This window comes from Rhea pennata, chromosome 12 (genome assembly GCF_028389875.1).
Source record: "Rhea pennata isolate bPtePen1 chromosome 12, bPtePen1.pri, whole genome shotgun sequence".
In the NCBI taxonomy this organism is placed as follows: Eukaryota; Metazoa; Chordata; class Aves; order Rheiformes; family Rheidae; genus Rhea; species Rhea pennata.
Genome location: NC_084674.1, coordinates 8376874 through 8493392, shown reverse-complemented (window position 1 = coordinate 8493392; position 116519 = coordinate 8376874). Strand labels below are relative to the sequence as shown.

The window sequence follows — 116519 nt, the reverse complement described above, 5'->3', positions numbered from 1 at the left end:
GTGGAAGAATCAAAAGTTAGAAGCGGTACGCTGCTTCGTGATACCTGTTACCCGTAGCTTAGTAGGTTCCTACTTGGTGAGAAAGTCCAGGTGTTTTAACAGATGTCTCCTGAAACGCAGTGCCGTGAGACTGCTGCAAGATGGATTAGACAGATTTTTCGTTTTGTCTGAACGTTGTTACCACCATAGACTCCAGCTGCCTCTCCGATACGTAGGAGATCCCACACTGCGCCTGCGGTCCGCGATGTAAAATGACTGGCAGTTGATTTTAGGATAGCACTTCACTTTTCACGTATTCTGTAAAGAGATTTAGTATTTTGGAGTTTTGGGGGCAGGATTAGTCAGTTATCTTGTAGCCTGTTAGTTTGCTGGCAGGATATCTTCAGTAAAAGTAAACTTTTACTTTATAAGAACGTATTTTTCCTTTCCTACTTTGCTAGCTCATGGATTTGATAGCATTTACACTGTGTCCTGAAGATCATTAGCAGCTTTCCAGGGTTATGCGAGGAGGAGGTGGGCACTGAACGAGCTTTTATCGCTGACTAAGAAGAAGAATTTGTCTTTGTTGGCATTGAGCCAAGCGGCAAATGTTTGTGCTTAACTGGGGCTTTGCGCATTGGACGAACAACAAGAGAGTTGTGCGTATCAGAGTGAATAATCTGATATATAAATAAATAACTGCTCGTGCTACTGAAGAGATTTTGCAGCAGGATTACGAGGAAAAGCAGGCATTTCCTCCTCTGGAAAGCAGCTCGTGCCTGTCTTCGGGGTGGCGTTTGGTGGGTCACGTGACCAGGTTCTTGGACTGCGTTTAAGAAAGCTGAATCAGACCCATTGCGCAGCTTCTGAGTCAGCTTTTCACAGTTTCATAGAAGTTGATCTTTTTTTTTTGGTGTGGTTTGTTTCTTTTTTAAAGCAGTTCAAATCTGAGAGAGCATGCCTAGAAGTTTTACAAGCTTTTAAGTGCGGCAAAGTAAGCCCCCATGCCATGAAAGGAGGTTGGAAGAAACTGTCTCAGAAGGTGGAGAAAGACAGTAGCAAGTGTGTATTGATAAACAAATGTTTCTGGTTTTAAATTGGTTTTGTATTTTGCTTTGGAAATTTTTATAATTTAAAGTATATCCTCTTACCGGAATGACCATCTCAGTGGGTAATATGTAAGAACATCTTCAATTTACGGTTTCCATAAAACACGATAGAGTGAAGCGTGTGCTCATGCTTTAATTTCTGAGTCAAGTACAAGCCTGAGCAGTGAAACAGAAATAATCTGAGGCCTGGCCACGTGCTCTGGTGATGCATGCTTGTTTTATGTTTTACTGTGTCATATGTTGAATGAAAACACTGCATTGCTGATAAGGTAATGATAGTCAGAAGCAGCAGTGATTGGCAGCAGCATAGGTCCTACCTAGAAGTTATGGCCTTTTTAGGAAGAAAGCATGCTCTCTTAATTTTTTTTTTCTTTCTTTCTTTCTTTTTTGTGTGGGCCAAACATGGCTTCTGAACTATTGCTTCAGTTGCTGTGAAAGCAAATGGTTTGAGCAACTATTTCTAAAGGTGTGTGTTGAGAAGGTAATTGGTCTTCTTCCGCAGGGACTCTCCTATGCAGACGGGGGAGATGCAGGTCATGCCGTTTCCTTACCCTCCGCTAGCTGGTGTGTCAAAGGGAAGGTTCGGTCGGGCTGTGGCCAGATGGGTAGTGTTTCCGGGAAGGTGTGTGTGTGTTGGGGGGGGGGCAATGCTTTAATATTTGCTGGGATTTCCTAAGAATTATACTAGCTGGAACAGCTTGAAGGAGATGATGAATCTGCACGTTTTCTACACAGTAGCTAAAGGAGGAATGTGCCTTAAATCCTGCCTATATCCAGGGCAAAGCACCTTCCTCTGGGGAGCATTTTGGATTCACGCTCTCTTGAAATTAGGATCATAAGCTCTTTCTTTCAGAAAGGGAGCAAAGGTCAGTCTTTGCTTTCGAAACCCAGGAGGTGGTAATGGTTCCGGTTCGCTTTTCTTCATTAGCGGAGTTGTTATCCGCTAGAGCGCTCACCACATGTGTGGGAGACGTGAACCCAAGTATCCTTCTTCCTAAGGGGATTAAAGCCCGTAATTCTTTCCATCAGAGCAAATTCTGTAATCGCCAGGCTCTTGACTAGTAGAAGCTGGTGTTGCCATCAGAAAGAGCGAATGAACGCGACCATGGCTCAGTGCTTAGGTACTAGATGACTGAAGGCTAATGCAGCAGGGCATTTAAGAAAATAATCCATGAAAGTAAGTCAGTCATTTCAGAAGTACAAGAGAAAAACATGCAAGCGTGGCAAAGATCACTTTCTAATTGAAGACCAGCTTCCACTCAAAGAAGTGTGTTTTCCTGCTTGGTAATTTCCACATTTTGTGTCTGCAAGCGGGAGTAAAATTTGGGTTTGAAAAGTATAAACAAACAGAAAAAACAAGTTGTGGAATAAAATAGTTTGCTTTGTAAATGACTTTTGAAGGGGTGCAAAAGGTAAATAAAATAATTGCTTTCAAACTTATTAGCAAAGGAGGAATTGAACATAAAATATCTGATATATAAAATACATTATATATATATGTATATATATATATAACGCACATATACACACACACACTAGTTCTCAATTGATAGGTGAAAGTGCTTGCATGCGTGGATGTCTGTCAAAGTATGACTGTACAAGCTAGAGCCAATTCATATGATGATAGTCTCAGAATATTAAGTCCAAAATGTAGTTCCTCTTAGTAGCGTTTATAAAAAGTTCAAGGAAACGTATATTGTGATAATGTTTTAGTTGAGTGTTGATATAAGCAAGCATTTTGGTTTTTGTTTTTTCTTTTTGTTTTTCAAAATTTTAGTGCAGCATGATTGACAGCCAGCTGTAAAAGCAGATCTTTTTGTCCCTTTGAACTAAGAAAAAAGTCAGATAATTTTGATTTTATTAATTAAGTGAAAAAAGATTGGCTTGTAAGAGATGAGAGTAAAACGAACTGCTAATAATAACTGTAAGTATGCACCTGTGATTTTGTGGTTCATTGTAAATATTTTCACTGCAGTTTTATTGCATTGTAGCTTTGGCATTTATGTTTATTTTTTCATTTTTGAGATCTGTTTGTGGTTTTTAGTGTGTGTAAAGCATATGTAAAGTTAGAATGGTGTTGAACAATAAAATAACATGAATTAAAATAGTGCACATATATATTTAAAATTAAACCGTAGGACTTATCTTAAATGATGGCATGAATTGGAAATTTAACTAAAAATACCTAGGTTCTACTTGAGCTGCAGGCACTTTGCCAGGGTTGGAGTAGGAGGGTATTTACTATCAGTTTTCCTAATGAAACTTCTTTCCTTCTTTCCTAATGCATAAACAGGAGCAACTAACTGTAACTGTAGCTAAAATGTCATCAAACAAATGGAATTAAATAGCCCAAGAGCTGCTGTTTTCAAATGTTTATGTTAAAGAAATCGTCTGTCCTGATCTTATAAGCACTTGAATGTATTTTGAACTTTGCTAGTGAAAGAGATTGAAGTGATTTCAATGGGGCTTCACACAGTACTAAGAAAGAAAGATTGGTTTTATGAAGAACACTTCAAAACGTAATTCTGCAGTGAGCTTAATTTTTAAAAAAATCACACAGAATTTTAACTGCTAAGGTTGTGTTCTTCTGTTGGACAAATTATTAAGGCTGTGAGCTTTATCCTATGTTTCAGGATTTTAAATGGAGTCAGGTTACTGTTATACCTGTGCACTCCTCTGGGAATCGAACTGCCTTTCAGAGTAGAGCTGTATTTTTACAAGTCTCAGCAATGAAATGTATGCACTGTGTATAATCTTTGGGGTTCCAAGTATGTCAGAAGCTCGCTTGATTCTTTTTTTCTCTAAACTGATACAAGTAAGCATAATAGTTACATATTTTGGACAAGTACACATATAAGACTAGTTATGTTGGCATAGACTTGTAATATCATGATAATACAGGTAATGAATTTCTTAATGACTGGCTTATTCTTATTGACACCCTTTAATTTGTAATTGCTTCTTCAAAGAGTCTGTCCCCCATCATGTCTTTCTAGGACTGGTCTACTAAATTTGGCACAGAGAGTTACAACTCTAAGACAGCCATTTTGCAACCTACATTTTCTTCCCTTTCTGCTTGTGAGTATAACTGATATTCTGTATCTTTTTTCTGGCCGTGGTTGTTGTTGTTGCTGCTGCTCTTCTGTGGAGATAGATGCTGCGAGAGCATGTCACTTCCTACGGAGATTTCTTGAAGTTATTCAGCAAGCGTACTCCTCTAAATAAGCAGTTGCTCTCTGTTGACTTCTGTGCGGGTGGTATCTTTTAAGCAGCTGCAGTACTGTCCTAGAATAAATGTCTTTGCTTGGGAAAAAATAGTATCGAGCAGCCCTATCACAGGATAGCTTGCATCAGGTATGGATAAGATACAGAACTGTTTTTTTGTGGTTGAGAAAAGTGTTACCATAATTCGTATCAAAGTATGTGGGTTTTTTTGACAAAGCTACAGAGGCAGGAAAAGAATGTTACCTTAACCATGTGTTCTCTTAACCCAGCTGCTAGCAGGGCCCAGACTTCGCTAGGCTCCGTTATCCTTTTAGTTAGTAATGAAGGAAAGCGTTGTTTGAAATTCTGTCCTCAGTTTTTCCAGAAATCATCCAATGTCAAGTCAAAGATCATTCCAGACAATTTTTTTTATCAAGAGGAATTTTGAGATTTCGATATAGTTGTCTATTGTTACCAGGGAATTTAAAGCATAAAATTTATTTTAAAAAATAGAAAATGCAATTATTGAGAGTTTGGGCACATAAATATAATGTTGGTGGATTTATAAAAGAAAAAAATTGAATAGTTTTTTGGGATCACATTTTGTAAGGATCTGTTTTGAAGCTTTCAGATTAATTTTTAACTTTTTATTTTTCTTCCCATTTGGCAAGCAGTTTTCTATGTTTCCAGTGCTTCACTAGCTCTTTTTTGTGCACTATCTGTGATGTCAACAGGAAGGTGCACAGTCCTGCTGCAGAGCAAGGGGACAAGCCTCCTTTCTATGTTTGTGCTCACACCGTAATAATGACAATTTTGTTATTTCAGGAACATGCATTGAATTTTTAAAGCAATAGGAATACCACAAATACTTTTAGTTGGTTTATGTGTAAGTATAAAATGCTACATTGGGAAGGCATGCCTGTTATGTTCAAGTTGAGCTTCCTAAGCTTTGTTAGATGTTAAAATTACGTCATTAAGGATCTTGATTTTGTGTGATGACTTCCAGGAAATCTGAGAAATTACATACTTCTTTTTTTTTTAATGGCTGTTAGCTGAAAAATTATTATGCAGCATGAAAGAAAACATCAGTGGAAGAACACCTTACAATGTCTCCTTTGTACTTTCATGTTCAGACTGTTCTCTTTCCTTTAGTTTTGGAATAAAGTGTTGGTTAACTGCAGGCATGCAAGACAACAGGGTCTGTATTGAATGAAATCAGAAAAGAGGAAGCATGGAGACCACAGTGAAGTTGCTTAAAGATCTGAAAAACATGATGCATAAGGAAATGCTGAAAGGAAGGAATTCCTTAGGTGAAGTAAGAGGGGACTGAGAGTGAAATGACAAATCTACTGAAGAGCTTTGCAAAGAGGGGCTTTATGGCAGATAGGTAGGCCATAGACCATGGTAGTAGGTTAAATTGCAGCAAAGAAGATTCAGCATGGGCAAACACAATTTTCTAGTGGATTTATTAAAACATGGAAAAAAATCGCCTGAGGGGTCAGTGGTGTTTCCATTGCTTGAGGCCTTTAAGAACAGGTTGGACTACTTGTATCATTCCTGACAGATACTGTAGTTATGGTGCCTTTGGGGTGCAGGACAGACTGTCCAACTTCTGGAGGCTCCTTCCATCTCTGTTTTGGTTAACAGATCTCTAAATGTACACTGCATAGATTTTTACAAGATCAGAATGTGAGACTGATATACATTGAAATTAATTTTCCACTTTCTGTGACCTGCTTAGCAGTTCTGTTTCAGCTGGAGTTTATAAGGAAGGCTATGGTAGCTGTCAAGCGTACATAAAGTAATCTCGTGTTGTTGGGTTTTTTCTTTTCTTTTTTTTTTTGGTATGTCATCTACTAAGACCATGCCCTATTGGGAGTACCTGTCCTCCTTCTGTTTAGATATTATTCTTTGCTGTAATATTATAGCCAGGGCAGTTGTGGAATTGTTATTCTACTTGAAAAAAAAAAGTCAGGAGGATTCATGCAGTGCTTTGTGGGGTAGAATGGTGGCTTAGGTATGGATCTAAGTGAACAATTGCTGTGGTGGCCGCATGCATGCAAAAAGTAGAAATTGTTGTTTTCAAAAGGCTATTGCTTGACATTTGGTACGTAAGCAGGTAGCCGTGTTTGATAGTGAGTTTAGTAATCACATTTAATTTCATCTTATCAATGAATTTATACTCCCTTAGAACAAATTCATTTCTCAATGGGACTAGCACTAAGTGGGAGGTACACTGAGTGACCTTGAGTTCGTATATCTGTTGCAACAGTGATAAAGATGAGAAGAAATCCTGTGTTTTTATAATGCTTCATTAGCAGTGTTCCTGGTCATGAACAGAAGAGGAATGAGGAAACTGGAGAATTGATTTCTTCACAAGACATTAAAAGCTGTGATTAGTAAATTATTTTAATAACTACGGAATATGCTAGCAAATACTTACACAGTTGTGGCTTGATACCTGTATGGTTTGTAGGGAAGGTAAATGCTACAGAGAATATGTTCAAATGCAAATTATTATACTTTTCCAGGTAAATAATAACCAAAAATTCACAGAACCACAGAATGGTTGAGGTTGGAAGGGACCTCTAGAGATCATCCAGTCCAACCATCCTGCTCAAACAATGTCACCTAGAGCACGTCGCACAGAATCATGTCTAGGTGGGTTTTTGAACATCTCCAGAGAAGGAGACTCTGCAACCTCTCTGGGCAGCCTGTTCCAGTGCTCTGTTACCCTCACAGTAAAGAAGTTCTTCCTCATATTCAGGTGAAACTTCCTGTGTTTCAGTTCGTGCCCATTGCTTCTTGTCCTATCACTAGGCACCACTAAAAAAAGTCTGGTCCCATTCTCTTGACACTCTCCCTTAAGGTATTTATAGGCATTGATAAGATCTCCTCTCAATCTTCTCTTCTCCAGGGTAAACAGGCCCAGCTCTCACAGCCTTTCCTCATAGCTCCAGTTCTCTGATCATCTTTGTAGCCCTACACTGGACTTGCTGCAGTAGTGCCATGTCTCTCTTGTACTGGGGAGCCCAGAATTGGACACAGCACTCCAGATGTGGCCTCACCAGGGCTGAGGACAGGGGGCAGGATCACTTCCCTTAACCCACTGACAACACTCTTCCCAAGACACCGCAGGATACCATTAGCCTTCCTGGCCACAAGGGCACATTGCTGGCTCATTCCTTCCTTTTATTCAGTTAATGAGTATCCAGCGATTACTTGATTCATGCTTGAATATATGGTACCCTACTATTAGCTACATAGGTTTTACAGTAGTAGTAAGAAAAGAAGATATGATTTTTATATAGTATAATAAACAGCCCTGAGTTAAGACAGTATATAAACATGTGTCAAATTTACATTATGTAAGAAGTCTTGGCTTAAGTGGATTTATGTATACATTTAAGTCATTAGTATATTGGAGTCAGTATGAATATGTTTATTAAAATGAAAATATTAAGGGTTTTAAATTAAGATTCATGTCACCAGGAAGACATTTTTAAATCTTATAAGTATTACTGATATTAATGTTAAAGCTTCCATCAGCATACATAGGTAATCTTTTAAAGGTATATATATTGGCTGTTGCATCTTCAGCTGATGATGGAACTTGGCATTCAGTTCTGAGCAGGATGTGGGTATGTCCAGAATGTGTCAGGAAAGTGAGTTTGGTTGGCTTATTTATTTATTTATTTATTGTAATTTTTGTGGTCTCTTAAAGCAGGCAAAATGAGAGTGTTCCAGAGCAGACTTCAAACTCATTTGAAAATCAGTCTGAAACAGAGAATTTACTTGAAAAGCACTGTAGTGTTACTTTAATTATTTTTCCTGTATATACAACTGAAGTGTTTAAAACAAAATGCAACTAGCTTTTCAGCTTTCAGGGAAAAGCTGGGAGACATGGGCTAAATGCTCATTAGCCAGAAGGCCTGTTAAGAAGAGAACTCCAAATAGTTTAAATTTTTCAAGGTAGTTGTAACTTTTTAGAATGTGAGTTCTCGGTGTTTGAACAGTTGGGATTAACATTTCTCTCATTGCTCTGATGTTTTTCTCCATAACAATACTGTATTTCATGTGAGCCAGTGTTCTCTAACTCTAGATGGCAGTCACTGTTAGAGGGGAAGGATCTTGCCGGGGTTATTTGGCTTGGACCCTGCAAGTCTCTGTGCTGGTTGGCTTCTCAAGCTGGAATTTTTATGGTGTTGGACAGCAATAAAAATGTCACCTTAGCTTCTCTCCCTTCTGATCTGAAAGAGAGATACTGTGCAGCAAGAAAGAAAAAAAGCAGAAAGTATGAGAAACTCAGAAAATATTGCTGTGAAAAATTCACAAAAGAGAGTTTTAATAATAGTAAAAATAGTTAGGAGTCTCTCTTGATCTGTTCTTCTAAATTAACATAAATGAACTATTTGTGTCTAACGGGAAATACCAGAGTCTCCCACTGAATTCATTCGCAAAGAGTAAGGTAGATTGAACAAGGTGCAACCAGGCATAATGGGAGTGGAGGAATGTGTGATTTTAATCTCATTTTAGAGAATAGGAGATCCTCACAGTCTCATGGGCACATGTGTTTAATTAGCATGAGAAATATTTCTCTGTTTTCTTCAGACATTGTCTCCTCCCCAATATCCAAGGATCTCCTTCTGTAGTGTCCATGCTCTCTTAATTTCTGTATTCCCTCTGATGATTTTACAGGTAATTCCTTCCATTCATTCCTGTTATCACACTCTATTGACTCTCCGCTCTGTCTCTTCAGTTTAAAGCAGGATGCACTTCAATGTTTTCCTCCCCGTTCCTTCCAGTTGGTGCTGTTTGCCTTCCAACGCTAGTCACCACTGGGCAGTTGTAACAGTGTTTGCACTCCGGCAAAGGAAGGACAGTTCCTCAGTACTTGCTTTGCAGGGATGATTGCATTTCAGGAGATGACTACTGCTTGATAAGAAAGCTATTGTTATAATAAATACAGTTCAAAACCAGGAATTAATCTATACATTATATTGATCTCTGGTTTCAAACTCGATGCCAAATTACAGTCTTGTTTACGTACGTGCAAATCCCAAGAAACTCTTTAGAAAGCACTGGAGTCTTTCTGGATTTACAAAGGTGTACTTAAGATCAAATTTTGGCCTTCAGCTTCAATAAGAAGGAAGTGATTTGTTGTTATATTGTGTATTATATTAACTACTAGCAGTAGGGAAGGGGTTTTGATGCTGTAAGTACTTTGCAAATATTCTGCAAGAAGACAGCCCTTGCACTAAAATATCAATAACTGAAAATAGAAAGATCTTCATTTTTGTTCAACATAATCATAGGAGCAAGCCTTTAATTTTAATTTTTATGTTTACATACTAGTTTAGCTGCAAAAAAGTACTATTTTCTGAATGGAAAGGTGCTTTAGCTGCAAAAGAATGAGAAAGCAATTAAAGCTTAAGTGAAAACTTTTATTTTTACATGTTTATAGTGAAAAATACCAGTGGTATTTTTATCAAGTTTTACAATTCACAGTAAAGTGCATTTTGGAGCCAGCTTGAGAAATACAATCCATCATTTAAGAGGGAAAGCTTTCTGAGAGTTAGCAATAATCTAGTACAGTTTTCTGTGTGAAGTTCATATACAAGAGAGACAAGATAGAGATAACTTTGGAATTATGTCAAGATTAGGTATTAGTATGTCAGGCATCCCGGTCCCTAACAGATTGCTCAATGCAGTGGTAATGAAGAGTGATGCTTTCTGCTTTATGTTCCACTGTGTCTTGGGCCCATTAGGTAACTGTGGGGAAATCACTGATTCTTCCTCAATTTCCCCATTTGTGAAAGTGGTGATAATGATGTGGATTCTTTTGTGTTTCTTTTTGAAGAAGATGTAAAGGGAATATTTTAAAATGAGGTGCCACGAACATTAAGGGAAATACAAGGTGATAAAATAAGCATCTGTATTTCAGAGAGCTTAGTACTGGCAACTGATTATAGTATTATTGATTCTAGTGTTCTTTCCTGTTGAGGGTATTGCTGTGTACTTGTTCACAGGCTTATAGAAAAATCTTACTATTTCTTATGCTAGGCTATCTTTCAGCTTTTCATTCAGAGTTTACTGTAACGATAGTCTGCTTTTATTCTTGCCCAGTGCCATCCTCCTGAGGAATACTTAAAGCTTTAGTTAATGGAGGATAAGGACAAAAAAGGTCTGTCTGTCTTTCTTTTCTCTATCTCCTCCCTTTCTATGTCTCTGTTTCTCTTTGGCCATTGAAAATGTAGGTCATATTGCATCAGCATGAATTGGAACAGTCAGAAAGGTGTTTGAAAAATGCTGACATCCTTAGCCCGGGGTGCATGCCAGTGTCCTTTGTTTACATTGAGAATAGTGTTGTACCTGTTTAAGAACCAACGTCTCTGTTAAGGTTAGTGTTATAAGGTTGTAAGGTTAGTGTACCTAAATTGAGTCAGATTTTAAGATGATTTTCATCTGCCTGCAGTAGTTTAAAATTAGATAAAATGCGACCACTCACAGTAATGATATACACGAGGAGCTACTTTGAAATCTTTAATCTGCAGTAACCATAACTGTGTAGTTTGAATAATATGTTAACTTTAACAGAGAAGCTCAATAATAATTTTTGCAAATCATGTTAATCATATGCTCTGCATTGTCTTGATTAGCTGTGGCTTTCTGTCTTGAAAAGTATATGAGTGTCTATACTATACATTTGTATATTATTTTAAAAATTATTGTTTCACTTCATGCATTCTTCTAAACAGACTGGTCAGCATTTTTTTTTTATTTAAAAGGTGGAAAATCCTGATGTCCAGTATTTTTATTGCTTGCTTACCGGTCTTCTGTTTTTTGTGTTTCTGATATCATACGAATTGTAATCGGTATGAACTGTAACATATATCAGTATTCCTATGACATCAAATACAGAACATGTCTTTTTCTTCCCTACAACTGTACACAATTACAGTTTTTAAAGGTATAAATGTAATTTCAGCTGTCCTCATGTGTCTTAGTTTGCTGCAGCAAGCTAATGTGTTTTATGGATTGAACTTTGAAGTGGTCATGTAAATCATTCTGTAAGACACAGGTATTTTGAAGTATCAGACAAGATACAAACATATAGAATATCATTCATTATTTCTGAAAACAAATGTTTTTCTAACCTGTCCGTTTTATGCCTTGTGTGGCTGAAGGTATTTAAACAGCAGTATGCAAAGGCTTCTTACAACTTTTGTTAATCTTACAGCTAAGGAAGTTTTCAAAGTTACATGAAAAATTGTTGCAAGATAAAACTGAAATCAGTGGTAACATGATTTGTTCGGCAAAATAATGAATGCAAATGTATTTATGTTGCAATTAGGCAAAGGAGAGTGGCAGTAATCAGCGTTAGAACCCCTCAAGTGCATACTGTTTTGGAATTCTGTATCTGTATGACTTACATCATACTTTTATTGTGCACTGGGAATTTTGCTACATTTTCGCTTGCACGAATGCATTGTAAATAAGTACTTGCAAGAAGTATTTTACATTTGTGCACGTTAGAATTATGTGAAATCTTGAGAGGCTGCAACTTTGGAATTGGAATTTACAGAAGTTTGGTATATTATCTCTATCTGAAATATATAACTAGTATTTATTTTTGAATTTGTAAAGATTCAAAGCATTATGTTTCCTAAAGGGAATAGAAGGACCATTCTGTAATTGGTACAATTTTTATTTCTTATATCATCTTTGGCCTGCTGATATTCTGGAGGTGGCAGGTCCTGAATCTGTCTCCAGCACAGGTTAGGAAGCCTGGGAATTGCTTTGTTTTACTCTGGAGCTGCTAGCTAGCCACAACAACAGCCCATAGCCTCATGCTGGCCATCTCTTGTTCATTCAACAGGCACCTCCATTTTTTATAGAATAAGACCTCATTAGGTTTACCTGTAATCATAAAGGGACTAAAATGAAGCCCAGTATCAGGATGATTATCCTTACTCACATCCAAATCTTTGTTCGCATAAAAGTAGGCATTACATCATATCTTAATTTTGGTTATTTACTGGCTGACAGAGGAGAAAGGATGTTCCAGGTTTTAGATGTGTTCTTTGCAAATTTCTGGTGTTCCAGCTGGAAAGTAAAAGTATCTGATGGGTCAGTGTTAAAGGAGATTGGTTATCTGAGGCATTAGTTTTGATACTTTCAAAAGTAATGACTGCTTTATCACATAACATTAAATTTCTTTTATTTTAATGAGTTACTTTGCTTATTTTAACAGTTACAATTTTCATGTAAATATTTTTCCCCTTAAATGGATAATATATATTATTCATCATAACGGTGCCTTTATTATGTATGTGCATATAGAAGTGATTCTATCTGGGGTATAGCTTTTGTTTTGCCAGGTTGTTTCCTGTATCAGTAGCTCCTCAAAGTTTTAAACAACTGTTGCAACCAGCTTTTTTTGATTTCTCAGGCACAGAGAGTGACATAATATGAACTCTGCTTCACTGGTTTGAAAATACATACCTTTTTCCATTTTTTTTGTAGTGCTGCTTTGACTGTTGTTGTCATCTTTCCATCTTTCCACTAGTTTTCCCTTCTCCAGTGTACCAAAGTGCTTACCTTCTGGAGAGAGAGGCCCCATGGCTTGTTCTCACTCATCCTGGTGAGATGCTCCTCCTGGCATTGCTCTTCACTCACGGTTGCAGTTGTAATCAAGCTGCTATAAATTCTCAATGAGGATCGTTCCTGTTCTTTGCCCCCCGTTATCCAGAGAAAGAGTTGTCTTCAAATAGTCGTAAGCTGTTACTTTATGCTTTGAAACTTGCTCTCTTCCTTCAAACTCAACTCCAGAAGTAATCCCTAGGTCAAAACTCCAGGGAGGCAACATAGTATGCAATGATCTCTTCTATATAAGAATAAAATCTTCACCTTCATCTGATTGTTTTTTTGCTTGCCACTTATTGCCATATACATACATTTTTAACTCTTTGGAAAAGACTTTTGCTTTACAGATGTAGGTATAGGTGGGTTTTTTGTTTTGTTTTGTACTTTTTTTTCATTTTTGTGTACAGCAGTGGAGCTGTACCTTGTATGTACCTAGCAACATTTAAGTAAGGGTAAAATAAGGGGTATTTTGCACTTAGAGCTCCCATGTCCACTGAAGAAATTGAGGAAGAGAGAAGGTGAGTTACTTTCACAGCAGCAAGGTTATCTGCATGAGGTGGTTGAGGCTGGGGCAGAGTGTTGAGTGATCTGTAAAGGGGATGGTCCATATGAATTTAGAGTCTTTATGCCCTGAAGAGACAAAGGTGAAAAAGGATTTTTGACAAAACTACATTTCCTTTCCCAGTAACTACCAGTAAGAGCTACAGAGAAAGGTTTATTTTGTAGTACTAGGTGAGATTTTTGTGCATGACAATGTGTTCTGATGCTCTTACTCATGCAGAAATTTGTTAATGATCAGTTGCCTCAAGTCTTACTAACTATAAAGCAGAACAGTAACTGCAGAGGAGAGGGAGAAAATAATTCAGTCCTTGCTTCCAAGTGCTGTCCACTGAAGTTGACAAAATTTGGGATTTTGAAGAGTAATCAGAATATAATTAAGCTCTGATGCACTTCTTAGGATCAAGTGCATGACTGAGCAGAGTAAAGCTTAGTAAAGCTTAGAAATAGTAAATATGTCTGTGGGTGATCCCAGTCAAGATAGTATCAGCTGGTAAGCTGCACTTTAAAGTGGAAAAAGTGGGTTTTATCTTCACTGGATAAGAAGTATTTAAAAACCTGAGCTCAGTTTGCAGACAGCTTCCCAGAGAAGTGACAGAAGTGAGGAAAGGCTTCGTTCTGCACCTTCTGCTAGGGCAGAAGAGCCTAAAAGGATGGCTTGGATGCCCTCCTGGACTGCATTCCTTGTGTCTGGACTTTAATCCTTTGAGAGGAAGAAAATAGTTTTCTCTGAAGTGTCATCCACTCCCAGCACAAGATTGGCTTGTGTAAATCTATCTTTATGTCTTCTTATTAGATGAAAAAAAATCACTAGTTTAATTGCAAAATACTTATAAAAGTCAATTATTTGATCTTTAGTGTAATCTGTGCACAAAGATGGTTGAAAATACTCTTTGAAGTTTTAACAGGGCTTTGGGTTAGCTTTATCCAATTAAGCATTAATTTAGGCTAAACCAAAATAAACTGTACTTCAATTTATTTTATATATGCAACAAGTTTATAAATCTTAATTGAAAGAATTTAAAAAATTTTACTTGAGATGATACAAGTTCCTTATTTGGGAAAGACCTCAATGTGTGTAACTTTAGAATTTTTGTTAAATTCTTCATCAGCAATACAATAATAGTCATTACTGACTATTACATGAGTGATCATTTTTAGCCATCTGAGTTATGTGACATGGTGGTGAAAATGTCAATGGCTGTGTACCAAGAGCTCATGTTGTTGGAGTCATGCTATATTCTGGAAAAATCTTGTGCAGAAAATCCAGTGCAGTGTCATTACCAGCTTGTGATACATACACAACTGTCTACTTGGAAATCTGGTCAGTAATAGTCTATATAAATGCAGTACTGGGCTGAAGATTGAGATTTCAACCAATGCATGCCTTTCTGGTAATGTCAGCCTGCCATTTAAAGACCTGCTCTGTATGTGAGAGTACATAACAACTCTCTGCTTACCTTTCAATTTTAAAAGCGTTGCAAAAACTGTATGTATAAAACTGGTAACATACTTCATATGAGTTTTTAAGATAGAAAATTATTGCTATGAAATTGAGATAAAGTTTCAACTGTCTTATTGTTGCACTCTTCTTGTTTTATTTCAGAATTAATCAGATATAAGTTAGAGAAAGCTTCCGAAATCTAAACAGATGAAGATCAATTGATAAATCAACCCAGTGATTCACCATACTTTCAAGGTAATGTGATATGCATACCAAAATATTTTCCTTAAGCCTAATATGCACATACTTTGGATGGGGAAAGCATGGAGAACAGGATATGAACAGAATAGCAAAGGAAGTGTTACCAGATGCAATGTGGGGAACTTTTTTAAAAATGCAGATGTTTAGTGTATGTTTTAGTAGGAAGTAAAATGACCTTACAGTCAGCCTGAGGGGGGCTCAATGTACGTAGCAGTCAAATCTTAAAAAGATAAAAATAGGTTGGATTATCTATCTCAATCATATAGATGAAATAGTTTGGATGAGTAAGGATAGGTGTACAGAGAATATTTTTCATTTATTTATTATATCTTAGAAGATGTAAATTTGTCTTTCTGAATAATTATTTTTGCCTATTTCCACATTTCCATGTTACTTGAAAGCATTTGAGGACAGTTACACTGCTAATATATCATAGCATACCTGCTATAACTGCATTGATATTGTCCTACATGTTCAGAAAGTAGAAAAGTAAACTGAGGCATGAACTGTACAGTTGCCTAACACAGTGGATTTCCTCTACATGACTAGTGTCCCTGGCAGAACACTAAGTAAAAAAGAGGGAAGATGATAATAAATTGAAATTTTGGATAAAAAGCTCATACTGAAGGTTATTTTATCAAGTACTGCCAATTCTTTGAGGCAGTATCTATTTCTTTCTCCATTTTGCTTACATTTATCCATACTCTAAACCATCACATGCATTTTAGTATTTTACCTATTTTTGCTTGATACTATGAAAGAAAATAATCCATTCTTTAAATTTGCATTTTTCCTATGCACAGACTTGAAGAGTCCAGTCTATTACAGCCTGACTAGGATTTGCCATGCAAATCATCTTCCAGTATCTTTTAAAATAGATTGTAGCAGAAGGTACCTTTATAGTTAGCATGGAGCTGGTCTGCAGAACTTATTTCAGTGACAGAGTTAATCTGGGCTTGAGAAGAGCAAGGAATGTTTGTCATGGTGTGACTCTTGAAGTGCTGTTTTCTCTTGAACAGCTCAGCTAAAACTTTTTCTTTCTCCCCTCTACTTTCCATTTGAAACTTTTTCTTTGGAGAATTTATATGAAGGCAGGTGCTCTTTCGGGAGAAGAAACTTTGTAAAACTCTTATCTGTGGATTATTTTTGCAAAGTTGTACAATTCCTGGCATACAGAGTTGGGGGGCAGGTGTGTAGCTCAGCAGCTAAGGCTTCTGATTCAGAGTGCAGAAGCTAAGACTTGGTGTGCTAGTTGACAAAACTTAAATACAGCAGTTACACATACTGAAACTTGTCCAAAGTATTGCACAGTGAAGACCATATAGGCTTCTGGCAATACTAGTTTTCTAGTGTTTACTGGAAAGTATTGAATCGTGATAGTCATAATAGGGTATTGGAATATTCCAGTATTACAGTTTTTACACAGAAAATTAGCAGTAGAATCAACAGAAAATGAACTCATCTCTTTCCCATTTGATTTGTCTGTCACTGAATATTAGCAGAATTTAAAAATACAGATAACTATAGAATTCAGTTAAGTTTAGTATGGAAACATTAGACATATACTCCAGATACTTATTACTTTAGGGTAGAATTAGTGTAAGCATTGTTAACTCAGGTTGTGGTTTCTCATGCTTCCTTTACATTCCCATGAATGTCTACGTGATGATACAGAATCAGTCATTCACTCTTTTATTTCTTTTCCTTTTTTTGTGAACAAACATATAAGTTCATTCTAAGCGCATCATCTAAGAAAACTGCTTTTGTTGTTTTCACTCCAGTTTAGTAGCACTGGATGTGTTCCTAATATGAGGAGTTAAAGAAAAAAAGAGTCTGTCTACATGTGTCTTGTGAAGAGAGTACCTCCATCTTCTCTATAACTACCTTTTGCATGTGGGAAGGCTGTGATTAGATTCCATGTAAACCTTCTCTTCTCTAGGCTGAACAAACCAAATTTCTACATACCTTGTTGTGTATTAAGTTATCAACCCTGTGATCACCTTGGTAGCCCTTTGCTGGACCCTATCTAGTTTTTCAGTGTCTCTTGAACTTGCAGGGGGACACCAAAACTGGGCATAGTATTCCAGGTGTGGCCTAATATGTGCTAAGTACAGTGGAATAATCTCATCCCTTGATCCTTTGCAGATGCAGCCCTTCATTGCTGCCAGGGTGCTCTGCTATCTCACTTTGAGCTTTATGTCCCCCAGGACCCAAGGTACTTTCCAGCAGAGCTACACCCCAACCAGTTAGGCCCCAGCCTGTGCTGCTGCTTCAGATTATTCCATGTGACATTCAGGACTTTATATTTCTTAATGTAATTCTTGTTGGCCCAGGCGTCCAGCCTGTCGAGGTCTCTCTGTATGGTGACTTCCATTTACCTCTCCTCCAAGTTTCATGTCATCTGAAAATGTGTTGAGGGTGTATTCAATCCTATTATCCAGATCATTTATAAAGATACTGAATAGGATTGGACCCAATATTGAACCTGAGGAACTCACTTGTGACTGGTTGCCAGTTTGACTTTGAGCCATTAACCACTGCTTTTTGAGCACAACAGTTTTCCTGGTTTGCCACCCATCTTATAGTCCATCTATCCAGGCCACATGTGTGACTTTTCAGAGATGATAGGGCATGGCTTTGTATCAGTCAACACTCTTAGCCCGCTGGGATGCATCCTGTCAAGTACCGTAGACTTTTTTGTTTCTGATTTGTACGGTATTTTCTCGCAAACTTGGCAAGAGTGTAGTCAGTGTAGATAGTACCGATGAGCAGAAAAAAAAAATAAAGGAAATGAAAGAAAAGAATGGTATGAATTCAAATTTTGGAGTGTCAGGATTTTCAGGATCCTTGATTTGATGATAATCAGCATGTCAATCTGCCAAGGATATGAAGACTCAAGCAGTTTCACATCACAAATAGGTATCATTTTGGTCTCAAGAAAATCTTGAGTTGTGTGGGCTATACTTAGTCCCAGAGACTCCTGCCTCAATGGATTGCCATGGAGCCATGTAGAAAGCTGACAAAAAAACAGGCATGTTATGAAACCTCACGTGCTAGTTAGATCCCATCAGAAGATCATGGATATCAAAGTGTTCGTGTTAAGTGCTTGGATTTCAACAAATGGAAATTAATCACAAATGTTTTGTTAGAATTGTGCTGAACAGCTGTATATATGAATCGCTCTAAATTGCAGTGTTATATTCTCTGTGTATAAATGAGAATTCAAAAGATCGTATCTATTCTAATTCCTTAGATTAAAATGATTCATGTACATAGTTAGGTTACTGAAATTGTTTTAACATTGACAAATTCATGTGATTTTAGTACCTTACTTAAAATAAATGAAGATTAGTTTGATTTCCAAATCATTAACTGAATATACTTAGTGTAATCATACTTAATTACCTTTAAAAATAGAAATTTTGTATCACTATTCAGGGGTTTATTTGTAAAAACGCAAAAATTTCTCTAAGAATTCACATTTTTAATTACATCTAAGCAGGGCAAGGATCTGTGTTTCTATACTGCTTATGCTCCTTTTTCTGCTGTCATTAGTTCTTGAAGAAGTATGACTGGCATTTAAGACATATTTAATAGTTAAGTGAAAAAGGAAGTGGTTGCAATGTTTTGTTAGATACTATATATTTTATAACATGTAGCAATGACATATATTTATAATTTGGGTATAAAAACGTTATATTATCTTCAGCTTAGCCATTGTGAAGTTTGGATAAACATACTGGGGTATCTATTATATTCTTATCCTGATGCAGGCTTCTTCTTAGATTTACTTACAGTTATTAGCCTCCATTCCTTCCCTCCAAAAAAAAAGGGGGGGAAGTTAGGCTTCTAATCCTACTAGTATTGTTCTTTTCTCTGGTCCAGGTGGTTTATAGTAAGTATCCATGATAATTTCATATTCCTGTGTTTGTGGAGTGGTTGAATTTCAAAACTTCTGAGCATCTTCAGCTCCCCCATTGAAGTGTTCCTCAGATATAAAATTAAACATATCTACCTGTTTCCATGGTCTGTGGAAAAAGATAATAGAATGGCCTGATTTATTGTTTAAGTAGCTGTTGTGTGTTGCTCATGATGATTAATAATAAATTGTAAATAATAAATGTGTAATAATAAAGGGAGAAGTCACTTGATTTCACTGGAAGTGAGAGTGAACTGCAGATTACCATAACGTGTTTTCTTGATTTATTATGTTTTTCTATAGTAGGGGCTTAAATGAAGTGGTCTGCTTTATTATGTTTGGATAGTTCTCTCATTATCTGGACATTCTGATTTATATGATCTTTTTATGTCTTGCTTCCCAACTTGTCAAATTATATTTTTGTACCTATCATACTTGAGACGTATTTTAAAATGCAGAAGGAGTACTCCCAGTTCCACTGCTGTCAACAGGAGCTGACACGAGGGCCAGGATTTCACCTCAGTGTATCAGCTACTTGAGTTGTTATTTTATCCTGGATCTCATATACCAACAAGTCTTCACTGTTGATATTTGTTCCTAGTTTTTAAGCCTTTCTTGATCACTTCACAGCTTTTGGCTAGAATTAACTTACTTGGTTTTCTGTTGTGCAGTAATGCTCTTTGGGTCTTTTCCTTGACGGATATTTTTGTGAATTCATGGTTTTTCTTTCTTCTGAGTACTGATAGTAGTGACACCGTTGTAGATTGTCTCATCCTTCCCAGTTTAATTTGTGCATCCTCTAGCTTTTGCTGTGGAAACTCTTCAGTGAATCCTAGCGTTCTGCTTCTGTTCTTAAGAGTTCAGCTGCAGATTCATCCTTCCTTTTTCATTCCACTTAAGAGTTATGCTGTCTCAGGTCTTATATGGAGTTTGTCTTACAGATTCTAAATGAACATCTGAGTTAGGTGTTTCAACAACTTTCTAGGACCATGTAGCAGAAGAAGGAAGCCTGCCAGTAGAAGTGAAAAAATGCCCCCAGGGTCATGCACACAAACATCTCCTGCAGTTTTAACAAGCTGGATACTGTTTGTATGCACAGATCTAATCGTATCATTGCAGAGCACATTCTATGTGTTGTTAAACTCATTTAATGAGCTTTAAAACTGCAGTTCCTTGTCTTTTTTTGTTTTGTTTCCTCTTCTTGACTCCATTTCTTTCCTGTCACAGGTTGTAGGGTTTTTTGTGCTGGTGGGGGGTAATGATTTCTTTTTCTTCAACCTGTTATTTGGTTGTTTTCTCTACATCATATGCTGTTTTCTACTATGTTTTCCTTTTCACCTTTTTTTCTTCTCTAGTTTCTCTTTCTCTCTTTCTTTGAGCCAAATTTATTCCTCCATGCTTTCTCTGTCCGTTCTCTGAGCACCTGTTCTCATTCTGTCTCCCTCAGACACACAAGCAGAGCCGTTCACGCAGTCTCAATCCTAATGATACTCCTTGTGCTATTTTGCTTTCTCAGTTAAACCTTTCAAATTGCTAGTGCTTCTGGTCCCTGTTCCGTTCTCGTAGGAGCACTAGCTTTGAGGCAGGATTCTCCATCCTTCGCAGTTCTGCCTATTCTTGATCAGATTCATACCTACAATTCTGGGTGCCTAACGGAGGTGCCCAGTTTACATGCATAGCCATCCTTGGCTGCTTCTGTGGTCACTGGGAAGAGAAGGATGTCTTCAAAAAGTGCTTTGGACCAGACTGGACTGAAGTAAACTCCAGGATATCCCTGGGTCTCCAGCGATGGCTAAGGGAGCTTTGGATGACCAGACTGCAACCTGCTGTCTCAGATTCTTAGCAGTAAATGGGGCGAATCCTTGTTAGCTCTGTTCAAAGGCTACTGCTTGTACACGTTTTCAATTCTTATCCCCTTCTAACATGATGGATTTTCTGGCTTTTGTAGGGTGTTCACAATTTTTTTCCCCTAAATCATCAACACATCCCTGCATAGCACTTTGGAAACAGTTTAAGAGAATTGAACTTGTATGCTTAAGTAAAAAAAAAGGAAAAAAAATGGCATGCATATATTCAGCATAGTGAGTTCATAAAACAGAAAATTGTCTCTCCACCTCCAGTTCTTGTAATATTAGTGTTTCATCTGCCCTGATTCATACTCTCTGCCTAGTCAGTCAGTCAGTTTTGTGCACTAAACTGATGAACTGATCTTTTTGCTGCCACTTTCCTCCCTCTACTGGAATACTGATGTATTCATGACATAACGAGAAAGTATTTTGCTAGAGGAAGGATAGTTTACTAAAAGACAGCCTGAGGCCCAGTCTGAAGAATTAAGGTTTTGAGTGGGAATGCATAGGAAAAAAAGAAAAGATGGTGAAAGAGGGAGGGAAAAAAAAACAGGTTTGAAAGAGCAAAAAACAGCAAGGAAGGTGATAATCAAAGATGTATGGAAATAAAGGTGGTGTATGCTTTACCTATTTGGCTGGTACTTCTAAAGCAATAACCACTTCTGAGTAGCTTGATGAGCATCAACCTGAGAAACTGAAAATTGATTATATATTGACTTGTTAGAATAATTAGCTAATCAATGTACTTTTGCCAAATTTACTTTTGTGTAATTTAACATGTATTTCATACATCAATAATGAATAAAAAAAATCACATGGTGTATGAATGTTAAATAGATATGCCACGGTAAGGTCTGCTGCTGTTTAAAGGTGAGTGTTGATGTTTTAGGGTGCTGTAGGGACACCAGCCACTAGACTTGCTTTCCACTCTATATTAAATAGTAATAGTGAAATCTTTTGGAAGTTTCATAGACTCCCTGAGAAAGGAGAATTCTTTTCCAAATTGCTGTTGGGATAGCTTTCCCCGGGACAAAGGAGCGCTGTACAAATGAAAAAAAGTTTGTATTATAAATCAGAATATTTGACATAGAGGATATAACTATATCTGTAACTTGTCTTATGCTCCAACTGGAGTCTGAGTTGAGCTGTGAATGTTACGTTAGACTCCATTTGTGGAACTAGTTGAATTGCTTGTTGAAAGAAAAGAGTAATAAAATTTTTGCTTTTCTGTACCACAAAACAGTTTAGATTCTATTCAGACACTTAAGATTGGTTATCCCCTGACTGACATCTTTTCCGGTGATGTTTTTAACTTTAATGATAAGTAGTTTTTTATGTTATAAAATGCTACTATTAGGCAATGAATCATAAAATAATGTCCATAAAATGTTCATGATTTATCTTTAGACTCTGGTCCTGTAAACATTTTCTACTCATGCTCAGATTTAAGATGAAGAGTCATTCCACTGCTTTGGGAAGCGATAGTGCAGTTAAGAACATGTATAGCTGAAAGATTAGGGCCAAGCTCAGAAGGTGATAGCCTTCATTAATACTGCTACAAATATGTACATTAGCACTTGTTATCTAAAGCTCATGTTGTTTGCCTTTTTATTTTTTTAAGGAGTTAAATTAGACTTACGGTAATCAAGAGAGGAAAAAATATCTCTCAGTATTCAGTGTTAGGTTCATAGTTTTACGAGGTACATTCTGATTATGACATAAATACACTAGTTGGATGGAAGACTGAAACTAGTTTCATAATTATAGCCTATCCTATCCCGTCTGACTACTGTCCAACAGGCTGGTATTTTTAAATCTTTTTTTATGCATAATTTTGGAAAGGAATATTGATGCTATGATGGAGTTCCACATTCCGAGTTCCCTTTCAATAGAAATACAGTGATGCGTAACTAAGCCTCCATGTACACCTCTGCAGGACTGGGATGGGGCAGTCTAACCAAACTTGTTTACTATTTTGATTTTTGCTGTCTAGTTTTGCAAATTTGCGTGTGAGAGAGCTGGAAGCTGCTGTGAGTAGTTCTAGTGCAGGCCTGAGTCCACACGCTTAAGCTTATGCAGAGGTCATGCTCATATGACGACTGTCCACAGAGGAGACGGGGGACCAGGTTTACACACATCTTTAGTTGTTCATTGAGGGTAATGTAACTGGCGGTGGCATTAAGTAAGGACAGAAATCTTTGCAGATCAGGGCCTGTGAAGTTAATTTGACATTTCTACTTGAACTTTGGAGAGAAAATCCCCTCTGGTTTTGGAGTTAGTTTATGTACAAAAGTTGATTTAACAAAATTACTAACTTGATTTAACAAAATTACTAGCTGTGAACAATTTTCAGACACAGAAGTATTTTTACCAGTATTTATCCCTTTTAATACTGCTCAATGTCATCCCTAAGTGTAGGCAACAAATGATGCTGCCTGAAAGGAAATGTGGAATTACAATCACAAGATACATGAAAATCAGGTTATGAATAGAAGGAAGCCTCTGTGTGGGTGGGTGGTGCTGGTGGGGTTCTCCAAAAATAAAACCGATGGAAACGAAGTGAAATGGACTTAGTCAAGTTCTTTGGCCTGTGCAGCGTGAGTCATGGAGAAAGCAAAAACTACCCCATTAACAGAGCCCGCGAGCGAGCAGCACTCGCTGTTCCGCAGGGTTATTTTCAGCGGTTTTTACTGAAATTGCCCCGTACTGGCAGCGCGTTGCTGCGCAGCGGCCGGCGAGTGCCGCAGGTAGCCGCGCTGGGACGAGGCGGGGGGCTGCACACCGCGTCGGGCCGTCGTAGCCTGCAGCCCCCACCGCGAGCGGGGCCGCCGCAGGGCGCCGGGGCTCCCGCCCCGCGGCGGCGGTGAGGCCGAGGCGGAGCGGGGCGGGGCGGGAGCCGCAGGCTGCGCGGGCGCGGAGCGGGGCGCAGCGCAGCGCCCGCCGCCGGGCCGGCCCCCTCGGCGCGGGCAGGCGCCGCGCTGCGCGCCCTCGCAGCCGTCGCCCACTTCCTTCCGCCGCGCCCGCCCCTCCGAGGCAGCGGGGCGCGCTGCGGCCGCGGCGGCGCCAGCGTCCCGCTCCCGGCCGCGGCGCTGCGCGGAGCGGAGCGGAGCGGCGCGGCGGCCTATGGAGCCCGGCGGCGCGGGGCCGGCGGCGTAGCCCTGCGCGAGGGGCGCGGACGCGCGCGCCGCGGCGGGGCGGGGGTGAGGGGGGTGCGCGCGCTCCCGCGCAAAATGGGCGCCCGGCCCGCGCCCCCGGCGCCCCCGCGGAGGTGAGTCGGGGGCGGCGCGGCGCCACCTTAAGCGCGGCGCCACCTTAAGCGGCCGCTGACTGTTCTCGTTACATTGTAGCAGCGGAAAGAATGTCGGCGCGGGCCGCGGGTGACGTCAGAGGGGAGCAGCGCAGAGCGGCGGCGGCGGCCAGGCAGCGGCAGCGGCGGCCGCGGCCGCGGCCCGGCGAGGGCGGAGGCGGCGGCGGCGGAGGCGGCGGAGGAGGCGGAGGCGGGGGCGGAGGCAGCGGCGCCGGCCCCTCCGCCACCGCAGCGGCAATGGCGGCCGTCGGGGAGCGCCGGTCCCTGCCCAGCCCGGAGGCGATGCTGGGGCAGCCCTGGAGCCACTGGGTCGATGCTGCTAAACTTCACGGGAACGACGGTGAGCGGCCCCGGGCGGCCCCGGGCGGCCCGGCCCCGCGGCGGCGCGGGGCGCCCCGGGCGCGGCCCCGCCGCTCCGGAAGCGCCCGCGGGGCGCCGCCGCCGGGGGCCGGGCCGGGCCGGGCCGGGCGGCAGCGCGGGGAGGCGGCGGCGGCGGGTCGCGGGGGGCGGGCGGCGCTCGCGGCGGGGCGGGCGGCGCGGGGGGCTCGGCCCCAGGGGCGGCCTCGGCCGGCCGTGACAGCTGCGCCCGCGGCCGCCGCGCCGCTCGCGCCTGAGCGCGGGGCGGCCGCCGCGGGCCGTGCCGTGCAGGTTGAGAGCCCGCCGCTTTTCTCTTTCTCGCTGTTATCATCCAGGAACAGCATTAGAAGAAAGTTTCAAGGACTACGGGAAAAATCGAGAAGCGATGCGACTTTGCCGAGAAGGTGAGTGCGGTCTCGTTCTCGAAGAAAAGTGTGCAGAGAAGTTTTCTTACTTGTAAATAGTTACTGGAGGATGCTTACAAGAAAGAGAGAAGAAACACGTCTTCAACTCCGCCGTTTTGGATTTGGGATGTACGAGCTGTCAGTGAGTGGTGTTACTAGCATTATTATTATTAAATTAATACCTAATCAAAACTACAACGTTAAACTTGGGTTACTTGCTGAACTGCCTTTACAGTGTTTCTAGTTGGATAGTTCATTGACCCTAAATAGCAAGAAGGAAGCTGTCAGTGTGACAATAATATCTTCTCTTGAACTCAAATAGTTTGGTTCCTAATATGACTGCCTCAGTGTTTGACCGCTGATCTCCGTTTCTCAGTCACGTCCATGCGCTGTGTTTATTTCTTAGCGTAGGGCTAAATGAGAGCAACCTTTCACCTGTGACTAGCAAAAGCACCTTTCTGTTCTTTTCCAAAAGCAAAGGTGCCGCTTGAAGTTGTAGCCAAACGATGGATGGAGCCTGTAAAGTATCGGTAACTTTGTAATATGGAGTGGAGAAAACAGCAATGAGTCTCGTTTAGATGTTGATTTTTTTGTTTGTTTGTTTTTTCATTCCGATTTAATGACTAGTTTATAGCAGAGAAATGTTCTAAAACTTTCTTAAAGCTGAGCTGATATCAATGCTATTATCAGACATACTGAGAGGTATACCATAGAGTAGTCCTCGTAGTTTTAAATACTAGATCAGTTAGATCAGAATCATTTATATGATACTGTTAGGAATGGAAGATAGAGTTCATAAACTTTGTTTACAATCGCAGAAAAACAGGGCTTGTCAGGGACCTTAGGATATGATCTGATTCAGCACTTCTCTACTTGTGAGCTAGAAACAGCAAATGCAAATTAAAGCAAGTTGACATGGACTGGTAAGACTGGAAAGCATTGATTATTTTAAGGCTGGATCAAAATGTATATTTATTTTAGGATTCCAAATATTGCTAGAATATTAAGAAAAAATCAGCTTTTAGGACCACAATCAGTAGTCACTGATCTGTAAGAGAGATGCAGTGGAATGCTGTGCTGTAATATGGTGTTCAGAAAGGCTTGCGCTGTTTTGTCATGTTCTAAGTGTATATAAAAGTTCCTAGGCATTAAGAAAAAAACACTTCGTTACGTTATTGTCTAGTCTAAAACTAATATTTGTGTTAGATATTTTACTTACTTTTTTTCTAAATAGGTGATTGTTCAAATGTTTAAACAGCATTTAGAACAGTGACAAAACTATTGTGCTATGGCGACTCGGAACGTATATGAGTTATTTTGGTAAAGATTTTGCTAATACGGATTTTCAAACATATTCTTTTTTGTTCCTGACTCTTAAAATGCAACTGTCTAAGGCTTCTAGATTTTAAAGATTAGTTGGCAGGGTGACGAATAATCTTTTTTTCACTGGAGACAAATCAGGAAACTCTTTCTGCATAGACTGATCACTGAGACTCTGCTTTTCTCTACTGACTTCAGCCGTGTGAATGATTTGTAGGATTACGACCTATCCGAAGGAGATTCATTAAACACTTTGAGAATTAAAACTGAAACCTAGTAGCTCTGTCAGGGTTCCAAAATTCTATTTATTTTGGTTGCAATGTGACGTTTGTATTGGACTCTTAACATACATCTATAGTCATGTCTTTAAGAAACTACAGAACAGAAAATAGAGGCAAAAGTAAAAGTAATCCTGATAGTCTGCACTTAAACTAGATGAGCAGAAAAACATACTAGCATGTACATACACATATGTATGTCTGTGTGTGTGTAGGTATGTATATAATGTTACCAAATAAGACTTAGAGAGCAGTGTAACTAATGCTTTTCTCCAGGAAGAATTTTGCGTTCAAAATTGAGGAACAAATATTTAAGGAATAATTAGACTCTGTAGACAGTGGATATTAATACAGAAAATAGGAACCAGAATATAAACTCTGCCAAATCAATTCTACTGTCAAGATTTTTGTCCTAATACCATAAAGTATTTTAAATATGGCGAACTACCCAGCTCATTGAGTATGAGAGTTCTTTCTCCTCAGCTGCACCTCTCTAACTGAACTCCTAAACTTCACAGAAGGATTTCAAGGTAATTTGGGCTAAGTTAACCTTGTATTTCAACTCTTCCAGTTTGATAAAATAATTTAATATTTATGGCTTGGAGAGGGGGAGAAGTAATGAATATAACGTTACAGTCCACTTGTGAAAATTGGGTTAAATCCATAAATCCATAAATTGTTCTGTTAAGTAGACTTAACAGTTGACACCTTTTAGATCAGACTCCCACCAGTGTGTGTACCCATTAGGTCATAGGTGATTCCTTTTCCACACACTCTTTCTGTGCTCCAAGTCTTCTCATGGGAATAGCTTCAGCATCAGTCTTCCTGATAATGAAAGATGAATTTCAGTCTTTAAGGTATTAAGGTCTGCATCTACTGAATCTACGGTGACTGTTCTCACTCTGATAGCACTGTACTAGAATGAGGGCTAGCATTACCAGCTTCTCCTTTTGTTACCTTTTAAAGGAAATGAAGGATGCCTGGTGGTGGTCTTAAAGGAAAAAAAAGAATGTAATAAGTAATTCCAGGAGAATGTTTGCAAGCTTTGAGGAGAGGCAGGATTTCAGACATGCCTTCGTAAGTGGCATTTTCTATTTGCTAGTTGGGCAGCTCCTCTCTCGGCACCCTGGTTGTTGCGGGCCCTGATGAGGCCTAGATTAGAGATGTTAGTTCCATGCGAGGATCAAGAAACTAAAATCAGTTTGTAGTCATAAACGTTTTTTCTGTATCTAACCCTACCTGACATACCCAAGCTCACACTGAGGTAAGAAATAGAGACTGAATTTGGGCTTCTTAAACTCCCAGCATTCGTCTCTCGTCATACTTCCCTGTTTATTTTTCACTGCCCAACTCTGTTTTCTAATCCATGATACCCATTCCTGCTGAGATCCTTGAAGGCCTTCACCAAAGAGAGAAACTTGGGGGATGCTTTCCTATGTGTTGCTTTTTAAGTCATTAGCAGTCCGTGCTGAGCATTGGTGTAGAAATTTGAACTGCAGGAAAATGGTATGGGCCTGAAGTACATGGCTTGCTTCCAATGTGGAAAATGCCTGGCATATGGGAATAGAAATGGGCATCCTTCAACAGGGGAAATTTTTATTTTAAAGTTTTCTTTTAAATGTACTTTGTCTTTAAGCACTGAAGTTCTTTTGTGTCAAACTACTATCAATGGAAGACCATTTTGGAAGCAATTGTACTTGAATTATTTTCATATGTAGCTCATATGATAGAATCTGTTCTAGTTCATCCAGTCATTTGATTACCTGCTATTTATGAATCAACCAAGGATTTGATTCTGCTGCAATGTAGGTTTCTTTAAATGATGAAGAAACTGAAGCTTGTTGTGTTGTGTTGTGCAAATGCATTCCAGAATAGTAAGGCAGAAAATCTAGTCCCCTTCATTCATTTTTCTAATATTTTAAAATGAAACTTTGCTGTAGTGCATCTTTCAAACTTGTCTGTGTGTCAGGAACATGCCGCATTAAATGCGGTCCACATATTCACATATGCTTGGTTCGTTTTACAGATGCAGTAGATCTCAAGAGGATGTTGATGTGCCTATAGTACGTGATACTTTTTTTTGTTCAAACTGAATGATTCTTAAGGTCCAACTTTCTTGTAATCAGTTCTTGAAAACTTTGTTACCTTTTGCAAACAAGCTGGTTTTCAGGAGATTCTCATCAGCTTCTCTAGAATTCCAGTTTGTTTAAAAAATTTACATTTCTAGCCTATTATAGTTGTGAACATGATCTTTAAACAGAACTGTGTTTATAAGCATAGAGTTCAGTCCTGCTGACTTTGACAGGCTTCAGCAAAATGAACTTGTCTTGCAAAGTCTGATGACAGGCTAGCTTATTTCAATCTATAGATGTTTAGAGAAGCTTTGAATAGAAATAATAAGAGGCCTAAGGCTAGTCACCAGGCTGGGGACTTAGCCCTCCCACATCCCCAAGAAGCTCAAAGCCAATGTTCCCCATGCTAAATTTCTTGTTGCCACCAGCTGTTCCATATATTGTTTTAAGTCCCCAAATCCCCACAAAACTGTATTGAAGAGACAGAAAGAAATAATGTATTTGCTCTTAGCAGAGATTTTATCAATATCTTTGCAGTAGTACTTGTTAATATATGAAACCCTATTAAAGTGGCTAGGGAAAAAAGTGTGTTTGAGAATTATTTTATGAGTCAATATAATAATCTAGTATGTGCAATGATTTGAAAAGAAAAGCTAAGGAAACTATAGCATCTTGGAATAGAAAATAAAACTGTAAGAGAGGAGTGATTTAGTTAGACAAGTTAAAATTGTTCATGAGTTTGTTTTTGATAACATTCAGGGCACACTGAAAGCTTAGGATATCTTTACTAATACTTGAGCATCCTCTTCCTTCCATTACACATATATAACCCCATTCTTTTTATGCGCTTTGAGCAGGGGATTTCTTGGTGCTGCTGCTTCGAGTGCTTCACCAGTATTGGTCATCTCAGTTTGTAGATGACTGGCAACTAAGCGTAAAAGAAGGATGGAATATTTGTAACATGAGTCTTGAGCTGAATTGTGTTGTTAAAACATTGTTGAACTCTTAAGTGGTGGCTTAGAGGAGGTCTTTGCCACCTTTGTAGCATCTGTGAAGTCTTGCCAGTGGGTTTAACTGTTTGTACTTGGCACTCAGTGGAATCCCAAGGAAATTTCTGATTTCTCTGCATATGCAACTGAGCTCTTTCTGTTGAGAAAGTCCACTCAGCAGTTGTTTAGGGAGATGCAGAGGTTTCTCTTAAGTTGATGTTGTTTCGGCAGTGTTTCTTGATGCACTTGATATGCTTAGGGGGCATTATAGATCAGAACTGATGCTGGCTGTGTGGTCTTGCAGCATGGTGACAGTGTTACAGTGTTTAAAATGTGCTGCTCTTAATAAAGCAAGAGTTTTTTTTTTTTTTTTTTCAGATGCGAATAATGCAAATAGCCATTTTTTGCTAGGTCTTATCTTCAACTGCATATTAAGCAGCTTCAGAAATCACTCTTGAAGACTTTCTTATCTGAGGAATCTATCATATGAGCAGATAGGAACAAATTCTATTCAGTATCTTGTTGCCCAGTAGCAGCTGAACTTCTGATCTTAGACAGTTAATATGTCCTAAAAAACAAAGTGACCCCCCCAACACACACACTTGAACCTCTAAGGTGCTCAGCAAAAGCTATAAGATTTTATTATATGAAAGTATATTGTTATTAATGGAAGCTACCAGGGCTGTGCTATACAATGAACTCTGTTAAAAAAAAAAAAAGCCCATGCTAGAAAAGGTTGAGCACTGGTTTCCGGAACTGGGAAGCCTCACAGCACCCATCTTCTCATAGACACAGAGGTCTAGAATTTTCCTAGTAGCAGGTTTAATAAATAATTAAAGCATTGGTGAAACTTTTCTTGCAATATTAAGTTGTATTTACAAGTAAGAGACAGCATCTTATTTCAAATTTAAATTTGTTTTTATTCAGCCTGAGGAGGTGCTCAACTGAGCTGATTTTTGTTGTGTTAAATTATGTCAAAGAGGCTTAGAGGACTCTATAGTCCTTGACTGCCTGCAAATACACTGTAAGAATTTTTAATAGATTGAAATAAATATTTTAAAGTAGCAACATGAAGTGCCACACTTCCTTTTTGACACTCTGCGTAGCTGTTCTCAGCATATAATTAGATAAAACTCCTCATCATTTCATTGCATATTAATTGGCTATTTATACAAAATGTTTTAAGGATTTGTGGACTGGTTCTAGAATACTAGAACAGTTGCAAGGAGATCTTGAAAGTACGTTGAATTGCTTAAGAAAATTGTGGAGTTTTTATAAAATAATTTGAAAAATATGGAATTTGAAAGGGTGATACTTCTGATATTATTTGCCATGACTGGCACTTGTTTTTTTTTCTTCGTGTTATTTTTCACTTAAATCCAAGTTCTGTTTACAATATTTAATTATTTCTGGCAAGATGAGTCACATGTTATAAATAGAGTATTGTGATGTTAGACTGCGAGTTAGAACTGTGTCGTCTTTTACGCTTTAAAGGTACTTTGCAGGTTTTGGACATTACCATAGTATTAATCTGATATTGCAAGGCATTGAGGACTTTCATTGCAATTGCGGCTGCAGAGCTACCTCAATCTAGCTGATATGTGAGGAAACAAGAATAAATAAATAATAATTAAAAAGCCCTCTTTAAAGTACTTGTCTGTACACATATATAACAGCCAAGAATTCACTGTTATCTAACAGTTCTTAGAGTGGTATGCATGATTAGCTAGATTATCCCTGTGCAGAGCAGGTGATGTCTAGATAAAGCTTGATAAATGTTGATTCTTCTTTTTCTGCAGTTTTCTGTTGTATACAACTAGAGAAGAACAATAAAATGAGTATTATATTGAAATACAGTTTTCACACAATGGTTAATAATACCTAAGTAGAGCAGGAAAAGACACAAAGGCTTAGTGAAGGGTACTTTTAAATTGGGTTAAGAGGATGTAGATTACATTCTATAAGGTAACTATTTTAAAAGCAGTTTCTTTCTTTGCAGTTGGTCTAGAAAGGCAGACATCCAGGGTCCTTTTCTTGTACCTTTTCTGACCGTGCCTGCCCTATGGCTATAATGGCTGAACACTGGCTGGGGTTACTCGTGAGCTCTTATGACTTAATAGACAGGAAAGATGACATCTTTACAAATCAGATATTGTCATCAGCTGTAAATTTCATGTTCTAAATAGTCTGTGAGATGCTAGAGATTACTTTTTTTTTTTCCCCCCCTTTTTAATGAGGAATCTGGAGAAGGGATTTAAAGTATAGTGGAGAACAGCAGCATGAATGTGAAAGACATTGGCATGGGAGGCAATGGAAGATACTGCAATGGAGTACCTGTTTACAGGCTTGGTACAGGCAAAAGTTACCTGTGCTGGTTACATTGTATTGTGAGCCAGGATTGGCAGTGGTGTTTAATGCAATGGTTTGTATTTGTAAGCCAGAAGACCCCAGATGCTTACAGAAATGACCTCGTTGGCTTTTGGACAAGCAAATCACACGCCTGCCCCACCATCGCTTAGAGCTGCGATCGCTGGCTGCATAATGGTGGCTTTGATGGAAGTGTTTTAGGTTATTGGCTCAAGTGGATTAGAAATGCTCTATTATTTGTGTGTAAATTCTGCTTTGAGCCTCTGTGGAGTAAGCTGTTCTGTGATAACCTGTTTCTCATGAGAAAGATCATTTATTTACAAGTGCTTTTAAAAGCCTCCGTCCCCCCTGTCCCTCCCCCCAGTTTCATTTCTTGATAGCTTCAGCATGGCCCTGACAAACTCCATTGATAATAAAAGGTGAAAAGGATAATTTATGATACCTCCCTTCTCTTCTGGTGGAGAGGAAGTCAGAAACTTACGGAGTGCTGTTGATCTGCTTTTCCTTGGATAAGAAGGACTTTACTTGCACCTTTCACCAACTATGTCCGTATTGTAACTGTATTACTGTATTGCAACAGGAAATGCCAATTTTTTTAAAGGGCCCTCTAAAAAAATGTATGCAGAACAGCATAGTCCAAAAATCCAGTATGTAGCAGCTTTGATATTGTAAGTTTATATTTTGTGCTTTTTTTCGCCTTTAAATCTAGAGTTTGCACAGTTTTATATATAACAAAATTTGTTGGACTCCTTCACTCTGGTATGGTTGACTAGGAACCCTGTATCAGCCTTCATTAAAATGAAGATCAGAAGCTTTAATGAGCTACATTTGAAAAGTAATACACAAGAAATCCTCTATCTTTCTTTAACATTTTACTTTACCCTCTGTAGATTCAGTTTGAGGCATGTGTGTTTTTTTTTTTTTTTTTTTTTTTTTGACTGCATAAACTACATCATAGACATTGTCAGTGGGAAAATTGGAGTTCTGCCAGTTTATGAAGTGGTATCTGGGGATGTGAGGTCTTGTCATGAGCCACTGAAGTCAACAGGAGTTTAGCATGTAACTTGAGCAAGTAGCCGGGACCAGATCCCTGGGCTCTGCGGGCAGGACAGTTGGAGTTCGTACAACAGCCTCATTCAGCAGAACTCTGGGATCAAACAACCAGCAGAGAAATACTTGGCTCTGCAAAGGTTGTGAATCCCTAAACATTCTAGCCATTGCTTTGTCAAGGTGCATGTAGCCTAAATGACACCCTTGAGCTATTGTTTCGGGCTAAGCTAAAGTAACAAAATCTGTATCAATATACGCTTAGGGTGTGGTTCCATGATCTCTTTATCTATCTCTATCTCTTTTTTTCTCCTCTCCTCCCTAGCAATGGCAGGTTAAGCAGCCCCTCTATCTCTGCTGCATAAGCATTTGTGAAATAGTGGTTGCATTGCAACTTTAAAGTTGTTTTCTGAAGCAGATTGATGACGATTTAAAGAAAAAATTAAATTTTCCAGCATGAATTTTGTTTGGGACTCCTAGAATTCACTGAGCCATACCTGATTATGTGTCTTTTCAGAGTGAGTCTAATCTGATTTTTCCATGACCACCTACATGATTTTACAGTACAGTAGATCTTGTAATTTGTTATCTTTAAGAGTGTGAGAGATGATATATCAGTAAGTAATGCTAATCAAGATCAGTTGTAATTTATAAATGTATTGTGCAAATTAAACAGCATGAAAGAATTGGTTTACATTATTTAAAATATTGACCTGTATTGTTTTTTTTATTTGCAATAATTATGATGCTATATCAGAAAACTAGCTAATAGAAGTAAAGTTTCTTTGACTGAATTTCCCTAGGCAATTCACAGTAACTTTCTGAATTGGATAGACTATCATTTCAATGTAGATTCCTCGGAAAGGTCACAGTATCATTAGCATTTATCTTTTATAGCAGGGCTCTTGCAAATGATACCAAAAGGAAAACATTAAATTAGTCTGTTTCATTCTTGCTCGATTAAGGTGACTCTCAAAGTAGATTAAAGCAGTTTGTTTGCTTCTTGCAACTAAAAGGCTTTACTGGGCTTTCATGTGTTGTATCATGATCCAGAAATAAAATACTGCGGTCAGTTCTGTATAAGAAATATAATTTAGGCATTTTTTTCAGATATTTCTTTTAGCTAACTTTTTTTCTTTTTTTAAAATGTAGAATCTGTATTTGAAGGCTTATGTTCTTCTCTGTTGAGAGAGATTGAAGTCATCCTGTTCTCACTGGTACTAAATGGAATTATTTGAGAGGAAAGGCTAAAATGAATTTTCCTGATAGGTTGTGTTTACTTCATAAAAAATAATTCCAAGGTGAATTTCAGAAAGCAATTTCATTTTTCATTTCTATGTAAGTTGTGCCTACCCAGAGCAGCCCGTCTAGAAATCATCCTTGTTAAGGAGCTTCTATTCCATAGGAGAGTTCATAATTTATAGGGGAGTAGTTTTGAGCCAAATTCAGTATGTCTGTCTTGCCTTACACTGCCAAATTTAGTGTAATCCATGCTTATATAATACACTGCAAATTTTTGTCCTGAATACTTTTTTTTTTTTTTTTTTTTTTTTTTTGTGGCTAAATTGTTAAGGAGGAACTAATTACCAATTGTATTATAGGACTGCATGGGAAATGTTGATATCTAAACTATACCTGATACCATTTTGATAATGTCTGGTACGTAGGCTAGGTAGAGCCCTCTCCTTATCTGGTGTTCCTTCTGCAGAAAGTGCCTCGGTAGTCAACTGACTTTAGCCTGCTTTATCTGGCTAGTTCAACACTGCTGCTTGAAAGGGGTATTTGGAGAAGTCCAAAACACACAGGGCTCTGGCTGGGAAATTTCTTTCTGATTATACACAAGTATCACTTTATGTCCCAAAAATGTAAGGGCACAGACCACTGTGTCCTTTGCAAGTCTCTTCGGTTGTTCTTACGGTCTGAATCTAATGATCTGAAGTGTTGGCTTGATAGCCTTGGAGATAAGAATGCTATTTTTATCCACGGAGTAGGTAGAGCGCAGGAGAAGAGAGTAAAATCTTCGCAGTACATTGTCACTGTGTCTCATCTGAGGCTTGTTTACAGCTTCTTGGGATGCAGCGGCGCTCTCCCCCCAGCAGTTCGGTCCTCTGCCACCCCGCTGACGCCGCCGAGAGGGTGGCAGATGATTGCCGTTGCGCTGAGCCCCGCGGACTGGAAAGTGGACCAAAACCATTGTCAGGGTAAATGGTGCTCCGCTTAGTAAAACGTGGAGACGCGATGGTCGGATGCACGATTGCAAGTTTTACTGATCATGTAAAGGTTTTTTAAGTCGCCCTGAGGTTTTTCTTGCCCCGCTGCTGGGAGTCGGGCCCCGGGGAAGCGCTGTGCCGCGTAGCGCCGCAGCGGCGCGGGTGGGCAGCCCTGCCCTTGACCAGAGCGCTCTGGGGTGGCCGCGCTGTTAGGGCGGCCAGCCGGTACGCTTTCTCGGTCTCCTTTGGCATCTTCCCCCGAGTGCTCTCCGCTGTTGCTGGAAGCAAAAGCTTTTGAGAAATTTCCAAACAGGGAGCGAGCGAGCGGTGCGTTGTGGGGCAGCGTGGGGAGGACTGGCCGAACGGGTTCGGCAGCACTGGCTTTGGCTCCCTGCCTGCCCCCGAGAGGAGGCACCGCTGCAGCCTGCCAGAGACCTCCTGAAACTTGGGCGTGTGCAATTGCTGCGCCTGGCGAAAGATCCACTTCAGTTGTAAACCAAGGGTTTGTTATCCTAGATATGTTTGCAGTAGTTATCTTTTGCCTTTTGTAGAAAGGTGCCTGCGTTGTTTGTTTTTGGTGTAGTGAAGGGTGGTAAACTCTACTCACTTGTTATAATGTCAAATAATGCTGTTTGCCTTTGAGTTTTACACTATATTTTAGACCTTATTTACCATTGTCATTCTGTATAATCTAGAAGCGGTTAACTAGTGATCTTTTTTTTTATTATTATTATTTTTAAATAACTACTCCACATGTCCTCTGTAATGTCCTCATTAGAGACGGGGCCACGATGCGCCTGGGCCACTGCTTGAATTCTGCGGGCTTCTCCGTGGAGTGCAGGGCTCTGCTCTCTTGCACATCGCTGCAGAGTGCTATACTGAGTGTGTCTAATCTTCTTATATTGGCGTAAAGATGTCTTTCTCAGTCTTACTGCTTGTATAATCAGGTTTATTCTTATGCCCTTTTTTTTCATGTGAGATGTCTGAAAATGTAAATTTTGTGCCCAATTCAGTGCATTTTTACAATAGTAGAGCATTTCGCTTGCTCTTAAAGCCAACCTACAAAAGGGAGAAAAGTTTCTTCTTTTTTCTTGTGTATTTGGATACATTCCTATGTATCCATATACCTTTCCAAGTGTAACTAGAGGACTAGAGTACTAGTGAGGAAGCTTACTCATTGGTTAGCTGCAGCGGGATCGAAGGAGAGAAGAGGTGTTCTTGGAAGTATCTGTCAAAGCATGAGTTAGACCAAACCAACAAAATCAATATTTCATGTAGTCTGAATAAATTCTTCTTCCCGCTTGTTTTGTTGTAGGTATTGCTATCTATGCACATCACAAGTGGGGTAATGTTCTGGTTATGTATAAAGGCTCAGACCAAGAAAGAGCAGAAAAATTACTTTGAAACATGTCAGTCCCTTCAGATCTTCTATAATTAAAATACAATCTAAGTTATTCTTATATTGGAATGCATCTAAATCTAAAAATATTAAATGTTGCAGTCCTTGCAACCCTTTCCCATTTAAGAGTGAAATGGGGTGATTTCAGTAGCAGAGAATTAGTGCCAAAAATAGAAAGATAGTACTTGGTGCAGATTTGCTCATCCAGTCTTTTCAAAATATTTTTTTAATTTCTGTAACAGGTACCATGTATTCTATGTATAACCTTTGGAGATGCAATTCTGAAAATTTTGTGAATTTGGTCTCCTAAAATAAGTAGGAACAGTGAAGAAATACATACTGAAATGAGGATACTGAGGGGCTCATTGTAAGAGGTAGTAGGCATGCAGAGCCAAAAACTGAATTTCCTTCTTAGCAAATTTGAAATTTCATAAAAATTTTCATTTGGATGAAGAGCTTTTAGGCTGAACTATTAGTATTAGATCACAAACACTCTGCACTATAATTATTGACCTTGTACTGTGAACAGGTAGCTCGATTTGCTTCAATATTTACCTATTTAGTTGAGGTTTAGAAAATATAACTATATGTCAAAGGACAATAAGTGCTAATTTAAAGCTTAACACTTCTAAATGGAGAGATTCCCTCTTGGAAAGGAAATTCTGGCAACTGTAGCTCTGTATGTTCTGAAATGTATTAGTTCTATGAAGAAAGTTTTTTGGCTTACCAGTTCCTTAACTAGATTATTGAAATATTCAGTCATCTTGATTTGTCTAGAGGTATGCGATTTCTAAGTTTAAAATCATTTTTAAATGCTGAAATTAAAATTAAGTGTCAATACATTTGTGATGAAATATAAAATGAGAGGATAAGTGCTTTTAATTCATTATGACAGCAAAAATATTATTTCATTTTTCCACTATCTTTTAATCTTACTAAGTATCACAGTACTGTTGCAATTTTTTTTTGGCTAGAGGACATTTACATGCCTTTTGCTGTCAACTTGCATTTTTTTAATATCCTATTGTATCAAATTAACTGTCAGTAAAAGTGTAAAGCATAAGGAATTTTAATGGAAAAACTAGTAGCTCATGCCAGATTCAGAGGGATGCAGACATGAAAGTTGGTTTTTGAAAATGAGCAAGTGTCAGTTTCCTTACAGCCCTCTTAGACATAATTGAAACAGTCTTTTTTATTTTGGAGGTGGATGTTCAAGTATATGGAGAGGGGAGTGGCAGGGGTGGGGTAGCTTTAGGCAATTAGGTTGCCTAATAGAAGAAAACATTGAATTAGAATTCAGTTGACAGGTCACCTGTAGCATTTTACCTATTGCTTTTTTTTTCTTTTTTTTTCTTTTTCATATTTGCTACCTGAGGTATCGAGTGCATGATGTAAAATGTGTGTACAGCATTCTTTGTACAAAGATACACTGTCTTTGCACAATTAAAGAATAATGGTGCTATCACACCAGAGTTGGGGCCGTGCTCAGCAGAGATGCAGCCTTGAACAGTTAGGTACAAAGTCTAGCTCTGTGTGTGTACTCTGCACCAGGGGAAAGAATGTCTTGATTTTTTTTTTTTTTTCATATGAAGGTTGCAATAATGCTGTCATGCAAAAGATGCGTGACTATTTCTAGTCCTTATTTTTAATGTTTTGAAAAAGTTTATATTGTTAAAGATTAATTTAAACTGTGCTATTTTACCTTTGTGTTTACATTTTTATATTTCTATATGTTTTTGTTGTTATTTTCCCATCACAAAAGGTATAGTCATGGTTACATTGTATTACTTCGGTTCTCAGTTGGTAAGAAAATGTATGTAAGTGAATAATTATTACTGGTCTACTTTCTCTGTTACTAAGTGCCAAGATGCAGCCAGTACCTAATTACATTGCTTTGATGCATTGTGGACAGTTACACAGGGAAAGATTGTAAATACTTTTACTGAAACACATAGGCTAAAACGCTTCCCTAAAAAGCATGTCTGAGTAAGAGGAAGGAGAGGGTGATGAGCTTGAAACACGTTCACAATTTGTAGTCATAAAGTATCAAAATGCTTCTGTGGCAATGAGCAGTTTTAGGTAAACTTTAAGTTTAGATTTAAATAAAACAAATTTCCTTTTTTCTACCGAAGTGCAGCTGTTACAAAGTATGCATGTACTGTATATAAAAAAAGGAGAGAAGTACAATAACTGTTTATGTTACAACAATTAATAAAAGTAGCATTCTTTAAGGTATATGATTTAAGATGCAGTTTAAAATATACTCTTAATTGGGACTAGATTTGTGACTAACTGCTTAACCAGAACTGTTTTCCCACTTGCTAGACCATGTTTTGCTGCATAACAACAGAACTGTTTCTTTGTGCCCTTTCATATAAAATTAGCCCTGATTTTAATATTACCATGTAAACCTGAAGTTTTCTATTTCATGAATTCTGTTTAGTTTTTGTTACAGTTAGGCTTCTTAATCCTAAGTATGTACCTTTTTTATGACAAAATTGTAAAAAAAAAAAAAAAAAAAAAAAAATCAACTTCCTGAAATAGAGTGATGACATGATGCCTGAAAGTTATGTGTATTACCTAAATTCACATTACGCATGTTACTCAGGTATAAGTCGGAATGAAGATTTGTTACATGAAGAGTGATGACAAATCATATATTCAGCATTTATGTAATATTAATTAGCATTTGTGTAATGTTAATCATACAAATTGGCTGGAGAAATTTAAAATATCTTCAATTCTGAAAACTAATTAGTGAGTAAGTGGGAATAGTTTTTGCAGCTGACTGGCTTCATTCAAACTGCTGATGAAAAACAGATTACAATGTGTGTGGGGGGGACTTTTTCATCTGCTGAAAAGCTTTAAATATGCTAGTTGTGCTTCACTAAGACATCTATTAATCAGTCTTTCTAAAGACAATCTTCTGTAAACTTATTCCCTGAAGTTTTGTATTATTCCGTATAATAACCTTAGAAAAACTGTTTATTAGTTTTGAAGTTTTGAGTGAACAATTTGCCACATGTTTGCTGTTAGAATTGTTACAAGATTAATTGTGTGTAGCTGAAGTCACATACAAAGAATTTAGCTAAATACTTAGTAGATGTCTGCTGTATGTTTTTTATATATAATTACAGGAACATTCAAATATTAGATGCCTAAAATTAGAACTCACAGCTGCGCTCTAGGCTGCAGGTGCACGTGTGTATGACACACTTCTCTTTGGTATCTGCTGCTCTGTTTTTGTCAGAGGGAGGCTGTAGAAATTTCCCAAGACTGTTAAATTTTGGACAACAAGAGATGTATCAATTGTCAGTGTTGCATCCTGCATCCTCAGAGGGGAGAGGAGGGGAAAAAAAAAACCCCAAAACCCACAGAATGGATTGCAGTGATCGTGTGCCCCTAACCTTGGAAAGGGGCTGGTGTTTGGATTTGCTATTCAGTTATCCACAGAGGAGTTCTACTTCCCGCAGTATGTGGCAAACCTTCTTTTTGCTGGAGGTGACGTTGAAGGGGATGGTCTGGGTGATGGAATTTGGGCAATGCAATATGACTGAATACGTGGAGAACGTGAGTGTTACAAGGTAGGTAGTCTTCTACCCTTCCAATTTCGCTCTGCAAAATTCTTAAATTTGGGAAAGCAAAATAAAAACTTTTCCATTAATTAGTCCTCCCAGAACTATAGCTTGTATTCCAGTAAAAGAATAGACTGTCATGACTTCCAAAAGCAGGCTGAAGGGAGAGGACTGTGCTTTTAATGATAAAGCATTTTAATATTAATAAAGATCCGTGACAGTGATCAAATCTGATAATCCAGCTACTGTGCATAGTTAAACTGGATTGTGGTTTTTGATCTCTAATTGAAAGTCATTTCTCTGAGCTGAAGCTTTGAGTTCTGGGTGTTGTTAGGATTTTATTAAAATGATGTGTAATTGCTATATTTGTCATAGTAGAAAAATACTGTAGATCATTTAATCAAGATTTCAGCTGTTTCTTCGTTCATCTTGCAAGGGCTAAGCATCAGTCGGCAACTTCACTGTGAAACATGGTTCGTAGGCTTGCGTTCCGAACCCAGGCAGAGCCGTGCCTTTCAAATGGCTCCTCGACTAGTGAGGCTTTTAAAAGCTGTATGGGCAAAAAATATAAGCTATGTAAGAATGTACAGAGAAGTTAGCAAGAACTCTTAAAGATGGGTAATCTTGAAGAAAATACTCTGTTAATGTGCAAGTGTTCTTTACTTGGAAATTTGCAAGCAAAACTCAACTGTGTAGATTTTACTTGAATCTCTGATTTAAAACTTGTATAAACTAGTCATTAAGCCTTGTGAAGGTTATACAATTTTAGCTACTTACTGTGTTCAAGATACCTGTTTAGAAATATTCTTTTTTTATTATCATCTAGCATAGTACATGGTAAAAAAAAATTACCAGTAGTTTGAGTTCATTTTGATAACTACACAAAAACATGTGTGTGTTCGTGAATGATAAGCAGCTGGGTCTACTTCAGGAAAATGGTTTGGAAAAACATTGTTTAGAAAATAACGTTTTAGCTGCGGAAAATTAAGTATGTGTTTTTGAAAAGTAAGTTTTGGAATGATTTTTTTTTGTTGTTTTTCTTTTTTTGAAGGGCTTGATTAACAGTCCTATCAATTAGAAGAAGGGAATATCTGACTTAGAATTGAAAGGACCTTTAATAAGGATAATTTACTGTAATGTTACAGATTATTTGTGTGCACGCAGCATAATCCAGAGCTAGTTTTTTTTTTTTTTTTTTTTTTTTTTTTTTTTGTACTACTACTTGTGTAGAAATCTTGCTGCCCTAGAAAGTTTACATCTCGGATCATCTCTACATCTGAAAAATACTGGTTATTGAGAACTGATGTCAGCAATAGATCTGGCTGGACTCCTGTTGTACAGATTTCTTGGCAGAATTTTGCCTTGTGGGACTGGCTATAAGCTCTGTTAGTGTAGTTGTAACTGAGCTCAACTTTATTTCAAATCTGCTCTTTTTTGGTGTAGGCACCCTTATATTCCTAAAAGATACCCTTTCTTTGCTTTTCTCATGCCTCTCTCCTCTGAATCGTAAGCCTTTAAAAATAGTAATTTGGGAGGTTTTATTTGCTTTCAGATATTAGAAAATTGAGGCTCATGTTCTCTACAACCATGAAGTGTACAACAACAGAAACGCTTGCAGTGCTTTAACAGGGTCTGACAGCAGCTAGGGCAAGTGTCATAAGCCTTGTGGCAAACTGCAGGAGTTGGCACCGTAACTTTTTTTCCTTCAAGATGTCAAATATTTTTAAGGTACTGCACCTGTGTCTGAGTTGTGCTGCCACAAGTTGTTATTTTACTCTCAGATTTTTCTCCCCTTTTTGACGTTCTTTCAGATGTTAGTAGAGTTATGTTATCGTAAAGAAAAATTCTAATAAAAGCTTGCCTTAAGAGGAAGAGGTCTACCATTTAAGTCAAGTTAAAACAGGATGTACTGACTTAATTTTTATCTTAGCATGATGAAGGCCAACTCCATTCTTGTAAGAGGAGAAAGCGAAACAAGTATGGAGAGAACATATTCAAGATAGCTTTTGTGCATACTACTAAAACTTAAAAATTCTGGTCTGTGAAGAAAATAGTTCAGGCCATACATATTTGGCAACACTTCAAAGTAATTATGCATATTTTTTGTATGTAATACCTCCAAAACAATTCCCTGATGGCTTACTGAGAAGTCTAGTAAATCAGTGAAATTTGGTCTGTTTACTTCACAGTGGATTTAGATCTGATCAGAGTAAAAAGATAAATTTTGGTTTTGGGGGGTTCTAAATATGATAGAGTGTTATGTCTGTTGTGAGTGTAAAGCTGATAATCTAGTGCATCTCATTTTAATGATGACACATCCAATATTGACTGTAGTTGATTAAAAGTGTTAGAGAAGTATAATCAGGTTGGTGTTGTGCTTGAGGCATTTTATGCTATGCTGTAGGGGGTCTGAGTAGTCAAAACATCTACTCTTCCCATCATGTATCAGCGTGTGAAATGTCCAATGTCAAGTTATACTGAACTGCAACTAGTACGTGTATATTTATAATGAATTAGACTTTTAAAAATACTCCTAATAAGTAAATGTTTACCCAGGGAATGGATAGGGAAGAAATGAGTGTCAGGTATGTACTCTCTGAGAAATATTTACGCAGTACTTGTATTCTTTTCACCTTTTTTTTCAACAAGTTTTCTGTTCTTTTGCCGTGCCTCTGGTAGAGTTTGTGCTTTACCCTTTCATTTCTTTCCTTTTTAGCTTTTACTTTCTCTTCCTCTGCTTCGCTTTTCATTCTCGTCTTGTTCTTTCAATTGTGGTGAGCAGACTTCTGCAAAATAGGAAACTTGCATTCTGGTTTCTGAAAACAGCCAAATTAGGGCTCGTTTTCCTGTCTTCCTGTAGTTTGAAAGTTTGGACGTGATTTTAACCTTACTTTTCTTCTGCTACTTCATCCATGGCAATTTTAGAAGGGATGTTTGCCTTATTAGGCTAGGGTAGATGCGCTGTACCATGGTTCCTGTCTAAAAAGGAACATCTAGATTAATAGGAAATTGGATTAAATTTGTGGCGCAAAGATGTAGCCAGCAAAAAACGTGCAAAGCGGCTGAGGTAATCACAGAATCTAGTGACTCAATAAAGTGCAAACAGCTAACCTTTTATCTAACTGCGTATTTTCAGCCTGTTTTATCTGTTCTTTTGTGTGTAACGTTAAGTCAGAGTCAAGAGTACACAGACAATTGCTTTTAATGTCCACAGGCATGCATTTCTGTCGTGCAACTGCTGAAAGAGAATACAGAAATGCCAAGAAATGACTGGGTGATTTATATGCCTCTCCATTCCTCAGAAAAGGCAATGGCAGCTCAGTTTGTGAAAGTTTTTTTCCACGTAGATATGCTCAGTTCCATGTTACTTGATGTAAGCTATGTCAGATTGTCCCTTTTTTCTCTCTTTTTTTTTTTTTAATTAGAAAATGTGTGAGCCTTTCCCAAGTATAAAGCATTTGCCTTACATTTTACTTACTACCTGCTCAACAGACAATACAGCTAAAATATGTCTGAATTATCTGTGACACATACTCATTCTCTTCTTGAGGAAGAGTGCAGGAATATATCGCTTAAGGTTGACTTTTTTGTACAATGTAGCCAAGTTGCTTTTGAAAGGAGAAGTGAATTCTGGAAGTCACAGTGTTCAAAGGTTTAATATTACGGAGGTAAATGAAGTCTATGTTTCTTTATAGTATTAATAGAACTAATGTAGTTAGCAGCTCCTATTGAAGCATTTGTATATTGATACTACATAATACTATGTGTATGAAAAAAATAAATAGAAATTTTGAGGTCTTGGTTTAAATTTTTAGCTTGACCTTGAAAAACATTCCCAGATGGAGAGAGTTAAATTAGCCTGGCTTTGAAAAAAGGAACATATGAATCATGGTTGCTAGGCTCTTCCATGAGAGGCATGGGCTTTACATTTACAGTTAAGTATTTCAAAAGGAAATCTTTAAACTCAGAGGAAGAGTGCATTTGAAATGACACTGCTGAAATACTAGAAACTTCATTAGACTTTTAAATAGAGAATTTGCATGTCATTAAATGAAATAGGTATAAAGTATTAGACTTTAGAATATCAACTGCAAGACTTCCAAACTTCCATAAGGGTATGTGGGGAGGGAACAGGAAAATTAAGCATCTCTATCCTACTCTTCTGGAACATATTTCATATGTAAATTTTTTAAAACTATTTAGTATATTCTCTAATATTTATACAGTATAATTTGCATCATTTTCATAACTGTTCCATATAGGAATTTGCCTCTATAGAACACAGAAATAAAAATAAGATTTCCCTGAAACCTGCTTTTCAGTGAGTGAAGGTGAAGCCTATTAAAGATGTGGGCGTTTACTTGCCTAAGACTGTGACTCCTGATTTGGGAAATGTGTGTTCGGGTCTGAGCTCTTTTCCAGTCATCTTTGCTGATCTTGATTGGATCACAATCTTTAAAGATTCAAAGCCATTTTAAAAGTTAAGATTCAGATTTCTGTAGTAGTATTAACACTGCTTTTTGCCTGCTCGTGTCTCATGGGTTGCCCTCCGAGGCCGTCCTTGCTCACGCGATGCTCAGCACAGCGAGGCTCCAGGCTTGTTTGGGACTGGCCAGCTCTGTGTAACAAAAAGATTTGATTGCATCTACTTCAAATATGTGTTTTGATAATAGAAAAATAGCATTTCCTTTAACACCTCTTAGAAAACAAAGGATACGCATTTAGGACTCTGACCTTTCACTGCTCACTGCCTAGTTAGATTCAGACGTACCAGGAGTAGAGGATCATTTTAGCTGATCTGCGTAGTCTGGCTGGATTCTTGTGTATGACTTGCTTTGAGATCACAGTTGTGAATCTGTGTGTGCAGCAAATCCTTTTTTTTTCCATTTCAACTAGTTTTACTTTTAGTCAGAGTGGTTCTTTACGAGTTTGTTTAATAGAGTATTTTGGCATTGCTTTCTGTTACTTGCAGTTTGGATTTAAAAATTGTAAAGATTTGCTTCACAGTGTAAAGGAGGACTTTGTTAAATTCAAATTTCTTAGGAGTGTAGCTAGAAAAATATTTTTGTTCACATGAATTTTTGTGAATTTGTTTTTAAACTACAAGTGAAACACAACTCTGTATTTCCAGCAAATATTCGTAAGAGAGTACTTAAATAGTGTGAACGTGGTGTCTCAATCTAATGTCGAGGAGTGCTTTTATCTTGCAAGATAAATAGAAGCAGGCAATGCTTTTCCTGTGCTAGGTTTCCTTTTTCCAGTGTCCTGTACAAAGTGGTTGGAGTCTAGATTCTGTGCAGTCCTAAAAGGTATGGGTATGCGAAAGGGTTCCCGGGGGCGGTTACAGCCGGGCGGTTGTGCTGTAGCAGCCTGTGCGTGTGCTAGTCCCCCGGTGCATTAGGAGTCGGGTGGAAGCAACCGTGGGGTATTTGCTTGCCGTATTTTGTTATGCAGAGATACCCAAAGAGCTCCATCGCGCAGTCTTAGCCAGTGACATATCAGTTTGCCCCCCCCAATCAGCATAATCACTGAAAGAAGATATTGAAAAATAAATATTTATTATTCCTAGCTGTTGTTTTTCCTAAGGTATGTCTGCTTGTTTTTGCCTGGTTTACAGTAAGTTACGTATGCTTGATGTCTTAAAATACCTCTTTTGAAAACCTAATACAAAAGCAAGACATGCTATTTAATAAAGTGCAAATCATTTTGAAATTTATTCACTTACTTTAAAATCAGTTGCCTAAAAAGGTGTTTCTGTTTTAGATAAGTATTTATCACATCAAATTAAGTAATAGCTCTAATTGATCACAGCCAGATCTGATGTCCTTGGCCATTATATTTGGGTCTAATACAAGAAAGTCTAGTTGCAGCCATTATTATGGATAAATAAGGGTTTTTTTGAAAACCTAGGACAGATCTTATTTATAAAAGAAAAGTAATTTTTTTTGAGGAAATATTTATTACAAAAGGGAGCTCTTAGTCCTGGAAGCTGTACTATTTGTGTACATTCTTTCTTCTGGTAGAAGCCTACTGACTTGACTTAGTTTCTCAGCTATGTCAGAGATGCAGTGCCATCACTTATCTTGGCTTATGTCACATTCATTCCTAACATACAGTCTACTCAATTTATTTAAAAATTATTTTATACATAATTGATATTCTGTTAGTGAACAAAAATTGTTTCAAGTAAAATGTAATATGTTGTTTATTTAAAGTATACACCAGAACTGTAAACCAAAACTCAGGTCAATTTAATACAGAGGTAAATATATTTAACTTAGATACTAAGTTATTTTTAACATAGAAATCTATTACTTGAGTATTCTTTTAAGAAAATAAGTTTTCTTATATCAGTTTTAAGCTTTTAAATAGTGTTGTAGATATCTTAGCCTCACAGTTTGGCAATTATGAATTTATGTACTAATTTATATGTTTTCAGTTTCCTGGTTTTTTATTTTTTAATGACTGAACAGCATTTTCAGTTATATTATGCAATATAACTAAGATGTGTAGTAAATGTTGTATTTACTGCATCTATTGATTCCTCAAACATTTTTAACTGTTGTATTGTACTCTTTAAAACTGGTTTTATTAAAAACAACATTGTACCAACTAATTTTTTTAGTCAAAGTCTGCAAGTATGTGTGTTATCTCTGAAATCCACACATGCTCTGACATACTGTTATCTATTTCTCTCTCTCTCTCTCTCTCTCTCTCTCTCTCTCTCTCTCTCTCTCTCTCTCTGATATAACTGTTATGCAGATCTTTGGCAGCAGATGGCTGGAATATAACGCACTGTTAAACAAATAAAACCATTAGGCATGTAATACCGCTTGGTAAATGACTGTGCTCTGTGCTTTTAAAATGGTTAAAAAATTTAGATAGAAAATAAACTTAATTTTAGAATTCATTTAATGAGAGTAGAATAAAATACAAACCCCTTTCAGACTACATAAAGCACCTCTTATGTTGTATTTGTAATTTGAAGTTAACCACTTTTTTTATTATATTCTTGAATCTACCATAGGGTAATGTCCTAAATCAGATTTCTAATAGATGTCTTCTACAAATAATCACTTATTTTACATTTATCTTTAAAGGAAGATTTTTGCTTTTGTAGTATTCCAGCAGAAAATTATCTGTTGCGTTATATGCTCATTTTTTTTCTCATTTTTAAATTTTATACATATGTATTAAAATTATCATTCAACATGAGTATCATGGCTCGTTAATTAAACTGTTTTTAATAATTGTAAGCAGCTGAGAGATATGCCATTTTGTCTTTTTGTTTTTAGATATGCCAATATTTGGTCTTTGCCCGGCTCATGATGATTTCTATTTGGTGATGTGTAACCACTGTAATCAGGTCGTAAAACCACAGGCATTTCAATCACATTATGGTAAGTGCTTAACTATTTTTAATAATTAAGGGTGAGGTTAAATCAGGATTAAGCCTGGCACTTTTTTTTAATTGGTGGTATGTAGATTATTATATTGGAAATAATGTCAAAGAACATAACCTGTGTTTAATTATTTTATATATATTGTAATGCATTTTATGCAACAATCTTGTTTCTTTGGATTTTTTTTTTAATATCTTACAGAAATACTGCATCAGTACAGTTCCATTTGGAACTGGCATATACATAGTGTATTTCACAGACAGTTTGTGTAGTGTGTTTGTGTGTGCCATTTATCCTGATTGTTTTACATAGGGTTCTGTTGCAGTGTGAGCTGTGGACTTGAGCTAGAAGCTGAACTTACAGATTTCATTGTAAAGGAGCAAACAGTTTTCAAACATAGTACACTTTGAAAGGAGCAATAAGCTTATTTATTTTGAGAAGTATCAATTTGCATTTGTTTTAATGGTCAGATGATTTTGTATATAAACTACGGTAGGAAGCTCTTGTGTTGGTTAGTGTTAGCCAGTGTTTATAGAGGACTGAGAAAATGCGAAGCGCTGTACAAGTTCAAGTGCTCTGTTACTTCCCAAAGAATGTATCTGATGGAGGTAGGCAGTTCTCCTTTTCCTGACTTCTCTTAAGACTAGAAATTAATCTTGGACAATTTCATATCAGTGGTGGAATAGGAGGTTTTTGGTGTTCAGCTTTGTTTCTTGGGAAATTCAGGAGGTGGTTTCTAACCAAGCACTAATACAGAAGATGGACAAAGCATCTTTTGAATTACTTTGTTCTCCTTCCACGCGTACATATTTGTATGTTTTCCCTTTCTCATAGCCCAGTACACCTACTGCTTGGCTCAGTGCTGAATAGGGTAGAACGTGCTGGATATGGGTGGGGAGCCCCTTTTTGTATTGGAGTATTTTTGCCTGTATCTTATCCTCTTGGCAAGAAAAGACATGCTCGCTTCTGCTGCTTGTTGGAGACTGCGAAAGGGTCTTCCCATGCTGTGCAGAGGATGCGCTTTTTATCCTTTTCTGCCTTTCCCTTCTTGCTTTTTTGGTGTGGTTATGCCTTATGGATTATGTTCCTACCCTTGCTGCTGGATTTCTTGGACTGTGTTGCACAGAGTGACTCACAGAAGAGTCTGATATAACTGACTGATATGTCTGATACAATGACATAATTGGAGCTAGTTTCCGTGTTACTTTGTGGATGGCAGTAATAATCATAATAATAATAAAAATTCTTAAGTCTCTAGAGCTCTTGGGAGGCTAGAAGGGCATACGTTTCTCTTCCTCTAGTTGCTGTGAGCCTTTGTATCAATCAAGAGCAAGTCCACCCCTTGCCAGTCTGATTCCTCACCTGTCACTGAGTATCAGTTTGGGATGTGTGATAAGTCCTTCTAAAATATCATATTAAATTGATTCTGACAGTTAAAAATAAATTTATGGGGGAGGACTGGACAGTACCCAGTTTGGCATTGTTGGCATATTGAATCTTCTGTCTCAAGGTCACTGTTAGGGAACTGGCTCAGGTTGGTGGTGATGGAGAGCTCTCAGTATCTGCAGATTGTTTGAGGTGTCTTTCTGAAATCGGTTGGTGGTCTCCAACTGATTTCTCATAAACAGGTATCCATGTTACAGGAACCTGTATCGTAGTTGTTGGCCTGACAGCTGTGTGAACAGACCAAAGAAACAGTTCAAGTATTGAATAGGCACAATATTGCTTCTTGACCACAGAAATTGAAAGCATTGGGTGTCATAGTGCTACTTTTATCAGTATTAAGCTTGTTATGATAAATTTATTTTATGCGAAGGCTGTTAATTCAGACTCTTTGGTAAGCATTACTTGCCACTTAAAAGGAACAGAGCAAAGACAGAATTACATAATAAAGGTATGGAAAATATTTTGAAAAGATTAAAGAAGTACTAGTTTAATGTTCTCATTCTGTATCCCCCACACATTGTAGGAGCATGATCTCTGAAGTACCCTTTCAAAATACTGAAAATCCTTCTCTGTAACGTAGAGCTATCAGCGATAGATTGGCGCTTTGAGAGAAACGTAGAAGGAAGGGATGGAAATGACAAGGTTATTCTTAGTGTTTCTTAAGCCTCTTACAAACAATAAAGACGCTAAACAAGTGCCTATAACTGCGAGAGGAAACAGCAGAGTCGTTTTGATGAGAAAAACAGGGCTGGGTGGAGTGTAAATTATTAAAAGGTTTTACTTTGCTAAACTAATAGCCTCAAAAAGGTAAGAGGAGCTGACTTCGTGATTCTGCATAAAGCTAGCTATCTTTTTTTTTTAATCAGTATTCACATTCTTGAAAGCCTTGCACAGTTTTTTCTTCATTTTAGCAAATTATTTGTGAAAGCTGATAAATATTACAAACAGATCATTGATTACTAATATACATTTGTACCCAGTGTACTCTAAGAGAAGGAAATTGCTGAAGACCTGAAAACATAAGGTTCTTTTAAAACAGAAAATACATTCTCATGATAAAAAGACAACAAAAAATTCCTTGGACTTGTCAGTCAGTTTTCTCTGAATTAGGTCCTTTATTTGTGGCTTTATTTCAGGGATTTAGAAAGGAGCAATTATCTGAACAAGTGCTGAAAAATTACAGTGAATCAATAAAGCTGTGCTTTTTTGTAGTGTTCTCGAAGCCTCTTAAAGTTATTTTTAAATACTACCAGGGAAATGGTAATCTCTTAAAATATTATACAACTTTTGTTGTATGTGTTGCTTGTACTTGGTGTTCTTTGAAACTGGCCATGTGGGATTTTGCTTTCTGAAGTGGAACATGTGCTTTTAAAATGTCACTTTGTTTAGCCTTACTTTGACAAAACTATTAGCTGTACCTAATGAGCTAATTAATTTCTTCCAAATCATATTTGTGATAAACTACTTAACTGGGTAGGTTGCAAGTGCACTGTAGGACACATGCTAGCTTTTTTCCTCAGACTACATGCTGTCAGGAATAATGTGAATGTAACTTTATTCATCAGAATATTTAGCCTTTTTACTAGAATGTTTCATTTATTCAGAATTCGGTTCGATACAAATCAAATAACAGAAATGTCTGTATTTCACATTTTTATGTGACTAAAAGATATTAATCAATTCAAAATTAAATTCTAATTTTGAGCCAAACTAAGCATGTATTAAGGGATATTGATTGCTATTTTATTCATTTATTCTATACTATATTGGTCCAAATTTGGCCATCGAATCTGGCAAAATTCAGTAACACATTTGGTATGTATAACGCCATGTGAGCGGTTATAAAATCTATCAGCAATTTTTAAAAGAACTCTAATATGAAGAGATGTATGGAGACCACTTGTGATACTTCTTTTATCGAGAGCACTAGAAAATTTCGTAGTCTACAGAGTAACTTCTTAGAGTCTTTTTCTTTTCTATTATATCCAGCTTTGTTTCTTCTAGTCTAATAGCTAATTTTATACTTCTGGCAGGGGGTGGTGCTAGTACTTGGTCTCACCAGTGAAGCACATGAGATCATGGTGATCTATTCTGAAAAACAGTGTTTTTCTCCAGTTGACTGTCCTGATGATCCTGTGTCTGCCTCTCCAATTTCCATGCAATATATACACTACATTTCAACTGGATGCATTTCTTAAGGCCCTACAGATTCCTCTCTTACTCCATTAATTCTTGCTGTAAAAATTACTTTGCTTTCTGTCATATTTCTAACCATCACACTGCTTAGGACTACATCCTTGACAGCTAGCAGAATGTGCCTGTGTTAGAACTGATGTTTGTTCCTTTTATCTCCCTTCTCTTTTTCCCATGAAAAACATGCTGTATGTGGTTCCTGTACTGCAGCAAAGGGTTGGTCTTCGTGGAAACCACAGCTACAGTTCTTTCAGCTTGCTCGTGGAAGCCCTGGAGTAATGTGGTCGTTGGGCTGCATGACCTGTTGGCAGTATTTAAGTCCTTTCACCACTTTTTCCCATCTCTTCTGTTCATCAGCCTACTCTCTGAAGAGAGCTGCTTCTCTTCACCAGCTGGACTGGTTTGCAGCGAAGGAGGGAGGATGTAGCTCAATAGCGTGGAAGTGAAGTACTGTTGGTCTAGAGAGGTGGGGTTTCTTCTCTCCTGTTTCTTTTTTCCTTTGGTATTTTTTTTCCCCCATCCGAAGGGGCTTGTTTTCTCTGTGCCCTAGTTTCCATAAATACAAAGTGGGGTTATAATTCTCAACAACAGAAATAAAAGCGTTATCAAGTTTACCTGTAAAACTTGCACGAATAGCGTTTGTAAGTCATGTAGTGATTATGGAAACCATTAATAGAATAAGTGTTGGAAAGAGAGAATGATACAGTATCAGGCTGTTGAGTCATTAAAAAGATATGTCCAGTGTTTTGATTGCCTTTCGTAGGTTTGGCATGCAGTGACAAAGGCAAATAATTGCTCTGTTGAGCTTTGTGTCTGCTGTTCTGTGAGCTGGTTGGAAATCTAAGCATTTCAGTTTCTGCTCACTGTTCTTTTTAAGCCTAAAGTATATGATTCAGAAAAGGAAGGATAACGTAAGTGGGTTTATGCGCCCTTATTGTTTCTAGGAGGTTCTGAGTTTGGAGGTGGAACAGAAGAGATTGGCATGCAGTGTTAGGCGCAGCCTTGATGGACAGAGGGCAGACCTGCTGGCAGAGAAAGCTGCATGCTCACCTTGGTCACACGGGCTGACTTCCTGCACGGATTCGAGACAAGTCTCTCAAGTGTCACCTCCATGTAGTCTAACCTTACTCCTTGCTCCCTCGACCTGTTTTGCACCCACCTCTCCTCAGTGGGTTTTTTCTTCTTTGGCTAGTCATAGGTTTTTGTTGGTGTTAAGTGCTTGAATTTTGAGAGTACCCAGTGTTTGCAGAGCTAATATTGGTTGTGATTTTTAATTAGGATAAATGATCCATTAGCTATCCCTGATAATAAGCAGTTGTATTTTGAGTATTATATTGCATATAATTTAAGTATTACAGTCCCTGCAGTATAACATAGTATACTGGATTTCTTTTGATGCACTGTGAATTGAACATAAATGTGTCATGCCTTCTTTCTAACACGTAGAATTTGACAGCAGTAAATGTGTCTGAGAATCTGGAATTAGTATTTAATATTTTTAAGATTTTTATTGTTTGAAATTCTGCAAATGTTGCTTGTTTACAGTAGAATAGAGAGGGTGTTCAGCAAGTATTACGAAGTCAAAGATAAAGTGTCTGTACAAGGCAGCATTTGAAGTAGATAGGAAAAGAAAGGAATGTACTGAGTCTTGTTCCAAAGCCGTTGGACCTGAGGTTTGGGGAGTTTGTTGCTTGGTAGGTTTTGCTGGGTGTTTTTTATGTTGCTGTTGTTGTGTTTTTTTTTTTTTTTTTTTTTTTTTTCTTGTAGGAGATTGCATGAGCTCATCTGTGTTTTGGAGGGATAAGCCTTCGTTATGGCCTGCATCCTTTTGGCAGCGAGCAATTTGTTTCAGTAATTAAGCGTCCACTGTTCACTAATGACTTTCTTAAGCAGTATAAAAATGTTTTGTATAAATCATAGCGATTTCATTTGGTATCAGTAATCTTCTCTGGTAGTCTAATAACCAAAATGAAACTTCTGTACTGTCTGATGTGTCACAATGTGCCAAGGTAATCTGCCAAGCATAGTGTCAAACGTGCACAGGTGGCATTTGGCATATTATGGCCCACAGTAGTATATATGATTTAATAAACTATCACTTGCAGCTTCGGCAGGTTCTATTTAAACACACAGTCCCCCTGCAGTAGTTCACACAGTCTAGATTCCAGTGGTTGGATTTTAGTCTCTGGATCCAGCAACAAATAGTTTAATTTCTTCTTGGCAGAGAGATGTGAAATTCTGTAGCTTTTGCAAGAATCATCTTGGCATATTCCCAGAAGGAAATGGGCTCAGAGGTCAACACAAGATTCATTTCAGAAAACTGCTTCAACTAACTTTTTAGTTATTAGCTGAATTAGCTGAATACCAAATGTGCTAGTTGGGGTTAAAAATAACAAACAGTTCTGCTGTGCAGTTTTTAAGGAATAATGAAGTTATATGTTGTGTTTGATTGTAACATCACCAACAGTTCATATGTGAAAGGTTACTTCTGTAAGCCTAATAGCTGTGGTCTTTGCTTATTACATGAAAACTTAGGGAGGTTAAGCAGTTGTCACGCTTTTGTTGAAGATGTAAAGCATTTTAAAGTATCAGGTAACAAAACAAGATGGTGTTCAACTTCAAAAAAGTAAGGAAATTCATTGCTCAGTTTCTTGCTTACCCTGTAACTGATGTTACGAGTAATTTTTTTTATTCCATTCTCGCTGAAAGCCTGAAGTATTCTCAAACAAGGCTAATGTGTAAAATTATACAAGTGTTGTATGAAAATCCTGTTCCTACAGAACGATCTCCTTGCCAGGTTTCTGAAGATTGGAGGCCGTGTGCAGACGGGTTCCTTTTCAAGATAAACGTCAACAGGGTGGGGGGAGAATAAGTGGGAAGAAAGAAAACCAAGATGCTTATCTTTGTGGGAAAAGAGGAAACAGTGCCATATTTGCTCTCGTTTACAAAAATACTTGCTCAGCAAGAGGGAGAAGGTTAGTATGGTGATCAATAGAGTTGAGTAAGATCTGAAAAGAAAAAACAATTCTAATAAAACTAGCTTGTTGAGTATATTTGACAACGGTTTCACTTTGGAAGAAGCTAGCTGGAATAACTGCATAAAGTTTAAAAATGACCCACAATGAAAGAGTTAATAGATCTAAAAGTCAGTCTTAAATTTAACATCCGAAATTAATTTAGTACATGGTACAGAACACAGTTCTCAGAATTCTCATTTCAGATTTTCTGTAGATTCAGAAAAGGCAGCTCTGCTACTCATCCTAGGAAGGTTTGCTTCCCAGCTAAAAGGGCTTTTTCTGACTCCTAACCACTCCTTCAAGCTGGCCCTCTGCCAGCAGAGGTAGCGTGTGTTGAGAGGGCAGGCCATGGGCATGCAGCCTTTGGCAAAGAGCCCAAAACTGAGTACAGAAGAATGAGGCTGCAACCTGTTGTGGTGGAAGAAGCCTGATTCAGAGTCCAAAAAAAAAAAAAAAAAAAAAAAAAAGGCAAGATTCTTGCTGTCATAAAGGAGAGGTGGGAAGGTGTAGATTAGAGCCTCCAATGTGTGCTGTTAAGTAATTTCAAACTTTTAATTTCAAAAATTAAAACAAATGCAAATCAATTAGATATTTTAAAGGACTTCCTTGTTTGTTTTTTTGGGGGGGAGAGAATGTGTTCTCATGAACTGTGTGGATTATTCCAAGAGCTGCAGACCTCAGGTGATGGCCACAGCACTTGGCAATTCCAAGGAAAAATATTCTAGGAAGATTTGAAAACAATGTTGAGTATTGAACTATCAAGAAGAAAATAAATTTATTTTTGTGGAGGTGTGTAGTTTCAGCTTGCACAGATTGTATCTGCTCATCCCACCAACCATCTTCCAAACAGCAGCCACATTTAGAAGAGAGCAGCTTTGCAGATACTATCTTTTCCTCTGTGAGTGCACTACAATTAGGGATAGGAAATCTCAGCAATATCCATCAATTACTTAATTTTTTGCCAAGATCCCATTCCTGCCATTGTACAACACTTACTGGGAAGAGGGGTAGGAGCTGTACTGGGGTTCTGAAAGGGAAAGGACAACGCAGTGCACAGCTCTGCACTAGCAGGATGATCAGGTCTTTGCCAGAACTATTCAGTAGAGCTAGAATTAAGTGGTTTGCAATGTGTGTGCCTGTATGCCTCCATCTGTCCAAGGAGGAGAGGAGAGGAAAGAGAGAACACATGGGAATAGCTGAAAAGGGAAATGTAAAACAAAGAACTTAAGTAAAATATATATAAAAGAAAGAGGTGACTACAATAAGAAAGCTAAATAAGGAAGTTGGGGAGAATAGCCTCATAGAAGGGAGTATGAAATAAGTTGCTGGTCATAGTACTATGTACTGGGGGGAAAACATAAGAAATGAGAAGAAAGGAGGAGGGATTTAATGAGATGAAGCAAACAAAAGCCTAATTCTTCTTTTCTTAATGTTTTGGCAGCAGTGTGTATTTGTGATTTGTGCACTGTCATGGCATTTTTTGATTTTTGCACATATTGGTGGGGGGAAACAGTGATGTCCTACTTCGGACACCTCTCCAAGTTTTATCAGGCAGTGACCATCGCAGACCTGGATGGGTATATGTACTCGTGTGCACTCTTACGAATATGTCTCCTTTTACTTGTTTTCCTTGCGTCCCTTTTATTGCTTTTTCACAATTTCTTAAGTGTATTCAAGAAATTCTCATTTGCTATAGTGTAAGTTTTCTAGAGTTACAGATACCTAGGAAGTGCATGTAGCTTTTGCACAGCTTTTGTGGTAAAGCAGGAAGAGGAATATCTGCCAGTTTCCTACAAGTGGAGAGGAAACCAGGCAGCGTACTGGATGGAAGAAAGTTTTCTCTGCTGGGCCTACATAAAAACAATGTTTTGTAGGAACTTCCTTCACCTGCTGTCTGAGGAAAAGTAGACAGTTTGAGAGCTCTATTCTCTCCTATGGCAATAGCACACAAAACGGTAACCACAGAAGTATGTGAAAGTCAAACTTTTGGAAAAACTTGGGATAAAGTAATTCGTGCCAAACTGGAAGAAATCAATAGGACTTTTTTTTTTTCTTTTAATATGATATACTTAGAAAATCTAACATTTGATGGATGTCTGGAAACTGTTTTAAAGGTATTACCAGAAGAGGGAGCGTATAACACTTTGAATATAATGAAGCCCATAAGCTTATTGATAAATGGCAATCAATAACCATATGATTTACATAAAAAACTTTTTTAAAAAAGTGTAAATAGCAGGCTGAAATTCACTTTCAAAACAAGCAAAATTTATGCCAATATTTTTAGCTTCTCATTAGGTTCAATTCAGTTTAGCACTGAAATATTTTATCTGAGTAGATGGCCTTGAAGTCCATTCAGATTCCCTAATGCTGTGTTGTGTCTGCCTGTAACAAAGATTTAGACAGTTTTTTTAATAGCAGTCTTAGATTAGCTAGTTAAGTATCCAGCTCTGTAAAAGCTGAGTGTCCAGACAGTATGCCACTTGGTAAAAGATTACAAAGCGATGCATTTTGTGAAACTTAAGAATAATTACAAACTTATTTTCAAGATGTGGAAAATAGCAAACAGATAAATACGGAATTTGATACAAGTCTGTAGTACTATTCCTGTTGAATAGTAGACCATCATTAACTGAGACAGTAACGTTATATATGTTTCTAAATCCTATTTGTTCTTGATGAAACAAAATCATCTTGATTTTCTATGTGAGAACTGCATTATTTTTACCCTATAATATATGTAGGTTTTGTGGGTGTGGGTGTTCCTCCAGTTGTGCAGTAGGGCAACAGGTGCATCTTTTGAACAAAATGAGCAAAATGAGGTGAGGGAAGAAAAAATCAATGTGTCTAATATATAAACTGATCAGTTTTGCCTACTGTTGCTGCATCATATAAGTTCTGCAATTTCTGAGAGCACTGCTGTTCACAAGGATTGCACCTATATTTTAACTTGTTTTCCCAAATTGCATCAGAGCAGAGAAAGAAAGAAGTGACATTAAGAGATTCTTGCCCTCTTTTCCACTTTCTTTTCCCCAGATAATGAGTTGATATGAAGGTTGATATTAAACTCACCATTTTCAGTGGTTTTTAAAGTTGCAAAGAAGTCTTTTCTTTTAGACAGATCATCTTCATATGTTTTTACCGTACAGGATTTTCTTCCTCCTCCAGGCAGAAGTTGTGTTGCCGTGTGACCCCACAGGTTGCACAGGACCTGCTTTATCATGCTTGGATGTCGGAAGCAGCCCTGGTTTTTGTGGTATGCAGCAGCGAATTCCCTGGATTAGGTAGAAGATGTACTCCCTTTCAGAGCAGCCTTGGTGCCTTTAAGTCTGAAACTTTCCAAATGATGCAGATTATTTGTAGCTGTCATTTTGCACGGATGGGAAGTTTTGTATAATACACTTCTATAGCTTTAAAAGCTGTTCATTAATGGCTGTAGATATTCGCTTGGAATTTATGATTTTTCTCCTTGCTAGGAGTAGGATTGGCTCTATCTGTGTTGTTATTATGTGGCTGAAATTTTGATTTGAGTTTGTAGGCTGAACATTTTGATCATCTTTAACTCTTAGCTTTGTTGGGGTGAAGTTAATGATGTAACCGTTCTCATTTCTCTTACATTTCTAGATCACTATGAGAAGCCTCGCAGTACTGCTCAGGTCCTTTCCATCATTAGTGTGGGACTGGCTGCTGCTCACTTTCCTTGGTTTCTTTTTGGTTGCCAGGCTATGGCAAACCTCACCTCACCGTATTTATGCCTGGAAGCACACCATATTGGCCGCCTCCTAGCCTCTAAGATCAGAGGAAAGGTTTTAAACCACCACTACTCAGTCTCCTACTCATCTTAGTGCCGTATACTCTTTGGCCAAAGGTCATCGTGTGGGTCACGAAGCCATCAAGCAGCCAGTTTCTAAAAATACTCATGTCTACTTTGATAGCCATAGAAATAGTGTGAGTTTATATGCACGTATAATACTGTAAGACTTGGTACTCACATCTCGATTGTCACAGATTGAGCATATCGGCAAGTATCACTTAATTTTAGTAGTGGGCAGATACTTTCCGTGTCCACCATGCTTTCTGTAAGATCAATCAGTGTTCGTAGCTGCTGACCTTTAGGACCGTGTCTGTTGCTCGTTTTCTGTAGCTGCAGGAACGTAAGTGGGGAAGCTGTGGTTCGGCTGCTGCTTTGAAAACGCTGTGAAAGCACTGACTAGCTCCCGAGCTGCTTGTGATTTTCTCTGCCCTGCACCAGTTGTTCAAGTGGCAGCGTTCCACGATAGCTATGGCTGCAAACTTGAAATCTGATGTACTCTGTATATATTTTTAATCTGTGGAAATAGTGCAAGTGTCTGTATAAGGCATTTTCAGTCATTGCTCTACCTGGTGTGTGTGTGTGTATGTACATGTTCTGTATGGGTAACACTTATGTTTTGTATTTTGGTATATCCAAGCACGTTACGGAAGCAGAGCTGATGTGTAACAGCAGAGCATGCTGTTACTTGAGTGTGCACCAACAAGGCTGTTGTGATGTTCCTCTGTACTCAGTAATTCACTTTTTGCTGGATTCTCTCCGCTTTTCCAAAACCTGAGGAGCTTCTAAGCGCTCTCATCTGGAAAAGAAAAGACACCAAAAATCTTGCCAGATATATTTGTGTTTTCTGTAGTGTGCAAAATGTTTGCAAAGTGTCAACTTTTCAAGCTAAAAATACACTGATTTCAAAATACGTTGTCTTGTGGCTCAGAGGAGCTAGGAGTTAATTCATGATGGTACTGGAGTACTTTTTCTGGCTTTGGAAAAAGTCATAGTAGACCTTAAAGACAAGTCAGTAGCAGTAGTTTTGGTGTGATCTTGCTGCCCTGTTTACTAAGGGTGGTTTTGTGGCATCATGCACCGATGTGACGCCAGGAGAAGTCTAGCTCTGACTGCTGGCAAGGTCCTTTTGGTGCATCCCCCATGGGGGCAAAGGCTATTTTCCAAGAGACCACACTGGAGTTCCCAATTGATCAACTTGAAGTTGTTTGGCTCAAGGCCTGTCATTCTCTTCCTTCCAGGAAGAATGAGAATAGTAACCAGTAATCAAGCAATCTGTTTAAAGCAAAATATTTACAACTAAATCATTTCAGAAAGCACTGAGCATAAACCTAAGCAGGCTGCAGTACAAGTCTAGCGTATGCAGCGTTGATACTAATCGGATGAAATTCCTCGGGCATCTCAATTTCTTATATGCTCCTCAAGGCTTATCTGATTTAGTCAAAATAGTCATTACTGTAGCTCACAAACCAGTTTTTGGTCATCCCCAGTTGTCTGGAAGTTGCTTTCTTTGTGATCAGATCCCTTTTTAGTACTTGCTAGTCCTTGGTGTGTTAATCGCTAGCTTTGGCACTGCAGTTTGCGAGAGCGTCCCGTCTTTGAAGCTGCCCAGTTTGCCCTTTGCCCTGGGGAGAGCAGAGGGGCGAAGGCTGGAGCCGCGTGGCTGGGATTGGGGGAGAGGGCAGGAGTGCTTCTCGCCGCGGCAGCACTAGCTTGCGCCAGCCAGCTTCAAGCGATTGCGAAATTGCTGCCTAAGATTGCTGGATTTGTTTTAGAAAGAATAAACTGGTTTCTTCATGTGCAGCGGAGCTAACGAAGCCTAATCGTCTGTGGTTTTGTCCTGTGTTTTGCCATCGCTCTCCCTCCCTTTGCAACACCTACTGCCCTGAGCGTGTCATGCTTTTGCCTTCCCCACTCCCTTTCTTTCAGCCTGCCCGTTCAACAAGAGCCATGCGTGCCACGGCCAGCCTGGAGCGTGCACGTGGGGACTGGCCGCTGCAGATCTGCCTTCAGTAAGAGCACTGAGAGGTCCTGCCTTCGCAGTCCAGCTGCTGATTTTGATGCTAGCAATCAAAACCAGCATCTTTAGGACCTCGTGTCAGTGAGGGAGAAAAGGTGTGACGCCGCCAGTCCGGCTCTCAGATTTTATTAAAGTAACATATCATTTCAAAACAAAGAAAGGAACATAAAATACAGATATGTGCCAAGAGAGACAGCAGGGTGTCATTTGCATCATTTCCTTACAAAACCAGAAGAGCAATTACAATGTAAATAAGAAATTTAAAATTCTTTAGCCAATCTTAAAGAGAATTTTCTTTGCAATACAAAATATGTAGAATGCTTCAGGTTGTAGACTTTGGAGAGGGCATTTATTAATATTCTGCTCACTCATAGTAGGGAACTATAGCATATGTGTACATAATGATAGTATCATACACAGTGTAAATATTTTTTCATGTCCTTACGTGTGTTCAGCAAGTAAGCAAGGAGGAAGGGAGGAGGTTGGTACTGTTCTTTGTGTTATCCCTATTTGTAGGAAGCAACCTTTCTTCCATTGCAGTAGTTTCAACACAGCTCAAATTGTCCTTCTGCCAGCTGATCTTGCAAGAGCAAGGATCTGGAGTTCAGGTGTGCTGCAGTGACACATACCAAACCATTTCTCTCCCCTTCTCCCCTGCCTGCTTACCTGCTTTACACTTCTGGGCGCGCTGACGCTTAGAGCAGGAGCCCTAGTGTTTCCCCAGGGCTAGGGCAGCAGAGTGGGTAGGGATAGGTGTCTTTGTATATTGGGCCGAGTGACGGGGGTGTTTATGTTGAATATAATGTTGTTGTTGTTCCTGGGTTTCTAGAAAATAAGACATAAAACTTTTTAGGAGATTTAGCATCAAAATTAATTTCATTGACTTTTTTTAAAGTACGTTAAGTAAAATTACTTGTGTTTGTCAGAATATACTTTCAGAATGTTGTTGAGCTGCGTCACATATGTTTGTCTGTTTTAAGGTGAAATCTCATGAACATTTACTATATAAAGTTGCTTAAAAGCCTTTAGCCATTGGGTGTATAGGAACAGCAGAAAATAATTAAATAAACCAACAGCAGAGATTGAGATAGTTGGCATCTGTATGTTGCTATAATACAAGAAAGCATAAAATCTCATTACGTTCTCTCACAGCAGTTGCGTGGCCTTCCCATGGTCAGGTCCAGTTTTGTCCCTGTGTGAATGTACTGTCACACTTCTCGATCCCTTTCCAGACTCCTGCTTTGACGTTCGGCTGCGGGGGCATCTCAGCAGTTGGACTCTCTGTCCCCACTCTTAAATCTGAAGAAAAACAACTTTCTACATTGTTCCATGCTAGAATTAAAGTGCCTGATCTTGGTCAGTTTATTTATGGAACAAGCAACAAAATAGCAGTTACTCACTCTCTTGGTCCTAAAATGAGAATAGACTAAATCAAAGACTAAGGAAAAACAAATTGTAGTTGGTAAGAAGACAGGGCCATCGGTGCTGGTTTCCCACATAGCAGTTTAAAGTCAGGAATTTTGTGGACCACTAAAATTGTTGGAGACTTACCCAGTTTTAATCATAGGTGTCAGATAGAATAGTATGCAGAAGAAACAAGTCCTTCAGAAACATGCATACTTCTGGTACTAATTTTAAAAAATGGAAGGAGATACGTTTTAAAAACAGCATAATCCAAGGAAATGTCTGTGTATTCCTGACTTGTCCTTCACAATTAATGGATAGGTGAAATGAGCTGCCAGCTTTTCTTGAAATTCAGAGTAAAAGAGGAACTGATTGCTGTTGAGTACTCTAAATGTGTAAGACATGATAAATAGGTTTAATAATTGTTTCTGAGTTTGTTAATTGGAATAGTAGTCTCCAGGTTACTATGTATTCCTTTTTTTTTTTTTTTTTTTTTTTAAAAAAAAAAAGCTGAAATAGTGCTTGGGCTCCATGTTTTTGTTTAACCTTTCTTTATGGAAAGGAAATAAAAACACACCAACATTATTTGTCCAAGCCTGATGCCCTTCCTCTTGGCAAATGTTTTGTTTTAGTGAAGAAGTGATTGCTGGATTTTGAATACGAATTTGAATGTCATTTGGTAAATGAGGAAAGGCCAGAAATCTCAGCTTCAATAATGGTAATTTAAAAAAAGAGCAAAATCCACGCTCTGTTTTCTCCTGTGCTTGTTTGTCAGCAAATGCACTGTAATTTTTCCAGGCGATTAGTCAGGCTATTGCCCAGAAATTAGTAACTTGGTAAGAGTCAAATTTTTAATATCTCTAGAGGATCAGTCTCTGTGGAATCGGATCCCAGCACGGAGACAGCGGTGTCCTAAACTTTCCAATGCAGGAGCCCTGCTGGAAGGCTGAAATCGAAATACCCGGATGGGTTTCTACTTGGAGAGAATCGATTTTTAATAGACGCTGTTGCACGTTTAGGTAATCTGTGTAGATAACAGGCAAGTTTGCTATTTCCTTCCGCAGGCCAGGCGTTAACCTCGCTTCTTGCTGGGTAGCTGGCAAGATCCGCAGGCAGAGCAGCCTCTTGTGTCGGCTCTTTAAGCGCCGGTTTGCTGGAGCGGCACGGGGCAGCCCCGGCGGCGGGTACGGCGGGGCCGGGGGCGACCGCGGCCGAGCTGGCCGGCCCGAGCGGGTAATCTCAACGTGAGCGATTAAGAGCTGCAAGCGACCCGCTTGCGCCGTCCCGAAATGTCACCGGAGCCGTTTGGCCAAAGTTCAGGAGCTGCCCGGAGCGGAGTTTGCTCTCGACTGGCGGAGGAGGCTGAGGTTCGTACCGCCGGCGCCCGAAGCGGAGCGGCTCCGCAGCGCGGGCTGGGGAGACGCGCGAGCGTTACCTCGCCGGCATCCAGAGCCGGAGCTAACGCTTTTTCTTAGCCGTCGTGGGGGGCGTATCTCATTTGTGGTAGCTGCGGTTTGATGGCACAGGAAGTGCCGAGGAGGCCGTATAATGTGTTCTGAAGCTGTTTCCCTACAGACGCTGGAAATCAAAAAACGAAACAAAAAGTGATCTGAAGAGACAGTTTTAATGGGGAAAGCTGAAGGGAAAAACAGCAATAGAAATGTAGGTGGTAGATTGCAATCTTGTCTGTCCTCTAGATAAATCAGTAGCTTTTAATCAAAGTATTAATTAAAAGACACAAATTTAGGAGCTTGCTTATTTGGACTTGTCTTCTGAGTGCACTCCATGCAATTAATAAATGAGAGGGCAAATTCTGTTACAGATCTACGTGGATAATTTACTGTGGGCAGGATGGTTTTTGTTAGATCTCAGTTTGGGAGGAAATCGCAGATAAAGTGACAGCCCAAACGTATCAAGTGCAGTTGTATTTTTGGTTAATGCATCTGAATCACAGCATTGCTAGGTTCGTTTAAAGCAAAGTTCAGATTAAATAACCTTTTTTAAGAAAAACATTATTGTGCAAGCACAGTAAGTTCGTGCCCTCGTTTGACTATGTTAGCCATTTCTGTGAGACTTTACTGTGCTAATGCTGTTGTAAAGCTTTAAATAATACATAGAAAATATGTTGCCTGTTCTTTAAATACTAAAACAGTTATTTCAGGCCAATTATATTTCAGTAGTGTTAATGAAATAAGCTGTCATGATTCTTTTTTATGATTGAAAAATGATTAGTGCCTAAAAACATTAGATCACTGAAATAATTTAAGGACCTGACTTAAACAAGGAAACGAAGTGCTTATTTTCTGTATGGAACTCATTCTGCATGGATGTTGCAGCTTGAGCATTTATATTTCAAGAGATTTCAAATTTTGAAAAGGTGGTTAACGCTGGAAACATTTTTAATGAAAGACGATGATTCACCTTGCCACAGGCTGATTTTCCTTTCTTCCTGCAAAGCCATATTTTTAAATTAAAAATCTCTCTTTTGCCGAAAACCTCGGAGAAGCGCAGAACTAGCCGACCGGCGGGAGCAGCCCTCCCACCAAACACTTTGGTTTCTCCGAGTGGTGGGCGCTGCGTGCGGAGGCTGCAGGCCGTAGCGCCGGCTCCCTCTCGCTGCCGCCCCGCCGGCCGGGCCGGGCCGGGCCGGGCCGCCGGGGCTGCGGCACGCAGGTGGCGTGCCCGGCACCGGCCGTACCCGCGTGCAGGGGACTGGGGACGGAGCGCGGGTAGCAAGGCAAGGCTCTTGCTCAGCTCTGTCGGGCGGTATTTCTTCATCTCCAACATAAAGGGTGAAAAGGGGCAAAAGGGACTATTGTATCTGGCACGGTGGCTCGTGCTACGTGTCCACGTGCGTGATTATCTTTTAATCTCACGAAGCTTTAACATTGTGTAGATCTCACTGGTCATTCATGTAGAGCATAAGAAAAATATTTGCATTCAATGTCTTTTTATCTTGTTTCTTAATGACTGTATCAAAGAATCTGATTTACTTACTTGACACTACTATTTTTATATATCCTGTGATATTTACTTCTCTGTCCAGGAAATTCATTCCTTCTGTTCTCTCTCTCTCACTCTTTTTTTTTTTTTTTTTTTGTGGAGATCCTCTACAGCATCACCAGCAAGGCCACAAGCCCCTTGGTATTTTGGTTCACTAACAGCTTTTAAAAAGTTCTCGGCTTCAGCAGATTTCTTGTGGGAGGGCTGAGTCTGACAACCAGCATACAAGGACTAAAGTTGGCTACATGTAAGGAAATAGCTACAGGGGAAAATATTAAAATTCCTGGTTGTAGTGAGAATCGCAGCGTGAGCGAGATGAAAGCTAGACAGGCATTGGAATATGTGAAGTCATATGAATATATTACATCAGTATTATAATAATATTATGTGATAAGGTCTTGTAAGTAGTATTGTTGATGCTGAAAGGGGAAAACAGGGTAGCATAGTTACAAATCCAATTTCTGAGTAGAAAAAGGGCAGAGGTGGAAAACTAGAAATCAGGTGGTCTTTACCTTAATTCTTCATTTTCATGCTTTCAACGTGCTCTTTATTAAACTTTGTTCACTAATCATTTTATTTAACTTTGGTATAATGGTTGTATTCTTAATTTGCTTTTGCTCATTTTGAAGAATGGAAATGTTTTTTTAATATCATTCAGATTAAACATAAATGAGATTTTTTACAACAGCTTTGCAACTGTATTTTTTGAGGAATTTGACCCTTACTGCATCTTTGTACATTGCTGATCTGTACAGACTACTTTTGTTTGATGCTTTTGTTGGTTATCATGGTGAATACTCCCTTATTTATGTCAAATAATTTTTAATAGCAAAAATATGGTTTATTCAATGCCTGTTTTTTCATCAGATAGTGCAGGTATTGTCATGTCGTCAACAGGCTATACAGGATTAGTGCTCGCGTACTCTGATGTGGATATTATAATCTCTCCATGGCCCGGTTACCATCTGAGACACTCAACTGTCTGTCCATAATAACTTTGCAATATTTATATTCTAGTGCTTGACAGATTTATGAGACAGCTACCAACCAAAAGGTCTAGGGCCAACTCCCTGGCGAGAAATCTATTTTTTTCTTCCCTACCTCTTGTCAAGTTGCTCAGGAAGGGATACAGAAGGTTGTTTGTGGATATTATGCCCAAATCTTGTTGAGACGTTATGTCCTTTGCATTTGGGTTTACCTGAGCAAAGGATGCAATATAATGTTCTGCCTCTCTGAATTTTCCCACGTTGTTTGCGAGAGTTTTACTGCTCTCCACCAGGTTCCGAATCACTGCACTGAACTCAACAGGAGTGTCACTAATTTCAGTTTGCCACTATCTCCAAGAGCCGTAAGAAACAGCCAAACTGTAGAATCTTTCTGCAGGCTTGGGATTACAGTACTGTATTGGTTGATGCCTTAGAGGTTATTTTACATCTCTCAGGGGCAAAAAAATTTAAAGAAAAATCTTAAGTCCTATGAAATTTGATTACAGAACAACTCACGCTCTGTGAATGCATCGGTTTTGTATGAATTAGTAACTAATACGTGGAAAAATTGGAAAAATAGCATTTGTAGTGTATTGGGAGTTGCAGAAACAGTGGAAGAGAGGAATCTACTTGAAAATTATGGTCTTAAATGGATTTTAGTGTTGCTAACTTGCTGCATCCTTAATAACATGGTTTACAATCTACTGGGAGCTCTCCATTCTCTGGCAGCAATCTCTGTTGGGGCAGGGAAGGTTGCTGCTGGTTTCATAGTGGAGGTGGCCATTCGTGCTGAGTTAGTGCTATAATATTAGCGAATAATAGCACTATTCTAGCTGTGCTGTAGTTATGTCATTTAAAATATATCATTTAAGTACCCTAAATTATGGTTACAGAATTGTTTTCTTTTAGAAATACAACTTAGAAGTATAGAAATTGGCATTCTGAATCTGAATAATGATAACGGTCTCTTTTTCCACCAGTCCCTCTCTTTTCTTTAACCAAAGCAACCAGAATGTAATCATAATTTTGTACTCCTTTATCTAAAATATTTTGAGTAGTTGGCATTTGTGGGTGGATTTCAGTTGTAGAAAGTAAGTCCCTAGGAAAATTATAAATACATATTTAGAAATTGAATGTAGGGCAATTGATTTTTATAGTTGTAAAAGCAGCCAGTACTTCTCAGTACTTGCTTTAATGGAATGAACAAACTAATAACATAGCTACCGCTTATGTTCTGCTTATGTTCAAAGGGATGTGGTTAACTAACCATCGTAGCACCTCTTGGAGTTGAGTAAATAATTTGCAAAAATTCAAACTTAAATCTTGGGAAGCTTTGGAGAGATGAAGTAGCACACTTAATGCCACACAGCAAGGCTGGGGAAGAGGAAAGCCAGAGTACTTCTCAGAGGATGTATTCTGATTACCAGCTTTACTCTCGTTTCCTCTATTAAGTGCTCTGGTAAAGCAGCTTTTGAAAACAAACCAAAGTGAAACCTGAATTGAAACCTATGTCAATCTAGGAGTTCTGTACTGATAGCAAATGGGATACGTGAAACTTAATTACAAATAGGTATTCTTACAAATAGATCATTCAGAATAATCAGTAGCTTTTGATTGCATTGAAGTTTGGATTTCATGAAGAAGCATAATTAAGTCTGCTTGGGCCATTATGAATATGCATATATGTTTTATTTATATGTTTTAAATCAGTGTGAATTAATATGGAGGGATTTCACTATTGGAATAATGCACTGAAAACCAAATATCTGTATATATGAGAATTTGTGCATTCTGAATTGTGCATATTGTAACTAAAGGATATCGTAAGAAAACCCTCATTCTCTATAGTCATGAATTTTCATAATAAATGCAGTGTACCCTGATTAAAGCTTAGTCAGCTTTTATATACTCTTTAGGGAAATTTCTGGTATGTGTTTTGGAAATGATTGACAAGGGAATGTTTTAGGAATTCACGTCTGGAACAAGGAGCCCTCAGTCCTGATTGGGACTGCGGACAGTAGAGCAGGAAGTAACACCCAAACACTTCTTCTAAACAAAGATGCAGAAAACAGACAAAATTTAAAACTTCATGTTGCTATAGGCCTCATTTGAGAAGTGAAAATATACTAGAAGCTAACAAATATTTTGTAGCATGGTCAGCATTTAGAAAGGTCTTGATGTATCTGCTTTATTTGGCTTCGACAAAAGACTTTTTTTTGAGTGGAAAATAATTTTCTGAGTTCTCACTGTGGGAGATTCTAAATGTTTCACTGACATTCACTAAGTTGAAGCCTCACAGAAATGCTTTAATTTGAAAGAATATTTTTAAGGGAATTTTTAAAATTGTTTCTCTGTAGTTATTTTTTGCTCTATAATGTGTGACCTGAACCTAAATGAAACTCTGTCTTTTGCCCTGAAGAAAGTGGCTGTATCTTTTTGGTTATTACCATCTCAGCTTAAATAAATACAAGACGGTCTTTGTCTGAGCAGCGCTGCAGCACATATGTAGTGGAGGTGTATTGTAAAAACACAACCAGTACGCTTTAAATCTCTGCTAGGCAAAGTAGACGTGTTACCATACCAAGTGGTGGAGGTGAACCCTAGGGTTTTAACATACACGCTTCAAAACCATTTAGGTATTGCTTTTTAATGAATTTTAGAAAATACCCCAAAGAAGCGTATTTTCAGTAAAGTTTTATCACGATGGCTTAATTTCCTCTTTAAGTGGTGATGCAAATCACAGGCAATACAAACTCCTCTGTGCTACAGATGTGCTGGATATTTTTGAAGTGAGGAAGTGCAGGCCAGTAGGTTGCATCAGTACTGCAAGCTTGGTATGTGTAAAGCATGTTTTACAAACCTGCTTCCTAGGTAAATAGTTTATGCCTATTACTATTTATTTATAATATCAAGGAACTCTGGTCAAGATAAGAAGACTTCTGTGGTGAGCGATGTCAATACGTAAAATAACATAACGCATGCTACATAACGCATGCTGTTTGGGCCACCCTAAGCTGCATTGGGTGTGCTGTAATATAAATAGCCTACTTCCTTGGCTTTTTTTTTTTTTTCTTTTCCCACTGAAGTGTTGTTTTCCTCTGAGTGCAATACCAGAAGCACACATGACTAGCAGGCAGATTCTCTTTGTGGTTTGACTAACGCTGGGTGATAAACAATAGTTACAACTACTGGTTGCAGGCAGTGTCCTTTCTGCCTTTTTTTCCCTCCCTTCTATGTGAATTTCCTGTAGTGACATGACAGATTGTGCTTGTGCCAAACAAACCTTGATAATCTATCATATTAATAGCTTTTGCTCTAGGAATATTCTTTACTATAACTTTCTTGCTGAAGTGAAAAATACTGCTTTGTGTAGATGCTGTCTATTCTGCTAAAAGTGCAAGTTTACATGCAACACAATTGAAGATGGAGTGACCTCACCCTGACTTACGTTGCAAACAAAACCGATCAGATGATTAAAGGGACCTCGGTGGAAGATTAAGGCAGAATCCTTGGTATCTAGGCCCCCTGATTAGAGCGGGATAATGAAGCAGCAAGAAGTGAGCGAGGGGTTAGAGCTGTAACAGGGATTTCTGTTGGCTGCTGCAGTAAAATCTAGAGCTGTGATGAAGTGCTCTCCCAGAGCAATTCGCAAACGACTGCGCTGCCTGAGGACCTAAGCTAGAAACAACAACAACAACAACAAAATAAAATGCAGAGGAGGGATTTGTCTTAAAAACTACCTTCTTTTTAACACAGAGGACTTCTGGCACCTGTGGCCAAATCCAGATTTATTGCCTAAAATGCACTTCCAGAACTGTGTACTTAGTTCATGTCATGAGTCTGATCCTTTTGGAGAAATTAGAACATAAAGAAAATTAGTCTTCCAGAGGAATTGTGGAGAAATAATATTCATCATGACATCAAACAAATTTTATCCCCAGATAAATGATACGTGTTTCAGTGTGACTATATTTAACTCATTTCTCAAGTGCTGTGAATTCACTTGAGGTAGATATAAGAATCTCAAAATAAAAGATTCTGTTTTTCACAGCTCCTTTCAGTTTTTGTTTCTTAGATGGAAACAGTTCCCCTGAGCATGTAGAGCCTGGTTATGTCAGCCAGATACTACAGTGTTGTGTGAGCAGGGTGCCAAACTTGCTAATAACAAACTCACCTTTTAAAATATTCAGTATGTATCTACTGTCCTTTACTGGTGAGCCGGAGATAGTCTAGAAGTGGAGAGTTTAGCCACTAATTTCTGTAGAATTTAAATGCTTTTTTTTAATGCAGCTATCAATATTGGATGTGAAAAGTAGAAAATATTTACCAAATTCTGCAGACTAAGATTGTTTAAAAGAAGACAAAATAATTACTTGTATTCATTTAGATCGGATGCTAGCTGATGCTTTTCTATGTTTCTCTTAAATTTTCCCTAGACTTCTTTCATAATCCAGATCAGACATCCCTAAACTTCTGTTGTTTAATTATCACTATGTATTTTTTTAAAGAGAATATAAATACCCCTCTGCTTGGAGGAGACGTGCCTGTTGAACTGGCATATAGTCGGGCACACTCTGGCATCTTACATTTGAATTGCTGCTAGGTTTGAGCACAGAAGACAAGAGGGAGATGCTGAGCAGTTATTCAAGAGAGTTTAGCAATCTCATTAAAACAGGAATAAAAAAAGGGGGAGAGGGCTCCTAACTTAGAAAATACCTTAGTTTATAGGATTTCTCAAATGGAATTAACAGATAAGGCTGTTCAGCAGCTACTGAATTTTAGTCTTGGAGTTTTTAATTTCTTTTGACTCGCTCCGACCCTTCTGCCCATTCTTCAGACATCGTACAGCTGGGCTGGCTTCTCTGCACCGCTGTGACACTGGAAGTGTTCTCTCTCTTAACTCGTTAATAAATATCAAATGAGGTGTTCGTATTCAGCATAGCTGTTGATACGTTTCTGTAAATGGCCACCTGGCTAATGTGTGCAATTTAAAATTTTGCGGGTAGGGGTATTAGTTCTTTACTGGGAATGCCCTTCCTTGAACGGGTGTGCCCGGGAGGTGATTTGTCTGAGCAGAATAGTAACACAGTTGGCAGGCCAAGCCACTGACAGCGAAACAAGCCTAGCAGCAGCTCAGCTACGACGAAAGAAAGAAAAGTTTGTCCTAAGTAGCACTTTTATCATACTGATACTGTAGATGAAACAGATATATTAATAGTAACATAAGCATAAAGCTTACCTTTATGCTTTATATCAGCACACATGTTTAATTCCACAGTCTGAATTAAATTCTTATACCTAAGTTGATCTACGTTAAAACTGGTTTTCTGAATGTTAGCTGGAGTCGCAACATACTTTGAGCTAAGCTTGAGTGTGTGTGTTTGAATGGGCGTGCTGCATTTTTAATGACGGTTCGGCTAGCACTGACACAGGTCAGTTTGACTTTTTGCCCAGTACTTACATAAGGAGGCAGCATAAAAAAACGGGTTTCTGAAACTTGATCTGTGCATCTTATTTGCTGCCCAAAGCTATTAATTGATGCATCAAGAGAGTGAACACCGCTAAATGTTTGCTAAAGCTTAGGAACTAAATGTAGGCCTGAGAAAAGCGTGCTGAAAATTAAGGATGTTACTCTTAAATTTTTTTGTTAGGCATATAGCAAAGAAAGGTATATTTTATGAAAAACAATCTTTTTCTATAAAAGGATATCTTCTGTTACTTTAATATAAAAATAAGGTTATAAATCACAGTAAGTTCAAGTGTTCACACACTAAGACACTGATGAAACAAGAAGAAGTGGTTACTGAAAGTGGTGAGAAGCTTTTTTACTTTTTTTTTCTTCCCTCTTTTTCTTCTTCTCCTAAACATCCCTTCCCCCCTTTTTTCCATTTTGTCAGAAATTGGTGTATAGTTACTTTTCATGGTTGTCTTATGTAGTCTCCATATAGTATAGTTTGAAGCTTCCACATTGCATTTGATTAGTGAAAATAATAATGGAAAATACGATTTTAAAGCCACAGAAATTGACAGCCAGACTAGTGGCCTAGTGAGTATTTAATGTTTTTAAAACTCTTGAAAAGATTTCAACTTATCAGTACCCTTTTTGTGATGATATTCTGTGAGCTTTGGCAGTCTGCTTATGTATTTCTTGCTCAACCGTAAGTCCAATTGCACACAAACTGTCACTGTATTTTTCCAAACTGTTAGTTCAGTGCATGCGCTAATCACTGAGTGCAGACAGTTTGCTGGAATACAATCTCTTTTCACAGCTTTCTAACTCTATACAGCTCTTCCCCTTCTAATAACAAAGATGTTGTATAAATGCAAGGATTTTTAGGGAGGACCTTATCTGTTAAGGTTTAGTGTAGAATGCAAGCATTCGTTTTGGGTCAGATACTACTAAATGCTGCGTGTTGAGAGTGCTGAGCTCATCACTGATTATGTTGGGGGCGAAATAATATGGTTCAGTTTTCTTTCTTTAATATATTTTGGTATCTGTCACATGTATTATTACAAGCCTGAAGGTGATCAAGGAAAATTTTCTGATTGTTTCTCCAAAGCCTAGACTACATCTTTCTGGTTTAATAATAATAATAATACAGATTTTAGAGATTATAAGCATATTACACAGGTGCAGTATTTGTAATACCACTTATGAGGTGTTGTAAAAGCAATCCTGCCATTAAAAAAAAAAAAAAAAAAAAAAGTCTTGCTTTCAAGAGTTGCATGCAGGGAAGGGGCAGGGATGTTAACTTCTAGAATTTGAAGACTAAACACCTGCAGATAATCATTTTTAAATATTTTCAGGCTGAGTCAGAGTTAATGATAAATGGGAACTATAATAGACTGACAGGTGATTAGTAGAATTCATCATTATAACATGTTTAGCATAACATGTACAGTTGTCTTGATTATTCAGTGACAGTTTGTGCAGTAATTTTTCAATTAAAAGACTATGTCATCCTGACAATAAATACATTCACTAAATAAATGTGATTTGCTTAAAATATATGTCATGTGGAAAGTGATGCCAGCTTTTTCCCATAAGAGGAAACATTAGTAGACTTCAGAAGCTTTACAAAACCTTATTTAACCAGATCTCACTTAAAAACATGAATTTTACAGGAACATGGAAACATTGAACGTAATGAGTAAATCTTTGGTAGCTGACCAGGCTCTGAACAAGACTGTTGTAGATTCCCATAATCTTCTTGCAGTTAGTCAACCGTAATAGCAGTCCTACCTGTTAGTCAGTCAATACTGGACAGGTCCAAGCAAGTTACCAAGAATTACAGAATGCTCAGAAACAGCTGAAGAGTCTTGTTACTTTGATCAGCCACACGAATCATGGTTGCATACAGAAAAAGGAGCAAATTTCACTGTTCTATAACAGAACAGTATCTCTTTTATTGTTTTAGATATGTTAGAGCCTTTTGTAAGGCTTGCCAGAAGAGAAGCATCTGTGTTGTTTGGATCATTAGTTCAGATTAATATTTTGCATAGTTTATTGCTAATGATGGGAGGCATGATGTTCTTGGTCTTAGTTATTATTTTAGTCCCTTTCTCTCCACCCTCGAGTTATTTCCAATGAAGTAATAACAACACCCTTCTCTTTTTTAAAAACAAAAAGCGAAAGAACCAAACCAAACCAAAACAAAACAAAAAAACAGAATAATCTCCCAAAGATTGCACTGGTGATCCACTGGATTATTTTTAACTGTGATAACTACTTGGACTTTGAAGCTGTTAAATATACAGAAAGTGGAAGAATATTTGGGAAATGTTTGCAGTATTTCACAGAGTAGTTCTGCTGTCATTCATATATGGGTCTAGCATTGCTGAACTAATGGCCCTCAAATAGTAACTTATCAAAGCTGCTCAGGGATTCTTGCCATTGCTATAAAAAGACATTTGGCAATAAGCAGTATGTCATATAAGAAGCACAGCCATTTACTAGAGTATAAATATGCTAACATACTTCACTTGAGAACTCTTATGTGGCATGTGGTTCTAAAAGCCTAAAATAAGGAGATAATGTTGAACGTCAGAGGTGATTAGTCAGCTTGTCATTTGAAATATGAATAATTTTAAAGCTGTTGTTTCTTCAGGTGGGATGATAAATCACTGCATTTGTTCTGTATTTTTGTTGGGCATTTCACTTGATCTCAGAGCTTTTCTGTAAATATTAGTCAAGAAGTGATTGATTCTTTTGATGAAAGTTCTTTAGGTAGTTTATACCCATTTCACAGGTAGATAAACAGAAACATAGATCACTTGGGTCAGTCTGAAAAGACCATTTCTTGACTGGAATTTCCTAGGCAAAACTGTATGCTTTTACATCTATAAATCTTATATAAGCTAATGAACATACTTAGAATTTTAGTTCCCCACAGCTGTAAGAATTTAGTTTGCCAGGTCCTAGATACCTATGCCTTCCTCTTGCTTTGCTTGCTTTTTTCCTTGTTACTGGCTCCTGCTAGTCTTGCTTGCAGAAGCAGGGCAGCAGTGGTGTGCGTGACCAGATTGGTTCAGGGCTGGTGGTGCATGGCTATGCATGGAGTCCTGACTGCGCGTCATCTGAGTGACGTGTGACTTCTGTCCTTCAGATTGGGGGGAAAAAGTCTGGATCGTATAAGCAAAATGTCAATGTATTATTTTGTATTCTCTAGAAAGTTACGGATTTGTGGACTGGTTACAGTGGACCGGACTCTCTCCTGCAGGTGGAAGAGCTGACCGTAGTTACTGTAACTTCACAGTAGTCTACTTCCTTGATGATATAGGTTAATTAATGTGAAAATCTGTAGGTTGCTTCTGCAATTGAGATAGCCAAATGGTGGATGTAGTATTAACAATACTGGGTGAGATTACTGGTTGATACTATTGCTGGCAAGAAGAAGGTGCCTTTCCACTCCATACGTGGCCCTGTTCGTTTTTGGTTCTCTCTCTCAGATCCATGATTTGCATGTATTTGATTGCCAGAGACATTTCTATAAGCAGTTGTTGATTACATATATCATCTAGGAATCACAGGTGTCCAGATATCAGTTGACCAGTCAATTGACATGTCTGTGTGTAGGCAGAGCTGGGTGCTGCATGAAGCTGTCAAGTGTATTGTGACTGAGAATTCATGGTTCCAAAGAGCTATCTTTAAAGCGTACGCTATTCTAACTGAAGCAGTGCAAGAAATGTATCCGTGTTAATGGCGCTATTCTCCTTTCCTAAGCTTTTATCAGTTACGGCATTTCTTTTCCAACACATTCACTGGTGGAACCTAACCTTTTTATGAAAATGCTGAGAAATACTTTCTCACAGAAGAGTGTTTATAACCCTTTATTGCAGTTGGTATTGCTCCTTTTGGTACTGTTCCTAAAAGAGAATTCTTCCCTAAACTGGTCATATTACAGAATGAAGAATAGAATTAGCAATAGGAAAAATTACAGTGTAAATTGATGCTTGAGTCACTGTTCCCAGGGGGTCTTCCACACTGAAGGTCTAGCAGATTATACCAAAAAATTGTCATGAAATAAAAGTTAAAATTCTTACTTCATTATTGTTCTGACCCTAAGGAGGCATAAGAAGAGAAAATTATTTGAGAAAATCTCATATTCAAGCTTGCCTGGCCTTAGGATAGGTCTCTTTGCTTTGTATGTCTGAGGTCTGGGTTTGATTCTCACTTTCTTGTTCTTTAAGATGGAGAGAGAATGGGGAGTGTTTATTAAAAGCTAAGCTTTGGTGGCTGAGGAATGTAGCTCGCAAAGTTTAAAGAGACTCCGGTAACCAGATGGGGACCAGCAAGAATGGAGCCTCATGGATTAGTGAGGCTTGAATCCTCTAGGCTGTGTGTGGTAGGGGACCTCCCAGGCCAATAAAGGAAAAAAATGTTAATAGAGTAAAAGACGACATGAAGTATTTAAGAATTGTTTCTGTATGGACTCTGGAAATTTACCCCCACTTTTTTTTTTTTTTTTTTTCCTTTTCAGAAAGAAGACACAGCTCCTCTAGCAAGCCACCTTTGACTCCTCCCTCCTCTTCAGTATTTTCCCTCATTTCATCTTTCCCTTCAAAAAACAAAGGTAGCAGTGGAAGTGGGAGCAATCGTTCATCCAGTGGAGGTACTAGTGCATCATCATCCAATTCCAAGTTGTTGAAATCACCCAAAGACAAGCTGCAGATCAGTGGAAACAATAGGCTAATGCATCCGGTACAGCATAGCAAAGTTCCCCATGATAAAATGTAAGTATATGTGTTGACAAAGAATTAAGTTTTATTATTTGCATAGATATTACTGTATCAGTAGCATTTCGTTTGGTTTCACAGGGTTTTTGGTTTAAAAGATGACATTTTCAAACTCCCCTAGATCTTTTCTAATCCAACCAAATTTAAGATTGTGGGTATACTAATAGCATTGTTGAATGAGAAGTCTTGCAAAGCTGCATCTTGAATCAGTATAAATGAAGAAATTTTACGAGAGGGACTCGGATCTCTTATCAAATCTGTATACTTGGATCATAAGTGAGTTTTAGCCCCAATTCAGGTAATTTTTGACCTGCCCACATCACAAATAAGAGAATGAATAACATAATTTGCTGTTGCAGAACAGGCCTTGCTCCCTGAGACATATCAGGACCATTTCAGTTGCTTTTGTGATGTGCTGTATCTGTGAATTCAAATTACAGATTCTGAAGTGCTTGATGACTCCCTGAAATACTTACGAGGAAGTGGGGAAAAGAGGACAGAAGAGATTATGGACATCATCAAAAAATATGAAAATAGATAATAAAAATACTTAAATAAGAGAACTAGGAATAGAGGAGGCAGGTCAATTAAGTAAATCTGTATTGTGAATAGATCAGAGTATTTTTGAGTAATAAAATATATTTTACATAGTTTTAATAATTTATTACAATTGCCTGCAATTTTTTTCCTTTGTTTCCATAAATAATAGCATGACTCCATCTGTCAAAGTGGAAAAGATTCATCCAAAGATAGATGGTGCCCAACTGAAAGCTGCTGTTGGTCCAACTTGTTCTACTACTGTGAGTTCCTCAATAAAGACTGGCCTTAATTGTCCCTCAATACCAAAGCCACCCTTGCCTTCCCCTGGACAAATACTGAATGGTAAAGGTCTTCTCTCTGTGCCTCCATTTTTGGAAAAGAAACCTGAAGAAAATACAAATAATAGGAAATTTTTACATAAAAGATTGTCAGGTAATTTTTAAAAAATATTATTTGCTATATTGCTTGTAGTAGCATACATAGAAATAGGCATAGTCAAATAAGCTTTTACATAAATGTTTGCACAAAGTAAGCTTCGGAAATCAACTAAATATTATTAAGTTTCATAAGATTTTAAATTAAAATTTAATGTGGTACATCTTTAAATATTAGAATTTAACTGTTTATGTGTTCTTAGAGGCATGCAAGTAACTTGAAATGTTGCTGTTGCTTTTAGAAACCTCCAGGCCTCAGAGGCCTGTCGGTTCCTACAGTTTTAAAATTATACTCTTCTATCTTAAAAGACAGTAGAATTAGATAGCAAAAGATTTTTCTTCTTTCTGTATGAAAAGTATACAGGTATGTAGAAAACTGAACAACTGGCGCAGCATAAACTAGAAAACAAAAATAAACAGTCTGCACTTTAAACTTGAAACAGAATAACTCAATCTTAGTAGAATGATAAAAAAGTTCTTCAACTTCAACAACAGCAACAAACGTCAGTTGTGACTGTTCATATTGATGGTGACCTCTTAAATCTGTTCTTGGGTTTGCAAGATCATGTTTACATTAAAAAAAAAAAAAAAGGAAATCTAGCATGCAGGATCTACTTCTCCTTTGGGATCTTTTACAGCTGTAAGTTTCTCCTTTCTGTTTGCAGAACTGAGATCTGTATTTCAGCATGGCATACTATGAGAGTAAAACATGTTTGGTTTTAATTCAGTAATTTTATTTGTACGTGAGCATGTGTTACATTTGAAAATGGTTTGATTAAGTTCTATGATGAAAATAAATCCTGGTATTTCAAGCTGTCTTTATGACATCCGTTTGTTTTCAATAATGGGATGTTTATGTACCTTTAACAGAGAGAGAATTTGATCCTGATATATACTGTGGTGTCATTGATGTGGAAACCAAGAAACCCTGTACTAGGTCTTTGACATGCAAGGTAGGATATCTTAATAAGATTGTGATAAAAGTTTAAATCTTATTTCCTGAATAGCATGACAGAAAACTGAAAACTACTAGTTTTTGCCATCAGTATTTACAACTGTAAATGGTAACATATTTTGGTAACGTCTGAAAACATGTTACCAAAACTGACAAAGGAACTGTTTTTGAAATTTGATTAGCCTGTTTATTAAAAAATATATATTCCTTAAAGTAACCCAAATAGGGTTTTAATTTTTTATTTTTTACAAACCCTTTAAACAGCATGTTGCTGTTGGAAAGATTATAATGTTGTTCCACATGTGGATCATATGAGACTAGCATGTTGCTATTCTCTTTGGAGAAAGAGTCTGGAGAATTTTTAAAAGTCCATCATAAGCATTAAAAGTATTATTTGTTTCTGCAGGACTTGGGTAAACAAGCTCTCCCTCCTTCCCGTGCCTCCAAAGAGAAAAACCCAAAATCTGTAGTAGATACTGAGGAGGCATTTGTGTCAATGCTACTACTGCTTGATGCAGGACCTCAGCTTACTTGGAAATGAGTAATCTGCAGAAGCTGCAGAGTATGCCTAGAGGTCAAACTCTAAATTAAACCATTTTTAAAAAACTTTCAATGTGATGAAGAGTGTATTCTGGGTCAGGACTCTTTGGGGGGGGAGGGTATCACTTAGCTCCAAGGAACCAAAACTCCAAATCCTGCGCAATTACAATATTTAGCTGTTTTCCTGCCAAGGAGCTAAACTGTCAGCAGGGGAAGCAGCTGGTAAATAAACCACCTGCAGAACAAAGGTAAAAGAAATCTGGTACTAATGACCCAAAGGAACTGAACTTGAACATGTTTGTTGCCCTTTTGGAATTGCAGGGGGAATGGTTTTGCTAATAGAGAAGGGAAGAATAGCAAGTCTCTTACAAGAGAACAAGACAGACTAAAAGTTTGAGAGAAAGGAAGTAAAATAGTTTCTCAGCAGTTAATTATTTTACACCTACTCAAAATATTTTTCTGAATTGTCATCTATGTCTAAATTATATGAAATGAACTCAGTCAAACCTTTTTATGGCATATGTGAAAAAAAGATATTGTATATAGTTTTAACAATCAAAAAACTAACTTCCATCTGTTTTGCGTTACCTAGAAATTGCGCTATGTGTGCCTTATTCCAGGTAGCATTCAGGATGCTCAAAGGACTTTGAGTTCTGTCTTACTGTGGATTCTGTATTTTATGTTGAACATGTATTTCATTACACTAGCTTTCAAAGAGTATGTTAATGTATTAGAAGAAAATAGGTAAAGGGTTTTTTGAATGTTTTTGGTGTTTCACATTAGAAGTCTTTTTAATTTGTGTTAAATATTTTATGGGTAAAAGTAAATATTTAGTATTTTCTGTTGTGCACTGTAGGGCAAGATAAATTGTTTTAGATACCATTTTATTACTGGCAATTAAAATATAGAGTTGAAAAAGATTTGAAACTCTAGTCTTTTAGGAGCTTTGGCAGCTTCTTTTAAAAAGAAGTTTGAAAGAACTTTAAAAAAATTTTGAAGCAATTGCTGTTTTTTTTTTTTTTTTTTTTTTCTTACAGGGATATAATCACCCAATGAGCAATTTTAAATTTGTTTTTACAAGCCATTTGTCCATTTACTTACTAAACCACAAATATGATGGTTTTCGTTGTTCTAGAATTCTAGACGTGTTTGAGTGTTTAATTTCCACGAATATAATAGTCTGAGATTAATGATTTATTCATGCATTTGTAGACACATTCCTTAACCCAGCGGAGGGCTGTACAGGGTCGAAGAAAACGATTTGATGTGTTGTTAGCAGAGCACAAAAGCAAAACCAGGGAAAAGGAGTTTCTTCGACATTTGGATCATCATCAGCAGATGCCCCCTCTCAGGGAACCACATCCCTCACCTACTAAAACTTCCCAGGAGCTGCACCAAAATTCTCATGGAGTTACTCTAACAGAATCAAAGCCTTTATTACCTAATAAACCCAAACCTCACCCTCCCAGTCTTCCAAGGTAAGGAAAGTCTGCACCTCTGGTAGGTATGCAATGAATGCTGATAGCTTCATGATGTGTATTTTGAGCGAGAGTTGGATTGGTTGGATGAGGGCAATGTTTTTGCTCTGGGCCTGCAATTAGCAATTCCGTGCTGAGGCACATCTCATAGCAAAGAGGGTCTGATGCTTGAATTAATAAAAGGTGACTTGCATCAATGAAAGCAGTTGTGCAACAATTAGGTGATGCTACTCTTCCATGGGTACAACACCTCCTCTCCTTCCTCTCAGAAGATGTGTTGAGACTAGGGAAAACATTGGAAATTTGTTAATATTAAGGCCCTTTTGTAGGTAATTAAAAATTCTGAGCTTACATGCTTGCTGAACTTGCCTTCGTTCGCTAATGCTTGCACTGCTTGCTTTGCCCAGGCCTCCAGGCTGTCCAGCCCAGCACAGTGGAAATGCCCCTAGCGATTCTCCTTCTGTCCACGAATCCCCTCACCCTCCCTTGCCTGCAGCTGAGCCAGCATCTCGGTTATCCAGTGATGAGGGAGAATGTGATGAAAAAGAAGAGCCTGTTGAAAAACTGGATTGTCATTATTCAGGTCATCATCCTCAACCAGCCGCTGTATGTCTCAAGTTAAAGTTAACCTTGGTCCCTGCCTGTTCCCGAATTTATGAACAAATGATCTTGGGGGTTTTAAGGGTGTTTGCTTTAGTGTATGTGATTTCTTTTTTTCCTTCATATTTTAAGAAAATAACTTTGTTGCCAAATAGATAGTGAAGGTTTCATTGAACTTGCAAAGTAAAGGTGCCATGAAAATATGGTGTGGACCTCATTTTTGCAACAGAAAAGAAATCAAAATGCCAAAATACTGAAGGAATTGTAATTACTATAAAAGGCTGTGGATTTGGGGTAGAGGGGCAGGCAGGTGGGATTTCCAGAAAATGATCAGTGTGGAATAAGGGCATACAAATAATGCCTTTTTAAGTGAGAATTCATTATTAGATTTTCTTTTTTTTTTTTTTTGACATTTTTACTCTAAGGTGCTAGCCATCCAAATAAACGAAACAGTAACATGTTTTTGTTAATACCTGAATCTTGACAAAAGTTAGCACATACTTCTTCAAACACATAATATTGGCATTTTTCTGCATTTGATACGGCTCCTGGATTTCTCTAGTTTGTACCATTAGATAACAAATTTTAAATGATTGAGTTGTTTCTTAGTGTGCTAACTTTAGAAGTCTTTCATATGAGCTTGGTTGTTATTATTGCTTTCAACTAAATGTTAAAAGGCTATTTAATTGGAAAAAAAATAGTTGAACCATAAGGTGCAACCTTAACAGTAGATGAGCCTTCCCCTTTAATTCCTGATTTTTTAAAAACTACTGTTAGTCTTAATAAATGCACAAGCTATATTGCCTAGCCTGAATATCTTTTTTTTTTTAAACTGGTGTTGAGCAGATAAGCTTACAGCTTGTCAGAAATTTTATACTGCTGTCCTTCCTTGCTTAATCAGAGGGATTCAAATTTGACTGCTGCTGTTGATTAGAAATATGGGAATATCAAATGGGAAGAAATTTGATCCCAATACAATAAGACCAAAAATTTAAAACTGTTGTTAGAGCATGGAAATAAAAATTCCAATGTACACTTTTTCTACCTTTCTTTTAAACATCTAAAAGCAAATTCGTTTAGCGTTATTTGTTTGTGAGCAAGTATGTTGTTATTCAGAGAGTTGTTACTGAAAGTAGAAAACACCAATAAAAACCTGTCTTTTCAGTTTTGCACATTTGGTAGTCGGCAAATTGGAAGAGGTTATTACGTGTTTGATAAGCGGTGGAACCATATTCGATGTGCACTTAACTTCATGGTGGAGAAGCATCTTAATTCACAGATGTGGAAGTGAGTAGAAATGGAAGTTCTTAATCGTGTTGGTATTTGTAGAATTATGTAAAGCCTGTAGTTTTAGTTACAGAAGAGTAATCTTGTGTACGTATCAATCAAAACAAAGGTTAGTAGTCTGTGCTTTACATTTTTATGCGACAATTAACAATTCAACAGAATATTGTAGAGACATTACTCAAATATAGTTACTGTAACAGTACTGTTAAACTGAGTGTTATTCTGAAGAATGGTAGCTACCTAGGTTTTTATTTTTCTGTTTACCTGCAGGAAAATTCCTCCAGCATCTAGTAACACGACCTCTGTTCGTGCACCACATCGGACAAACTCAATGCCTACTTCACAGTATGGTGTCAGTGCTACAGGGTTCCTTTTACCCACCACGGTTATGTCATCGCCAGCATTGGTATCTCCTTCCTGTATGTCTCTGAACAGTAAATCGGTACCATCACATGGAACTACACTAAATGCCAATCCTGCTACTTTGGGTGCAGTGGATCCTGTCTGCAGTATGCAATCAAGACAAGTGTCTTCATCCCCTTCAACACCTACAGTGCTTTCCTCAGTACCTTCACCTATGCCCAGCAAACCTCAGAAATTGAAATCCAGCAAGTCTTTTAAACCTAAGGAATCTTCTGCTGGCAGTGGCACCTGTAACAGCACCGGCAGCGCCAGTAGCAGCGGTGGCTCAGGAAAGAAGCGTAAAAACAGTTCCGCACTGCTAGCACCTTCTCATTCCACGGAGTCCTTTAGAAAAAACTGTGTGGTTAACTCTGGAAACTCTGGGACCTCCTATCATCCGTCGGTGACGTCTTCGTCCCACAGCGTTGGCCTCAACTGTGTGACTAGCAAGGCTAACTCTGTTAGCCTCAAGCATGACCAATCAGGGAGGGGTCCTCCGACTGGAAGCCCTGCAGAATCGATAAAAAGAATGAGTGTGATGATGAACAGTAGCGATTCCACTCTCTCCTTAGGGCCATTTGTTCATCAGTCCAGTGAGCTGACTGTAAATTCACACAGCAGTTTTTCACATTCACACACTTCCCTAGATAAACTAATAGGAAAGAAAAGAAAGTGCTCACCTGGTTCGAGTGGCATAAACAGCAGCAGCAAGTCCAACAAAGTTGCCAAATTGCCATCGGTGAATAATGTTCATGCAAAACACACTGGTGCAATCCCAGGGACACAAGGACTGATGAACAATTCTCTTCTTCATCAGGTATGAAATTTTGTCTTGAAGTCCACCAGTGAGAACATCTCTCTTCACACACGTATTGATGTAATTGATATTGATATTGTCTTAAGTGTTAGCTAGCCAATCCCACATACAATTCTAGTAAAAGACAGTTGTCCCTTCTTCCGTTTGCCCGTTACTCGTTTTGGGTGTTTTTATACTGAATACGCTTTCAGAAGATTTTTATGAATGCATTTCTCTCATTAACTATGGGTTTTATTCAAAAAACAAAAAAGCAAGCAAAACAGTAACCTTAAATATGACATCCCAAGTTTAGCATTTGTTCCCTGAGAATCACTCAGATGAAATCCTGTTCTTGTATTGGAAAAAAAAAATCTTGCTGCCAACTGTGGAAATGAGCTGAATGTCTCAGCCCAAGGGTTTTTCTGTTGTTTGTTTGGGGAGTGTTTTGGTCAGTACTAAAGATTTTACGAAGTTGAATATAACAATACTGATTATAAAAGACCTGTGATAAAATAAGCCTATTATCTCAAGGTGTCATTGTCTAACTTCTTAGTAATAACGAGATTAAATGTTATAAATAAGATAGAAACCTTTCTGGTCTGTAAAACAAACAGAGTTATTACAAAGAAAGAAGATCTTATGAATTTGTCAGATCTTGGTTTTGGTTAATTTTAAGAGGGGGTTCTGAAAAAAATCACGTTGGAACTAATGTGTTGTCAGAAAGTTCTAGACAAATTAGAATGAGAAATAATTTAGAAACTTTTATTTTGTAATTCTTAACAAAAATGTTCAAATTGATTTGGAAGATCACTTGAAGGAGCAAAAATTATTTGATATAGTCTGAAGAGAGCACAGACAAGAGAAATTTTAAGGAGTAGCTTTGCAGCAGATTCATGGGTCATCCAGCCCCAACTCCATGAGTATTTTGGGACTTATTTTCTAGGTGTATTTTCCACATTGAAAAACTGAGAAATATTTTGTTTCCTCTGGTACTAACTCTGAAATCTGTGTAACTGGAGAGGTAGGAGGTTGGAAAGATCTTTTTCAGAATGGTTTCTGAATTTTCAGTTTCAGCTGTAGAGCAAAACTCTCGCTGGTTTTATGTGATGAAAGTGCTGTCACAAAAAAAAAGATATGAGTGAACCTTATTTGGCGTCTGATATATCTCAACTGTGCAGTATAAATAAAGGAAAAAAATAATTCGATTTAATTTAGGAAGGAAATCACATCTAAAACCATTGTAATTTTAAAGAGCGCTAGCTTGACCTGGGAATTCCCAAGAGCTGGGAATACAGGCAAGCCAACTGCATATTAATGGTGACACTTTGTACCTTCTGCTACTCCCTAAAATGTGCTCTCGTTGTCCAGAAAACGTCTCTTAAGGGAGTGCATCCGAATAGCCTTGCTTACTCATGTTTCTGTTTTGTCTGTTTGGTCGAAAGCCAAAGGCACGTCCCTGATAGCTGAATATACCATGGTGAGAAAAGAACTGGACAGTTTTCACTACAAGCAAAACCTCCACCTGGAATTCTGGACTCCAAGATGCCTTGAGTTATCCCAGCTTCCCATGGTCCTCAGGTGTGGAAATCTACTGGACTGTCACTCGAACAAGGAATTTCCCTGAAGCCATGTCTGTAGCAGTGAATATACTAGAAATGGACACTGGATGAAGTTCAGCCACATAATTGCTCTTATCAGTGTTAACGGTGGCCTGGACTGTTTGCTACGAATCTGTGAGATTTTACTTACAGGAGTACATCATTTTGCCACTTTTTGACATAGATTGGCTGGGCAAAAGAATGTTTTGTTTTGTTTTGGGGGGGGGGGAAACATTACTGTGGACTTATTTTTATACTGATGGTGTCTTTTGTAGGTGATAGCTACCAGACAGACACTGTCGATAGGGAGGACCCCTCAACGCAGGGGGAAATGTGTGAGGCACAATGGAAAGAAGCCCTCAAGAAGGGAATATGGCTTTAGTGTTTTTATAGCAATGTTCCTTTAATGGAATATAAAAATAGCACAATTGAAAAAAAAAATAGTTTGTGTTTTGCCCAGCCTTTTGCAAGTAATTTGGGATAAGAAGCTATCAGGAGTTTCAAAAAACTTTTAAAAAAAATACACAAAAAGGACTTGTTTTAAGCCATTGCTCATAAAACAAGTATAAAAATAATGTTGTATTTGCATGATACAGAAATTATTTTCTATTATTTGGAATAAGACTTGATTGCAGAAGAAAGTAAAAGTTAATTTTGTTTAAAAAGATTCCAAAAATATCAAACAAAGGCAAATAACCTCTAAAACTATATGCCCAAAGAACATATTTCTTGACCAATACTGTATACCACAAGCCTTTGTTATTTAAAAAGAATTTTAACTGTATTGGTTAAATTAGGCTGGATTTGCCTTCCAGCCTGTAAAAATAGCCCTTTTAAAAGTGAGTATTTAAAATATTTAAATATTTTCTAAAAAAATTAAATAAAAATCAATAATTTTATGCCTTGTTTGTATAACTAAATCATCAGTGTGTTATGCTTTCAACCACTTTCAGTAAGATTTTTTTCAAAATTTTGGAATAGATGCCAGTTTAACAGCCAAGTGCAATGTGAAGTGCAGATGTATGCATTACAGTCATCTTCTCACACCTACTGAGGTTTTATGAATAAAGGGGGCTTTACACAGTTTTATATAGTCCAGTCAATTTTTATGAAATATTTTGTCTTGCTTCAAAACACCTCAAAGATGAATTCCGCTAAAGGGCTTATTGTTACTATAATTTAATTCATCTGGATGTTTTGGTTAAGTTTTTAAACACCAGGTAAAGTCTCAAAATGGACTAGACTTTTATGAAGGGGCAAAGCAAAGGAAAACAAATCTCTAACCAAGAATACACTTTTCTGCCTTAAAGGGGCACCAGCTATTGCTGAGAACAGACAATCTGAGCCTGTCAAATTGCTCACGTAGCCCAGCCTTCTCCCCGTTCGTGGTGGCAAATAGCAAGTACATCAGGGAATCCAAAGCCACTAAGAGTAGCAGTTGCTTCGTTGTTTACCTAATAATGCTCTCAGTTTCACCTGAACTTGCTACAAAATCATCCTTACACAGCAAAACAATGGCAAGCCTCTATGCAGACACTTTAGCTTTGAATTGATACAAAAGATCGCGTTTAGAAAGCAACGTACAATGTACTTTAGACATTTATTATGCAAATTAAAAAAAAAGACTTTTTCAGGAGCAAAAAACCTGATATTTAATAAGATGCCCTACTGAAAGCGTTGTCAAAACTATGGTTGGTTTAGCTTAAAAGGAACCAAAGTAATGTGCTTATTCCACAAAGAGAAATCAAAATGTATGAAATCCTGCACATTTGGAGTGAAATCCATGTTCTGATGAGGTCACTGGGGCAAAAATTCACTTCCAGATAGCTTCAGTCACAAGTGCAATTTGACTATTGATAGGTGTAAATGTAAAGGCGACAAAAATTGATAAGAATGAACGCTAGGGAGTTTGTGATCAAACTCCTTTATTATTTTGGGTTTTTTAAGGTTCTGTTGATCTGAAAGCATAATGGCAAATTCATGCTCATTCAAGAGCACGCAGACATTTGAAAAAAGTTAATCCTCGATCACTGTGCTCATGTAGAGCCAGTCTCTGAAGATGCCTGCGTTGTGTAGTTTTAAGCCATTGGGAGTAAAAAGCTAGAACCTCGTGAATGCTGTCTGCCCTTGAGCATAGGCCTGCTTAAATATTATGTTTTAGATCTTGATTATAAGCAGAACATTGTTCCTGAAGCTTTTATTGTCACATAGTTCTTACTGTAAATAATTAAGGAAGCTTAAAATTAATTTTCCTTGCAAAATTGAATTTGCAGTGGCTGGGTTGTTTCTAGACAGATTTTGGTATTAATTTAAGAGATACAGTTTTTATAGTCTTTCCAACTTCTCGTTATGACTCCTGCAGTTTTCTTAACCTAAAAAATTGCTGCAATGATGAACAAAGAATTATACAAGAAAAAGACATACTTTTGTATCTTTATTTTGGAATTTCTTGTTCTATTATAAATATTGAAGTATCCCTATTTCAGAAGACATATTTTGTTAATTGATTGTACATATTTAAATATGTATTTTTGCACAGGTCTTTTTTTCTTATATCCAGTTTTGGTACAATTGAGATCATCTAGTATTTATTTATTAATTAATTAAAAAAAAAAGAGCAAATACCTTTTTATAATTTGAAGTGGTTCACTGCCAAGCCAATAATAACATGCCTACTTTGCAACGTAAGGGATGCCTCTGTTTTGTGAAAGTTGTGTCCCTTTTAACGTCTTGGGAGTGGATACGTACAAACTATTGCCCGGGTCCTGCCGTCAGATTGGTGCAGCGCTCTGCCTAGGTATCCGACTGCAGGATTTGAGGCTAAATGGTCTAAACGGCATTGCTTATCAGTTGCCTGATTCCCAGAAGACTACATTTAGTTAAGTGACACACTGCTTCTCTTTTTTTTTCTTGTTTTTTTTTTGTTTTTAGTGTTCGTGTGCGTGTGTGTGCGTGCGCATTTGTGTGGGTCTCATGTGGTTTAAAACTAACGGAAAAACTGAAAGTGCCTGATATAACTAGTTTTAAGCTTGGACTGTTTAGACAGCTTCTCCTTAAAAGACTTGAATGTTCAGTTGAAATTTTGGAGCTTGCTTTTTCCACATATATATGATATGTGTGTGTGTGTGTATATATATATATATACACATACATATATACCCACTGAAATTTTATGAGATGGGTTGACAAAAGAAAATGAATGATGCTGGTAATTTTGTAAAATGTTTTAATTGGAATACCGTGGGTTGAAACAATCCCATTAATAATGCATCTTAAAATAACACCAAGGGTTTAAAATATGGTTTCAACCAGCAGTTAAATAAACTGCCTCATTTGGGGGTGGAGAGGGAGGGGGATTATTCTTTCATAAATGAAATAAATTAGAAAATGTTCAAAATATCTCATATTCCAGGAAAAAAGCAAAACAAAAAACAAGTAAGTACCTCTTAAAACCATTAAAAAAATAAAGATGTGATTTCCAAATGACATTTCTAAGGCAGTTGTCTTCCTGTAAGAGTTCTCTTGCCAAGGAATCTCTCATCTTTCTCTCGTTCTGTCCTGGAGGAGGGAATTGGGCTTGAAAAGATTCTTAATGTTTCACTGTTCAGCAGAAAATAATCATTTTTACATTTTGTGCAAGATATTTTACGTTTTAAAGATAATTTTAAAATGAGCACTACATAATGTCAATGTGAATGTAGGCCTTGAAAGCATCTTGCTCGGTATTGAGCCTGGTTCTAAAAGCAATCTCCTGTGTAAAATGTGTGAATAGTTTGATAATTTGTATACATAATCAAGAGCATCTGATCAGCTGAACTCTGTGTTGGCTGCTGTATAGTACATGAACAAATGTCATGGGATAGAAAAATTACTTTGGATATTTAAAAGAAAAATAAATATATAGTCTATTTGTTTTGTAACAAGTTTCTGTAAATAAAATAATTTATACTATTTATAAGAAAAAGTTGTGCTTTGCTTCATGAAAAAGATTAGTTTGTTGAACAAACATGTTACTAAACAAGGCAATAAAATTAGGACTTTTCAATAAATGAGGTTGGTTGCATGGAATACATTATATGTTTCTGCTTCATTATAAAATCATTCTCCATTAAAGGAAAACATTATCTGTATTTGGTGCCTATGTGAACTAATTTCAGAGGACTGAATGTGGTCAAGTTCATTTTACCTCAGCACTGCATGAGACAGATACTACAGGAGTAAGTTGGGTACAATCTGGTCGTCTTGTATTACAAGGATTTGGGGGTTTTTTCTTTCTTTTTTCTTTTTTTTCTTTTTTTTTTTTTTTTTTTTGACACCTGGTTTTGAGAGGTTTTTTGAGTGTAGCAACTCTGCAGTATTTTTCCCATGCAAAGAAAGTTTTGTTAGTTCGGGTGTTTTTAAATAGAATGATAGAAAGCAACTTCTACAACACCAAATGCAGTATGTTGCATGATCATGTTTACTCCCCCCCCCCCCCCAAAAAAAAAAAAAAGGAAAAAGAAGTGTCCTCCTTGTTTTCGCTGTGTGAATTTACAGCCTGTGAATTTAACGGGCTAAACAGTCTTGCAGGCTTTTCACTCCATGTGACTCGGGACAGTCCCATGTGGTGAATGACTTCTGAGGAGCAACTTGTAAAAGTGGTGAAGCTCCTGTTAGTGGAATAAGACTGTGTAGTTACATCCAAGGGCAATGATTCCAGTTTTTCACTCTCGTAACACAAAGGGAATCAACTTTTCATTGGAAAGTAGTATTTGGAATCAGTGCTACAAGATATAAATGATGGCGGGCAGCAAGCAGGTTTTGTCCTTTTATATGAGTACTTCTAATACGTCTCTGTTTACAGTAGTTTTTGTATTGGCTAAAGATTTTTTTTGGCCTCCAGCGTATCGAGAGCGTCCCCGCTCTCCTGTGTTGCGTTAGGCACTGATAACTCCCCGTGCGCTGCCCCTCGCGGGGCGCACGGACCCCAGGGAGAGAGCAGAGCATCCTTTGCGGATTATTGTTTCTCCGAGCAACTTGGTAAGTTTGGTAGGTTTGTCCTGAAAAACACTTATGGACCAGATGTTGGAGTAGAAACCAGTGAACACCGACTTTCCTAAGGTGGGTAAAAATCAGCTTTTCTTCTGCTACTGATTGTCTCGTAGGAAAGTGTCAGTATATATTCAAGAATGGTTTATTCAGTGATACAGACGCTTGAGCCCCACAGGTAATGCAGATAAAATGCAAATCCAGATGTCAAAGGTTCTGTGTGTGTGTGCGTGTGCATGCTTCTTTTAGGCAGCTTTTGATGTAGATGCCCTCTGCATTTAGAACGGAAGACAGTGATGTGTCCCTCCAGCCTGAAGATGCCATCCTTCGCCGTCATCCTTCCCCGGGGTGGAGGCGCTCCGAGCTGCCTTCAGAAAAAATCGCACCCGGAGCCTGGGCCGGCACCTGCTGCACGTGTAGCTCCGGAGGTAGAGTGCAAAACTGGCCCTACGGCTTCGCGGGACGCACAGCGAGGCCAGCAAACTGCCCCCCCAGCCAGCCACCGCCTTCGAAAGCCGAGCGGTTCCGTGGCCTGCTGCCATGTATGCCGGCTACTGAAGCGACCAGGACAAGAGCTTGCAATTGGCTTTATTTAAATGCAAATTTCCATTGGTTTAGTCTTTATTTGTTGCAGCAGCGCATGATAATAATCAAGCACACGTGGCTTGTATGATCCACCATGGGACTCTTAATTTGACTGAACACTTTTCTCAGTGCTTTGGCTCAGTGCTACATTAGCTATTGGATTTGTTCTTAATAAGCAGCATGGGCGCTTTGTTGCAGAAAAGCAGCTATGTTGGTTTTTTTGTTTGTTTTGTTTGTTTTTTTTTTTTGGTGCACCAAACTTCAGAGAAGTCTGAAAAAACTTTTCTGAAAAGTTCAAGTTAACTTAGATTCAAGGCTTTTTGCCAAAGATGATTAAAAACTAGCCTGAGAAATGCAGTCAAAAGCGTTTGTCCAAGGCTGTGAGAAATAGCTGTAGTTGACATCTGTAGCCAAATCTGTACAGAAACTTTGTTAGGCATCAGCAAGGACTTGCTTAAGCTGCTGCTTGGTTTAGTTGCTCTTCTTAAGACAGTTGTGGAAATGATTTTTTTGGCCTGTGTTGCAGCTGAGCACTGTTCACTCACGTAATCTTTTCTGAAATGAGTGACTTTTTTATCTGTCATTAGCCAGACTACAGCCACGACTGAAAGGAGTCCAGCAATAAGAGGGAAGATGCAAAACTATCCTGAGAATTACTTGCTCATCTGCATGAAGCAGGCAAGCTGTGTGTGTGTTAATTGTACTCACAGATTATCTTAAACTTTGGAGCCCAACCTTCAGCAGAGGAGACAGGTGAGCCAAAGCATTTTTGCACGCAGACAAGATTTCAGCCGCTTTGTAGAAGAATTTTAATGACAAAGCGGGCTCAGAGAATGGCACTAGTTTAAGGAACTGTATCAGGATTGAATCACAAGGGGGCATGTATGACTTACTTTGGCATGTGGACTAAATCCACGGAAAGGTATCAAGACTGAGGCATGAAAGGTTGTCTAGAGTGCCACTCAGTTATAAGAAACAAAAATCACGAGATGAAATGAGCCTAAGGAAAAAAACTAATATGGTTATGGAACAGTAAAAGCTGACTGGAATTTACTTGAGGGCTTAAAGGAAGCACAAACCTCTCTCACTTTTGTTTCAAATGTACATTCAAGTAGGCAATTAGAACTGATAAAATAGCGAACATCTGGTCACTGATCAGGGACCTGACTGCTGTGGACCCCCTCAGCCTTCCTGCTGTTTGAAACCACGTACTGGATTGTGTTTTCCTCTTTCAGGCGAGCAGTGCAAGGTGTCACTCCTGCTACCCTTTGTGCATCCCGCTGTGGACTTCAGGGATGTCCCCTTCCCACACAGCCGGACAGAATTTTGTCCCACCACCATTTAGCATGGCTGAGAGGGTGAGTGAGGTGTCAATGAAAGCCCCAGTATTGCTGAGGTAAAATTGTCATTACTCTTTTTTTTTCTGCCAGATCCAGGCCCAACAAGCTTAGTTAATAAGCGCTGCAGGTTCCTCCTGGATCCTTCTCTGCAGAAAGAGGCTGGGACCAGAAAATGAGCAAGGCAGGTCAGGATCTTAAAGACGGTCTTTAATAATTCTTCTGTGCAATTAGTGTTTTACTAGGTAAAGCCGATTGCCTTGACAAAGATCCTTACTAGAACTGATTTACTAAAGTATACTGAAAATTTACTTTGCTTGTTCTAGTAGGATGGGTGCTTCTGTTTTGAACATTTTTTTCACTTACTTGAGTAGAGTAACACAAAATTCTAAAATGCCTGGCTCCAACAGAACGATGTTCGTTAGAATTTTTTTAAAAAATCAAAAGCTCTGCAAATATCTATATTACAGCACATTAAAGATCTTTAATAATACTTTTCTGTTCCTTGCAAAATAGCAACAATGCTTTCCTCCTTTTTCTGTTGCACTTACTTATGTACACTAAAACAGCAGGAAGATTTCCCCTGAGTGAATAGAGTCTATAGTAGTCTAATTTCCTGGAGTAAGAGAACTTTTATCCCCTTCATTTTACAGTTAAAAATACATTTAACAATGCAAAAGCTGAGTGGAAGTCTGAGATTTATTTCATGAAGTTTTGTTTTAGATTAAGGCTGGTTAAACTGCACCTTAGAAAGGAAAATTCATCAGTGTCCCAGAAATGAAGTGTCTCCGTTCAGTCAGGTTGATGGCTTATGCCATTTGTAGTATGGTCTGCTGATACCAACATGTTAATGAATTGAAGGTGCAAAGAAATAATGTTACCAAGAGGTAGCCAGATTTAAAGTTTTCCCAGCTTGCTGTACTTCCATCTCATATGGAAGACTCTAGAAAAACAGCAAGAGACTACTACAGCTCTGAATACTGGCATAAGCCAATTAAAACTTCACAGGAAGCAGTGAGTGTGTAAGCTAGGATTCTCCTTTATCACTCACTATTCTAAACAAACTGAAGATCAGATTTTTTTTTCTAACTAGTATAGTCTAAATTTGTTATCTTTAAACATTAGCTAAATTGGTACTACTTGGAAAACAATCTAGCCTCTAGCTAGATGTAAAAGAAAACCAAAAAAAAAAATCAAATGTTCTATTTTGAGTTTCAGAACAGTTCAGCAGAGAATATTTATGGACTCTCAACATAGTTTCTGGGTAGTCTAACCTGCGACAGGTGGTGCTGATTCCAAGACGAGAGTTCCTCTGAGATCTCAGAGGAAGCAGAGCAGGAATGTGAAATCCCACGCTATCCTATCACTTGCACTTTAGCTTCCAAACGTCAGGATACTTCTTTGGGTATCTACCTGTTTGTTTTACTTCAAGCATTAAATCTGCAATGAATGCGGAAGGTAAACTGGTTCTGTTGCTAAGTGTGTTGGCATCAAACAACCAACAGAACTAAGTAAGTCACAGAGTTTTTTTTCCTTTGAAAAAAATCTATCAAGCCAAGCCAAGAAAGTAGGGTAAACAGCTGCTGCTTTAGGCTCTGCTAAGGACAGAAACCATGTGTCATCAGAATGGCACCAGCCTACTTGAAACATTTATTCCTTGGCAGCTGTGAAGAAAGAAATTGTAACCCTCTGCAGTATTTGATTAGTTGTGTCAAACTGCAATAGTATTTTTCCACCGTTCCTACCATCATTTTGACATCTCCAAATCTAACAGAGGAAGTAATTTTTTAATGTAATGTTTTGCTATTGTACTGACTTTCTATTTAACAGCTAGCAAAAATGCCATTTTAAAGGACAGGCTACTTCAGTTGACCATGTTCCCAATGGCATAGCCCATACAATTTGCATACTAACATTTTTGGCTACTTTTAATGTTCTGCTACTTGACTGTTTTGAGTCAAACATACTAGTCTTAGAAATGCAACCGTGGGATTGCCATTAGTTCTTTATCCTGGTTCTGCTTTATTATTAAATGCTGAACATTGCTTCTCTGTGTATACAAAGGAACAAAATATACTACAAAAGATCATCAACTGTATTATACATTTAATAAATGAACTGGGATTCATACACCAAAATGGAACATTGTTTTACATAATGAAGTGGACTGTAAAAACACTACTTCTCTCACTAGTAATTTTCTTACCTACAGTATACCAAGTTATACAATATATTTATAGGTTACTTCCAAAATTTTTTTAAACATCTAAATTGTGTATTCCCTTCCCTTGCATTAAAAAATTACATATTAATTACTCTGGAAAGTTTCTGAACTCTGTTTAGCAGCAGATCTCCTTTCTTGATGGTTTCTTGGTACTGCCAATTCTTGCTATCAGGCCTACAATTTATGGAAAAAAATTTAGGTAAGTATATTTTACATCAAGCCACTTACTTACATTTCTGTAATAAGTGTCATCAAAATACAGAGAATTCAACTGGAGCATCAAAAATAATTTATAGGAATTGATAGCATACCTGTTAGTTTCTACAATCTCATTTACTTTGTCTATTTTGCAGTGCAATCGTCCAGCTGCGATAAATCTTGAAAGTTCCCTAATTAAAGAAAAAAGTTGGTTAAGTAATGATGTTTCATCAAGGAATCACAGGCCTAGCAACACAGAACATGTTACCACAAGATACCATTTTCACCACACTATTTCTGAAGCAACAGCCTATGTATTTTCATAAGGACACTCTCATCTTATTAAAGTTTGAATGTACTGATGTTAAACATGAGCATAATCTGGACACAAAACTTTTAAGTCAGTACTTTTTTTTTCCTCAGGCCAAACTCTTACTTTCACTCAAGAATAAGATTCAGTTCAGCATCAACTACTGTTCAAATTCAAAGGCAGCAGTCAGAGAACATGCATATTCAGAATTTATTCTGATGTAAAAACCTTCATGCTACTCAATTCATTAAAATCTATTAATAGGCCCTTATTTTTCTAGTAGCTCAAAATAGGCTTTTTTTTTTTTTTTTTATTCTTTAATCAACCGGTGGTCTACAGTTTTATTTCATGATAAAGATAAGAATTATAATGTTATTAATTAGGACCTGTAATTTACTGAATTATTCTTTTTGATCAGACTAGCAAATATATTAGTCTTAGTTAAAAACTGTAAAATTAGATAGAAAAAACCCACACATTTAACAATAAGCACAAGCCTTGCAGTAAAAGAAAATATTCATGTGATCTATAGTAAGACAAGTTACAACAACTAGCAAGATATGTGGAAGCAAAAGAACTGGTATGGCTTAGAAACATTTATCTCTGTTAATTAAATGGTATTTAGTTCCTCTTGAAACACCTATTAATTCATTTCTGAATATTTCAAGCAGTATTCATATCTCTACGGTAGAAAATCTAAAACTTCTCTATGAAAGAAGAATGATTCTTGTGAAGGAATTAAAAGGCAGAGGTCCATGTGTAAATGCTAATTTCACGCTTCACACTAGTGTAAAAGCAATGGAGTTAGATAATAAGAACTAGAAAGAGAACTGCAAACTGAGACTGCTATGTACACCTGGTTAAAGTCAAGAGCATCAGATCCTGTCCATCTGTCCTGTACCAGAAAGCAAGCAAAACTATATTAGGAAACCAGTTAGAACTTGTAGGGTACGTAATTCATAATGCTGCCAAAGATAAGCGTTCCAGCTTTTAGTGTTCTCACAAAACTTTAAGTTTGGCATCACTGTGAATTAAAAAATGTCCTCTAAAAATCTTAACTTTCATAGTTTATGAAGGGCCATAAAAATACAAGTATTAAAAACCCCAAATTATTGATAAAAGACTAATTTCTCATACAGTCTTCAGAATGAAAAAAAATACTGGAACAATCATCATTAGTTGAATTATTTTCTCTACTTAAACATGAGACTCATTTGAAAAAAATTAGCCAGGCTCTTCCATACAAACATAACTTGGCATGTTTAGAGTCAAATAAAGATTTTAATTTGTAATGAGATTCTGGTAAATAGGTAAAATGTGTAAAGGAATGTTTTTTTATAAACTTACTTAAATGAACAGGTAACAACTTACTGATCTATAAATTCTACGCTGACTCCAAAAGCTTCTGCCATGTATCCTAATGTCAGTGACCGGTAAGACTCTAGGAGCTGGCTATATGCATGAATTCTCATTTCCCGTACATAGTATCGATAGTGAGGTGCAAACAGCCAATCTTTTTTCATCTCTTGCTCTACAATAGCTGAAAAGAAAAGAAATTCAATCTGTAATGTCTGCAAGAAATGTAAAATATCAGTTATGTTAATAGAATACGTAACACCAGTAAACAAGTCATCACGGTGAACATTACTCTATTTGTATGCTTGCATACTTTAGGGTATGAAAGGTATTCTACACTGTACAGAAATAAGTTTGTATAATCTATTGTTAGTTCTTTAACTAGAAGCAGCAATAACATGCAAACAATACTACGGCTAAGCTAATTATTTGCATTTTCAGCATGGAATACTTTCAGCATGGATGTGAGCTAGTATCTCTCCTATACTGTAGCAGGACCACCTCACTACAGTTACCGCTGGAATCTCTTGTCCCACAGGAATAAAGCAGTGCTGAGACACAAACAGTACTTGGTGTACATCTATTTGAAGAAACATTCTTACCAAAAGCTGGGAAAGGGAGTAAGATCGACTTTCTGGTAGTGGCTCTAAAATTAGTTATAAGGATTGCTAAGCACTGAAGAAGTGACTATTTCTCCTAACACTTCTAGTTCTCAAGCTCATGCTAAAACCAGCAATAGGAAAATTTTGCTCTTAGCTTTTAATCTCATCAGCTCTACTTTTCCACAAAATGGAGGGTTCTTTTTGCTGTTTCTAAACATCTTGTTTTCTCCTATGCTAAATCTCACAGCAGGAAAACAAGCAGTCTGAGACTGGCAAGAACTGGGGAAATTTTTCTGAACAGCTTTTCCCTCATTTTGCCATTTTACAGAGAAACTGAACCAGAAAGGCTATGGTGACCAACAACTATGAAAATATTTCATTTCTTTTACAGGTTGAGATTTTAGAATTGGAATTACATAATTTAGGGCTCTTAGACTCTTAGACATACAACTTATTTCAAAGATAAAACCTTTCAGAACTTTCCTATTTGACCTGATTCATCAGGTAAGACTGTGCTCCACAACTATTTCAAAAACTTTTCCTCCTTATCAGATGTCATCTCTCATAAGACTCACTATATGTGACCACTTTTTTTTCCCCCCCGACAGAATGTATGAATTCAACAGCAGCAAATTTTTAGTCACTGCTGCCATAAAAAACCCATCAAAACAATAAAACCCCACCATCTATAATTTTCCGTAAGTAACCCTAGTTCTAGGAAGTAGCTGCTCACAATACTTCTGCACAATACTTCTGCATGATACAAAACAAATAGCTATAGCTCCTTAAATGTAGTGTTGTAAGAAGGAACACAGGCTTACCTAATGACTGGAAAAAGGCTGCATAACGGCATTCATAAAGAGAAAAGAGATACTGTCGTACAGCTGGCAAGCTATGCAAAACTTCCAGAATCTCTGCTCCTTTAATAACCTGAAAGCAATCAAACAATGTATTTAAATGCTATTACTTTCAACCAGGACAGGAACAGGTTAAAGAAAGACTGGGTCTGTTTGAACTAGCGTTACCATCTGCATTCCTTACCTTTTCCCTGAGGTCAGGCCTGTCTAATGCAATCATGCTGACATAGACAGTGTATGTTACAAATGTTTTGTAATCCATAAGTTCATAGGATGTGAACGTTGAAACTGTATCAAGAAAGAGCTCCGCTGCTTGTTTGAAATCCCGAATAGCTACACAGTAAAGACCCTGGTACACCTTTAGACGATTTCTCCTGTCCCAGTCTCCTCCTTCTTCTATTAGACTTAAAATAGAACAAAGAGAAATATTTACTTATATTGTTACATGAAACAAGTACAGCAGATGAACTAATGCCATACGAGTAAGGAAAGAGTGCTTAGTTTTCTGTTACAGCTTGTTGAAAAGGTCCAGGCTTCATACACCTTTCGGGGAAATAAAGTGGCTTCCTTTGGACAAGAGAGGCCAGTAGTGTTTGCAGAATGCAAGTTTCAAATGAAAAGAGTTTACAGCCTCTGAAGTTGCAATGATAGGCTTTGAGATGCACATCTAAATACTACTGTCAACCTCAGTCATGGAAACGTATTTCTGCTGCTCTTTCTACTAAAATCAAAAGTTGTCTAACTAGCAGTATAGTAAAAAAATTTTCAAATTACCACTGAAACAACTTAACTTTCAAGAATCATACTAACACAATGTTCACAGTTGAAGAGGCAATATACAAAAAATCAGTGCTCAAGGAACATTATAAGAAAATACCTCTGCCTTGGTCTCTCATGGCACCTGCCAAGGGACTGGAAACCTCAGCTTGCTACAGTAACCACGAAGTTCAAAATGTTAAGAGTGCAGACGCTCAAGCCAGCAGTGGAGAAGAGAGAAGGATACCTGCATCCAACCATACTGTACTGAAACAAGGATCTTGCTTCAGAGGAAAAACTGGCACTTCATCAAGCCAACTGCATGGCACTGGCATTGGCTGAATTCACTTGGTATTCCTGCGCTGCTCTTTATAATTACACCAGTTATTCGCCTTCTAACAGCTACAGAGCAGAAAAGTGGGAAGGCAAGCTACACATTCAAATCAAGCCAGCTGCTAGAAAACAGTTGATACAAAATATTCTCTTTTCTTCGCCTCTTCATATAAGAAACAGGAATAGGAAAATCTCTAGTACACAAGGTAACACCCACCCATGGTTCTTTGATTCTGCCTCATAACCACTCTTAGTCATTTCTTGATAGCAAGGTACTTATCTTCAATTTCTTGTGTTACAATTTGTCCCAAAGTGTTTTAGTGCACTCACTCAAACAACCCAAATTGTACCTTTTTGCTTTCTCAATGTTCCGTGTGATGAGGTCATTATCCATATAAAACAAGCCAATCCTTAGAAGATAGAACACGATATCCAGACGGTGCCCCAGCGCCACGGTTTTGTCGTAGGTCTTACGAAACGCAGTCAGAGCTCCTTCCTAACAAGATAAGATTTTCTACTATAAGAATGTTAAAAGTAACTAGAATATCTGCAAATTGTCTATCACAAGTGTTCTCACTGTCTTCCATTGATAGTCATGGCTTTAATAACCAGTGTTACAGTTCTGCAGAAAAACTGACAATCGTAAAGACTCAGAGTCTAAATCCTAAGAAAGCAGTTCCTCAAATAGCTTTTAACCCTAAAGACTGTGAAAATACACACTGTAATTTGAAATTAAAGTGTGTTATGTAATTAGTCTAGAAAGTTTAAAGACGCAAGGTAAGTGAAAATTAACATTTAAAAACAGCAAATAGCTTACTCCTTTGTCGCGAGTTTTCTTACAGCCCGCCTGTTTCTTACAAGGTGATTCAAATTTCAGTAACACTCTCCTCCTGTCTCCCAGGCACGTTAGAGTTGTGCGGCAGAGAAAACTTACTGGAAGTCACCTGGTCTCGGAGGATCACAGCGCGACACTTCCGATACGAGCCCGCAGCACCCATGGACCAACCTTGTCCCCGATCCTGCAGAGGTACTCGGCCTTGGCCATCATCGCGTCGCGGATTTCGCTCTCCCCCAGGATCTTTTCGGCGTCCTCTAACTCGTTGTCGAGGCGTTTCAGCTCCTCCTCGTTGGCCTTCTTCATCTTGCCCAGCAGATCCGCGTCCACCTGCCACTCGAGGGACTTGCAGAGCGCCTCGTAGTACGGGGCCATGTCTGCGAGAGAGGAGGGAGGGCTGCGGCGCCTCGCCAGGGCTCGGCGGCGGCACAGCCGGCCCCACCGCCCCTCTCCACCACCCCCCCTCCACCGGCCCCCGAGCCCGGCGGACCCCGGCCCCGGCTCCCCCCGCCCCGAGCCCGGACCCCCCCGGCCCCGGACCCCCCCGGCCCCCGAGCCCGGCGCGCCCCGGCTCCCCTCGGCCCCCGAGCCCGGCGGGCCCCGGCTCCCCTCGGCCCCCGAGCCCGGCGGGCCCCGGCCCCCGAACCTGGCCCCCCCCGGCCCCCCCCGGCCCCCGAGCCCGGCGGGCCCCGGCGCGGCCCCGCGGCGCTCACTGTGGAGCCGCACGGCCGCCATGAGCTCGTCGCGGGCGGCGGGGTCGGGGGCGCGGGGCCGCAGGCTGAGGAGGAAGCGGAGCTGGGCGATGCGCAGGTCGGGGTTCTTGGGCAGCCCCTCCTCCTCCAGGTTCTCCAGCGGCATCGCGGCTCCCGGCGCGGCGGCGGCGGCGGCGGCTGCTCCCGGCGCGGCCCCAGTGACTCAGCCGCCACCGGCGGAAACGGCCGCGCGCTTCCGCCGCCGCTGCGCCCCCTGCCGGGCCGGCGGCCGCGCCGCGCCCTCACTGCCGCGCCGCGCGGGGAGGGGGTGCGCGGTGCGCGTGCGTGGCGGGGAGGGGAGGGCGTGCACGCGTGGGGGCGGGGGGTGCGTGGTGTGCACGCACAATGCAGGGGGTGCACGCGTGGGGAGGGGGTGTTGTGCACGCACAGAGTGCACGGGGTGCACGCGTGGGGAGGGGGTGTGCGTGGTGTGCACGACAGAGTGCTAGGTGTGCACGCGTGGGGAGGGGGGTGTGCGTGTTCTGCACGCACAGTGCAGGGGGTGCACTCGTGGGGAGGGGGTGTTGTGCACGCACAGAGTGCAGGGGGTGCAAGCGTGGGGAGGGGGTGTGCGTATTGTGCACGCACAGAGTGCAGGGGGTGCACATGTGTGTGTTGCGCGTGCACAGGGGGCTGGGTGTGCACGCGTAGGGTGGGCAGCTGTGCGTGTTGTGCGTGCACAGTGCGGAGCGTGCATGTGTGAGGTACGGTGTTGTGCACAGAGGGTGAGCAGTCAAGTGTGTGCACAGCCTAGGCTATAGGTACTGTGAACACAGGCTATAGGGGCTGTGCACGCGAAAGCGGCAGGCTATAGGGGCTGCACGTGCACAGCGCAGGCTGTAGGGGTTGCGCACACCGGATATAGGGGCTCCCTACACGCAGTGCCGGCCATAGGGGCTTGCACAGGGTGCAAGCTGTAAGAGCTGTGCGTGCACAAGCTGTAGGGGGTGCTCGTGCATACAGGCGCTGTGCGTGCACGGGATATAGGCGTTGCCGCCCACAGCGCAGGCTGCGGGGCTGCTCGCACCCTGTGCACGCTGCGGGTGCTGTGCGTGCGCAGGCCGTGGGTGGTGCGTGTGCACGCGGGCTGCGGGGGCTGTGCCCGTGTCCGGTGTAGTGCCCGTGTCCGGGCCGCAGGGGCTCTGCTCTGGTACCGCAGAAGCAGCTGGCAGATGCTGCCCCATTGCAGCGGTCCCCGGAGGAGGCGATGCAGAGAGAGGGAGAAAACCGGCTCTCGAAACCCCGCGGGGCCCCCGGGAATTCAGGGGGATTCCCAGGACAGCTGCAGGGGCAGACGCAGCGCTCAAGGCACGTGGGGTCGTTGCAAACATCTGTCTGCCTGCACTGGAGAGGCCTCACAAACCGCAGGTGCATGCGGCCAGACCCCGCGACGCTGTAGGGTCGCGTGTGCTACGGAAAACGTGGACTCATCCCACCGACACTCAGCAGCGGTTCCTAAACCCCACCTCGCCCGCCTCTCCAAAACGCGTGCGCCACCTAAAGCAAACTTTGCCTATAGATACCTGCAGGCGCCGAGAGCTGCCACCCGTCTATTCCCCCGTTAGCCGTTTGAAAAGCAAAAGCACTTCCACTAGCGCTAACAGTGTGCGTTTATAGTCCGCCCCGCGCGTCGCTGCTGGAGCGCAGGCTGCAGCGTGCCGCCGCCGCTTCGCCGCGAGGGCCGCGCGTGGGTGCCCGCCGCCGCGCGTGGGCCGGCAGACAGCGCCCGCGGGCCGGGCAGCGCTGCGGCACGGCGCGTTCCGGGGCTGCCAGTGCTGGGTGTCCTTATACCGGCCGTGAATTATTTACAAGCTTGCCGGGAGGAACTGTTGCCTGCTGCATCTTTGATAAGTGCTAGTATTTGTTACGTGCTTCTGATTTTTTTCGTTTTTCATCTAAATCGCTGGCATGTAGTTCTGCCGTGTTTCAGACTAAAGCAAAGGCGAATCCGCGTTTCAAGCTGGGCCGTTCCTTTGCTCTCTGAGCAGGCCCTTCTCCGTCTCTGCTTCTTCCTGGAGTTGCAATCCTTTTTTTTATCGGTCCCGTGATAAGGAATTGCTTTGATGCTCCGCGAAGCGCTGCATGCAGCTCTTCCACAGCAATGTTTATGTTATTTGCCTGTTGGCCTTTGTGTTTGCTCAGAAACCTATTAATTAGGTTTCCTGTGACAGACTCTTTTCGGCCTCTTGCATATTTTCTTTGGACTCGTGTCCCCAGATATATTTCTTGGGTAATGTGCTCTGGCGCTTGTTTATGCTTTGCGTGCCTTGTTTAGGAAGAAAAAGGACAGTTGTTTTTTTTCCTGATAAGTAAGGCTGATGTTTCATACACGCTGGCACACACAAGGGAGCGTTACTCGTGTGAACAGCGGAGCTGGGATGCAAAAATTACTGTATTGAGTCAGATCCCGTGTCCCGTTATTGCATCTCTGCAGCGTGCAGTGCAAGGTGGAAACTATGTGCAACTCCCCAGTAAGCAGATAACCCGACTGCCACGTTAGCTCTCTCGCTAATCCCTAATAAAGATCATTTTGCAACCACAGCTTGAGGTCTGCATCTCTTCCAGCATTCACGTCGTTCTTACCTATTCCAGCTCTGCCCGTACAAATATTTGTTCCCTGTTAGCAGTGCTCAATTTTTGGCATCCACGTGACACCGGGGCAGCAAGTGCCGCCGTTGCGTTACGTGCCGCGTAAAGAAGAATTTCATTCTACTGTTTCTGTGTTTGGCACTTTTTAATTGGCCGCAAAGTAAGTTGTTAGGAGTGATAAGGGAGTAAGAAAGTCGATTTCTAATTTTCCTGAGGTGTTGTGTTTTGTTTGATAGGTGTATGAAACAGCAGTCAACTAAGAAACCCAGCATTTCTTGTCTGTAAATATTTGCCCGCATTTTGCATATCTGTGCGTATTTAAGCAATAAATGGGACTAAGGGAGCCCAGCTCCGTGCACGTGATGCTGAACACGAAAGGGAGTTCGGGGAGAATATTTGTATCTCGAGTATTTTATGCGAAGAAATAAAGCCTCGTGCAGCTGACGCACTTTGCTTGCAGCCTGCGCTTGGCGTCGGTGATCGCGGTTCTCCAAGGGAGGAAGGGGAAAGGGGCAGGTCGGCCACCCCGACGGCGGCCCCGGGACCTCCTGGGCCGTGGCGCCTGCCGAGAGCGGGGCGTGGAAACGCTCTGCCCACCAAGGACGTCCCGTGGTGCTACCCGGGCGTCCCGGGCTGAACGCGCCCACCACCGCTGGGGCCGAGGGGACCTCCTCGCTTGCTGGTGCCTGGTTCGTCTCAGCAGCACCAGCCGTGCCTCCTCTCCACGCCGGCGGCCGTGCTGCGACGCTTGGGCAGTTGAAGGCCAACGCATTTGTTTCAAGGCTGTTTTAACTTAATTTCTGGAAAACGTGGTCTGAGTTCATTCCTCACCCTTCACTACTACACACGTTGACTGCAGTACTAAGATCTGCCCTAGATCTGCCCTAATTAACGTATGTCTCTGCATAAACCTATGGCGCGTCAGGATGCCCTGAAGGACAGCGCTTCACGTAATCCCCGAATTAAGGCTCTTGCAGCATTAAAGTCTGTTAATCAGCGTGTTGTAGCAAACAGCCATTTTAGAGGGGTTTATTAGCCTGGGAAGGCGCCGCTAAACAGCATCATTAATTAGCGGTCTGAAAAGCTGTTAGTACGTAATGGCCATGAGAAACTGAAACGGCAGGTAGCGGTAAGACGGCCAAGGAGCATCTTCCATCGCCGGGTCCCCTCTGACCGGGCTAGCACAGGGTGGTTGCAACCGCCCGGTTGCAACCCCGTTAGCCCCAGAAAAGCGCATTTGTAAAGATGCATAAACACCCACGGAGGCAAATGCCTGCCTTGCGCTTGCACCTCGCAGACAACCTTTCGTTTCAGAGGTTGTGTTGCAGGACCCTCGGCTTTTAACACCGTCCGGTGGGTAGAGACGTTGCTAAACGCAGGGTGGGAGGTCGAATTTCAAAGTGAGCTCTGTTTGCTGCTTCTTTTTTCCTAAATGCAATTTGGCCTTCAGAAAATTGGTACTCTAGGCTTTCCGTTTGGGGCTGGTGCACTTTTTTTCATATACCGCAGAGTACCTAGGATATAACTGAGCATTTCTCTTGAGAAACAAGGTGAATACTTTCCCGGACCTGGCCTGGCACTGGATCCAGCCCTTGCTTCCCCAAGTGAAGCACAAATATCCAACCTCTTCCAGACTGACATGAGATCTTTCGTGGGATATGGGCACAGGTTAAGGCTTTTTAAGATGCCCTACTGCATGCAGAAATCCATGGATCTTTCTTAAGCTCTGTCCTCTCCAGCTGCGTCTCTATATCTGCCTTTGTTTTTAGGTAATTTGGGCTCTATACGTTCACCCAGCGATTGCTTTTCTTGTATGCGGGTCCTTCTGTTGGGCACTTCTCCGTTGGCTGTGATTACTACCATGTCAACTGAAAATGCACCTTTACTATATAATTAACTTTATCTGCTTTGCTGCAATGACTCTAGCCGGTAATTACACACACTTCAGCTCTTTCACTGCCTTTCTAAGACTTTAAGAAGCACTGATTGCTCTTGCCCAGTCTCTGTCCAAACAGGAGGGTTTTCACATGTGTACAATTATATCTTTTTCCTTGCAACGGCCCTGCTGTAATCTGGATATTGATTATACTGCGTATAATGCGATCTTTAAATAAACCATCTGTTTGGAATTCATTGGGTTTTACACGTGCTGTTAGCAGAAAGCTAATTTATATCTTCAGGTTGTCGAATGGTTGGTGTTTTAGTTAGGCCTTTTTCCTGGGATAATTTGCAATGGAGAACAGGGATTTTGAAATCTTTCTCTATTTCTGTGCTCTTGGGATTACTCAGTTTTCCTCTCGTTTAGCTCAGGCTTATTGGCCTTTTTCTATGCTGTCTTATCGACTTTTGCTCTCTGAGGATTTTTTAAAAGAGTGGATTTCTGAGGAAAGAGTCTCGTGATTATGCTCTCCGCCCATCACCCTGCAGGAAGCTACTCTTGCTTTCTTGTCCTGCACGTGACGTGGAGTAAATCCCAGAATGAGGATAATTCTGGGATATGCACTCCCAGCGAGCTACATTCGCGTGATGCGCAGCGCTGCGATGCATTGCCCCATCACCGCTCACCCGAAGTGCTGCTGTTCCACAAATACGTAGGTTACCAGCACGAGAAACTTCAGTTTGGGTGAAAATACCTGGATAATTACTTTAGGATTTTTAATTTTTTAATAAGTGTGCAGAAAATTCCAGACTCCTGGAGTTTGGACACACATGGTTGCGCGCAACGTCCCAATGTTTTCCCCAGCTCCGTGGAAATTCTGCTTTACCCTTAAACCGAGAGATCTGGCTGAGCACGGTAGGATACTGGCAATTCAGATGCTCGGGAACCTCCCATATCTTTATTTCTGCTCTGTGATGAGTAAACGAACACAGATATCTGTGTTTTCCAAGGAAAGACTCAGCCAGTTGGCTTAATCTAGTTTTAAGCAGCAGGACTTAGCAAACAGGGCACTTCCCTGTTTCTCCGTTTTCCTTGGGCAGGATTGTGCCCCGCTATGGGGGCACCGACCCCCTCCTACCGGGGCTGCAGGGGTGGGTTGTCTTCAGTTCAACCCGCGCTCTTCTCTTCTCTTCTCTTCTCTTCTCTTCTCTTCTCTTCTCTTCTCTTCTCTTCTCTTCTCTTCTCTTCTCTTTGAAGAAGCTGTAACTGACCCCCAAACTTCAAGTTCAGAAGACTAATGCTGCTTTTCTTGGAAAGAAAGAGCCTCCATGCTGCAGAGGTGAAGAAAACCCCCCAAGAGGATGGGCATCATGGCCCGAGATCAGCTGGGAAAGCTCCGAGGTCGGAGAGAAGGGACTTAAGGAAGGAAAGCAAGGCTTAGCCCGCTGTGAGACGCTGACACTGTTAGCGGTATTGGAGTCAGGTCAGTAACTTTGTCGTATATTTAATCGAACTCAGCTGCATTCCTTCTTCACCGTGTAAAAAATGTGCAATTAGCTCCTTTTGGTGGCCTTTTAACAGCTCCGAAGCAAAGAAACTTCTGCCCGGATGACGTTTCAGGGCCCTGGGCAGCCTTGCCTGAGCTGTGGCCGTCGACTGCTCGCTGTTAACTGCAAAACCCTGTTAACCCTGAGCCCCACTGCATGTGCGGCTTGACGTACGTTTTCCAGGTGTAGCTGGGGTCAGATGCCGTTTAGCCAGCAGCCTGGCGACTCAAATGACGTCTTCGACCGAGGCCCTGGCCTTCAGTTAGGGTAAACCTCTGAGAAACCCGGTCATCTTCAGTTTGATACGTTAAGTATTTGTTTTATGGCGGCCTCTTTCCAGTTGTTTTTTTCAGTTGTGTCTTCATTGGTTTGCAGGCGAATACACACGTAGCATACGGATATACGTAGACACGTGCGCACGCATACACAGATACGTGAAGATTTCGGCAGTCTTGCTGCTTCATTTCCCTTTCAGAGCATTTTCCCCCAGAGCGTTGAGTGCACCGCCGCGGGGACGGGCTGGGGGCCGTCGCCTTCGTCCCCCCCTTTCCCACTCTCTCCATCCCGCCTCTAGTGACTCACAGCCGCTCCTGCGCCTTTGCCTGGCACAAGCAGCTCCTTGCTCTGGTACAAATAACTCCTAGCTTTCTCTATGACCTGCTCTGAATCCTGCCAGCGTGCAAAACCTGCTCACCCTTTCCCGTGCTTGTGCTTTGTTTTTTTCCTTAGTTAACAGTTTTCTTCCACTTTTCCATATGCCGGTTCCTCTTGTTCCTACCCACTCACTTCGTTCCCTCCCCCACCTCGGCTTCCTCTCTTGAATCCGCTTAAGAGCGATGCAAAACACACTGCGTGAAGACGGAAGCCCAGAGAAATATTTGCCCTGGCTCTCAGCAGCCCCGGCAATGCCAGTGCGCTCCGGGACGGTGGATGCTCAGCCCTGCGGTAACGCGGACCTTTCCCGTAACTTGTAAAATTCAAGTCTTTCTTGCAAGCTACAGTCAGAACGACTGTCAGCTCAAAGAGTGCCTTTTAACTAAATTCAAAGGAGTACATTCAGAGCAGATTTTGAGTTTCGACTGTGATAAAGCTAATTAAAACTAGCAGGCCATCGCTGAAACAGAAACCATCCAACCTGCCACAGTATTTGAAGTGATGTTTTAAGGAACAAGCATCGCAGATCAGAGAGAAAAGCTTCGTCGTCCAAAGCCATCATCTTTTGAAGCATTCTTAATTAATCGCTGGTAAGATAAATGAAAATGAAAGATTAGGAGAAGGGGGGAGCCTTTCAGACAACCTGCGTGGAGAACATGACTGGCGAAAGGCGCCCTCGGTGCTCTTAGGTAAAGGCTGTGCATGCCGAATCGCTCCGAATTAGCAGCCCACGTGCTGCCACCTCCCAACCCACTGACTCGCCGGCTGCTGCTGTGCAAGAGGACCGGGAGATCCCACCGCAAGTAGTCGCTGGGTGATGAGTGCTACTGCTCTGAGCAGAGAGCAGCACTGCCCGGGGCTGGAGCTGGGACCCCGAGAACAGCAGTGGGGTGAGCACGAGGGGGAAGAAAAAGGAGAAAGCATGGGGTGGGGGTGGGGATATTTCCTTTAGCAGAAGACTATGCGTAGCGAGCGCTCTTGTTTTCAACAAGCTTACAAAGCTTTCCTGAAAGCCAGGGCCTTTTTTTTTTCCTCTCATCCTAAACACATGTGGTATTTTTATTTCATAATTCATGCATGTTATGTCCAGCTTCCAGAAAGCCTTTCACATGAAAAGATAACAAACGCTTTTTTTGGATGCTGAAGTGAACAGAGTGGAAGTAATCACGAAGCAAAATGCTGAGGTATTTGCTCTGTGCGAAGAGACTATGCGGCATCCTGGCTTGCCTGAGACACAGCACCAGATTATAATCATACGTGCAGATCCCTCATGCTGGGGCAACAGGGAGAGGAGCCAATCTCTGTGTCTCCATAGAGCTGGAAGAAATCTCTGATATTTCTGTTTGTCTGCAGAACAGCTGGGGGCTTCTCAGACATGAATCTAATTAAGCATATTCCTTGCCACAAACACTTCAAGTCCTATTTCTGAGATCTGGACGTCGTTCCAAAATGAATCCTCAGGAATATTGCTTTCAGGCAGCATGCTCCTACTCCAGCACTGAAAGGCTTTTTTTATTTTTCTATTTTTTTTCCCTGGGCAGAATTATACTACAGTCCTTCCCCTCTCCCCCCTGCCCTGCAAACGCCGGGATGCTTCAGCTGCTTCCCCGCATCCCCTGGGTGCTCCTCGCCCCTCCTCGCTGCCTGCCCGGGCGAGCTCGGCCCCCGCGAACACCTCGCCCCAGCCCAGCCCAGCTCTGCGGCTCAGGTATTTGCAGGCTTGCAGCCGCTTTGCTTTAAATCCGTGGTTTCAAGCCAAAGCAAGAACATTTTCATACAAGCGCAAGTGCTGCGCAAGCCTCAGGCGGAGCGGTGGTGGGATTTTAGCAGTGCCAAGTTCAGGCGGGTTTTTCAAGGCTGCTGCTTTTAAGGTCACTTATCTCTTGATTTCTTGCAGCTTTGGAGGAATCTTTTCCTGCTGATAGTCCAGGGAATAAGCTCATCCCAAGAAAATTCCAGTATTGGAATTTACAGCTTGTATCAATCTGTCTTGTTTTCTGCTGCCCTTAGTTGCATTTGTAATCCAGCCGATGCCAAGTGTAAGGATTACAGGAGCCTGGTCCTTGTCTTCAGGTCCTGCTCTATGGTGCAGTTAAAATACACCTGTGGCAGGGATTGTGCATAGAGCCACATGCCATAAAACCATCTAATATAACTGGAAAAAACAGATAAGCTTTAGGGCTCATAAAGTCTTTGTTGGGTCTCTTAAATGTGATGTTATTTGTCTGTGCTCATCAGACGGTTTGATTTATATTCATTTGCATGTACAAAGTATAGGTGGAAACAGTACATTCTCCTGATATGTTTTCACTCTTCCAAGAAACGTGATGGAAAGCAGAAGATGTGCTCATCTCTCTCTCCCTAGTGGCATCAGTAAATATCACACATATCAGATTAAACCCTTGACATTTTTCCAACAGTGTGAAATTTGCTTGAAGATGTTGGAAAATGAGTTATAGATGTGAAAGCAAGGCCTGGAATATGAATGCAAACATGTTAACCCTAAAACCGATGTAATTTGCTCTTGCCAGTATCCCGGAGCTCCCTCCTGCCACTGGGCAGCCCTGTGCTGTGAGCCTGGGAACGCTGCCCAGCGGGTTGCTCATGGAAAATATACTTTTCCTGTAGCTGGCTGATACAACCTGGAAAGCCAGCATCCCTCCGGGATTGCAGCTGTGTGATCATCCACCCACAAAAACCAGCCAGAAAGGCCCAGGTTAGGTTTTCTGGTTAAAAAGAAGTCAGGTTTTCGGTGTTGCGTGCAGGGCTGAATTGCTGATCTAGAATCTGAGCTCAGGCCTCAGATATGTTTGATAAGAAAGCTGTTTTATTTTAGATCTTTTCCTTCTTCAGAAACCCTTTAGCAGGTTTTCAGATGCTTCCTTTGGTGGGCCGCAGCTCAAACGTGGGCCAGGTGAAGGAGGTCGGACCTGCCCTTCTTGCATTCGGGGTCTGTGGGCCTGGTTTCTGAGACCGGAATTAGCGGAACAAAACCTGGGAGATAGGAGGAATATTGTGCATTTTAAGGAACAGCCTGATTTTGATCCAGGGGAATCAAGCCAGCATTCAAAGCTTCTCAGGAGCTATCCCCTCGCCACTCTGAAGGTGACCGAGACCGAACTTGATTGCAAGCGCTACTTGTGCACGTGTTCTGGAAAACTGCAGTTACTTACAAGTGCTTGGAAGTGCTGCATCCGTCCAAGTTGCCATGGCGATGCCAAGGCTGATGAAGAGCCGGGTTAACCGCTCCGTGCTCGCCGGCGCGAGGCCGCTGCGCGCGGCGCGTTGCTCAGCCGTCCTTGGGGGCCCAGCATGCTGACGGCGGGATGAAGTAGCCTCCAAAGGGGCAATATCGCTGTAGGGGTAGATGGTCGCTCGTATCGGAGCGTCCGTCACTTACTGGGTGGCTTGTGTGCAAGATTATTGAGGCTATCAGGAGCTATGGTGAAGCCGGTGAAGACCTGCATCTGCACATGGAGACAGGCTAACAGGGGGAATTCAGCACGCCGAATTTCCACCCCGAGTACCTGGGGAGCTGTCCTTGCTGGATGCTCTCACCTCGGCCTTGCTGAGCCAGCCGGAGTCATTCGTGGTGAGCTGCAGGGGCTGCGGTGTGCCTGGGCCCTTGGCAAAGCGGGGGCAAACGTCTCCGGGATTATCCCGTGGCGCTGACAAAGCTGCCGTTTCAGAGTTTGGCAAGTACCGCGTAGCTTGAAGTACGGGATTAGCATCATTTAGCTGAGAAGACATTTATTCTGTGGCACAGTAAAGGTTACTGTTTGGCAGCAGGTGGCTTGCTTTCATGCAACAGATATTCTGTCTTTACTAAATAAACATCTACCAGATGACAGAAAAGGTGACGCAGTTGACACACAGCTAATCTATTCTTGGATCTTGCGTCTGGGGACACGGTTTCACCGCACCGTCGCGGGCTGCAAGCAGGTACCGTTTCCCAGGCGGGAAGGGTTTGCACTCTTAAGTCTGACTCAAGGCGGCTCCACGTCCTCTCTGCACGCTGTCGCCTGTGCAGCTTCCCCTGTCTTAGGCTGCAGCGTGTGCTCAGCCACCGTCTGTATTTTGTACGTGCCAAGAAAATGCGGCTTCTTCTGCCCGGCGCCGCTCGGTGATGAGGACAGTCATCTCCTCGCAGAGCAAACTGGTGGGCAGTTGTGTTGGAGGCGTATCGGCTCTGCGACCACGGTAGTCTCGTTTGAAACACAAAGCTGGTGCAGTTCTTCCAGATTTCAGTCATCCGACTGAAGGTCAGGAACACTTTCTTTTCGAAGGCGGTATGGAAACAGGGTCAGAAGAACAACGGATAAATGGGACAGAGCATCAGATGAAATGACAGGAGACCTAATTACGGGATTGGAGATGTGGGCTGAAGTAGGTGAAAATCTCTCAGGAGCTTGTATCTCCTTGTATTTTTACAAGAACTTGAAATGCTCTTTACTCTTGTGGCCTAAACCTTTTAGGAAATCGGTATGATTTCAGTCGAAAGCCTGAGACAGGGACCAAATGGCCTTGGAATTAAGCAGCACATTGCAGTTGTCTAAGAGCAGCTGGAGAAGCGTTAGCATTTTCGTCCCGATACACAGGGCTGGATGGCTGACCTTGAAACTATAGATGAAACAAAAAGGAACAGTTGAGCTTTCTTTCCACTTTTTCAAAGTGGACTTTGCAATCACCACCACTACATCTCCAACAGTACTTTCTGTCATCTACCCACTTCATGTGCTTAATTTAGATGGACCAAATTACATGGTACAGAAATACTGTGTTACTATTGCAGCAGTAAATTCATCCTCAGCTGCTTGCCCACTTGAGTGAGTGGCAAGGGCCACGTCTGAAGAGTCCCAGCCGTATTTGCACACCTCACGTTGAACATCCGTGCTTCTGCTTAAGTGCTTGCCCACCTCAAAGTTCAGATTTGCTGGTGCCTGTGCTGTTTGCAAGCACCAATGGATCAAGCCTGGCGTTAAGCTTCCCTGTCACAAATTTGGCTGCAGCCAAATTCAGGCTGCTGAAAGCCTGAAATAGAGAGACCCAAAACTTGAAGGAGTAAATTGAAACGCAGGTTGAGGCTGCATTAAGAAAATGTCCCTCCACCCATCGTACGGTGCTCTGGGGGGGGAAGAATAAGGAGCGCGAGGGAGCGCGCAGCGATGCCGAAGGAGCCGCGGGTCTCTCGCCGTCCCAGGTCGTTTCAGCGAAGCTTCGCTGCTCACGGGAGCCCGTCCGCGGCAGCCGCCGCGCCGCGCGGTGCGGAGGCCCGGGGCGAGCGGGGCGCAGGCCCCTCGCGTGCGGCCTTCTGCCGTGACTCACGGAAAGGCCCGGGCGAAGAGACTCTCCTGTTAACAGAAACGCGGCGCCCGGGGCCGCTTTCCCGACGCGAATCCGCCTCGCTGCCCCTACCCCGCGCTTGCCCGGCGCCGCGCTGCACCTCTGCCCTGCAGCCGGGCAGGGGGCTTTGGACGCTGGCGGGCAACATGCTGCTGCTGGCCGGCAGTTAGTTTGCTTGGTCCTTTGCTGCAAAAGCTGGCAAAGCGCCAGTGAGAGCAAGGTATTACTTGGCGGGGATGTAGTCTGCTCCCCCTGCTCATGAGGCTCTTCCTTTCCCGAGGCGCTGTGAATAAATAACGCAGGATGAAACCGAAGCCAATGTGGCTATTGGGACTCGTAGATGAAAGCGCATCAGGAGCTGATTTAGATCTGGGTATTCTGACTCTGATTTAATGTGGAGAGATCACTCCTCGAGCACGATGCGCGCCGCGGGAAGGGGGCATCACCCTGTCCTGGGGACCGGCTTATCGTCTGCAGAGCGTCGTGGGATCTTGCTTCGCATTGGTGAAGTTTGATTACTGCCTTATCATTCAGAGCTCGAGGGACCGAGCCACGCTGTTATTAAAACGTGTTATTTCCTCCTCACTGTTCTTTATAGAAATGATGGAGGTGGCGATGCAGAACTCAGTGCGTGGATGTGCGTGCACGTATGCACAAGAGAGCCTTGTGCTTGCTCCTGGAAAATTCATTTAGTGCTGGAGCACCCGTTCCCCAGCAATGTCTGCTTCCCTTGCCTCTTGCAGTGAGTAATGGGCAATGAAGATGTACGGAGCTGCATGCACTAGAAATGGGAAACTTGCAGTTGTTCCAGGACAGATACGTGGTTCCTTTGGCAATAGAAGTTAATTAAAAGTCTTTCAGCTTCTCTCAGCCACACCTGCTCCTACAGCCCGCTGGATCCTAAAGCTGCACGGATCAGCACTCTGCATCCCCTGGGGATTTGCCCCATTTCTGCTGCTGTGCTTGTTTCTAGCTGGGGGACAGAGACAGGGGAAAAATGGCCCTTTGCTGGGGGTGTTCATATGTCCTGGCTGTTCCTAGGGGAGAAAAAGAAAAAAAAAAACTCTACTGCAAAGGTGCAGGGAGCTTGCTAGCAATGCTGAGAGGAGCTCTCAAAGCACTGCCAGCACATCCCGGTACATCCAGTCTGCCCCAGTCCTGGGCTGGGAGCACCGCAGGAGTCAAAGCTGAAGGCACATTTTTCTGTGGTTTGTTTTGCTAAAACCACAGCCTTTAAATGCCTAGTGCTCTAGAAAATCAGCTCGCAAGGGATTGCTTTGTGGAGCTTTTTGCTTTCTCTGACCATAGCAGAATGACAAGCTCCCTTCACCAAGACCTGTGGAAACATTTCAAACTCCTCACTGTGCTGTTAAAAAATTATTCATTAGGAAGAAGAGATCCTGCTGTGATAGAGATTGTTTCACGTGAGCAGATTTGGGCTTGCTAATGAGTGTCTTCCACTTCCAGCCGGCTCTGGTCACACAAAGGTTGCTCTGATTATCTTACCGAAAGCTGTGCCCAGGTCACACCAAGGGAAAATTGTTTCTATGGGCAACAGCTTTTTTATTTTCACCGTGAACAAAACCTCAGCCCTTCAGAGAGTCCGTGTGCACAGGGACAACAGCCTGGTTCCCACCCCGGGCCTGGAGAATACCCGTGCCCAAGCCCTTCGGTGCACCAGGACCCACACGTTCGCTCTCATCTCCTATTTAGTTTTATGATATTTTTGGCCTCTTCCTGCGTTTGTTTCATCCTTCATCCCAGTTTCCTCCTGTACGTGTGATTTGATCCATTACTGCTAACCGATCAGCTAGCAGGATCAGTCCTGCATGGCAAGAAGTTCTGTGCTTTGAAAACATCCTTGCCTTCGGAGAAAAATGGCATTCCAAATGGCAGGAAAACCAAACTAAAACTTTGTTGGAAGGAACAATGGCTTTGAACCATTTTCGTTTTGCTCTTGCTGTCTTTAAACTGCCTGAAAGTATGCAATTCCATTTGCATATAAACAGGCCCATCGTAGTTGAAAATTTTTTGCATTTGCGAATTCTGACACTTGAGACGAATAAAAGGAATTTTACACCCTAAGCCCAGTGGATGCTCAGCAATAATGATGTTCTCATCAATGCTAGTTTAAAACTTCACGTAATGAAAGCGATGCTGGGCCGTTTTCACCTTGCTTCCCCCCCCCCAGACGGGCTCCCCTGGCGCTCTCTGGGCTGTTAGCACGGAGGGGCGTTGAAGGCAGTCAGCCCTGGGGGGCGAGGAGGCCGCCGTGGGGTGCAATGCTCGTTTGCTCCAGTTCTCTGTGCAGCCAGAATCAACTTCCTCCCTTTGTGTCTGTTGCTGTGAATGATTACATGCATAAATATGCAAAGATTTTTTTTTTCTTTTTCCCATCTGAGCAAAACCCTCCAGCAGCAGCTCCAGGCTGGGAGGCGAAGGCAGCGCCCGGGCCCTGCCTTTCTGCCTCTTGCTTTCCTTCCTTTTTCTTTTCTTCTTCTCCCTTTCCTTTTCTCCTTTTCTTCTCCTCCTCTTTTTCCTTTTTTCCTCCCTTCTCTTCTCTTTGCTTCACTTCATTTTCCTTTTCCTTTTCTTCCATCCTTCCTTCCTTTTTCTTCCCTTTCTTTCTCTTTTGTTTCATTCCTTCCTCCTTTTTCCTTCCTGTTTCTTTCTCTCTCTCATTTCCTTCCTTCCTTTCAGCCTTACCTCCATCCCTGGAAAGGTGATGGAACAGATCATTCTGAATGTCATCTCCAAGCATACAGAGGAAAAGAAGGTGATCAGGAGTAATCAGCATGGATTCACCAAGGGGAAATCCTGCTTAACCAATCTGATATAGCCTTCCACGATGGAATGACTGGCTGGGGAGATGAGGGGAGAGCCGTGGACGTTGTGTACTTTGACTTCAGCAAGGCTTTTGACACCGTCTCCCATAACATCCTCCTAGACAAGCTCAGGAAGTGTAAGTTAGATGAGTGGACAGTGAGGTGGATTGAGAACTGGCTGAAAGGCAGAGCTCAGAGGGTCGTCATCAGTGGTGTGGAGTCTAGTTGGAGGCCTGTGGCTAGTGGCATCCCCCAGGGCTCAGTACTGGGTCCCATCCTGTTCAACTTCTTCATCAACAGTCTGGATGAGGGGACAGCGTGCCTCCTCAGCAAGTTTGCTGATGATCCCAAGCTGGGAGGAGTGGCTGACACACCTGAGGGCTGTGCTGCCATTCAGAGAGACCTGGACAGGCTGGAGAGCTGGGCAGAGAGGAATCTCCTGAGGTTCAACAAGGGCAAGTGCAGAGATCTGCACCAAGGGAGAAATAAGCCTAGGCACCAGTACAAGCTGGGGGCTGACCTTCTGCAGAGCAGCTCTGCAGAGAAGGACCTGGGAGTGCTGGTGGATGACAAGTTGGCCATGAGCCAGCAATGTGCCCTTGTGGCCTAGAAGGCCAATGGTCTCCTGGGGTGCATTGGGAAGAGTGTTGCCAGCAGGTCGAGGGAGGTGATCCTGCCCCTCTACTCAGCCCTGGGGAGGCCTCATCTCGAGTACTACGTCCAGTTCTGGGCTCCCCAGGACAAGAGAGATATGGAGCTACTGGAGAGAGTCCAGTGTAGGGCTACGAGGATGATCAGAGGGCTGGAGCATCTGCCCTGTGAGGAACGGCTGCGAGAGCTGGGCCTCTTCAGCCTGGGGAAGAGACGACTGAGGGGGGATCTGATCAATGTGTACAAGTACCTGAAGGGAGGGTGTCAGGGGAATGGGGACAAACTCTTCTCAGTTGTCCCATGTGACAGGACAAGAGGCAACGGGCAGAAGTTGAAGCACAGGAAGTTCTGCCTGACCGTGAGGGGGAATTTCTTCCCTGTGAGAGTGACGGAGCACTGGACCAGGTTGCCCAGAGAGGTGGTGGAGTCTCCATCTCTGGAGATATTCAAGGCCCGCCTGGATGCAACCCTGTCTAACATGCTCTAGGTGACCCTGCTTGAGCAGGGAGGTTGGACTAGATGATCTCCAGAGGTCCCTTCCAAGCTTACTCAGTCTGTGAGGCTACGATTCCTTCCTTCCTTCGCTCGCCTTTTCCTTCCCCTTACTTTCTCATATGCTTGCTTTCTCTTCCTTTCTTCCCTCCTTCCTTCTTTTCTTTCTTCCTTTCTTTCTTTCTTTCTTTCTTTTCCGCTGTCTTCCTTTCCTTCCTCCTTTCCACCTCTCTTTCTCTCTTTCTTTCTCTTCCTTCCTTCTTTTCTTTCTTTCTTACTCTCTTTCTTTCTTCCTTTCTTCCTCCTTCTACTTCTTTCTTTCTTTTGCTGTGGCTTGGGGCTTTTGGAGAGAAAAGGGGCAAAAATCGTGCAAAAAGGGAAAAGGCAAAACCCAGGCAAGCCATCCGCATAGCGCCAGCAGGTGATTGCCAGCCACGGTTAATGCAAAGATTATCACATTTAGGTATTTTACAAAATTACAGATGTGTTCTCGGCCCAGCAGCAAGGAGGAGGATGGAAACGAGTATTTTCAGGGTCTGGCCCTCAGACCCAGGCTCTGCCCCTCCGCGGCGCGCTCGTGCCTTGCAAACGAGCAGAAGTAATTGTGGCATCTCCAGATGTTTCGTATATGTTTCCGTCTTTGTTTATTTGCTTTCTGCATCGAGTTACTGGGGATACTGAAAAATGTAAATAATGAATATGTGATGAGCCATAAGAGGAGCGTGCTTCCCTGCCTCTCTGCTCCAAAAAAAAGCTAATTAAACCAAGTACCAAAATAAAAACTGCTTGAGTCTGCTCCAGCATCAGCCATAAAAGAGTACTCACGAGCAAATCATTGGCAATTAAAGGCTGACTTACAGAAAAGAAAAAAAAAATCCTGTGTAGTGATAAACTGAGTTCTTTAGAGCTGCAAAGAGCTAAAGGA

At 40.2% G+C, this 116519-nt stretch overlaps 2 protein-coding genes across 8 annotated transcripts; one reads left to right on the top strand and one right to left on the bottom strand.

The window, feature by feature from the left end:
• The first annotated feature begins 4135 nt into the window (after positions 1-4135).
• On the top strand, positions 4136-88545 carry ATXN7 (ataxin 7). Of its 7 annotated transcripts, XM_062585604.1 has the most exons (13): positions 4136-4166; positions 15103-15195; positions 24315-24614; positions 24967-25035; positions 47588-47692; positions 75556-75808; positions 76521-76783; positions 77656-77738; positions 79493-79758; positions 80166-80364; positions 81524-81645; positions 81916-82864; positions 84286-88545. In XM_062585604.1, exons 3-13 carry the CDS (start codon positions 24326-24328, stop codon positions 84301-84303), a joined length of 2616 nt encoding a protein of 871 aa, XP_062441588.1. In that variant the 5' UTR covers positions 4136-4166; positions 15103-15195; positions 24315-24325; the 3' UTR covers positions 84304-88545. The 7 variants fall into 7 exon arrangements, with proteins under 7 accessions (XP_062441588.1, XP_062441587.1, XP_062441590.1 ...); XM_062585603.1 differs by lacking the exons at positions 4136-4166; positions 15103-15195 and adding an exon at positions 24160-24235; XM_062585606.1 differs by lacking the exons at positions 4136-4166; positions 15103-15195 and having other exon boundaries at positions 24455-24614; positions 76521-76611; positions 76732-76783; positions 84286-88544.
• Positions 88546-93482: 4937 nt separating this feature from the next.
• PSMD6 (proteasome 26S subunit, non-ATPase 6) lies at positions 93483-99800 on the bottom strand. Its single transcript, XM_062585806.1, has 8 exons — positions 99576-99800; positions 99034-99239; positions 98378-98523; positions 97123-97342; positions 96903-97011; positions 95495-95663; positions 93927-94004; positions 93483-93789 (listed from the first exon to the last, which is right to left on the bottom strand). Exons 1-8 carry the CDS (start codon positions 99718-99720, stop codon positions 93693-93695), a joined length of 1170 nt encoding a protein of 389 aa, XP_062441790.1. The 5' UTR covers positions 99721-99800; the 3' UTR covers positions 93483-93692.
• Between the last annotated feature and the right edge of the window lie 16719 nt (positions 99801-116519).

Bases quoted from the DNA above. Each gene is read 5' to 3' on its own strand.
- ATXN7 (XM_062585604.1), top strand. From the start codon at position 24,326: ATGTCGGCGCGGGCCGCGGGTGACGTCAGAGGGGAGCAGCGCAGAGCG. The intron at 75,809-76,520 runs GTAAGTATATGT...CATAAATAATAG, and splicing joins AAAGTTCCCCATGATAAAAT to CATGACTCCATCTGTCAAAG. The intron at 80,365-81,523 runs GTATGTCTCAAG...CTGTCTTTTCAG, and splicing joins ATCATCCTCAACCAGCCGCT to TTTTGCACATTTGGTAGTCG.
- PSMD6 (XM_062585806.1), bottom strand. From the start codon at position 99,720: ATGCCGCTGGAGAACCTGGAGGAGGAGGGGCTGCCCAAGAACCCCGAC. The intron at 97,012-97,122 runs GTAAGGAATGCA...GATTGCTTTCAG, and splicing joins GGCCTGACCTCAGGGAAAAG to GTTATTAAAGGAGCAGAGAT. The intron at 93,790-93,926 runs GTATGCTATCAA...CATAAATTGTAG, and splicing joins GAGATTGTAGAAACTAACAG to GCCTGATAGCAAGAATTGGC.